A 120,496-nucleotide genomic window follows, 5' to 3' on the forward strand; every position below is an offset into this window, starting at 1 on the left:
GGTGAGGGGTCTGCAGCATAGGACTTATGAGGAATGGCTGAGGGAGCTGGGATTGTTCAGCCTGGAGAAAAGAAGGCTCTGGGTTGACCTTGTTGCTCTCTATAACTTCCTGAAAGGAGGTTGTAGTGAACTGGGGATCTGCCTCTTCTCTCATGTAACTGGTGACAGAACGAGAGGGAATGGCTTTAAGTTGCACTGGGGAAATTCAGACTGGATGTTAGGAAATACTTCTCTGAAACAGTGGTCAGGTGCTGGAATGGGCTGCCCAGGGTGGTGGGGGAGTCACTGACCCTGCAGGTATTCAAGGAACGTTTGGATGTTGTGCTGAAGGACATGGTTTAGTGAGAATGATTGGTAATAGGTAGATGGTTGGACTGGATGATCTTGTAGGTCTTTTCCAGCCTCGGTGATGCTATGATTCTCTGCATGAGCAGGCTGAATTCTTCCTCTTACTTTCCAACCTTAATGATTCTATGACTGAGCACACTCACTTGTTGGCACAGGATTTGGGCTCATGCTTCTTCACACTCAAATCTCCCAGCCTGCACTTTGGGCTCCTTGTGGTGACGGTGCAGCCTGCTGAGGGGAGCTTGTATCCTGGCTCAGCTCCAGAAGCCAGGTTTATTGTTTACTCAGTAATTTTCAGGCCTTCGTCAACTGTTCGTGAAGTAATATAATATAAAAAGTCATTAACTGAAGCCACAAAATAACCATTTTTAGAGTTAAAGAAGACACAACTAATGGTATCCCAAATCTCTTCTCAGTGCCTGAGTCAAAAGCAGAAGGGAAAGCTAGCCTAGCAAATACAGTCATTGTGCCTTTTCTTTGGCTGAAAGACATGTATTTTGAAAGATATGCATACTGGAAACGTAAAAATAGAAAATGTACATGTCTTGTGTCCTGAGATCAGTCCCAAAGTGGCTGGGACACCTCAGCTGGACCTGCCAATGAGCCCTCTCAGCATCCACTCAGCCAGAACTGCTGTACCGCAGTGTCCATGGCTCTGCTGCTGCTGTCTCCCTTGTGCTGGGGAAGATACAGTTTTCATGCTTAGCTCACTATTTTTCCACCTTTTTATTATTCTATTATCTGCTCTGAGATCTTGAAAAATGCATCCTGGACAGGGTACGGATGAAGTTCTATTCCTACCAATGTATGGCACTGAAAAACAAGATGACAACAAATAGTGAATTAAACAAAAATAATGGAATAGCTTGGCTCTTACATAATGCACAATATGCACTAAAATAAATGAGACTTCAAAATGATAATGCCCTCATCCCCCAGGCCTGCTCTGCTGTGAAGCTGGACTGCTGCAGCAGGAGCTGCCCTTGCAGCTCGTTATACATGCTGGAGTTTTTCCCTTCTCCTTTTCTTTTTGAATTTGTTTGTAGACTGTAATGGGACCCTTTCTGGATCTTCCTCATATCCTCTGATATATAGGAGTGAAATGGAGTTTTTTGATATATTGAATATATTTAATATTTAAATGCTGCGAATTTGCAGGACAGAGCAGAGACTGCCTCTTGCGATAAGAGACATTATTATTGTTGTGAAGAATTCCTTTTAGATTCCATCTTAATCATTCTGCTATTGAAATGGAAGAATAAAGTAATAAATGGTTTGAATAGACTTGATTAAAAAGAATAATTATATTCCTCGGGTGGGTTAAATATATAAACTCTTTGTGGTTTTGCATTCTTTCAGCATGTGCCTGCTAGAGAGAATTTTTTATTTCAATGAGTGGGGTGTGCTGCAAGGAGGAGAAACCCACGGAGTGCTGTATCTCTTGGGAAAGAAGCAACCCCAGGAATTGGGGTGGAAAAGATGGATTTCCCATCAGCAAGGGCTCTTTTGCCAATGCTGGCAAGCTGCAGAGGCAGCTGAAAGCCAGCTGGATCCATCCTGCAGCATCTGCAACCTGGATGCATCCTGCATCCATGGCAATTCAGAGGTTGCAGTGTACTTTCGTGGCTTGAGCTGGGAGGAAAATCGAGCTATATGACAAAATCAGGTATTCCAAGGTGTGCCTTACTGACACTCCAGGCTTTGTGTGGGATAATTGTAGAATCATAGAACTGTGTGAGTTGGAAGGGACTTCTAAGGACTATCTGATCCAACTCCCCTGCAATGAACAGGGACACTTACAGCTCCATAAGATGCTCAGAGCCCTGTCCAGCCTGACCTTGAATGTTTAAAGCAAAATGTTCTCACTAACTGAAGTGTGCACCTAACTCAAATGTGTTCCTTCTCTACCATAATTTCCCATGGGTAGCTTTCCAAAGATGAACACTCAATGGGCAAAATCAAGATTTCATTGCACCACCAGTTCCTGAAGGAAGCTGCTCTACAAAAAGTCCAAAAAGTCACTTAGGAAAAGTGTCCCCTTAACCTCTACAGTGCTAGGTCTACTTTGAAAACTGTTGTTAGTGATGAATTGCTTCCAACCTACATTACACTTTCTGCTCACATCAGAGTGACTGCCGATCTCCCCCTTCCCCTGCAGATCTGATTGTAGATGCTATACTACTAAGGCTTCATTATTTTTACAAAAATCTACTCCAGTACAGTATGAAGTGTTATAAATAATTAAAGAAACACCAGAGTTGTCAAAATAAATGAACAAAGTACACTTTGAGATGCATGCTCTTGGCTTATTTGGGCTTGTTCAGTTGGCAGTTGCATCACACAACTCAGTCCCTGGAAATACCCACCAGAAACACAATCAGTGAGGCTCAGCCAGCAGCCAACAAGGAACATTTGTCTTTCCCCCAGAGTTATCTAGGAACAGCGATGGATGCCAAACAATGTGCAAAACACCAAGTGCAAGTCTCCTCTTGGCTTTTGCAGTGAAGGCAAGGACCCAAAGCATCCACCCAGCCATGTATCCAGAAGTTAGCAGGACCTCTTGTATGGCTGGCTTTGTGCAGTGTTAATGTTCCAAGTGAATGCCTCATTGCTCTGCACAATAAACCTTCTTCTCTCCTCAATGCTCTTTTCCAGAAGGCCTTCTTTGTCGCCATGACGACAAATAAATTGCTTCTTGTTCACTGAGATCTGCTAAAAAGCTCGTTATTAAGCTAATGTGCCCAGGGTGGCCACACAGCAGGGAAAGGCAGAGGACACCTTCTCCTTGGTGGTTTCTTTGGGCACCCTTTCTCTGGGGTCTCCTAGCTTTGCTTTCAGAGGTGTTTTGAAAAGTTAAAGATGTTTCAGAAAGAGGAGGAAAAGCTCCTGAGTGTGAACCAAAGACATTGATAACCACCTTCTCACCTTTGCCCTCTGCCCCTGCCTACAGCTGTGCTCTTCCCATGTGGGGTGCAAACCTGGTGTTCCCCAGCACTGCCATCGCTCCCAGCATCTCCACCACAGTGGTGCTGTAGGGACAGATACCTGCATGAGTTGGAGATATGAAGTGCACTGGCATTTGGAGAAGGGTCTCAAGGAGCAGCTGTGCAGCTCAGCATGGTATGGATGGAGCTCATGAAAATCCCCAGGAGCTGCCAGCTTCTCATGGGTTGCCCACACCATTTAGCACTGAGGGGTTAGCTTGTTCCTTTGCCAACCACAGCATCTTTTTACCAGCTTTCTTGCTCTCCCCACAATCCAAAGTGCTAAAAGGTCCCGTGAGAGTAAATGTGAGCACTTTCATGTGGTTATCGTCACTAGGGAAACCACTTCCTTGTGATTCACATGTTCTGTGAGGCTTCAGTTCTCTGCATTCAGATAGGTAATGTTGTGCTGGGGCGTGCTGGGGGTTGGGGCTGGGAGCAGCAGGATGATGTGTTACCATGTAATTGATTGTAGGGGCTGGAAAACCTGAGCATCATGCCAGCCAGGGTGAGGTAGAGCCAATTGATAGGAAGGGGTATGTATCCAAAACTAAAGAAAAAGGTCAAACTGACAGTGTGGGACTCAAAGTCACAGTCCCACAAAGAATAAAAGCATCAATTTTCCCCCTTCTGCTGCTACTTTCCTTTTCTTTCCAACCTGCTTGCAATAGTTTGAGCTCAAAATGAGAGAACGGTCAGCCTTCAGCTCAGTCCATCTCAGACGTGCACCTGGCACCAGGTCTCACAGTGGTCCCATGCAAACCCCCACATGGCCAGGCCTTGTGCTGGGGACATCCACTCTCAGTGTTCCTTCATCCTTCTGTCTGTCCTACCCCTCACCTCCCTTTGCACTGCCCTGCTGCAAGCAGATTTGTGCTGGCAAGGGTAGGAGACCTGCAAATTGAGTTAGAATTCAGGTGCCTTTTCTAGCCATAGGAGGTGGATCCTTAAATCAAATGAAGATGAATATATTTGCTGACATATAATTGTTTTCTTTAGTAATTGCACTCGGGTCTCTTTATCATTAATGCTGGGTGAGGATTGTTTGTGAAATGTCTTATTGTTTCTGATGAACCCTATGAAAAGTGACATTCTTGATTATTTTGCCATGCAGCAGATTACACCAGGTTTCACTGCTAAGCAGTATTGATGGACCTTGTGCTGTCTTTTACCGTTTAGCTGCTACTAATAAATCAGAACTTGGTTTGTTCTCCACGTGCTGAATCCTTTATCACACACAATGATGGGAAAAGGGAGCTTTCAGGGTGCCAGGGCATCTTCCTGCTGTGGCCAGCCCAACAGAGCAAGGAAGAGGCTGGGGACCTTGGTGCTGCCCAAAGGCGGTCCCTTTCTAATGGTAGAAACCATGACAAGGGGTTGGAACTGGATGGGCTTTAAGGTCCCTTCCAACTCAATCATTCTGACATTCTATGTTCTATATCTTTAAGTTCCTTTCCAATTCAAGCTGATCAGTGATTCCATGACTCTGTGACTCCATGACTCCATGACTCTATGATTCTGACTCTATGACTCTGTGACTCAATGACTCAATGACTCAATGACTCTGACTCTATGGATCTATGGCTCTATGACTACAATTCTATGACCCCCTGCCTATAGCAGGGGGGTTAAAACTAGAAGACCTTAAAGATCCCTTCCAACTCAAACCGTTCTATGACTCTGTAACTCTGTGATTCATGGTGGCAGAGATGGCGAGTGACCATGCCTGTCCAGAGTGGCAGGCGACCACCCACTGGGACAGCGATGCACTGGAGCTTGCTGTTCACCCACCTGGAGTCCTGGGAGCAGGTAAGCAATCAGAGAGGGAGAGTGAGAAAAAACACACACACATGCCTCTCCCTCCCTCTCAGCCTAATTGAGCTAATTAATTTAGTGAAGATCCAGTGCTCTGTAATTTGCTTAGTCCTGCAAGCAGCTCTGCAGCAGTAGCAAGCCCTGCTGGCCACGAGCAGGGTCCTGTCAGGAACTGTGCACCCCTGGGCATCTACGAAGCCCCACTGGGGCTCGTTGCATAGCCAGGACCACGCCTGGTCCCTACACAGCTACAAATTAAAAAAATAATGATTAAATATTCCCCACGGCAGAGGCTGCGGTTTCTAACCTGAATCACTTGAAACTGAGCCTCTGATTGTCAAGAGCAGTTAAACTCTCATCTGCTGGTGCTTGTTTATTCCCCAGCACCAGGATCCCTTTCCTGTTGTGATTAGAGAGCTCCCGGCAGAAGGGGTTTTGCACAGATCCCCCTCTTCCCGAGGCTGCTTTCCTGCCTTTCTTCCTTTTTCTCTCCTTCTTAATGAAAATGTTGCGTTCTCGTCAAATAAGTGTTTCTGGCTATGGATGAAGATGTGGAAACTGCCATAATAGGAGACCGAAACAAGCAGGCAATCACGCACTGATTAGAGACCATTAAAATCCCCTCTGCAACTGGCACCAGAGTAGGAAAACAAGAGGGACTTCTATGCTGAAGTGGATTGCAAAATAAAAATTACATCTCGCTGAGGTCATTTCTTGCACGATGTATCTTGGGAAAAGAGGGGTTTCTCTTCTTTCCCTGCGATATGCAGAAATTCAAAATAAAAGCTTTTTGTCGGGGGGAGCAGCACAGAGATCTGAGAGCAGCATTAATTTTGCCTTGATCCTTTCCCTTCTCTCTGTCCGACAATCTTTAGGGAAGACATAGCCTGACATTTTTGTTTCCTTATTTGCTTGTCTTCTCGGTGTGTCAGGAAAGAGACGAGATTATAACACAGTCCCTGCTTTCAGCACAAGGCATGCATTCTCCATCCAAACAGGTTGGTTTCTCCCTTTAATGTGAGCTATCACATTTGCCCAAGTTGTTGCTATCGATGCAGCAAGCCACATCTATTTTAATCAGCTTGTTTATGAGTATCCTTGCATTCCCAAATTGCACGGGAGCTCTCTTGCTAAATGCCTCTTTCTTTTCCAGGTAAGATAATTTCTAGGACAACATGTCAGAAAGCTCAACACATCCCTTCAATTACTGCTGTACAGATTTTCTCTGAGCTACTGGACAATAAGTAGCTTTCAGGGAAGCATTAGGGAGATTTGCCCTCCAGGGTTTGCATTTCAGTGGAGTGACAGTTATTTTTGTAAATACACATATATAAAAAGAAAAAAAAAAAAGAAGAAGAAGAAAAGAAGGAAAAGAAACAGAAAGAGAAGAAAAAGAAGACAAAAAAGAAAAGAGGAGAAAAACCCATCCAGAACGCCTTCCCCCAGCCCAATAAAACAGACAGACATGGGCTAGACAGCTGCTTATTACCCGAGAACCTTGAATCAGATAGGAAAACCAGAGTTTCTAATGTCTTCGAATGTCACAGCATTGTGATTTATACCAGTACACAGTGTACCACGCTTCATTATAGAGAAAAAAAAATTGAATTACAGCTAATGTCTTCCCCTTTATTTCAGAAGGCTCCGCTAGTAGTCCGAGGATATAGAATACATCATTAGTTGTTTTTAAGCTTGTCTCTAATGATGAACAAAATAATGGGGCACGAAACCTAGCCTTAACAAAACAAAAATACAAAACGCAGCATTTTACAGACTTTACGTAAACATAATGTGACAATGCACTTCCTTTCATTCTCTGCTATGACAGTTAATTCCAGACCAGGAAAACTGTCAAAAATGTTTAGTTCTGCTTGGGTTGAGTTAATTACAGGCCCCGGGGCTGTGTTGACTTTCTCCTGCTAATGGCACTGTGCTACAGGTAAAAATCCATTTGCAAGAATGTTTTCAGAGCTAGAGATCTAATTTACTGAATATCAAATATTTATGCCATTGCAATTAAAGTGACAACGTTCCACCTCTCTTCCCCATGCAAGCTCGGGCTTTTTAATAGAATTTATTATACAGTAAACATTTGGTAAAAAGTTTTACTCGAGCTTATAATGTGAAAGCTTTGAATATTTTATTGATTTTATTTCTTTTGCACTCAATTCCTATCAACGCTGGAACGTTATGAACTTCTGCAGCGCAGAAGGGATCATTTTTTACTGTCAGAGCCCTGCAAGCTGCATGGAGGGCTGGGGCTGAGGGGTGGGCTGCGTTGCTGCTGCAGCCTGTGCAGGGAGGAAGAGGAGGCACTGAGGGGGGGTGAAGTGTCAGGGTGAATCTGCCAAGATGCAGGGTGCCATTTTAGACCGGTGTGAGGGAAGGGCAGGACCGTGGGGGACCTTCCCTGGTGGCACAGGATGCCCACTGCCATCTGCTGCAGGATCCCAAGGTGTTGTAACGAGCGCCGTGGCAGCCCATGAGGTTAACCAGGCTTCTGATGACGACTGTGAGAGCAGAGGGAGGGAGAGGATTGCTTTCCCCCTTTCTGTTTTGCTGTGTTTTATTTAACACCAGAGTTCAGGTTGCAAATTCTGCTCTCAAGGCATTTTGTGCAGCTCCTCCAGCTTTACGGAGCCCTCTCCAGGAGAGCAGGTACCCGGTGTTTGGCTCTTACTTTTCCCATGTGTCTTGCTGCCTGTAAATTTGCATCTACTCCTTTAGACCCTGTTGACACCACCTACCTCCTTGGGGCAGGCAGCTTCAGAACCTCGGTGTGCTGTGAGAAGCTGCCTTTTCCCTTGCTCGTATACCAGGCTCCCAGAAGCTTTGTTAAATTCCCCTTGCACTACTCCACTCCTCCTTTCCCTCTGCATTGCTCCATTGTCCTTCAGCCGATTTCCCTGATTTTCACATGGTTTTCCTGTTGGAGCTGAAGTCCACGCAATGCAGGGGTTTATACCATAGCATACCTGGATGAGCTGTGGTCTGTCCTGCAGAAGAGACACCGCAGGCACCTGGCGAGTCAAGCCCAGAACCAGCCCAGCAGCACTCCTGGTGGGCTGTAGGGCTGCTTGCTCTAGGACACCTCTATCACAGCCCACGTAAGACCTCTCTGTCTGGACCCAGCCAGCCACTGAGCTAGCTGGTGTATACCTAGCTGATGTTTCCCACCATCACTTCCTGCCCTAACTCTGCAGCTCAGCTCAGCCAACTTAATGCTCCTCACCACTCCTGTCAGCGTGGTACAGCCCTGCAGCACATTTTGGTTACTGGGGTTTTCAACTCACAGGGGTTCCCTCGGGCTCCTCTTTCCACCCAGTGTTTTAACGCTGTTCTCTGTCTCACCACATATGCCATGCCCAGTTAGGTCCTGAGCACTCTCATGGTGATCAAAACCACAACAGAGGTTAGGACTGGATGGGCTTAAGGGCCCTTCCAACACAACCATTCTGTCCTGCCGAGCTTCTCTGATCTTTAAGGTCCCTTCCAACCCATGATCCTGTGATTCTGTGACTATAATTCTGAGATTCTAATGTTCTCTGATTCCATCACTCTATGACCCACGGTGGCTGGGGACAGTGGGTGGCCATGCTTTGAGGGAACCACCCCAAGGGGACAGTGATGCACAGCTGCTATCATCGCATATGCCATGCTACTCTCCCACCTACCCTGGCCACCACCACCCTCATCTGCCGTTCCCACGGTGCTGATCATGCAGCATCACCATGTTTCATGGATACCCCCTCAGCCAGGGCTCCTTGATGCCCGCTGAAGGAGGATTGGTGTGGGTGCAAGCGGACTGGTCCCCATTTAACTGCAGCCCTCTGAAACTGTGCAGGAGGTTGTGCTGCTTCATGTGGAAGCTGCTGGTCAGCTGGACGGCAGATGTCCTGTCTGATCCCTCAGGACAGCTCTGTGTGCCCAATAACGGCATCGCAACATCCCCAGGTCTGCCAGCACCAGGCCATGGCCTCAAGTGCTGCCAGCTGCTGACCTCTTGCCTCCTGCCTCCCTCTAATCACTTCGAAACTCAACCGCTGTCATGTCTTATTGCTTAGACACCCGCTCTGCCAGCTGCACATTTACATCCCGGCATTGACTCAGCTAATGTATCTGTCACTTAAGCACTAGTGATCTGCCAGGAATACTACTGTGTACAGCAGCTATCGAGGTCAGGGCCCAGCACCTTCTGGATGCAGAGTATTCCAGGATTGTCCTGAGGGGTGTCAGTTGGGACATCCCAGGGTTGCAGGATGGTGCTGACCCCAGGGCAACTCTGTGGGGCTCAGCAGAGGGCAGATCACACCTCTCCTGCTCCAAGATCTCACTTCCAGCTGCTTTAGTGTCAAGGAAATGCTGTGGGAAGCTGCTAACCACCTGGAGCTGGGCTCTGTGTCACAGGAGGGGCAGGGGAAACATACAGCACTAATTCCTCAAGCCAAGCGCTGATATAGAAATCACAGTAAGGTTTCACCTGTGATCCTTTTCCCTGTGATCAGCTGCCATATATCTGCTTAAAATATTTGCAGGAAAATGTGCCCAGAGCACAAGACGAGGAGGGAGTTATTCTGGGAATCAAAACCACACTCTGAAGGGACAAGGGAAGATGTCAGCAGAGGTGCCACGAGCACCTGGACATCCCCTGGGCCATGGATCAGAGCCCTGTCAGGAGCTCCCCTACCTTGAATCCATGCTGCTGCTGCTGCCCAGAACCCTCCTGAGCCACTGCACGGGGAGAGCTCATGTTCTGCCTTTGTCGCTGCCTTGTCCTCATGAAACTTTAATGCATCCCTTCTCTCTCACTGGAAGTGAGCTGGCTCCTGGTGTCCTGCACGGAATGCAAGCAAGGCTGCACGGCCAAAGCCAGCCTGGTGACTGAGCAGTGCAGGCAGGGGGCAGGAGGGGTGGTTAGCCCCTGCCTGCAGGTGAGCAGGGATGTCAGGGGAGGCACAGCTCTGCTGCTTCAGCAGTGGGGCCAGGGCTCAGGGGAGCCTCTCCGAGGTCATGCTGAGCTTTAGATAGCAGGCAGACCTAATGAAATCTTTCCGTTGTCGGTAAGTGCCACTGTATGAAGTGTAATTAATGGATTTACTAGAGCTGGATGTAGCCCAAACTGAAATAGGAGCACTCAGGGAGCCAGCCCAGAGCAGTGTCCTCTGCACCACTTAATTACAGGGTCAGTGCTGGAGCGGTGGGAGCTGTGCTGAGATTCCCACTTGGGAGGCACCTTGCCAGCTCCAAATTTCCTCCTGTGGTGGCATGGTTTCACGGCTGGAAGCAGTAAGCAGAGCATGCAGGGCAGCGGGCAGAGCCCAGGATGCAGCCAGCAGTGTGAGGGCTGTGGAGGAGGTTTGCTCTGGTCACAGGGATGCCAGCATGTTCTTTTCTCTGACTGTAAGTGTGGCTGACGTCAGGTTTTCTCCCCATTTGTTGGGTTTTCCTTCTGATCCCCCACAGGTACCTGTGGGTTGTGGAAGGGCATTGATGATTTCCAGCTTTTCCATCTGGTTTTCAATGAGGAGAACTAAGTTCACAGATCAGACCTCAGACGGGGAGGGGGAGATGGGATGCTGGGGTGCCCAGGGTGGGGACAGGGCCAGCAAGACATGTCACATCCCAAAACAGCCTCAGTGTGAGGCTGGAGGGAAGGGGTGATGTGCTCTGGAGATGTCCAACCACCAGCAGGAATCCAGCAGGAAGTGGGAGCCTGCAACCCAGCGGGATAATTACTTTTTTAATCAAGCCTTTTCAAAACATCTAATTTTATTACTTTATTCTTCCATTTCAATAGCGGAACGATTAAGATGGAATCTAAAAGGAATTCTTCACAACAGTAATAATGTCTCTTATCGCAAGAGGCAGTCTCTGTCTGCTCTGTCCTGCAAATTCGCAGCATTTGAATATTAAATATACTCAATATATTAAAAAACTCCATTTCATTCTAAAAAAAAAAAAAAAGGATATATACATACATAAGATAAATACATTTTGGTTTGCTTAAAAAAATATTAATACAACACCCAAATGCTTTTCTCCTCCTTCCTGGGGAGGGAACTGGGACAGGGGGGGTTGTGGGATCGATGGGACGCTCCCAAATAACATAAGAGATATTTGCATTCATGCTCTTCTCTGTGCACATTACTGATAAAAGGAAAAGCTGCTGTGCAGGAGGGGAGGAGGGGCACAACATGGGGGAGAGGCATGTGTGTGCTTTTGGGTTGTTTATGGCAGCTTAGGGAGAAGCTTACCTTTGCAAGCCCAGGGTGCTGGGCATGCAGACTAAACAGAAGGGAAAAAAAAAAAACCCCAAACACTCAAAAAGGCTTGCCTTGAGAAAAGGAAATAAGATACAACGTTGGAAATAAACACGGCTGACCCTGAGCTGCTGTCTCCTTCCAAAAGCACACCTATAATTTCCTATCTTGCTTTGCTTTTCAAAGGGAAAAGGTGAGAACAGATTCTTCTGCCTTCTAGCCCCGCTGCTGCTGCCTGGCTCTGCCTGCAAAGTTGCTGTGCCCCCAGCTGCCCCACAGCACGCCTGCCCAATGCAGGCCTGGCTGTTATAATGCAACAAGAACCTGGGGCTCCTGAAGGAGGAAGGATCAGTCCTCCTCAGGTACCACCGCCCTGGGCTGTTTGCCACCGACCTCCAGATCTGCTCCCCACACCCAGCATGAACTCTGGAGGTACTACGACCCGGCAAGGAGCATCCTTCCTGTCAGCACCTGCTGCAACAAGTTGGCTGCAAAGGCCTGAATTTGGATCTGCTATCTCACGGCACAGTTCTCTACTCCATAATGCTTTCCCCTCAGCACCGATACTGCCATGAGATGAATGATTTCAAATTGATGTCTGCCTCTAATAGACTTTCCTCAGGCTCCCCTCACACCAGTTGGAGATTAAAACCCACTCGAGCCTGCCCGGCAGCACTTCATCAATGCCAGTTGTTTCATTTAGTTGATGCAAACCCGCTTAAAATAAATTCTAATTAAACCAGAAACAGAAATCCCATGTATTTCTGGAGCAGGGCCGGCTCCCGCGCCGGTGGTGCTCAGCTCCATGTGCTGTGCTCCCAGACCATTACTCAGCCCCCTCCGTGTTGCTGTGGATGCAGCACAGACAACGCTAAATAAATAGTGCTTTCATCAAACTCCCGGGCAGCACAGCAGCAGATTGGATTAGTTGTTCCTCGAGGTTCTCATCTGTGAGGTGGGGAAAGGAAGAGAGGAGGCAGGAGCAGCCTTGCTGTCCCATCCTCCCCAGTGCTGGTGCCTGCAAAGGGTCAGAAGGAACAGTTCCCCCGGACGTTTCCTGGCCCCAAATGTGTTTGGCTGCTGGGACAGGGGCTCCCGCAGCCCAGCACCTGAGAGTGATGGCAGCATGCAAGCAGCTTTGCACACAGACCTTCAGGCAGATGCCAAGGAAAGCAAGAGAGATGGAGAGGGATGCTCTGATTTTGTCAAAATCCTTTCTCCTGCCAAGGGAGCAGCTCCTCATGCTCTGGAAGATGTTTCTATTTTAACCACGGGATCATGTTGTAGCTACTTCTTATTTACCGGACTGGAAAGTTACATTAAGAAGTTATCACTTATCTTGCAGGAGAGCAGATTAGGAGTGAAGGACCGTTCCCTGGTTTGCATACAGCTGCACTTCCCAGGTTACTAAAAAGACAATTGATGTACCAGTTCAGGAAGAAATATGATTTTCATTATGATATGCAGGCATCGGGGACTGTGTTCTAATGGTCCCCTGTCACCAGTGAAGAGCAAAATGGCCTGTGACCACTGTAATGGAAAAAAAGGTTTTTGTGATATTTTGCATAGCATGGAGAGACGTTTTTTCCTTTTTTTTCTTTTCAATGATAGCAGCATTAAAGGGAACGGCACCTATTTTTCCTAGAAGAGGAATTTGGTGTCTCACAGTAAGCATTTTTACCCTCCACTCCCAGAAGTATATCTCAATTTGAGATTAACTTGTCAGTTAACGATAAGATTAAGTCCTGGGCCACAATTCCAGCAGCCCAGGGGGGCACCTGGGAGACTCTGTAGGCACACCCATCTCAGCAGGCAGGACTGCATGGTGCTACCTGATGGCACCTCCATTATGAGATCCCTCAGTCCTTCAGGCAGTACTGTGGGGCCTGCAGGCTGCGGGCTGCTAGAACACATCAGATTGCAAAGCACGATGGGCTGGGTGCTCACGCTGCCCCTGAGACCCACCAGCAGCTTTCTAACCTCCAGTCTTCAGCACCCATTATTCAGGAATCACTCCCAGAGGGGGGAAAAAAATCCCCAGCTTCACTTGAGAGCTGGAGAAATGATTCAGAGTTGGTAAAGAATTGCACCATTATCTTCAGGACCACCAAAACAATGTGGGAAGTGCTGCAGTGAGCGATGGGCTGTGATCATTATTATTTTTTTTCCCTCCCATTTAATTACACAACCAAACTGAGTTTCCAAGGCGGATAACTCCGATCCCTCATCAGCAGCCAGCATGCAGCCCTTCCCATCCCGTGAACTCCAGACAGCTGGGCTGAGCAGCTTTCCTTTAAACCTGCCTAAGTTAAAGACAAACAATTTAGGTCCATTGATCTGGAGCTGCGGAGCCTCCTGTTTAAACTCAGGGAGCTGGAAGAAGCCTAAAGCTAGCACGTAGGATTTTCTTTGCATTGCTCAGATTAAAGGACATGAGGATGAGTGGTGTGTGTGATGATCAAAAGATTTAACACGCTCTGCACCTGTCACAGGTACGAGCTCAACTCCGTATAGATAAAAACAGAATGGAGTTGGCATAGCATGAGAGGAAGGCATGTGCGGGGAGTATAGTTTAAGCAGGCTGAATATGGGATTAGATGCTGGTATTATATGATAGGATGCTAATTTTCCTTAATTAGGCCATTCCTCACCTGAAGTTCCCATTGATCAGAGCGCTCTCTAGCAGATAAAGAGGGGGATGAGGAATTGTCTTCACAGAAACAGGAGAAAGTTTCTAAATACTGATTAGGAAATAACCACAGTAACTCAGCACTGCTTACATGGCGGCCTCATCAGAACGGAGGAAATGGACAAAAAGTTCCCATCCCTGGCATCAATCTTACAAGCTGCAACAGGAAAAGTGAACCTCTCTAAAGCAGATCCTTTGTTAAGTCATCCCCTCGTGCTAAATTTACATCTCTACGTGTTCGCAGCAAGTTAGAGATAAATAGATAAATGTAACAATGAGGCAATTAAGCGACACCCAGATAAAGATGGGAAGTGGCAGGATGCCAAGGAACAGGCTGCAGGGAGATGTGAATTCTGCAAGACCGTTGTTTTTTCATACTATTTCTCTCCCGTTCCGCGCGTCACATCGGGCTTACCACCCTGTCCATCAGAGTACACTACAGGAGATGGGGAAGATGAGCTGGGAATGAGAGGAGGTGCGGGTGCTCCCTTCCTGCCTTCATCCTCATGGAGGATCCCGTACTGCTGGCACACGGTGCACAAGCACACCATGGGGGCCACGGAGACCCAGGGAGCACCCACGCTTGGATTTTCAAGGTAGTACGAAAGAGTAAATGAGTCAGTGGTGTCTCCTGGAAAACCCCCACCTGTGCTCAGCAGACGACCCAGTGCTGCACGAGCCTAGGGGGGATCTAAGCAGCTCACCCCACACCCCAGATCTTCCCCACCCAAATGAGACCAAGGGCATCGCAGTCCACGTCAAGCCCTTATCTCCCGCAGAAGCCAGGGGTGCTATTTCTCATCCCGGACTGAGCTCAGGAGGTGGCTGAGCCATCAGTCACCACGGTCAGGTTTCCCTGGTGTGGTTTCAGCAGATGCTTCACTGTGGAAACAAATTTCAAGCAGAAATTCTGCCCCTAGTCATTCTTTGAAGATCACAATTAAGGTGACTGATCAGCATGCATGAGCAAAGTGACCAGGCAATTTCTTCCTCTGGACGTTGGTTTCAAAGAAGCATGTTCATAACCATGTGCAGAATCACGGAATACTCAGCGTTGGAAAAGACCTTTCAGGTCACCTTGTCCAACCATCAGTGTGACCTACCATGTCCCATCTCTAAACCATGTCCCTTAGTGCCATGGCCACATGTCTCTTAAATACCTCCAAGGATGGGGACACCACTGCCTGTCTGGGCAGTCTGTTCCAACACCTAACTTCTTCTTCCTAACATTCAAAGGAAACCTTCCTGGCATAAAAAGATTAGGGAAACATACATGGATTATAGGAGCACATATGGGTTATAGAAACACATATAGATTACAGACACATATAGATCACCCATCCTTCCCAACATCTGTGCCTGGGATGTGACAGAAACCACCACAGCACACAGCATGGCATGGCGCGGAGCTGGCTGGTAGGACACACCATGCTTCATTGCTGATGGATCACGCCATCCCACTGCCAAGCTTGGAAAGGACTATCCTTCGTAGGGGAAAAAGAATAGGGGAAAAAGATTGCAAAACTTTCTTTGACAGAGCTGTCTTTTAATTACCCTGTGGAATGGTAAAATCCCAGCACTGAAAATGTCTTTACAAATCTCTAGCTGGAGTAATTAGTCCCGTGCCTGGCTCTCCTGAGAGATTATTGCTGCCTTCTTTTCAGATTACTTACCCAAATAGAAGTGGAATCACTGCTGTGTTTGACAGCGAGATATAAAATATCAGATAAAGCTGTTAAAATACTGTTTCACACGCTGCGCTTCTGCAGAGTAAGAAAGCATCTGCTCTCAGTATCAGCAGCAGAGCTGAGCAAAAAATTCACAGCTGAGGGCTGAGACGATGAATCTCAATTCTTTCCTTCTTCCTGGCCATTCCTGGAAAGATCCAAGTAATCAAGGATTCAGGCATTACTGAGTGGCTCAAATAGTGTGCTGCAAAGTTTGTGTTTGTTTCGAGGCTTGAGCACGCTCGTGAGCTTTTAGGACTGGTACGATCTGAGGAGCTCAGCTAGAAATACTTCTGTGGCAAAGGGAAAGTTGCTCGGTGGTGTTAGTTAACTCTCAAGGTCTTGTCACACCCTGAGGGTCTCTTGGGTGGATATCTCCTTTTATGCTTACAGATAGACACCTGCAGGGGATGCAATACGTAGGCAACGTCCTGCCTCTCCCATACTTCCTGAACTCAGGCTAAGTTTTTCATTTGAGGTGGCACGGACCTATGGTAAAACTTCCCTTAAATATGTTGCAGTTGTTATTTATTACTTTTTGGGAAAAGAAGTCTTGCTTTGGGAATTAAAGTGCTCACTACACTTTGTCAGGCTATTAAGCTTACAGCGCTCAGAAAATGCATTACTGACAACCCTCATCAGTTGCTGAGCTGTTGTACAGATTGCACCCTGGTTGGTTCATTCTTCTCTTACCAGCAGGACAAATCTGTACATGAGTATTTCCCAGGCCTGCTGTAGCTGCTGAGTGAACTGCAGGGGCACAACCCCAAAACAGCAGCTCCATCATTAAAGCAGTGCCCCAGCACTGCCTCCTTGACGTTCTGTCCCTTGTCCCCTCAAGTAAATGTTCTGTGTAATTCTCATCCCTTCCAAGGACCATCTTTGTCTCACTGATTTCCAATGTAATCCAACACCAGAATGGAGCCACCTCTGGGTCACCAGCGAGGTGAGGATTGCTCAGGCAGCCCAGCCAGGATAGGGAACCACCAAAAAGAAGTCCCTTGGGATGTTAAACCATCCTAACACCTCCCACAGATGAACTTTATGGAATAATTCTCTGTGGAAGGGCAGAAGGCCCACCCCACCCAGGCCCCAGGTTGTGACCATTGCTCCCAGCATTGTCGCGTGTCCTAGGAACATCCCATGGCTTGGTGACCCTGACCCACACCTGCTCTCATGTCCCTCCCATAGATCTTATCCATGTCCTTGTCCCCTTAGTCATCCAAGCTCCCAGTGTCCATTTGTCTGGCCATGGTAAGAGCTCGCAGCACTAGGACAAGTTGGCTAGAGGGCTGGGAGCCCAGTTTGTAAAGAGATGATGGCTGGGTAGCTCATGAAAACTTGAAATAAGGGAATCTTAGTATTATTAGAGTCAGCAGGGTGCTCTGCAGGCTGCAGTGCAACATTCTGCTCCAAGCAAGTCTATCTGGAGCAGGTTTCTCAGGGAATATCTCCAGGAGTGGACATGCCCACAGTTTCTCCGAGCTCTATTTCCTCTGTTTCAACAGGATAGTGAGAAAAAAATATATGTACGATAGCTAATGGGAACACCTCCTCATGCAACCTACTCCTTTCCTCGTCCAGGTAGATGTTTTTTTACCCAGTGGAGGAGCCCCAAAAATGGAACACACTCAATAATTTCCCACACCAGGAGTTGAACCCGGGCTGCCTGGGTGAAAACCAGAAACCCTAACTGCTGGACCATGTGGGCACACACCTGGGTGGCCCACCTGCCTGGCTCTGAGCCCACAGCCACCCCCTAACCCTGCAGAGACCCCATGAGCCAACCCCTCTTTTCCTTCCCTGCTGCATCACACAGCTTGGAAGGTAAAAGCATAGAAAAGATGGGAGGAAAAAAAAAAAAGGGGGTTTGATGGAAACCTCCTGCAGCTCTGTTTCAGAGATGCACAGTTTGCAGGAGGGACATGCAGAGCTGGTGCACGTCCTGTCCCACGGATGGCTGCGTTAGGACGCTGCCCACCTGCAGTGCTGGCACTTCTGAGGGCAAGGTCACACACAGGGCCATTAACACCCTTACATTGGTGTTAATTGGCGGCAGGAGCTAATTCCACTCAGCGTGAAGGCGCACTTCCCCTTTATTTTACTTGATTGCACCGTGTTGTTTTTTTGTTTTGTTTTGTTTTGTTTTTGCATGATTTCCTATGGTAAGAAGCTCATAATTAACGGAGGATGAATAACATTTCTGCCACTCTGCGTATTAAGTTTTCCCACAGCAAATGAAAACATAATTGCCATCGCACAGCACCTTTATCTGAGGAAACACGCTGCAGTCGGGATGATGGAGATTTGCTGATAGACACGCACACTTCAGCTACTTAGAGATGAAAACAAAATGCCTATGGCAGGGCTGGGGCTGCCTGGCATGCTGCACAGCTTCCTGTTGAGAAGAACATTCCAGTTCTCATCTCCTCCACAGGCTTGCAGCCAGGAGCCAGGCCAGTGGGCTTTGCAGAAGAGGAGCAAAGGATGGGCTGAGGAAACCTGGTAGGGGATGTGTTCCCTCTGCTCAGGGAAACTCCAAAAACTGATAGCGTGCGGCTGGGCTGGCGTTTCCCTTTGCTCACCTTTGAATTGTCCCAGGAGCCATGAAGCAGCCATGAAGGGTAAGTGCAGACACTGCCCAGGCTGGCAATGGAGCAACAAAGATGCACTCATCCTTGGGGACATAGAGGAGGCACGACTGGAGAATCTTTATTCTCCCAACTGAGTCTTTTTGTTTTTCATCAAAAAGCCAAACCCTAGATGTCGACCCCAAGAGTTTGACTAATGCTGTCAGAGAGGCAGAGGAGGCTGTGCTGGCACCTGTGCCTGACAGCAGCCAGGTTAGGAATCTCTCCCAGCAACAAGGTATGGGCATGTCCCAGTGAGTACTGCTTCAGAGCAGGTGAGGAAAGAGTTAGGCAGTTAGGATATTTTCCCCATTTTTTTTCTTTTTGATGAAACCCATTCTGCTGCAGTTGACAACTGCCAAGTCTCCCTGCTTCCCCTGGCCAAGACTGCACAGAGTCTGTCCACACCTGGATGTCCATGAAGACACAGGTGCCCACGAGGTCCAAGGTTTACCCAGCCAAGCTCAAAACCTGTGCTCTCTGACTGTGTACATCCAGGTCCTGATGGGCATAGAGAAGCAGCTTGCAGGTCCATGTGTCCTAACAGTCAATGGAAAAACACCTCAAGGTGGAGATAGGAGGTGGGTAGCTTGGTCCACTGCCCTGCAGCCCACAGGAAATGAGATACTGAGCAAGGTCAGGCCATAGGACTGCAAGCTGCTTCCTTCTGCCCCCAGAAGGGTCCAATTTCACCTAGCCCATCCCAGCTGAAGGTGTGGAGGAGCATGTAATGTGTGTCATATCCACAGCATGCTCCCTTGCTTGTCTGGAGCATCTGTCCAGGGTTGTGAAAAGCAGGATACTTCACAACCATTCCTAAAAATCACAGTCTTTCATCTTCTGCTGCTACAATGGCCCCATGGAAAGGCCAGTCTGTTTTTACTTTTTCTTCTTCAGTAGGTTCAGGTGAAATACAGACCCTTCACCCATGTCAGCTCTGCTCTGCCCAAACCTGGGTTCTCTCCAAGGACATTTGTAAAGTGATAGCTTCCCCACAGAGGACAACCTGGAGCATTTCCCATGTCCTTCCTTTCTGATTTGCTCATGCAGCAGCTCCCTGGGCTTCCCTTTTGCTGTTGTGATGCTGGTGTAGCATTGCAGACAAAATGTTCAGGAGGATAGAATTGCCAATTGCCTCATGCGTTGCCTCCCAACATCTTGTCTGAAAGTGAGTTCTCATCGCAGAATAAAAGAAATAATGAATTTCTGGGAACAGACCTGTCCTGGCTGTACTTTGCAAACAAATGGGGGCACAAAACGCAGTCACAGCAGGAAATGCTGAACTGTACTGATGTGCTTCAGAAAAGAGCTGCATCACTTGTGCTGGGTGTAATTAGCACTCATTAGAGCTACTTATCATACAGACACTCCCAGAGGCCCTGCCAGGATTTCTTCTGGGCGTTGAGCAAATCCATAGAGAGAGCTTCCCTGCTCCCAAGCCATCTTGAAGGGAAATCTCCCACGAGTATGGAGTTAAACTAGTTCTAAATTGGATGTTGGTCATCTTACTGATGTGACACAGCACTTCCTGTGTGAGCAGAACACAGGGCCTGATTTTACAGGGCTCTTTTTCTCCAGTTCTCCTCCATATGCACTAGACCAATCATTACCTACATACCAAATAAAAGATATCCCTTTTTACAGAAGCTGATGCTCCCACTGCTCTATGTCCAGTAGAACATCCAGCCTGGGATCCATCCCCTGCAATCTACAGCAGTAAATCTGGGTCCTTGGAGCAATGACAGACGCATGGGAAAAGACCCCTGATGGCCACAACACAAAGTCCATGCAAGAAGAAGAAGAGTTGCAGTAGCTAGAGAATTTCACCGCGCGCTTTTTTACTCCTGATCTTCAGACTGGATTAGACATAAGCTGATAGTTAGCCAATAAACTTGGGTGCCCTCAGCACTTTGTTCTGGTGTGAGGGTATCACACTGCGGGTGATGTCCTGGTGTGGCTGCCCCAGGAACACTGCATTGAAATGGTTCCTGCGAGACCCCACCCAAAGCTATTTCATTTTTCTTTGTCAACCACAAGCGACGAGCTGGAATCCAAATAAAACACAAATGGAAACCATCCCTCCCGAAGGGATGAACGGCGTTTCAAAGATTTAAAACAGATCTTCCAAGATCCCAGGGCTGGGAGCTGGATGGTTTTCTCCTCACAGCAAACTTTCAGGATTAACACGCCATTTTCACCGTGATCATGGGCCAGAGAACAGCTGAGGGAGTGGCAGAGTCTCAAGGACAGCCCTACCACACGATGCAGGGGTGCACTCTGTCCCCAGCTATTTGCACGTGGACAGCATCAAGAGGCTCTCACTGCATGACAGTGATGTGACAGTCTTAGGACTTGTCAAAATAAAGAGCTTTTTTCTAATTAAAAAGGAGTTCTCTGTATACTGTGAACAGCACAGGAGCACCTGAAAAGCCAGGAGCGAGCAAGAAATTGTCCAAGATCTTTTGAAATTGAAGAATTCTCTTGATAAATAAATCTCTTAATGAAATACAAGCAATTAAACTAAAAGCCCTATCGAATGCTGCTTGTCACTCCACACATTGACATTTAATTGAATTTTTTTTCCATCCCCTGGTCCCTTTTCCCTGATAAACAAATTCATTCACAACGGATCAGGTTTCACTAACCCAGAAACCAGATGATAGTCAGTCAACTAATTGACACAACAAAGACTTTTATATGAAGAAAAAAAAAAGTCTAATTAAAGCTCAAATGAAATTTAATGATACACAGACGTCTTATAATAATGAACAGTCTTCTTATATTAATTACTCTGGGTTTAACCCTTTCCCTTCTTCTGGTCACCGAGAGCACTGGCACAGGCTGCACAGAGAGGTGGTGGAGTCTCCTTCTCTGGAGACATCCAAGACCCAACTGGACACCTACCAACCTGGGCTGGGAGCTGCTTTGGCAGGGGGGTGGACTCTGGAGGTCCCTTCCAACCCCTGCAGTTCTGTGATTCTGTGATGGAAGCACAAGGTGTTGTGTCCACTGAGTCCCTCCTGGGAGATGCTCCAGGCAGAGCAGGGTGCTGACCTCTGGGTGATCCCACACCATGAATCATGAGTCCTGCTCAAAGAAGGAGGGAAAAGCATTCCAAAAATAGTGAGCAGCCATTTGAGGAAGAGCCAGATCGAAGGAAGAGGGGAGAGCTCACCAAAGGGAATAGGAGCTACGTTTCTTAAAATGCTTAATTGCTTCGTGCAAGGTGAACCCAAGAGAGATGTCAAGTGCCTTTTCCATTCCAGCTCCCTGCACATAGTGCTCCGGCCCTTCTTGCTGCTCTTGGCTCTCTTATTAAGAAGCAGCTATTATTTTCACAATCATTTTCTAGTGCGCTTCATACCATTAACAAAGCAAGCTGTTGTGAATGGTCATTTTGTTTGCAAGCAAGTTTGGACACGCACAGCATCCAGCTCTTTCACCAGCAGAAAGCATGCTGTGCTCCTCTCCGTGCACGAGGGCTCGGATACCCGCAGAGCTTGTCAAGTGCCCAGGGCGATCCTGAAACACGCTGCTCACTGGGGCATGCCGCTGCCGTGAGAACTCAATTACGCTAAACAAAAGCTAATAGGGCACCAGAGGGAAGAGGAAAGGGGAATTAGCAGCCCTGTCAGACTCCTCCAGGTAATTATGGTTTTTCTATCTAAAAATTACAACTGCTGTGGAAGGAAATGCTGTTTTGTGATGCTGGTGCTTTTGGCATAGACACGAACGAGAGGAGTTGGTTCCACAGTGAAAGCCCTTATCTTTGAAAACGTTTCGCAGAAGTAAAGTTACTGCAGAATTCATTGCCATCAGTTCTGGTTGTTGCCATAAGATTTAAAGTTACAAGAGGATGTAGAATGCTTGAATAGCTGGGCGTGATCCTGCTTCACCATCCCAAATGGAGGTCCCCCATCTCCATCCCTTGAGGAGCTCAAAACCATGTAGTCTAGATAGGAGGTAAATGGGGAAAGAAGAAGACTGCTGCAAAGGAGAGAGAGAGATGGTACAGAGAGCATCCCTGGAAAGATCCCAGGATCCTTTTCCAGTGCCCTCAATAACCAAGACAACCTGTCCTGGTCCACACGTGCTCCCAGTCCTCTCCCAGTGAATCTCAGCCCACCAGAGCACCCTCCCTGGCAGAGATCCCTTGGCCCAAACACCACATCCTCAATGGTGGCACAGGGATGTGTGGCGGAGGAGGCTATGTCCCAGCAGGTAGGCAGAGGGATGCAGCCATGGCCGGTGCTGAGCACACTGGGAGCAAAAAGCCCCCAGGGAACACACCAGAGGTGCCCCACACTTGGGGATGCTCCTTTCCACATCCTGCAAGTCTTCTGGGAAGTGGGAACACCAGTGAGAGAGACCACAGTGCGGCTGTTGAATTTTCCCCGGTATATTTAAACAAACTGCTTGGCATTCATGGAGGTGGCAGGCTGACAAATGCTAGTGCTCTAAGGGTTAAGCTCTTTCAAATGTCTTGGGAGTTATTTGTAAAGCTATTACTTCTGAGTTTGTTAATAAATCAGGATTTCATACACCTGAGTTACATTATCTCTCGGTTCTAATGTATAAATCCTGTCACTGAACCTTCAGCCCCAAGTGCTGTGTGCTTTTAGTCTTAGGTTTAGCTACCTGGTTTCTAAAACATTAGATTGTTTCACAAGTCAAGAGATGGATTTTTAAATCCTTCAAATCTCCCAGCAAGTATACAAATCTGTGTCTGGAGTTACAAATCCGATCAGAAGGTTTGTAAATCCTACAAAAGATTTATCTGAAAAAGTTTTCATTTACAAATTCTTGCTTTGCCTTTGGGACATGTAAGTGACTTATTTACAAAGGAGAATTCGGCAGAGCTGCTGTCGTTGGGTTAGGTTGAGAAATCCTGCTCTTCCATCACAACATGCAGCACGGGATAAACCTTCATCCAGCCAGCCTACATCCATAACCCACACGGAGTCTGGGGTTAGTGACAAGATGCAGAGAAGTTGTGGAGAGGAATGGGTGGCACCCAGTGGGGTGACAGCCTCCCCTGAGGACAAGACACCGTTCTGGGACGCTCGTGTTTAAAGATACCATCTCTTCACACCAAGCTCAGAGGGAGAGGGGTGGGTAGCTGGCAGCAAAGGCCCTGCAGTCAGAGAGCTAGAGGTGAAACTGAAGCATGTGACCGCCTTCAGAAATTTGGGCTGATGTGGTCAGGGAGGGGTAGAGGAGTGATGGTGCCACCCCAGCATGTCCCATTCTGTGCTGCTCTTCCTGCCATAGGTGGCCTCCCCTGGTGCCACTAAGCCCAAGGTGCCACCTACCAGCAGTGACCCCGTTCCTAGATCTGAACCCAAAGGCAAAGCAAAGATCGGCAGTGCCATCCAGAACCAGAAAGCCAAGCCTCACCATGGTTTATCTTTCATGTCTGAGTTGGCTCCTATGCTTTAGTCATCTCTGTAAGTAGAGTGCACCAGCACAGTTAAAGAAACTGGGACAAACAGTTTGGGTCAGTTCAACTGCCAGAAGTTTTTTAATCTTTTTTCTCCCATTTGTCCTAGAAAACCTTGTTAAGATGTGGACCTTGGATGATATGGAGGCAAATAAAAAATGAAAGAAAAAAATACAGGGAGGTTTTATCAGAAGTAGATCACATTAGACTAATTTAATATCATAGTAATAAGAAAACAATCAGGAGCAGAGGAGCTTCTCTATCTAGGCTTAAACAAAATATTGCATACACAGACTGATGGGAAATTGTTATTTTAGTAGAGATTCTGGGAGTGAAGTCCACAGTAACCAAGTAGCTGTGGGTCCAGTTAGAGAGAGGCCATGAAGGGCTGCAAGCACAGAGAGCAGTGCTGCAGGCTGCTGCCTGGGAGCAGTCCAGGCTCTTGCAGCAGAAGTTAGGTGTGTGCTCATGAAACTGGGAGTCTATGAAGTCAGAACGTATTACCATTGCTAAGGGAGTTCAGACTGCTGTAAATGAAAGGCTGACCACAACATTTTATGCCCAGCTTTCTTCTTCTGGCTTCAATCCATAGCTAAATTTGGGCTCAGAAACTACTTTCTTCCCAGGCAAGGTAGAGATGGACCACAGGAGTTTCCTCTGTGGTGTAGGAGATGATCCAGCATCCAGATTGTGTGAGTGTGATGGCAGAAGGCATCAGTGATGCCAAAGGCCATCAGTATTTTGGGCTTTTCCATCAATCTCTCAGGGCACTTTTTGGCTTCTGTGTCTTTATAAAGGTTCTGCTTGGAGCAGAGAAGCTGGGTGGGCAACAGAGCTCCACCCACATTTCCTTTCCCCCTCTCTCCCCGCAGATGGTACACTATGCTTGTTTTTAAGTGCAAAAATGAGCAGTGGGACATTGGTACATTCTGTTTCTGAGCTGTAGGAGACCTAGTCTTGGGATGGTGGTGATGCTGGGGATGCAAAGATGCTGGAGATGCTGGGAATACTGGGGACACTGGGGATGTGAGGGTGCTGGGGATGCTGGGATGCTGGAGATGCTGGGGATGCTGGGGATTCACTGCCTGATGTGCAGGCCATTCATGCTCTGGGCTGCCTGAATACAGCAGAAACAAACACCAGCCTGACTGTTTTAGGGTGGCCTAAAACGATACAGCACTTTTTAATTATTGAATCACCAACATGAAATAAAAAGACCTACTAAACCTCCCAAGGACAGATGCAGCTTTAAACTTGGGCTTAACATTAAAATAAAAATAAATAAGTCCCAAGACTGGTTCAGCTCTGCATTTCTGTGTGCTTGAAAATCCAAAATGTCTTTGTCGTCTCATACTGCTTCTGTTTGTCCATTCTTCCTGCCTCTGTTTTCATGTTTTCATTTTTCTATAGCTATGTGGAACACATTTCTCAGTTAAGTACTTGCTTTTGAGAGTTGTTGCCATAACAACCGTTTCATTCCACGATATGCACACTATCTCTGAAATACAGAATTTCTCCTTAAAGGAGCATGTGCCACACACATCAAAGAGGAATATGGACTCATTATTTTTACATTATTTTGTGGGCAAATAGATGTTTTCCAATGCATTTTCTTTCTAACCGGATTTTCTTGTTCAGTGGAACTATGGTGGTTCTCTTTTAAGAATTCCTATCTTACAGCATAATTTTTGCCTGAAACCCAGAACATTAAGAGACAAGAATCTTTATTGTAGTTTCTTTTCTCCAAAGGTCTGAGTTAACTACGCTGCAGTTAATGCATTTAAAATCCATCTTAATAGACAGAAAAATTACATAAATAAAATATTAAAAATGCACAGTTCTGGAAGTAAAACCTTCACTTCACTGCATGAATTGGTGGTGATAGGAAAAGGGGGACCAAGCACAGGGAAACTGCTTCATTTTTCAGCACCTTGCTTTCAGTGCTCCTTGCCACTTGCACCACGTGTGCTGCAGCACTCTTGCCACAAAACTCCTGAATGTTTCCATGTCAGAAGGTCCAAAACACAGAGCTGCAGCTGCACAAGAGCAGGACCCTTTCTGGGAGTTTTGAGCAGGACAGGAGCTCCTGAGGGCTTTGTGTGGTCCCAGCATGGGAGGGAGGAAGGGGTCCTGCCTGTTGTTCAGGGCTCAGCAGCCCTGCTTGGTCTCCACGATGCTTCCATAGGCAGAAATGGTGTGAGTCCATCAGGTACACAGCAGCAGAAGCACTGAGGATGGAGGCACCAAGGGCAGGCAAAGGAAGCTCAGCTTTTTATCAGAAAATCTGCACTTTTTAAGGGCCACCTCACTGATCTCTCATCAATCTGTTAATGAAGGGCATTCAAACACACACGTGTGTGAACCGTCCAGAACAGCCATTAGCTTTTGCTGTTTACCCATGTTCTACATCAGACTGATGTTTCTAGATGCATTTCAGTTCATACAATGGCTTTTTTAGCACACGTTACCTCTTGCCTTTGGCTAGCCAACCACATTTCTTTCCAAGTGCCCATTCACATCAAACTTACCCCAAAGATGCAACACATCTCCCTCGACTGCCACCTGAGCTTTGGCAAACACTCCCACTTAGGTTTCAAAATGCCCTGCACTCTCAAGCTTTATTTCTGAGTTCTTCAGACAGAAAGTTGGATGTGTTGTGCCATTCGTGTCACAGAGTTATCCTCTGCACAACTTTCCATGCCTCAGCAGCATGAATATTCAAGCTCACTCCTTTTTATCACTCAATGATAGCCTATGCTGTAATGTGGGGCTAAGGCAGCACAAGGGGATACACCCAAGCAGTAGGCTGAAAACAGGGAAGTATCTTGGGTGAGCATGTGCCAAGCGGGGTGCTGCTGTGGTTCCACTATTTTGGGTACCCAGTAGGGCTGTTTCCAACCCAGCTCCAATTTGCCCCAGCATCCATCTCCTTCACTCTGTGCAGGCATGGCAACCTCTGCTCTACTGCATCCAAGGTCTCCATTGCAAAGCAACCGTTACGGGATCTGAATGACCTTTAGAAATGCAATAGCAATAGAGACATGGGGTTTTGATTTTGGATCTCTTCTTTGAATAGCCACCAAACCTAAAGATTTGCCTTTATTTCAATGTGTGGCACACGGCTGTGCATCTCAGCCAGTGCAATAGTCCTTTCAGTAATCAGTCAGATCAGCCAAGCCAAACCAAACCCTTGCTACCAACTATATTTTTAACGCTCCAGCTGCACTTGTTTAGGTCATTTGGTCCAAACCTTCAATTCCAGTTTTCACTGGAAGGGCACACAGCATTTTGCATGTTTTAAAGTACCATTCTTTGTCAGTAGTAAAAAGTATACTGTTAAATAACACAGCTGTTGTCTTCATTTGTTCAGCAGTAAAGTGAAAGCAAATGTTGATGTAGCAGAGGAGGGGGGAAGGGACCTTCTTCTGCTGATGTTGCACACCACAGACCGACTTTCCAAGCACGCTGCACATGCCCATTATTTCCTTGGGTAGGCAATGACACATGTGGCACTACAGCTCCTGAAGAGACCTGAGACTCATTTCACCTCCCTGCTGAACTTCTTCCTCTGCTTCCTGCAGTGAAGCAGCTGGTTCCTATGGAGCTCTTCTCCTGGATTTGCTCTGGCCTCAGTCAGAGCTGTGCAGGGATGTTCAAGCAGCCCGTCTCTGATGGCTGGGGCTGCCCACTGCCTGCAAGGGGCTGAACACTCCTGATCCAAAGATTAAGTGCATTGGTGGGTTACAGCCTCATCCCACCCATGGTGTTTTTTCATTGATTTCAGTGAGTGGTTAAGGGCTGGAATCAGAAACCTGGAGGTCCCAGGATGGGGTTAACCAATTTCTGCAGACAAACAGTGAGCAGGATGGTGTTGTAGCCCCTCTAAGGGGAATGGGGTGGCCAGGAAGGTCTCTCCAAGCCCAGAGAGCCTTTAGCCATTATCCCGTGCACCACCAAAACCACTGACTTCAGTGAGAATGAGCTGACCAATGGATGCCAAAAGCTCCTACAAATCCAGCCAGGGGCTGTCATCAGGGATGGCAATTAGCCACGAGCTTAGAGCTGGGAAACATGAGATGAAATTAAGAAAGGGAAAACATGAAGTGAAGAGTAGCAAGCATTCCCCAGAGTGGGATCTACCAGCTGCTGAAATAATCTCTCTGGGGAAATGGCAGCAGGTTTATCACTCTGGAAACTTAAATAAAGCACAGGGCAACGCAGAAGGAAAAGCTCATACTGATGGTGAACGGGCAGAAGTATTTGGCAGTATTTTTCTTGCTCTCCCAGACCTTCTATGGTTCCACATTTTCTGTCACACTCATGAATAGCATCAGAAGTGCCCAGCAGTCCTGGACAGCAGTGCAGTGTGGGGCAGGCAGCAGCTTCCCAGCACCTGAGGATCGGTTGAGTGTGAAAGATGTGCCAGGACCGAGCAGATCTGGGAAAGATTTGAGCAGCCAGAGTTTATCTATTTCTCTCTTCCCAGGTTTAAAAAAGTTCTGAAAAGCTGCCTACTTCATCTAAGTCCCCAGAGGCTGACAGCCCCTGCAGGTCTGCCCCGATGTGCCCCGGAGGTGAGCAGCAGGGAACAGCTCCACAGAGATGCTGGCCCTGAGCACGTGGACCCAGGGGCAGTGGTTTTAAACTAAAAGAGATGAGATGCTAAGAAGAAATTCTTGACTCAGACGGCAGTGATTTCCTGACACTGCTGCCCAGAGAAGTGTGGGTGCCCCAACCCTGGAGGTGCTCAAGGCCAGGATGGGTGGGGCCCTGGGCAGCCTGATCTACTGGGTGGTGTCCTTGCCACGGCAGAGGGCTGGAACTGGATGAGTTTTAAGGTCCTTAAGATTCCTTCCAACCCGAGGTTTGCCATTCTATGATTCCAGCTTCTGCCCAGCTCCTCCATCCTGGAGCAGAGGGATCCAGGACAGAGGGTCCTGTTGCACCCCAGAATGAAGCCCTCTCCTCACACACTGCTCTCAGGCTCTGCACTGGCGCTGCTATCTGTTGTTTTCCATCTTCAGTTCTTGCAGAGGAAGAGGGAAAAGCCATTTCCTCGGGAACTCAAGATCAGCACTGCTGAACTTCCAGGCTCTCAGGGAGGTTAGCACAGGGTATTTTACCTGCTGAACATGGAGCCTGAATCTGTGTTTCCACCTACGGCAAAGAATTTACTTTGGCATTAGTTTTTTGTTGAAAATAAAACTGAATTGAGGGCAGGATGTTGTCTTTAACTAGTCTGAGATGACTAATTATTAAACTCATTTTCTAAAGGTTACCGTATACAGAAAAGCAATTATACAGAGATTAAAACGAGTTCAGAAACCTGATTCATTCTGAAACTATGGTAAACCCAAATCTTGTACTATTTCTGATTTTTAATGACCTCAGAAACATTTTATTTAACTTTGACGTGAAATGTGATTCCAAAAGGAGAGATTAAATATCTTTCATGCCTTCTTTTTCCTCTAACATCGTGCAGTGCACAAACACACAGTGCCAATTCTGTCGGTGGAATCCGGAGGACCGGATGCAGAGCGGTGCACGAAGGACAGTCCTGCTTAACCCCTGCATGCCAGCACTGCTCTGAGGCAGCCAGCAGTGCCTGCTGCACGGTGCTGCACGGCTTGGACAGGGTGCCAAGCTGTGCTTTGGGATCAAGGGGTGGGAAGCGAGGTGGGGCTGGTAATGCTGTTTCTTCTCAGTGGTGCTCTGTGGCCCTGAGCACAGCATTGCAGATCCTTTTCCTCATGTGTTGGAGGGAGCACAGGGAGTGTGGTGGCCTGCACGTCCCAGTTGGAGCTGCTGGGCATCTTCCCTCAGTGGGTCTCTGGATGAGGAAGGGAGAAGAGGCAGTTGCCTGGTGTGGCACAAATGCCAGATGCATTAAGTCTACCAAAACACACCCAGGGTTTGGCATGGGGCTGAAGGGGACCTCTGCTTTTCTCTGTCATTGGCTGCCCTAGAGCAGCGCACTGAAAATGCCCATTGCTGAGCAAGCAGGAGAATTCCTCCCAGCAAAGAGCAGGTCCCAAACAGGCTGAAGTCCAGGCACAGGCTGCAACAGTGCAACAAAAAGTTTCCAGGAGCATACAGGACCCAAAGCTGGACCCATCCCTCCTTGTGGCAGCGATGAGCAGCCACTTCCTAGGTCCCGGCCAGCAGCCCCTGTGCAACAAGAGCTCATCCTGCGAGAAACATCGGCCCCCCAGCAAGCAGTTATTAATTAGTAGCTTGGCCTCAGTATTTAAGGTGCACACTGGCCTCTAGCGGTGCTCAGACAAACCCCTCGCAATGTAACGAGCTGTGCGGGAGCGGGTGGCAGCGCAAACGGTATAGACAGTGTTGATGCAGACATACATACGTATATTATCTGTACTCTTATCAATTTATTTCTATAATCACACACATATGTAACATACATCCGATGTATGCCAGTGCAACACATCCTTTATGCAATTGCTCAAGCTGCCAGAGTCTCCTTTCGGCTAAAATCTGGAAAGCAGAATGTAAAAAATGGGAACAAATTTGGTCTGAAGTTGTAATGCTGAAAAGAAAGCACTCAGCTTGTTTGGGCTGCAGATTCCTGCAGAATCACGTGCATGTTTGGTACACTTGGAGCTTATAGCTGCAGCTATAAGAAAAATATCATGAATGTCACTGGACAGTGCCAGCAGGTCGAGAACACAAAGGGCTGAGCGTGCTGACAAAGGCAGGCTCTTTGCCTAGTGGGTCACACTCAGAACTCCTATCACATCACTGCGGTCCATGGGGAAACTGCAATACATCAGAAAGCGACCTGCAAATCCACTGCAAAACTCTGAACTACGTAAGAGGCAGCGGACACACACCTGTGGATCTTTACAATCTGGTGATTATTAAACCTGACTGGAAACATTTGTAATTTAAGCAGCCAAAGTTCCCAAAACTCAAGCTTTGCTCTCAGTGCAAAGTGCTTTGCTCTCCTTTATGTCCTAGCCACCACGTGCCTGCGAGGCTGCACTGTGGGCCTTCCATGTGGCTCAGAAATCACACACGGTCATGGGTTTCAGCCCAGGGCAGGTGGCAAAGCCCTGTGCTTGCAGAGACCTCTCGCCTCCCAGGCTTTGGACAAGTTGGCTGGAAATTAGTCGTCAGATTTAAAGGCTCTGTAGGGGGACTGACAGACAGATGGCAGAAAGACAAATAGGCAGCTGGCATGAGTGCAGCCTTAGAATAGAAGAAAAGAATGGGACGTGTGTAGTGCCAAAGCTTTTCAGTGGAGCTTGATGAGGCCAGAACAGTGCTAGGAAGTGGGATCCTGGCTGTGGGGATCAGCAGTGCTCGAGAGGATGGAGAGGGCAAGGGCTGGGGAGCCAGGCTTGTTAGAAAACAGGAAAGAAATTGCAGCATCTGAGGAAAATCAATGGGGCAGGACAGAGCGCAGCCTGGAGCAAAAGGACACAGAAGAGACTTCCCCAATCCCATATAAAGGATGAAGGAACCAAATTGAGCACCGTTGCAAAGAGGGAGAGATGCAGCAGGGGGTCTGACCCCAGAATTAACTCCCCCTCCAGCCCAACAAGTGGATGAGATGAGCTAGCGAGCCGTGGTGCTGTCACAAGTACTCCTACATAGCGGCCCACACAAAAGCAGGCAGCAGTCCTTGATGCAAGCCCTGCAAGGACAGGCTTGTCACGGGGTTGTTTTCTATCTCCAGTGAAACGGGGCCAAAATGAAACCAGAGAATGTTTTGACTCCCTTGGAAACATTTTGATTTCCCCCAGAGAAACTCCCGTGCTGTGCCTGGACGTTATCTGAAGTCTGTCTGCATACCTCTGCAGTTCTGAACTGGCGCAGGTGCCATCTCAGAACATGAGTGGGAGATTGACTTCGGAGATTCTGAAACATTTTATTTTTCCTTTATTTCTTTGTCAACCACCAAGCGAAACATTTTGTTTAAAAAAAAAAAGCCTAAACACAATATTTTGACATTTTCAAAATGTTCTCCTGTTCCCTTTAGCCAAAACACGCTGCTGTATTCAAAGCAAACTCGCAGATCCCTCCAGCCCTCCCAAACTGGGTTTGCTGAATTTCACATGAGCTGTGCCACAGGGTGAGGGGCAGGGAGGAGTGAGCGAGGTGGGATGGGGCTGAAGGGAGCAGAGAGAGGGAAAAATGAGAGAGGCAGTGGGTTTAGGGGTGCCAGAAGGAGAGGCTGTGATGCAGAGGGTGAGGGGCTCCTGGCAGGGATGGAGGGAATCTGAGAGTAAGGCGGACTCTTGGGTGTGGGGCAGTGGGGCTCAGGAGGTGGCACAGAGGGTGGAGGGATTGGCCCAAAGCGGAGCAGGACACAGCTCTGGTGCCCATCACCAGGATGCAGGATGGCATCCAGGGGAGGATCAGTCTCCATGCAAGCACCTGAGCAGGGTTGTGCATCCTGGGCTGTGAAACCCTTTTCCACCATGCACCTAAGTTACCCTCAGCAAGCTCTGCTCTGCTCACAGCTTTCCCTTGTGGAGAAGAAGGGAGGAAAACAAAATAACCACATCTGAGAGGCTGTAGTGATACTGCTCATTGGCAGCCGTGCTCTGTGGCCATTCAGGTGCTGGCACAGGAGCAGTGGCAGCAGCAGCAAACCGCACCAGGAAAAGGTCTCTGCCACTCTGTCCTGGATCTCACCCACATAGTGAGGTGGACAGACAGGACTACTCACCCTGCTGTGTGCCTGCAGGGCTGCTGGGAAGCATCCTCCACCATTCCCCCTACCAGCCCTGTGAGCCAGGCACAAGGCAAACCTGCAGCCCGAGCTCAGCAGAGTGGCAGCTGAGGAGCATTCACACTGTTGAGTCCCATCCAAACCTGTTTCCATGGCAAAGGAACAAGTGTGGTACATGCTATCGGCATCATCAACGAGGTAACATCTCGTTATGCCTATATTTCCTGTTATTTTACCAGAGTTACATGTGGATTCAGAGGTGATTCACAGGGTTCGTGACCTGCTCAGACCTACATTAATGGGGACACTGTGGGCGGCTGCAATAATTAGTGACTAATTTCTTGAGTTTGGTTGCATGATCATCACTTTACTCCCTCAAGCCAGCCGACCACATGCAGACCTCAGGTAGGTTGGCCCACAGGACACAGGGCATCCTCCATATCCCACCATGAGCGTCTCTGCTTCAGCATGGCTGCAGGAACATGTGGTAGGAGGGTGATGTGGGGCTGTAGGACCTCCAAAGGGCCAATGTCCTGACCCACAACAGCCTTTCCTAGCTCTGCTTCCATCTTAGCTCTTACATCAGTGCACAGAGCACAGGAATGATGGTCTGTGTGTGGCCAGCATCCCCCAAAAAATTGGAAGCCCAGAATTTGGCCTAATTTTATGCCAGGATGGCTAACAAGTATGAAGCAGACCAAGAGCAGCAAATAAAAGATTTGGATTCTGCTCAAGTGTCTCAGGCTAAAAACAAACACTGAAGGTTGGGTGAAACCTTCTGTTGGCCAAGACAGGTCATGAAGGCTCTGCAGGAAGCTCTAAGCTTTCCTCTGATACTGATCATAAGCCAAGAAATGACCAGATTCCTTGGGAAGCACTGAAGTGACCTAGATTTCCAGAAAATACAGAGTAGACATCTGGCCTACCTCCTACATCTGATCTGTCACCTCTCTGGGGTCATCTGGCACCACCAGTGTCACCCAAGGAAAATAAGAGTGGAAGGTGACCTCCTGGGGCGTGATTTGTCAGCTCTCCACCTCAATCACACCGTTACCAGGACAGAAGTTGTGTCCCAAGAGTTTACCCTCTCATCAACAGCATAAAGCTGCACAGATGGAAGATTTTAAGGGGAAATTATTTAGATAGGAGATTTTCAGGTATACTTCGATGTCACTGAGCTTCTGGGCTTACTACAGAATGATGGATCACCCATCCAAGCACATATTATTTTCCCTGAAGGCTCTGCCCTTGTGAAATTTATTTCCCTCTGAAGGGCCTTGTAAATCATTTGTAACAAATAACCCACAGTATTTCCAACCCCACATGTTAAAAAATCCACAGTACCATAGCATATCCTGAGTTGGAGGAGACCTTCCCTCAGCCTGCGCTGCTCAGGGCTGAACAAACTCAGGGATCTCAGCTGCTCCATGCATGCTTGGCCCTCCAAACCCTCCTCCATCTCCATAAACCTCCTATGGATGCTCTCCAACAGTTTTCTGTCCTTCTTACATTCTGGATTCCCTGGTTAGATGGGCCTAACGACACCTGCAGTGGCTGTCAGCCGCATCTCTGACCTTCTGGCTGCTGGGATTCATTGGTGGCTGTCTCCCAGGTGGGATGCTTCACTGTGGAGGATGAGGAAGGGCAGCAAGAAGGGCTGCCTATAAATAAATCTGAGGAAGGGAAAAGGCTCCCACAGCAGCTCTCTCCAGAGCAAGAGGAGCTGCTGGGGCAGGAGACACTGGGGAAGTGGCTTGCAGAGGGACCAGGACTGCTCACATGGTCCTTAAGGTTCAGGACTTTTCTGAAGTACCAGAGATAACAGGCACTGCAATTTTTTACAGCTTCAATGGACATCACCAGGAGAGATACTTTGAGCAAAAGCTGCAGCATTTTGCTACCTCTGTCTGATAACCTCCCACGGCCCTATCTGATCCTGTAGTTATTGAAAACCCAGCTGGGTGTGACTGGGATCATTTTTCAGGGCTTTCATGTTGTTCTTTGAACACGGTGAAAATTAAAGAGTGTTTGTTGAACAGGAGAAAGCAGTGTACTTTCACTATGATACTTTCTGGTAATGAGATATTTCTTAATGTTCATTTCTCCTTATAGGAAACAAACCAAACCCAATCCCTTATCTCTCCCACAGTGTTTAAGTTATGAGTAACACAGGAAGCTATTAGGCCATGAGACAGCAAATACACCCTGCTCAGGAGCTTGTGGGTGTTGGAGGCACAGTGATAAAACCAAGATAGATCTAATCACTTCCATCTACCTCGTGTTTTCTGCAACTCTTGAAATGATGTAGGGATGTAAAGATGCTTTGTCTTTTTTTTTTTTTTTTTTTTTTTATGAAGCAAAAAAGCAGCTGTGATTTAGCAGTTTAATCACTTCTGTCACAAAGAAATGCAAAACAAAGCCTATCACCAGGATATATTTTTTTCAAAGCTGTGTTTTGTTTCCCATCAGTAAGGAACAATTGCAACATCTAACAGCAGGTTGAGATAGATGCATATTCAGTGATGCTTCTGCAGTGGCCAGGCCTAGATCAGCTCTCTGAAACTGCTGTCCCACTGCAAGTTCAGTGATGATGGCCACGGCCAAAGTCTTTGGGTGCTCAGCAGGTCTCGATGATCAGCTGGTTGACTTGAGGCTTTAAACTACCTAACAAAGAGCTGCTGGAGCACCAGGCAGGATTTGGGTGAGGATTTTCTTGCCCTGTGCTGACTTCAGGGTGACCTTGTTCAGCCTGCAGGACTCGAGCTGTGGCTGCTGCAGCTCTCGCTCTCACAAACAGCAAGAAAGACCTGTGCTCAGCAGTCTGGGTTCACTCCCACAGTCTGGATGTGCAGACCTGTCCCTTCTCTGCAAATAGGCACTGTAGTTGTGAAGAAATGGGTTTCTCAATAATTAAATGCTGCAGAATAGTTATTTCCTTAGTCCTCACACTCATAGTTCAATAGCAGGGCTGGAAACTCCACAGATCTCTGCCAAGGAAGCCGGGTGTCCCACAAGACCTCGCTGGCACTACTCCCAGCCCTGGAGCTCCCTCACTCAATCCGTGTCGCAGCTCTAGACTCAGCTCCCCACAAATTTGGTGATCCACCCCTTCCCATGCCATCCTCCCTGCTGCTGCCCAGCTCTCCTGCTCATACCCAGGAAAGAGCCAGGAGCACTCTGGGGAAACCATTTCCCACCCTTGCCCAGTGCAATTGGGAGTTCTGGAGCTTTTAATTACTAAATTATTACCAAGCACCCTACTGAGTGTATGCACAATGTGGTTTTTTTCCAGAGGTTTGTGATATAGCCAAACGGGCACATATGCATAGAGAAAGCAAAACATCCCCGCAACAAAATGTCTACCCCTCACCAGGCTCCAAAGCCTTGCTGAACCTGCCCCGAAAACTGGAAATATTGGTGGTAGGAGGATGATTGCACTAAATAATCATCGACATCTTTTCCAACATTGGTGATTCTGTGGCTTTATTATTATAGATTATGGATATATATGGTCATGACTTTGTGATGCACCTTCTCCTTCGATGACTAACAGTAGTAGTCAAAAAGATTCAGAGCTCATGTGCTACTTCCAGTCCAGACAAGAGGGATTAAACAAGATCCAGAAGCTTTTTGTCCTCTGTGGCCTTTTTCAAAACCAGTTTATTTATTTATTTATTATTATTTCATATTTATTGGCTTTGATATATGACTGCATTTCCCAATGTCAGCCCATGGCAGCACAGTCTTGCAGCAATGGCTGAGGCCAGTGAGACTCGGGATAAAGAATGGAAAAGGGAAAAGCCTTCACAAAGCTTTTGATGAAAATTCACCCTCTGACATTCCTTCTTTGTGGTGTGTGAGGGTTTCCCACCTGGTCAGGTTGGTCATTGGTCCCCAGATGATCCTTGCAATATGGGGACAAACGTCCCTGCAGAAGCAGACCTGTGACAGAGTGCATCAAACTTTGGAAATGAACAGCAAGGACAGTTCTGTGCAACTGTGAAGAGCTTACAGACGTGGCTCAACTCAAGTCCATGTGAAGGAACAAGGGCCTCAGTGCAAACAAAACATCCTCGTTTATCTTCACATGCTCCTCCTCTCCCCTCTGATGGCGACATTTTCTGAAGCTCCACCAATTGGATATATCTAAATAATTTTCCTGTTCTTAAGACCAGTTCAGGCAGGAGAACACATGTGGTTGATTGGACATTTAAAAGCAAAGTAGGTCATGGCATCATCCCCCACAATATCACCATCCAGGGGTGGCTTTTGGCATGGCTGGCCAAAGAGCAAACCAAGGTTGGAGAAGTCTTAGAGCAGCCATGCTCGTAGTGGAGTGAAGGTGCAAAGTCAAGACTTTCTATTTTAGTAAGACCAAGCCAGGTGGAGCTAAATGGGAATTTCCTGAGCACTCTGTTTCGAAGCATTTGACAATATTACTCTGTCGTGGGGAGTATGGATTTGTTGAAACAGATTATTTTTCCTTGCCATGTGCTACAGTTTCTGAAATTTGCATTGAAAATGGTTTCTCTGGTCCGGAAAGAAAATCTGGTTAAAATCAGAAACAAAACCAACAGTGCTTAGAGGCTCTCTATAAGGAAGCTGATGACCAGGTTTGAACTGGCTGCTCCAGAAAATGAGCATTTAGCTCATTTATCTCTTTCTATTAATGACATGGAGAGTAAGGATCTGGCAGCCAGATGAACACCACGTGGGGCCAGGTGGATCTGGAGGGAGGCATGACACCCACAGGAGACCCAGCCCCATCCTGACCACCAGCTGTGCTCGGCTGCAGCAGGCAAGCCTCGATTCTCACGAGAAAAGTCAGTAAGTCATGTTTCCACTTCAACCTGACACGGGAAGGTGGCTGAGATCACGGCCGTGCTGCAGAGTGGAACAAGCACTCCTCACCGCCCGCACACGTGGAGCAGAGCACCTCTGATCGCTATCGCTGCTCCACTTCCGCGCATCGCACAGCAATGATGGCAGTTCTGAGATGAGCTGGCCACTGTGCCCCAGGGCACCACTGCAGCTTGGCTACGGAGCAGTGGATGTGACACCAGCGTGCAAAAAGTCACAACTGCTAGGCCTACGGGGTGGTGATGCTCTGGTGTCAACCCAGTAGCAACCAGCTGGCTCTGAGATCCCAGGAAGAACCAAGCTCAGGTCACGGCGCACCAACGGCTCCCAGGAGATCGGCTTTGCTATCTAAAATCTCAGCCAGTGTGGGTCAGTTAGAAATCTCAGCTGCCAGTAAGAAAAACGCTCTGCTTCTAGCACTGGAGGTAGCAAGAGAAAGTTGGACAAGTTCTGGTATTTGACCCTTCGAGACTCTGAAACAAGGAGGAAAACTGGAGGTCAGAAACTCATATATTTCACAGCCCACCTCCTGGTTTCAAAGCCTCAGAACTTAATAGAGGGATCAGTCATCATCTGCTGCATGGGCTACTGGGGACACTTGCAGTTTCCTTTGATTATACCTTAATAGATCCCTCCCTCATCTACAGAAGGAACCTCTCAGAGATTTTTCCATTTTGTTTTCTTCAGAGAGTAAAGGGAAACTTTCACAATTTTGGAAAGGTCATGTTTTCCAGCCCTGAAAACTTTTCTTCATCTGTATACAAGTGCATGAATTCAGAAAGTATGTGTTGGCACCAGATATTGCCCTCAAAGACTTGTTAGATTTAAATCTAGATAAGCAGGCAAGCTTAGTCATCTGAATTTTAAGTACATTTTACTAAGCTTTGGTAGATGAATAGTATAAGAAGAAATTCTCCACAATGGCTTATAAACATCCAAGTATTGTTCAGTACATTCCTAACCCACTTCTAGTTCTCCACCACTTCTAATTCTCCACCAAATTTTGACATGTCACAAGAAAACACAAGAAAAGACAGGAAACTAGGTCTCACAATAAGCAAAATTCAATTCAGATCTGCTGGCAGAATCCATAGAAACCTGGTCCCAAAATCGTAGTGTATTCTTGCAGTAGGCTGGTATGTTGTTGTCGTTATTTGCTTGTTGGTACTCATCCAATTTTTGAGAAATCACAACTATAAACTTGAAAGACGAAGCCACTGCACTGATATGTTTGGCACAGGAAAGCAGATTCAACATATGCTGACATGGGGATTTAACAAAGGAAACGACTGATTGGTTATAAACGCATCGCATCCTAAGAATGCTGCAGGAGGGGTGCAAAGTGTGGGACGTGAGGTGTGCTCTGGCTGCTCTGAGCTGCAGGTACCCACGTCAAAACCAAGGAGAGGTTGGGATGCCCCTCATACCACTGCTGGTTTCTTCTTTGTACGTGGCTGAGCAGAATGGTTGGGTTCACAGAGGATGAGAAGCTCAGAGGCAGGTGGTGCTTTTATGTTCTGATCAATCATGTCCAGAGCTAAGGTCCATCCATAGGTGTCAGATCTACTGTGCTGGCATCAGTGGGAACCTGGTTTTGTTTCAGTGGAGCTGGAAGCTCATGGCAGGGAGCTCTGCATGGCCCTACACACCGCCAGCCAGTCGTCCTCCTGCAGCAAATGGCAGGCAGGAGCTCCCCAGGGACAAGAGCTGGGGACTCAGTGATGCGAGGCCGCCTTCAGACCCCTTTTGGTTGATCACAGAGGGAGCTGGGGGTTGGCCACCAACCCTGCTCTGAGAAAACAGCCTCGATTTTTATCAGTAACACCAAACCAACAAATGAAAACTTGAAGCTATGTTTTTAAAGAAAACTTTTCATTTTTTTCTGTTCTCTGCCAACCAGCAAGTGCTTGGCAGAGAGATTTCAATGCAAACATCTTCAGGAGCACCCCCCTTTCTGTCCGACACCTCTGCTGCTTGTGTGGCCAATTCTGGATGGCTTCTTGGCCATTACATCTGTCCTTGCCCACTGTTTTGCCAGGCAGCATGATGAAAACTCCAATGGGAGAGGATACTTTGCCCCACTGAAACACCACAGGGCAGTTGCTGCTGCTAATGATCACCTCCAGGGATTGACTGCTGTTTTCACTGTAATGCAAGTGTTGCAGAATTAGCAGTTATTTAATAGCAATGTGGTTTTCACAGTGAATTCAACCAAGGAGGAACTTCCTATTCATTTCTGCTTAAAGTTAGGTGTAGCAACAGAAGGCAGCCATGGGGTTGTCACCTGGCCGAACAGGGGGTGACATACCTGGTGTCGTGGCAATGAAGTAATTTCAGGCTGAAAGCAAAAACAGGAAATGAAAAGGAGATGAATGCTGGAGGGAAGTGGTTCCAGGCCTCTAGAACCTTCTAGACAAAATTCCCACCTTCCACCCCCATGCACAACCACACAGCTGTCTGTGCTGGCTCCCCAACCTTCGGCAGCATTACCAGCTCATACGCACAGTCCTTGTCTCCTGCCTTGAAAAACAAACTTACCTTTGTTCCGACCTTTTCCTAGCAGCAGGAGACCCTCGTTCTGTGACAAGTTTCAGTGAATTTGTTTTACACAGTCATAAACTAGGGAATAAAACATCTCTGCAATCTCTCAGTGTTTCAGACACTGGAGGATTAACTCATTGCCTCTTTCCAGTGATAAACTCTGTCTTTCTTACCACGTTCAGTGTGTGAATGTGAAAACTGGGAGACAAAAATAAGGAAATTTTTTGAACTTTTAAGACAATCTCAGCAGTGCTGGAGCCAAGAACCAAACTTTATTTCTCAACCCGTTCTCAACCCTTAAACCATGCATAGTTTAAGGCTGAACTTCTATAGTTCAAAGCCCCCTCTTTTTTTACTCTATCTTTGCAAGAATCCTCAAGAAAAATGCAAGATGCAGAAGCAGTGCATCTCCAGACATCCCTGGCTCGCGTGGCCCAAGGGGCTGACTGCACATCATGATGAACTGAAGCAGAAGGAAAACACAGCCCATCCTCTGCTTTGCCTATCTGTATTCTTCAGACACCAATCATCCAAACACCTCTAAATCTTCCTGGTAAAAGAATATCAAAGCCACAATCCCAGTGGGAAAACGCTAGCACTTGGATCATGAAAATGAAACCTCATTCGCACCAGTTGGCAGCTTTGGACTTTATCAATATCATGTAACGTGGGTGCCATAAATCCATGCACTAAAAACCAAGACACATTGATGTTAACTCCATTTTATTTTTGCTTTCTCACTTGTCAAAATCTCAACATAAGCCAGGCTTGCATAAAATATTCAATTCTATATGGAGTCACAATTCTTTGTGAACACAGTACAACAGCTCCCGCATGAGCCTGCTTGGAACAGGAGCTCTCACTGCATTAATTCTCTGCTAGCTGCCTATCAACAGCTTCTGCAAGTACTTGCCAGTTAAGTTCGTTAAGATAGTGGAAGGAAAAGGAAGGATGGGGAGATGTAAAGAGAGCGAGTTGAACTCGGGGAAGCTGCGGAGTGGAGTGCTGCAGAACCAGCTCAGATCATCTTTGCTGTCACTTCCAAATGCCATCTTGGTGGGACTCACAGTTTTCCTGCCCAGAAGCACAGAGCAGTGCAGTGCTGGAACACTTTGCCACAGCCGTGCAGCTCGCAGCCCAGCTGCTTTGTTCCAAATTTGCAGCGTGGCTTATATCACAGCACCAAGAGGAGGGCCGTGTCTTCTGTTTGGCTGTATGTCTTTTCTCTTTTATGTTAGTCAGGTGCTAAACAAATAAAATCAATTCTGAACTTATAAAAAAGCAATTGGAAATGTCTAGTCTTTTATAGTGAAATCTCAACTGCAGCAGCCCACAGCACTTGGAGAAAAATCAATCATCGTTTCCATCCCACTATGCATGACACTAAAATTAAGAATTGATGTTTGGCTGCAAAGGAAAATTATTTCAAGAGAACCACCTTAGCAACAGTTTTCAGTGTTCATAAAACTCCTGTTTACGTTTCTTCTCAGAGCAGACAAACTCCTACATCCCGCCATGAATTATAAATATTAATGGCTAGTCCTGATTTACATAGTTTCCATCTTAATGGGCATCAAAATTGCAAGCAGGGCAACAGCACTACTTACCGTAATAGCAAGCAGTAAACAAGCCGTCAGCCTAAGGACGCCATAAACCCATGTGTTCAACGCCCCTGTAATTACACTCTCCCTCACATTCAAATGAAATTTCATATTATTTTGCCAGTGGCCTTTTCATGAAGACTGAAAGCCTGTGGAGCTGGAGTCAGACAACTGGAGCAGCACTGATCGCTGAGGCAGCCTAAGTATTTTAGTGTTATGTCCGTCCGAAAGCACTGCTCCCCCACACCTCCAATTTGTTGCATCAGCACCGATATAACTGCATGACCTGAGGAAACACGCATTCCACTTTGGTATTCCTATGGTCACAGCAGACACCACCCAGCCACCGAATCTCAGAGCTGCAGGGGTTGCAAGGGACCTCTAGAGATCACTGAGTCCGACCCCCTGCCAAAGCAGCTCCCAGCCCAGGTTGCACAGGTAGGCGTCCAGGTGGGTTTGAATGTCTCCAGAGAAGGAGATCCACCACCTCTCTGTGCAGCTGTGCCAGTGCTCCGTCACCCTCCTCCCCGCAGGTGGAGAGACAGAAAGTTCTTTTGCATCCATCAGCTCCAAACTGTCATAACCAGGATCATACGTTCGTGGGGTTATTTTTCAAAGAGAACAGCTTAGTGACTAACTACCAGGCTTTAATTAATGCCCGTGATGTGGCAGCCCTGGAATTCACCCATCTAGGCCGCGGTGGCAGTGCCTCCCAGCCCCGTGCAGCTGCAGGGCACGGCGACTCCGGCCGCAGCCGAGCGGCACGCGGCAGCGCACTGACACCTAGCGGGGCGGCCCGGAGGGCCGTGTGCTCCGCAGCACCGCCTCGGGTTGAGCCTAAAGGAGAGCTGCCGGCAGCAGCAGCAGCACGCGGTGCCGCGTCCCAAGGGGAGCGCGGGGCGGCTCCGAGCCAGCCCCGGGCCGACGGAGCTCGGTCCGCCTCGCCGCTGAGGCGCCCCGCGCGCATGCGCTGTGGCGGCGGGGCCGTGCGCGGCCATGGCGCTGCTGCGCTCGCTCGGTTCGCTGCTGTGTCTCTGCGCCCTGCGGGTCCCCGCGGGGCCCGGCGCGGCCGCACGAGGTCCGGACGTGGCTTCGTACCGGTGAGCGCGGGGCCGGGAGGGGCCGAGGGGCGATCGGCGGGGCCGGGGCGGGTGAGAGCGGACCGTGCCGTGTGTGCCGCAGGGAGCGGGTGCGCGCCATGTTCTACCACGCCTACGAGCACTACCTGGAGAGCGCCTTCCCCTATGACGAGCTGCGGCCGCTCACCTGCGACGGGCACGACACCTGGGGCAGGTAGGGGCGGGATGTGTGTGGGAGGGGGGGGGGTGAGTTAGGGTCAGCTGGGTCTGAGCTCCGTGCTTCCTTGCAGCTTCTCCCTGACGCTGATCGACGCGCTGGATACGCTGCTGGTGAGTACGGGCTGCCCCCAGCTCCGGCACCTGCAGGGATGGGCACCGCCCTCCGAGCGGAGGATTCCCTCGCACGGCTGAAGCTCAGTCCCGCTCTTGCAGTTTCAAGCCGTTCCCCGTCGTCCTGCTGCTGTCTGTGACGTTTTAGACCCGTGGGCCCCTAGCGTGGGCTCGTGATGTGTTTGCCCGTGCTGTCAGTGCTCTTTGTCCCGCCGCAGATTCTGGGGAACGTCACCGAGTTCCAGCGCGTGGTCACCGTGCTGCAGGAAGGGGTGGATTTCGATATCGATGTCAACGCGTCCGTCTTCGAAACAAACATCCGAGGTGAGGTGGGATGTTCTGTGGTTTGTGATTGTGCGGGGGTCCCTGCGGTGCAGGCAGAGGTAACAGCCTTACAGGAGGCATAGGACACATAAATGCTCAGGAAAGCTGCAAATAAGTGTCACTTCCTTCGTGTCTTTGCACTGCACCTTTCTGCTTCCTGCCTCAGTGTAAACAGGAGTCACACGTGTCACTTTCAGAACTCTGGTGCCCGGTTTTAAGCTCTGGTGTAAATATATTTTCCAAGGAAACAGTGTGGTTTTAATACTTTACTTCTTGATATACTGTTTTGGAAGAAAGATAATTAATCTCTTCCTTTGGTGCTGTAAAATAGAACTTTTGAAAATTACAAATACATTTGCCTTCAGTGCACTGGAATCTCATGCTCTGTTGAACAACTCACTGCTTTGGTATTGTGAGACTAAGAGGTGGAACACAGCTGTTAGTTATGCTCCTTTCTTTTTGTTGTTTCCCCTATTAAACAGTACTGAGCCAGCTTTTGCAGCTCTGCAGTTTCTCTGTGTTTATGCTCCTTATGTGCCACCAGTCAAACTGCTGAAACTGTGAAAAGGGCTGAAAACTCCCCACTGCTGACAGTCACACTGGGATTCTTGACTCTAACCTAGGCTTTTTTTCTCCCAGGAATTTGGGAAGTTATGCTGCATGACATCAACATTAAGCTGTCTGGGAGAAATGAAACATAAATCCTCTGTAGAGCTTCACAGACACTGTACTTGCAGCTTTTTGATTTTCTGCAGGACAGTGCAGATACAGGAGGGCAAGTGGGACCTAGTGCTCCTAATATAATGGAATGAATATACCCAGGTACCTATTGCAAACAGGAAGAAGCAAACAACTCTTCTGAGGCACTGAGTTAGGGTGTTAATGATGTGCCACCGCACTTTTCTTCCCCATGAATACTGTTCTGCATCAAGATAAAAGAGAGCTGTTTTGGGATTTGGTTCTTCCTGTGTCCCAGCATTTTTTAATGGGCTTCTTGCTGTGCAGTGGTGGGTGGCCTCCTTTCTGCTCACTTGTTGTCCAAGAAGGCTGGCGTGGAGGTGGAGGTGGGGTGGCCATGCTCTGGGCCTCTTCTGAGGATGGCAGAAGAAGCAGCTCGCAAACTGCTGCCAGGTGAGAACTTGTCTGCTGTGTGGTGGTTCCTGAGGTGGCTGGTGCATTGGAGAAAGATGGCATGCATGGTGTGTGAGCTCACAGAACAGTTCCCTAAGCTCAAAGGAGATGAACGTCCTTTGTTTGTGGGAAAGCAGCATGTAAGTTCATGGCACCAACTGTCCACGTGCATGCCAAGTGTTGTGTATACTTAATGAATCCATTTGTTAATTGCTTGCCGTGGAGAATATTTTATATGCATGAAAAATGCAATAAAGGCTGAAACAACAGCTTGCAAAGACAAGAGGATGCAGTCTTATCTGCCCCTCTGTGGGCTATGCTAGGACACATGCTCTGACAGCATGACACCATTTCCTCTTCTGCATATACCTTGGGTTACCTTTGAGCAATTGTGAGCTCAGTGTTTGCATGCTGCTGACCAGCGTGTGTAGTTACGTTTTGCTGACTGCTGTGTTTGTGCAGGGTTGCAGCACCTGCTCTGGGGGGAGTAGATCTGCAGTAGCTTCTGTGGCTCTGGTCCAATTTGTTGTTCATGTATGTGCAGGAGACTGTGGGGCTCACCTGCTTATAAATCTGATAAGATAAAGCAGCGAACACCCTCATGTGAACCAAAAACTTTCAGCTTTTCAGACTCCCACTGGGATGCCGTATGGAACAGTGAACTTGTTGCATGGAGTAAACCCTGGGGAAACCCCAGTTACCTGTACCGCTGGAATTGGTACTTTTATAGTGGAATTTGCCACTTTAAGCCACCTTACTGGTGACCCAGTGTTTGAGGATGTTGCCAGGAAGGCTCTGAAGGCACTGTGGAAAAACCGCTCAGATATTGGACTGGTGAGTGAGGAAATAGACTTTGAATTTTCGTCAGCTTGAGGGGATTCAATTCTAAGTGTTGAAAGTATAAACTCAAGAAAAAGGATTAGCTGAATAGCCAGAGCTGGGCTGAAAGTCATGTGCTTGATGTCATTCCTGAACACATGCAGCACACACATCTTTGCTTTAGTGGTGCAACTGGACATAATGCCGTTGTTTTGCTCCAGAACAGATGTGTCTGGGAGACAAAAATGCCTTCCTCTGGGCATTACAGCTTTTGTAACGGCAACTGTACAGCATTAAGTGAAAGATCTATCTAATGCATGGTGGGACAATGTCCTGCAGAAGGAAATAAGAACACCAGGGTCTTTCTAGCCTCTACATCTTTGGTGTTCTGGGGATATCCAGAGCTAGAGAGGTCAGCTCTGTGTTCACTGTAATCAATCTTTCTTCAGTTAATGTGTCTGGCTGTTTTTTGGACGTATGCGAAGTATAATAGGTGTACTCATATGCTGTGTGAATCATAGATGACCTTGAGTTGGAAGGGACTCATTGAGTCCAGCTCCTGGCTCCACGCAGGACTACCCAAAATTGAAACCATATTGAACGTCAGCAGGCCTGGTGCCTACTGGAAACACTTCTGTTTTCTTTGTGTTCTGTTTATTTTTATTTTATGCCCTGTTGCACTGGAAAGAAGCAGAATAACTTCTTTTTCTGTCTTTGCAAAGCAAGTCACAATTGTTTTTAAATTCTCCTTCAGCTAGATCTCTTTGGAGGCTGAAGACTGCCAGGTGTGAAGGATCTATTTAAATATTAGCATGGCAGCTCTCTCATGCCCCTGACATTCTTGGCATCCTGCTCTGTAACTGTACCTCATCATCCTTCTCTATGCCTTTGTAAGACAGAATTGAGTACCAGTCTCATGATATTGAAGCTGTGGATTTTTACAGTAGCATGACATTTTGTTTTGGTCTGTGCAGTGGTTATAGTGGAGGCAGAAAATCCTCAAGTAATGATTTTCTGTGGTTTGTACTTCTCTAGTGCTGATAGACATCTCTCGTACTGGACAGAATGCTCATTGATATTGTCATTGTGAATCTTCTTCTGAGAGAAGATTAGAAGCTTTTTGTGTTATCATTTTGAAGATGAGCTCTATTTAACTCTCTCTCTTCCCATCTCCCCACACTTCACTTCCTCCAGGTTGGAAACCACATTGATGTGGTAACTGCCAAATGGGTGGCCCAAGATGCTGGCATTGGAGCAGGAGTGGACTCCTACTTTGAATACCTTGTTAAAGGAGCCATTCTTCTGCAGGACAAGGAGCTGATGTCCATGTTCTTAGGTAACAGTTTTGTTCATTTTTTCCTTGTGGGAAGGGTCCCAGGAATGTGTATTTGATTTCACCTGTAGAAGTTTCCAGAGGGAGAATGAGATTAAGTTCAGTTTGGGACTGTTTCCAATGTCTTTACTGTAATACTTTGGAACAATCTGTGGTAACAGTTATTACAGTGCACATTCTGACAAAGGTGGATAGCACAGCTCATTCATTTGATGTAGCTGAGGGACTTCAGTCATATTACCTACTCATGTCTGGTTTGTTTAATACACAGAATATAACAAAGCTATCAAAAATTACACCAAATTCGATGACTGGTACCTCTGGGTTCAGATGTACAAAGGAACAGTATCCATGCCTGTTTTTCAGTCTCTGGAGGCTTACTGGCCGGGCTTGCAGGTGAGAGCTGTCATATCAGTTGCGTAGAGTAAATTTGTTCAAGTTGATCTGTGTACTGAAAGTTACAGATATAACCTTCATCTGTGGTGATTTAAAGTGTTGTTCTAATCTCTGGTGATGTCTGCAGAAGTCATGAGTTTTTGAAAGAGTAAACCTTGATTCTGTCTGGGGTCTAATTTTAAAATAAATGTCTTAGTAAGCATAGAAAATGGTTTTGTTGTAGCCAACTCTGCTGATAGTGGTCTTGTAATCTAGATAGAAACCTAAAGGAAAAATAGCTTTTCTATGACTACCTCATAAATACATTGTTTTTGTGAATGCTTCTCCCAGAAATAAGCTGAGAAGTTTGCTTTCTTATCTGTACTTAATGTTTGGTCTGAGACTTGGTTATCCCCACTAAAGCAAACTGGATCTTGTGCTTGATTTAAGGAAACGCAGCCTTCTGCTAACTGAAAATCAAGGTGACTTCATATTTTGTACAACTGAAATAATATTATCCAACAGAAAAGCAGTATTTAGTGCCTCTTCAGTACTACCTATTCTTAAGGCATCACACCAAAATACCTATCATACCATTTAGACTTGCATAACAACCCATTTCTGTTATCATCCTGTCTTGGGGAGTGTTACTGAATCAATTCTTCTACTGTTTCTTCTTCACCCTCATGTTGCTTTACTAATTGTTTCCTCTCTCTCAGAGCCTTATTGGGGATGTAGATAATGCCATGCGAACCTTCCTCAACTATTACACTGTTTGGAAGCAGTTTGGTGGGCTGCCTGAGTTCTACAACATTCCTCAGGGCTATACAGTGGACAAGAGAGAAGGATATCCCCTCAGGCCAGGTAAGCAGAAGTGAAATGAAGAGGAACACGAAGTTCTGGTTTTGTTCTGGTGGTGAGATCAGCCCGGATGCTAGCAGTAACTGCCATCTTAAAAACTCCTGCCTGGTTTTGTTTTGACTTAGTTCCTGGAAGGTGTCACCAGTGATGTCTATTGGTCGAAGCCAAATATTTTGCCTTCTGCTGTTCACAAAGGCAGGGCTACTAAAGAAAGCAGACAGTACTGTTATTATAAAGGGCCCCTGTTAATGAATTGAGTTCCTGATGTCAGGTACGACAGGTTTGTGTAAGACTCTCTAACGTGGGGTATTTTTACTTCAGTCATGTGAAATGTTAATGTGGCTACTTATATCCTACTTATATCCTTAGATTTGGGAAGTGAAAGTGAGTGTGGATAGACTGCTCTAGTTCTGCTGAGTTCCTGAATCAAATTAATTCCAGTTACATGAGTAGAGATCAACACGTGAGAGGATTAATGTTGTCTGTAATATGGAATGCAGTCTCTTTCCTATTATGATTTTTTTGTTTGTTCTCTGACAGATTTCACACGTCGTTATAGGTCAGTAAGGCTTTGTAATTAATTGCCTTTTGGTGGGAGCATTTAGGTGAAATGCACATTGACGTTTCTAGGAAAAATAGCAGTGTTAACTTTAGCATGTACTATAGCAACAACAGAAACTTGTTTTTCATACATGCACGTGTTGCCTATGTACAGTATTTCTATATTGACATCTTTCAGGGTGTTTCAAACCTTTACAGCATTTTTTTTAAGATTACACTTGAGAGGTTCAATTGTATTTGTAATTATTTCTAGAAGCATCTATATTTGCTTATTTTGACAACTGAGTTTTAATCCTTTTTTGTTGCTCCTCTTGAATGTGGAAGGGAGCACTATTCAGCCTTACCCGAGATGATGGAACATGATTATGCTGAATTTCTTTGCAGCACATCTTCAGTAAAAGCAAGTTTGTGTGTTTTTAACCAGAGGAAGCATGAGGCAAGCTAAACGACTTACATGATTGTGTTAAAACGATATCAGTAATTCAGAGAATATCTTCTCTTCCCCTTATGCATGGCTTGGTAATCTTCATGCTTGCAACTGAATGTTAATTAGTTTTGGTTTGGGTTTTTTTTTTTTGTTTGCAGAGTTGATTGAGAGCGCGATGTATCTGTACCGTGCTACACGAGATCCCATACTCTTAGAACTGGGAAGAGATGCAGTGGAGTCGATAGAGAAGATCAGCAAGGTGGACTGTGGGTTTGCAACTGTAAGTGTGGCTGCCGAGTAGCAGCTTTTGGATAGAAGGTGTACTTACAGATGATGTTGTGCATTGAGTCTAATGATCGTATCTATTGAAACATGACTGCTTTTTCAAATAAAACCCTTCTTTTTGTCTGAAGCTGAACTGCTGATCCATGTTTCCAGGAGTAACTTTCCTTGCAGCCTGAAAAGTGGGCCAAATTCTGTAACTGGTTATCGCTCCAGAGCTTAAAATGCAGAAAAGCATCAGAATCTCCTCAGCTGATCTGTTCATCTGTCTCTGTAGTCAGTTTCCTAGAGGATCTCATACCCTCCGTTGTTAAACAGATGAAAGTTCTTTGTGAAAGATTTCAGAGAATCAGAACTGTAGGGGTTGGAAGGGACCTCTAGAGATCACTGAGTCCGACCCCCTGCCAAAGCAGCTCCCAGCCCAGGTTGCACAGGTAGGCGTCCAGGTGGGTTTGAATGTCTCCAGAGAAGGAGATCCACCACCTCTCAGTGCAGCCTGTGCCAGTGCTCCGTCACTGCACTGTGAAGAAGTTCTTACACACGTTTGTGCAGAACTTCGTATGCTTCAGTTTGTGGCCATTTCCCCTCGTCCTATCGCCACACGCTGTATAGAAGTGTCTGGCCTCATCCCTTTGCCTCCCACTTCTCAGGTATTTATAGACATGGATCAGATCCCCTCTGAGTCTTCTTTTTTCAAGGCTGAACAGCTCCAGATCTCTCATCCTTTCCTCGTAAGAGAGGTGCTCCATGCCCTTTATTGTCTTTGTGGCCCTCTGCTGGACACTTTCCAGGAGATCCCTGTCTTATTTGTATGGGGGAAAAGAAAAAGTTTTTAAAGATTTTGTTTCTTTTAGTTAGGGAAATGATGGGAGGATTATTCTTCTTACCCTCATAGGAAGTACATTTCTCTTGACTTAGTTTCCTGTTTCCAATCACTGGATTATAAGCTGAAAATGTGTTGGTATACTGGGGTGCATTGATACTGTGCTGTTCTGACGTAGACTAACTACAAGCTGGTTTTACTTTTTTTCCCCCTTAAATTCTTGAGTTTGATATCAATGTAACCCACGGGTTCTCTTCTTCCTTAGATCAAAGATTTGAGAGATCACAGACTGGATAATCGCATGGAATCTTTCTTTTTGGCTGAAACAGTGAAGTATTTGTATCTACTGTTTGACCCAGACAACTTCATTCACAACGATGGATCAGACTTTGATGTTGTGATCACCCCTTACGGTGAATGCATCTTGAATGCTGGAGGGTACATCTTCAACACTGAAGCTCATCCCATCGACCCTGCTGCACTGCACTGCTGTAGGAAGCAGAAAGAAGAGCAGTGGGAAGTGGAAGACTTGATGCGGGAGTTTTACTCACTTCAGAAAAACAAGAAATTCCCCTTAAAGCAGACTTCTGACTGTGGTGAAGGGGGATGTGCCAAAGACCTCAGAGATGCATCTTTAGGTGGAAAGACAAGAAACTCTAAGAAGAGCTCACACTCCCTTTTGAGTTGCCCCAGTCAGTCTTTTAACTCTAAACTTGCAGTACTGGGACAGGTCTTCCTGGACAACACTTGATTATGTTTTTATTATCTGTGTAAATTACCGAACTTGATCCAGACTCTGGGAATATATTTTTATAGTTTCGTAGTGGCAGAAGCCACACCTCACAATGTGAATTGTATGAAGTGGAAAAAAAACTTCACATTAAATTCTGCTGCTGCTGGTTCATAAATGTGATTCACACATCAGCTGTTGATGCTGTGAAGTTTCTAACGTCAAAACTATGGGTTACTTGAACAAGCAGGTGTTCAGAAGGAAAAGCCTTTCCAGGTTGGGAGATACTGTGTTTATTTCATGGTGACTTCGAATTTTTGCAGCCTTTTGCAGAGCCCACAGCTTACTCTGCTCCATAGAAGTGAGCCTATGTGGTTGTTCCCTATGGATAAGGAAGAAGCACTGGATTATGAGTTCTAGCTGCAGCTCTGAGACTACAGATATGCTCTGTGATATGCTCCACTTTTTTTCACTGGCTTCTTGATAAATGTGTGGTTAGCCTGCAAGGTCTGTGATTATTTAGGAAATCCCTGTGAATCATGAGGTGAAGGCTCGGATTTGTAGATCTAGCACGTCTGTCAAGCATGAAGGATGGCTCAGTGGGAGGAGGGCACTTGTGACACAGGGAACTGCTTGCTTCCTGTGTGCGTAGAATCAGCTTGAGTCTCTACAACCCACCTGAAATTGGTTTAGTAAGCATTCAGGTAATGTCATCTGCAAACTGAGGTGTAATGTGGACTAGCAAAAGGCTTGCTTTGCCCTGCAGGAGTGTGTGTTCTTCAGAATGTGATACACTTTTCCTATGAAATTTCCCCATTTCCTTCCTCTTTTAAACTTCCCTCTGGTGCCTCACTTGTCTAACTCCTCATCAGCTGCCTCTCATAGTGAAGCTGGCCTCCGGGTGGACCTGCTGAGCTCTATGAGTAACACCAACAAGGGTAAAATGGGAGGTGTCTTGATTCAGAATGAAATGCAACTGTCCTGTGATGTGGGAAGTCCTTAAGCTGCTCCCTGCAACAGGAAGTGAGAGTTTCTTGTGATCTCTTCCTGCAGTGGAAACAAAGCTGCATTTCCTTTGTTGTCTCGAGAGGTGAAAGTGTGAAAGTTCTCGGTGTTCTGCTGACTTGGCAAACTCAGATTAGTATCTGAATACATATATGTGATGAGCTAAAAGAGCCAATGCAGTATGGTTGCAAAGAGGTTGTTCTTTTTAAATAAAAATTTTACCAAGGGCAGAAAAAAATGCTGGGCTTTCTCCAAGCCTGCTGGGTGGTGAGCAGTCAGAAGCAAGCACAGAGAATCCCAAGTCTGTCTCAGAGAAGCTCCAAGCTGGCAGTTTGAAGTGAAAGTGTGAATGGCAGTGAAATGTTGTCTCCTGGCCTGTATGGAAGCTTTTGCACAGATTAGTACTTCAAGCAGCCAGGAGAATCCTGCTTCCCCATGTGTGGCAGCCAGTGCTGCCTCAGTGCTGTATCTATTACAGCTGTTTCTCAAGTGACTGAAATGCACCCCTGGCAGCCCAGGGACATGACTGGTTTGGCTTTGCATCTTTTTTTCTTTTTCTCTTTCTCTCTGTTTTGTCTGCTACAATGATATCGATCTGGTATGTAGTATGTGGTTCTGTGAGTTGTATTGCAGCCTTGGCTTTATTTGGATGGGCTAGAGGTACAGAACAAATAAACCCAACTGGTAGTGAAACACTGAACTGCAGCTGGGTCATGGCCCAGACTTTCCTGGGGCAGGCTCACTGTTTTGAGGAGCTCTTGTGTCTGTCACCAGTGCTATAAAGTTATAAAAAGCCTGCACTCCAAACCACTAAGGATGGAAATCCTGTTAAGAGTTGTGAACTGTATAAAGAGGCCCTTCCATCTGTGATTAGACTGATGGGAGCATCCTGTCCTCTACAGACACTTCTGGCTGTGTACTTCTCTCTTCCATTTATCTGGGGGGACAGCTGCTGCTTTAGAAGCACAGTGTGCAACTGTTGCAGTCAGGTACTGAGAGCAGGGCGCACTAAAACAGGTGATGTTACCACTTAGTGCTGTTTCCTTTCTTTTCCAGTAGTTATATCTCAGCTGTTCTCTGTCCAGTTCCAGGATGATGAAATACAGGTATTTTCCAACAGCTTCTCTTGGTGCTTGGGACCAAGTGTTTGTTCTCTTTCAGTGCTGCTCCACCCACAAGCTAGATGAAAATGAAGAACTTCAGGATGTGCTGAAGGTTACTAATAGAGCGGATGGATGTTAACCATGAAATTTTGGTACCCTCACCTAAGGTTCCAGTAGCAGAAATGAGGTAGTAGCACTGGGAGGTAAGATCTTACCTCAGCACAGCTGGAGGTGAAAAAACTAACCTGGCTGCAGCCATTCTGCTGAAAGTAATAGGATGAGTTTCATCAGTGTTACAGGGCAGAGCAGTAACACAAGACAGCCTTAATTTTGGTACGCTCCAGCGCTTCATGATGTCCTGCTGCCTCTCCTCCCAGAAGCCTCACAATAAAGGACAGCTGTCTCTCAAAGAGCTGGCAGCTCTCTTTCTAGTATCTTCCAGCAGGAGGCAGAACTCAAACAATACAGTGAGCACTCAGTCTTGTTAACAGAATGTGGGGTTTCGTCAGGAATCCGAAATGAGGTGAGGGTTGAACTCAAGACCTGGGGTAGTAGAAACTTCCAAATGTGGCAGGTCAGAACTCAAAGGTCCCAGCTATGGTGCACACTCCTGGCAGCTGCCAGAGGCTGGAAGGAACCTGCAATGTTGGTTTGAGTTGTGAAAAATAGCACAGAAGCCAGATTTAGCATTTGCTGTTGATGTCACCTTTGTATTTATTTTTTCTACACTGTAGGCAGCCTGCAAAGCCCAGAGCTTTGGGCAGACTTTTTTGAGATATTTCAGAAGTAACTGTAGTTGGAGAGGCTGTGGATGTGGCTGGGTTGATGAAATGTCTGACAGATGTCTTTAGTGGAGCTAAGCAAGGAGAGGAGAGAGGAAAGTGAGTCAGATCTTCACGTGAATTCCAAATAGCATGAACCTTCACTAAGAAAGCAAAGGGGGAGGGAAGCAGGGGAAGCAGCAAGAAAGCAGACTGAAGGCAGCCTTTTGTACCTATTAAGCAGAGTGAGTAAGTGAGAAGATTGCCGTGTTTGCATTTCATTAAATAGTTTTCTGTGAACAGCAATTTATCTAAACAGCAAGTCATCCATTAGCAGAGCCTGGTCTTTTTAATAAGTGTGTTCAACGCACACTTTCCACATTATTCACAGAATCATGGTGCTGACTAGTGATGTAAAATGGGATGCTATGAAGTTTGATAATACTTCACCTGGATCTCAACACAGCACTGGTTAGACAGCTTTGTTAAGCAACTTGTTAATCTCTCCCATCTTTATTCCTTTCTACCCATTGTTCTGCACGCAACAATGGCAAGTTCAAGTGGAATATAAACTGAGGTTTGTGTTTAAAGTGGTCGCAGTTCTGGCAGCCAGATTGTGTGCTGCAATCCTCACTGTCTCCATGAGAACCTCATCTGGGCTGCTCTGCTTGGCAGGAGATAGCAGCTCTAGAAGTCTAGGAGAGGCTGCAGCAAGCAAGGGAGGAGGGTAGCTACTGTGATGGTGAAGTTCTGGGAGCTGCTGCCTGTGTGTGAGTCAGGAACTCACTCTTGGGTGTCTGCTTTTGTAAATCAGTGTGACTCCTTTGATTTGTTTGTGTTATTAGCCCTCAGGTATTTGTGACGTTTTGTACTTGTTTTGGCTTGTATGAACCCAATTTTTTTTCTTCCAGGGGCAAGAGTGGGTTTTTACAAAGGTCTGTCTTGTGGTCTGTGCTCTTCTTCTGGTCATGAGTTGCTGTTTTGTTGTTTATTTGACTTGATTTGAGAAGCTCCTTGGGTGCTGCACTGTGGATGTTATTTCTATGTCTGAATCGCTCTCAGCTGCTTTCACAGGGGACTGGGCTGCTGTGCTGACTGAGGGCCAGTTCCTCTGTCCTGAACTTTGTGGTGTTGCACAGACCAAGGTGCTGGGAGCAGGGTTATTGGTAAGCGGCACAGCACAGTCAGGGCAGGCTGTTTGACATCTGGGCCATTACCTTGGCTGAGTACATGAGTTAATCTGCATCTGAGGGTTCATAGAATCAGGGGTTGGAAGGGACCTCAAGAGATCGAGTCCAACCCCCCTGCCAAAGCAGTTCCCTACACCAGGTCGCACAGGTAGGTGTCCAGATGGGTCTTGAATATCTCCAGAGAAGGAGACCCCACATCCTCCCTGTGCAGCCTGTACCAGTGCTCCGTCACCCTCACTGTAAAGAAGTTCTTGTGCACATTTGTGCAGAACCTCCTGTGCTGCAGTTTCTGTCCGTTCCCCCTTGTCCTGTCTCCACACACTGCCGAAAAGAGTCTGTCCTCGCCACTTTTTCCGCCACACCTCAGATATTTATAAACCTGGATCAGATCCCCTTTCAGTCTTCTTTTCTCAAGGCTAAAGAGACCCAGTTCACTTAGCCTTTCTTAATAGGTGAGATCCTCTAGGCCCTTCACCATCTTTGTGGCCCTCCACTGGACTCTTTCCAAAGGATCCCTGTATTTTCCCTGGTATTATTTATGGTATGGTTGCCTGGTGCTCACCATAGGCCTGAGGTTCAGAGGGCCACAAGATGCTGATTGCAAGAGAGATATAGACTTGTTGGAACACCTCTCCTATGAGGACAGGCTGTGAGGTGACCTGACAGCTGCCTTTTGGTGTCTAAAGGGGAGCTACAGGAAAGAAGGGCACAGACTAACGGGGTCTGTGGTGATTGAACAAGGTTTCAGGCTCGGGGGGGGGGGGGGGGGGTGAGGTTAGATTTAGGTTGGAGATAAGGAAAAAGCCTTTAACAGTTGGGGTGCTGTGGTTCTGGCACAGAGTTGCCTATGGATGTGCTTGATCCCTTGAGACTTTTAAAGGCCAGGCTGGATCAGGCCTGGCTGTGTTTTCATTGCAGGGGAGCTGGGTTTGATGGCCCTCCGAGGTCCCTTCCAACTCTGAGGATCCCATGATTCGGATACGTAACAAAATGTGCCAGCATGTTTGCTTAATGTCACTGGAGCTTAACGAGAGTGCCACAGATCCTGTCAGGCCTGTGCTGGAGGAGAGCTGTCTGCTAAGCCTGGTGGCTCACCGCAGCCGCCTCTAACTGCAGAGCCACCTCTGGAGCACTGACAACGCCTCTTGAGATCTCCCCCTGGGCCACGCGAGGCCGCACTGACTCGCACTCACACCTTCTTCCCTTACCGCGCATGCGCGCAGCGCCCCGAACTACATTTCCCAGCAGGCTCCGCGCGCAGCCTCTCCCCGCAGGGAGCGCGGTGCCCGGAAGGGGGCGCTGCGGACGTCCCTCGCGCCGCTCCGTACAAAGCGGCGGGGGAGGGGGCGCTTCCTGTTTGTGTCGGGCCGAGCGGGGCAGCGGCCATGGCGGCGGTAGGCCCTGGGCCCGACGGCCGCCGGCGGCGCGGAGCCCCCGCCAACATCGTGGAGCAGCTCCGTCACGGGCAGCTCAGCGGCCGCAGCCTCACGCGAGGGGCGCAGGTACCGGGAGGGGTGAGGCTGGAGGGGTGGGGGGTTTGTGCGACAGCGGGCCTCGTGGGGCGGGCGGAGCTCCGTGTCGCGCTCCAGGCCTGCCCCGGGGCCCGGCTCTGAGGCTGAGGGCTGCGAGGCGTTCCCGCGGCTACCAGGCCCGCTCGGGGCTCCCCCGCCTCCCGGGGCAGGCCGCCCTCGGGCTCTTCTTCTGCCGACCTCCGTCTTCCTTGGGAAAGGCCGTAGAGCCGTGCCATGCTGCTGGGGGCTTCGTGCGGGGATAGGGTTACTTTGCCCGGATCCGCGACCCAACGCGCCACCGGACGAAGGAGTTTTTCTAGGGCCAGGTGCCACCTCATGCTTTTGGTGATGTGAGGGGTTCGATGCGAGTGGTTTTCTGTGGAAGCGTTCCAGGTCTGCTGAAAATCGTCATCCTTCTCGGTCGGTGATGTTGGGGAACACACTGAAATGTGAAAGCAGCTCCTTCACCCGTGCTGCTGCCTGTCCTGCGTGCCTGTGGCTTTCTAAGGGGGTACCGGGCTGCTCATCTCTTTTTGTGAAGAGCAATCGATATTTCTTTTAAGTCTCAAATGTTAAAAGGTGCAAAGCCTGGGAACAGAAGCAAGGCATAAAGAACTTATTTTCCGGTGGTCACTTATTAAGCTGAGGTATCTTAAGGTTTAAAACATGATAAAAATGGATCCAAGTTATTTTTCTTAGTTCAAACAACAAGGTGTTCTCCTTCACTAAGAAGGCTTCTGTGCACTTACAGGAAAGACACTTGCTCATCCAAATTAGCATCCGTCCCTAATGCTGTAGTTGAGGTAAGTTGATGAGGCAGGAGGTGATTTGTAGCTGCTGCTCCGTCCTGGTTCTGCTTCCTCAGCTGCCAGTTTGGTTAACACTTGCGAAAAAGCACATTGCTTGCTGGGATTTAACCCTGTTCCTCTCCATTTTACAGTCAGCTATTTCAGTGGGACTGTTTTAGGAAAGCATTCTGCAGGTACAAGGCCGTGTTGTCTCACCAACCTGCGTCTCTGCCTCTACGTTCTGGCTGCCGTAGCAGTTGAAGCCAAATAAACCTGTAACCGCGTGTCGCACCAACATGAAGCACTAGGCTGCTGCGTGTGCTCTGGGCTTTGTTGGGCTTGAGAAGCACAGTGTTGTACTATGCTTTAATTCAGGACTGTTGGGAGCTGTTTGAGACCACTGCAAATGGCAGGAATTGGAGAAATCAAGGAGACTTCCATCAGTTACATCTTCTCCTCACAAGACCTCGATTTAGGATGGATTTGCTTGATTTTGTTTATTTGTTTCACTTTATAAGCTTCACTGTGTCTGTACTGAGCTGAGAAATTTCACACTTGGGCCATAGGGCTCCAAGTGCTTTGCACATGCTGTAGGAATGCATTTTTAAATCGCTTTGACTGAAGGGAAGGAAAAAAATAAACCAACAAAACTTCCTGAATGATTTTCAACATTGTGAATTATGTCTTTGTACTGCTACCTTGAAGCAAGTCCTGTGTTTGTAGATCTAAATTTAAAACGCTTTGAGGTAACCTTTAAGGAAGCATAAAGCAGTTTGGGGTACTTCTTTAAGTTCTGTTTCTATCAGTGTTTGTCAGACCATTTTCCTCTGACTCCTCAGTAGCAGTGTGGAGCCCTTGATGGGGGTTCTCAGCTCATCTGCTTTGAAAAGCCCGAGAGCAGATGGGTTGCATGCTGCTGAGTTCGGACAGGACAAGTCGGGACAGTGCCCTTCCCGTTCTGTCTTACTGTTCTCTGTAGGAAAGCTGTTGTGGGCTGCGTGAGCTGCACATCTGGTGTCCTGTGGAGAAACTCTTTTCAAGCACTTGCTTCAGAGAGATTGGGAAATGCCGTTGCTTGCCGTGGTGCCTGCCATCCGAGCCCTGTTCTCCCACAAAATTGGCACTGCTTCAGCATCTGGTCTCTGGGAAGCAATTAGTATTCTTCTGTGAGCAACGACCGAGTTGCTTTGTATTTAATGAAGCTTTGAGTACTGATTTTAGGTGATCTCAAAATCTCTTTTCGTATGAGGAAAGCAGGGACTTGTTCTCGAGACGGTGAGGGTAATATTGACAGGCATATATCTGGGAATTCATCTGCCTGATCTTACAAGGACACACAAATAATTTGGACAGCAGCTACCTCAGTATCTGGCAGTGCTATGGCCAACTAAATCTGGATCATTGCCACGTGCTCTTGCTGTGCTTACCAGGAGTCACCATGTTCTTGGCAGTTGGCCTGCATGCACGGTAGCTAAGATGTTAGATGAATGAAAGAGTTTTTAGCAAACCTTGCCATTATCTGTTCTGTATCGTTTTTAGCCATATATTGTTTGCATCATTTGCCCTAGATGCAAGCATCAGTCTCTGTTTCTGATTGTATAACCTCAGATAAAGGTTTGCCTTGGTGCTGAGCACTGAGCAAATGAAAGGGGCTTTTCAGATGCTGATAAACAAGAAGCAGACTGACTTTCCAGAAGTGACACACATCTTCCTATAAGGAAAATATTACTTGTGACCTGGCTGGCCTGTGGTGCCTGCCCTGGCATGGCTGTGCTGAGCACACAGGCACTATTAATAAGACACAATGGGATTTGTGCTGCAGTTCCATGGAGGTGCAAGGGAACGTTTTACTTCACTTGATCAAGCTCACAGCAGGACTTCAACCCCTCTGCAGAGGAGCTTACACCTGGTCTGCTGCAAACCGGCTGCAAAAAGTATGTCTATAACATAAAACCAGAAGATATTTAGGCGCAGTGATGTGAATCCCTGTGAAGTAGTATAATAACAGATTAGCCAGAGATTTGCTGTTAAATTAGCATGCTTCTGGTGCAGTCCCAAGAGCAGATTGTCAGCACTGGTCTCACACACTCACAGGATTGCCAAGGCTTAGCTGAAACGATCAGAGTGGAAAAGAGAGTCCAGTTTTCCAGCTCTGTCTCACAGTCCGCTGTTCTGAGGAGTAGAGGCTTCCCTTGGCAGTGTAGTCCCTATCCACTTTGAACTATTTTGCTATGAAAGAAAAATGTGTTCTACCTCATCATGCAGATTTCCCTCTCCTACCATTACAAAGTATCTGTTTTCTGTATAGTAGTTTCCCTCCAAACCTCTGAGAATATTTTGTTCCTTCCTGATAACAATGACCAGTGGACGTTCACGTGAATATAATCCGCTTTAGCAGCTCTAATTGTATTGCTCTGAGCAGGCTTATACCTCTTCAGAAGAGCACAGCCAGCTTGTGCTGGACAGCCTGCACCAGCCTTTATGTAACAGGGAGCAGAGCTCTGTCATATGCTGGAGATAAGGTTGAGAAGTAGCAATGTTAGTCTTTGGGAGTGTTATTTTGCTTGACTAAAAGCGAGTGGGAGGAAAACAGTTGCAGATGTGATAGTTCCCTGCCTCCTGCCTTTTACTAGCTGACCTTACATGTTGTTTTCTTTCAAAATGGATTAAGCAGCAGGCAGTTCCAAGAGTGATCACTGAAAAGTTAGTATTTTACGGTCTTCATGATGTATTTTTTTTTCTCTGAGCATGAGACCATCAAAGCAAACACTGGTAGCCTATCCGATGAACCCTGTAGTGGTTCTGAAGAGCTGCTGCTGCTGAAGATGCGTTTTGGAGTTGTTCTGCTCTTGGAGAGGGTTGTGGATTTTGGAGGTAGATGACGTTGTCTCATAGACCTGAAGAGATAGGGAGTAGAGCACTGCTTTGGGCTTCACAGGGATGGCTGCACCGGGCTGGAAGCTGCAGCAGGGCCTGTCCTTGTCTCTGTGCCTTGAGGCCCTCTTTTGGGATGTCAGGAGGAAGGTGGCAGGCTCAGGCTGGGCTTTGCAGGGCATGATCCACACCTCGGAGCTGCAGGGAGGCTGGCAGTGGGGATTTTTGCCAGCTTCATGCCACCTGCAGAGAGTTGGCTTTTACAAGTAAAATGTCTGGGCTTCAGACGTGTTCTTACCCAGAGCTCTGTGCCAGAGACCCAGCAGATAACTGTCCCGCAGCTGTGGTGTTCAGCACTTTTTCCTAAAGCACTTCCCAGAGTTGCTGTGTGGGTCTGAGGTTGTGTGGCTGTATGCTGCCTTGCCAAAGCTTAGATGGAGCAGGGGTTAGCCTGGTGGTGGGCTGTCTGTGAAAGGCAGCAGGAGGAGAGAGGCAAATTGGCCAAATGAATGTTCAGTAGTGACTGGGAACGGGAATGCAATGAGGAGCAGGAATGACTGGATGGTCCTCAGAATTCTGAGTAAGCATTTTCCTGGCAGGATGTCAGAGACAACTTCCTAAGTTAGTACAGTGGAGTAGAAAATTGAATATTTAATTGCACAAATATTAGTTTCCTGTTTTATAAAGATGCAACCTAAAAGGTTTGGCGGAAAGGATATAGAAAGGAATTGGTTTTCATGTAAATACAGAGAGGCTGTGTGCTTCCGTCTGTTTCTTGAGTTCCGTGATGTTTGCCCATTTCTCCTCTTAAACTTTCAGAACATGGGAATGTGCATTTGCACAAGGGATTGGGGCAAGTACTGGGAATGGAAATTCTGCTTTTTTAGAGGCTTCCAGTCTTAGCTTAATACACAGTTGCAACAGCCAAAAAGTGAACTAAAAATCCCAAAACCTACAAGTGAGAAGTCTGGGCTTTAAAATCTGTCTCAGAATGAGTCCTTTAGTGGTGTGAGGGATGCCTGGACACCTGAGTTAACTGTTTTTGCCTTTACAGATATCAGCTTCACAGAAAGCACTCTCCTGTAATGACTTGAGTAAGACTGAAACATTTGAAGGGTACAGTGTGAAATAAAGCATACAGAGGCTTTGAAGCAGTCATAACTACAACAAACTTTAGACAGGTAACACGTGATTCAGCACATGGTGCAGCTCTGATCCTCCGTGAGGGCACTGTTACAGAGCAGCAGGGACTGTGTGTAGGGCATTGCAGTCCTGCATGGGCACAGCAGCATCTGCTGCTGGGGAGAAGGGAAAGGGGAGCTAGGCTAGTGGGGTGTGGGTTCCCATTGCAGTGCTGGGGGGCTTGATGTGGGCATTTCAGCTCTGTGCCTAAATCCTCCCAAATATCTGTGCCCTTCCAGCAGGACCGGGCTGCCACAGCGTGGAGCAGGACAGTCCCTGCAGGGTGGTGGTTGGCAGGTCTGGGTAGGGTCTAATGTATCTGAACTTCCTGTGAGGATCTCCGAGGTATGCTCTGCAGCTATCCAACGAGTGAAGAAGAGTTCTGGGCAGGCCGTGTTTGCTTAGATGAGAACAAAAATATGTTGGAGAGGGATATAAGTGAAAACTGGTGACTTGCTACTATTACAGAAATCATGAGATGTACGTCTTAACCAAAGTGGTTGCAAAGCAAGACAACTCTTAGCAACTTAATTGGATTTGAATCCCTCCATGGGATCCAAAATCTTTGTGTTGGCAAATACTGCCCTGCCACAATGGAAATACTCAGAGCCAGGGCAGCCTCATAACTGTAGAATGGGGACCACAAGCTGGAGTTTGCAATGAAACCAAGGATGGGCTTTAAATCAAGAGAAGGAAAAACTTCTCTTGGGTAGCAGTTAAAAGAAGGTGAGAGCAAGGAAACATTTACTACAGTCCTTCAGCATTTCAAGTCTGGAAGTTTTCTGCAGATTAGCATAGATACGTCAGCTGGGGAGAGGAAGAGCTGCTGGTACTGAAATGTACCAGAGTGGAGATCCTGCCCCAGTCTGAGAAGTATGTGTGTGTGGTTAAGAGATGCAGCACGAAGCCCAGGACTGGGCTTTACTGATGCTGAAAGGCTTTTGGTCCCCTCTGAGGGCTGAATGCTGAGTTCTGTGCTGCACCGTGGAAGCTCGTGCTGCAGCCCATGTGCCTCAGTGTTGCTTGCAGTATCTTTTCCATCAGCTGGAGCCTTTCCCTGGTGTTCTGCTGCTTGTTCTTTGCACTTTACCCAGCAATTAATCTGGTTCCTCCTGCAGCTCGGCGTTGTGTGCTTCTCCCACGCCGAGATGGGGCAGAGGTAGAGCTCCTCACGCTCTGTGCTGGGTGCTGCAGGGAATGGGGATCTGTGGCTTCAAAGGAGCTGACCCATTATTCACAGCCCGAGTGACGCAAAGCCATTTTGACTTTCTGGTTTTGTCCTGCCGTTTCTTGTAGGGACAGCCTCCGTGGAAGGAGCTCTGCGTCATTCTCCAGCAGTGCTGGCTGATGACTCTTATTCCAAGTTGGAAATATGAGAAAAGTTGAAAACTGAAGAGAGCATTATAGACCAAGCTCGCTCATTCTGCTTTGAGCACTTCTTGTAGCAAGAGAAACTGATCCTTAAGAGCCTTGAAATTCTTAAAGTACTGCTTAGAGTATTCGATTCAAGAAAAAACAAACTCTTTGTATTTGGGAAGGTAAGAAAGGAGAGGACCCACAAGGGCTGTTGTTGCCAGTCTGAGTTCCTCATGTGCTTTTGTCAGTTTTCTGGATGTATTGTGTCTTGCAGAGAGAGGAGAGGGTTAAATTCTCACTCAGAAATAGGAGTGTATTTGCATATAATTGTGTCTAATCAGGAACTGAGTGGCTCTTTTGAATTTTGCTGTGGTATAGCTGAGAAGGATGCCTGGGCTGAAACAATAAGGAAGGAGATTTCCTGGCTGCAGCTCAGAACAATGATGGCAGCTGGAAGGAAACGTGGAGCTAAGCAGGGATCAGGGGGTGACTGCACAGAGTGAGGGCAGCTTAAAGTGTAGGTCTGGATAAGAGAAAATCCACTAGCATTGCACTGAAATATGGTCCTGCTGGCCCGAGGAGTGGTGTGTAAAACATTTTGCCAGACATCTTGCTGGTTGCCATTGTTGGCCATATCTCACCGTACAAAGTTCAGTCCCTGCTTCAGGTTTGTTTGGTAGCTCTGGCAAAGCAGCAGTAAGGAGGGAGCATACATTTTGGTTAACATTAACAGGACTGGGGGCTTCACAGAGGAGTTCCTCCTTCAGGGCATCTGCTGGATCACCTTGGAAGCCTTCTGGCTTTGCAACACCTGCTGCAGCTTTGATGCTCTGAGCAGAATATTCGTTAGCATTGTGCTGCAGCTTGATTATTTCAGGTGTAAAACACTGTGATAAATACTGAGGATTTGCATATACTTGGAAGAGAAGGAGAAGAACTGGTGGAAGTTGCCAACAATGTGGTAGCAAATGCTGAGATGTTCTTGGTGATGGCAGCCTTCTTCCCAGATGATAACACAGTGGTGTTCTCCTGCTGGTGGAGGTGTTGGTTGCCATTTATGACCAGCCCAGGACTGCAGGAGGAGTTCTCAGTGTGGTGTAGATACATTCCTAAGGAGCATGCTTGTCAGTCCTGGGGGTTTGGGTCATTGCTATGCCCAGTAATGGCTGAGGAGGTACTCATTACACACTGAGTTGGGAAAAGGAATGAAGTCTGTCTGTCTTCATTGCATGCTCTCTACTTTAGTCTCACATCATTTTTGATAGTCACTGATTTTCTCCTTCAGTGACTTGTCAGTTGGAGATCTGCTGGTAGAAATAGTTAGGAGTGAACATGATCCCTCTTAAAAATGTGATCGATATAAAAATATGGAATGAGACTGGGTACTTCAACATCTGCTTTAAGTCCTGTCCTACTTAAGATACATTGACCATCTGTGAAATTGTGCTGCTGCTAGCCCTGGATGAATCCCTGCTTGGAGAGGGGGGCTGCATTTTTGTTGCGGTACTGTCTGCAGCACACAGTTGTTCTGTAGTGTTCCTGTATTGTTATTATGGACAGGTTGTTTTCCTGAGTGCTATGCACTACACACGTGGGGATTACATTCTTCCTTTGTTGCAGATCACAGAGGCCTTGCTGAAGGAAAGAGATAAACAAGCAAAGTGGAATGGGATTCCCCTGCTGTTACAGAAGCTATACGAGCAAAGCCACCCAAACAGCGATTTCTCCCAGTGCCAAAGCATCTTAAAGGTAGTGTCTGCCATGTACTTCTGGAATTGATGTGTTATTTTATTCATACTTTCTTTACAGGCCAGTACAATGATATGCTTACTAACTGATTTTTGGAGCTGTTTCTGTGATTGTACCTGTGAACTGAATGTAGATAAGAGCTAGGAATGCATGTAATTGATCAGTCAGTAGATCACATGGATGGTCTGTGGAAGTTGTGTGTATGTAGGTGAATAGTTTTCTTTATGAATCACCTTTTTTTTCCTTCTTTTCTCTTCATGCAGGAAATTTCTCCACTACTTTCAATGGAAGCCATGGCATTTGTGACAGAAGATAGAAAAGCTGCTCAAGAGTCCACTTTCCCAAATACATACACTTTTGACTTATTTGGAGGAGTTGATGTAAGCACACTTCACTTGATTTGTTTTGCTGTGTTGTTTGGGCTTTTTTTTGGTTAGTTGGTTATTTTTTTCCAGATTTCTGCAAGGTTGTTGTACCATTGGTATGTCTGAAAATGGGATGTTTGAGACTCTTCTAAATGCAATCTGCAAAATGATTTTACTGTTTTGATGTTACACTTGTGGCCGTTCTGCCCCTCCACTCTGCTGGTTCCACCCCACCTGGAGTACTGTGTCCAAATGTGGAGTTCTCAGTGCAGGAGAGATGAATTTTTATATAAAAGACCAGATTGTTTCTTCAGATAGCTCAAGTTACAAGCAGGCTGCAGCACCTCTATGGTCTTAAGAAATGGTTTCAAATTATTTCTGGTTGTTAAGTACTGCACTTGTTACTAGTACACAGGGAATTTCATTCCCAGCGAGGGATATGTGTGGGGACTTTTTAAGCACACTAAGTGTTCTCTGTTAGCAGGGTTGTCTGTGTTTATTGCTGGCATGCAATGCACACCATTACATCTGTGGAAAAGAAAAATTAAGCAGGACTGCTGGGTTTATGTGTAAACATTTGGACAATGCATCTTTTATTCTGTTTGTGCAATTTGGCATTACACAAATACCAACGTGTACTCAAATTCATGATCCTCAGTCACTGTGATCTTAGCTTTCATTAGAAATCTGTGACTAACATTTTTGAGTGGACTTTTTTTTTTTGCACTTTTTTTGCTGTTTCACTCTTACTACAACAGCATGCCTTTATTTTAGAAACATCTATTTAGGATATATTGGTTTGGAAACAACACCAGCTTAGTTGCTAGCATCTTGTCAACTGAGGATGAAGTTCTTCAGCTACCCAATACATTTGGAACATAATACGAAACTGTTTAAAGTAATACTTTTTAAAGCAGAAATATTGACATTTACTGTAAGAATACAAAGAAAAATTTGTGTTATATTTCAATATAAGTGCATGCATTTGAGCTTTTGATTCTTTGGTAGAAGGCAGTTTTAGTTTTCTGCTTTTAGCTTTCATGGGTTAGAGACCACACATCAGATATGCTGTTCATAATTACCTGGTACTATGGCCAGAGAGATTTGTCTGATAAGAGTGGCTTTAATCTGTTTAAAAGTAGTGGTAGCAGCCAGTGGTAGATAGTTTGGAAATCCTGCCCTAGGACTTGAAAGGCAGTTAGTCTGATCTGCTGCTGGGTCAGTGTATGCCATGTGCTGATGATGTGTTGCAGTATTTTAAACCACAAAGCACGAGAAACTTTGAAAGGCTCTGAATTTGCAGTTTACTCGGTACTATCATGCTGTAATGTGATGGCATATTCCTAAGCACATTTTCAAATTCAGACAGCTGTTATATGAAGGAAGAACAAAAGCACGTATGTGCATCATCCCTATATATGAATGCATCTTAAATACTGCCTGAGAATAGAAGCACATGAACGAGCCTCATGGGCTTTGGACATGAGTGAAAGCTCTTTCCAAGGAGTGAGATCCCGTAACTCTTTTTTCTGGATAACTGAGGCACCTTCTTATCCATTCTCTGTCTCTGCCTTTGGCCTCTTGCACTTTCTTGCTGTGTGCTGTTGCAGGATGGCTGAAGAGAGCCCTCTCCAAGGAACATCTAACACCACTGCAGTCCGGTTGCTGTAGCATATATGAGAAGCATGCCAGTTAATGCAAGAATAAGTTGATGAATTTGTGGTAGTTTATAGTACTGACAAAAAAAAAAAAACAGTGAAAGGATATGCTCTATGACAGAAAAGGTCTTCACTGCAGCCACTCTTAAAAGACAGACTGATTGCAGGAAGTGTCATTTCTCAGAAGGAAAGCAGATGGCCTGCAACTCATGTGCTTAGGGATGTCTTTGTGCTGGACTCAGGTGCCCACTGTTGAGATGTGTGTTCTCCTCTCCATTTGTATGAGGACTGTGAATGCTGCAGTCATTTTTGCTACCCTACTAATGCAGCAAGTGCTATAGCAGATATTGAAAAACACATTACTATTTCAAGTTGAAATGTATTTTGAAGTCCAGCAAGGTTTAGGGATAATAGTTTCAAAGTGTGCATGTATTTGCAGGTTGATTTATTAATGAGGGAAGTGTGATAGCCATCCTTCATGTTACCTGGTATGTGGAATTACTTTCTTTGTAGATTCATGTTCTTCACAGTTTGCCATAGGGAGACTGTTTTAACTCTTAAGTTTTCTTCAAGGTTTTTGTTAATTTTGACACCAGTGTTTTTTTACTGTAGAGACTGAATTTTAGTGATTTCAGCAGAGGTGGGACTGAATTTGAATTTGTCACTGACAAATTAATTGGTAATTTGTGTCCCAGTTATTAATCTCTTTATTCTGTATCTGTTGTCATTTCAGCTTTTAGTAGAAATTCTCATGAGACCAACTCTTATGACACAGAAAAAGAAGCAAAAAAGTAAGTAAACAGTTGTGCTGCTTTTTCTTTATTCTTGCCGTGTACCCTTCTTCAGACATGAGCTGTTCCATTTTTTCTTGTACTTTTCTCCATACCTGGGATTTCCTGTTGCAAAATGAATCACTGGTTTCTTTATTTCTGTAGTACTGAGTCATGTTGAGATTTAGGATGCTCACCTGCTGCAAATTGTGGCTCAGGAATATTCATGCTGTTGGCATAACTTTTCTGAATGCAGTAAACCTACAGCCACTAGAAACTTTTCATCTTACTGTGGCTATAGCTGCTGTTAACAACTACTAAGATAACCCAGAAAACATAGTTTATGTATCTCTGATTGGTAGGGACTGTAAGATAGTGAAAAGTATGCTGGTTTCCTAACCAGGCGTAGTGACTAGTAACTTCCAAAATGTTGTAAAGAGCAATTAATGTGGAGCAATAGCTTCAGGGCAGCTCTCCTGCTGGAGCAGCATGAATTTAATGGTTTCATTCATCTTGTCTGTGATTCCATTGGTTCCACACAACCCTTCTGAGGGAATGTCATAGTACGTGCCATGCCCATCAGCCAGACAACTTCAGAGGTGAAATGACCTGAGCTTGAGGCAGCTGTGATATGTCTGTTCCAAAAATACATTGTAAATATTGAAATGCTGGAATAGATAATACTGAAAGCTTTGCCAACACTTCCTGATGCTGCATGAGGAAAACCATGTGAAAAGGCACATTTTGTTGTTTTTTTTCCTGTTTAATAACTGGAATTAAAATGTCTATCAGCAGTTTTTCAGGTTGACAGACATTGAGTTAATTTCTGATTTTCCTCTCCTGTCTTAAAATATTTCTTACACTCTGTCTTTTACTTCTGTGAGTGACTGAGCAGTGCACTAGACCTCAAGTACACCTTTTTGTCTACAGTCCAAGGCAGAGGTGAGTAGTAGTTGTGGAAGAAAGCAAGCAAGCAGGGTAGGTAGTGATTCTTCCTCTGATTTTTATTCTCCAGCTATTTGCAGGTATGATGTAAGCCAGCACTTAGCCTGAAATTCTTAGTCTTTTCATAGTTGTTCATATCGCTGCTTTGGATGTTGGTATTCCTTGTCATCATAAGGCTAGTGAATGTCTGTTTTCTCCTTTGCAGTAAGTGATGACCTCATCAAGGACTGTTTAAGCATATTGTATAACACGTGCATATGTGTAAGTACCACTGCTGTAAAAAAAAAAAAAGTGTTCTTCTAGCTTGGCTAGTACATCTGCTGGTTATGTTTTATATGATGTGATTGCTTTATACTTAACAAGATAACAGACTCTTCTAAGCATAACTTGAACTTACTCTGAAATTTTTCATTACAATTCCTCTAGAAAAATACATGACTACCATATGTTGTGGATTATTATTCAAAGATTTTGTCTTCTTAGGCACGTTGTCAAGCTTAACTTCTTTTGTTTAGATCTTTGAGTATCTGTGTTCCCATCAGAAAGCCATGTTAGCTTTTGTTGCCTTCAAGCTTAACATTTGAAACTGGGAATGGATTGCCTCAGTCTGACCCCAGCTATGTAGCATCTTATTCAGTAACACTATTGACAAACTCTTTAAAATTTGCACAAACTTATCACATGCTAAATATCACTTTGGTTGCCAGCTGATGGCAAATCAGTGCCAGCCATGGAGGTGGCCTCAGAATTTTAATGGAGATCTAGAAGGGCATGCCTCCCATTGTGTTTACAGGAAGCATCCTCAGCATTGTTTACTTAATCACACAGTTCATTATGTCATAACCTAGGGAACATTGTTTAATGAAAAGAAAAAACAAACCAGAAAGGTAGTTACTCGGCTGGAGCTCTTCCAAAGACAGCAGCTTTATCTTGAGAGTTTGAGTACTCTGTATCTGAGTACAGAAAGAGAACAGAGGGAGTGACACTTTACTTGACTTACACTCATTTTATTGTTCTTAAACCAGAGCTATTGCAACTTTTGTAAACTGTGCATAATGTAATAGCTAAGAAACAGGTCCTGTTTGACTTGATTTACTGTGTTGTGACCGACTGCTTGAACAAGAAGTGTTTGGGATCATGGATATCTTGTGTGTGCAGCATTAACTGTGTTCATGCTTATCTGTAACTGTTCAGGAAGTGTGCAAGGTAGTCAGTTTCTGAGTGCACTGCTAAAATGTCAGTCATGACAGACAACTTTGCAAGCACTGAACGTGGAGTTTTAAGTTATGCTTAATTCCAGAACAGACAATTCATGCTGTCAGCAGACATCAGAGCACGGAAACTAGTTTTAATGAACCCCAGAAGAGGTGGAGACCCCAGAAGTTAATCTTTAGCATGTTTTAGCATGACTGTTCTGTTCTGTTCTGCACTGAGTTTGTTATGGCTGACTCTGGATTCTGGTTGTTCAGACTCAGAAAGCAATGCTGACAGTTTAGGAGGAATTTGGGGGTGGAATTTGTGTACTATAAAATGGGGCTGATTATAACTTGTATGAGAAACTAGAGGCAAGTCTCTCTGACGTGTTTCCAGGCATGCAGTGTTTACTCTTGGCTTAAGCAAGTATACAGCTTTGTTCTGAGATGAAGAAAGCCTCCTGGAGCCTGTAGTTTTTGCACGCCCATGTTAACTTCAAACAAGGGTTGGAGTTGCTTGTGGTCATCATAAGCACAGTGCTTTCTGGTCTCAGGAGCAGCTGATTTGGTATCACATCCTCTAAAACAACTGTTATGCACATGCGTGTATCGTGCTTCTCTTCGAGGTGGGTTCTGACTCCAGGTCTGTTTGTGCTTTTTTCAAGACGGAAGGAGTCACAAGGCGATTGGCAGAAAGAAATGACTTTGTGCTCTTCCTGTTTACACTGATGACAAACAAAAAGACATTCCTACAAACTGCAACGCTCATTGAAGATATCTTGGGAGTAAAAAAGGTTTGTTACTGCTTGCTTAGTTTTGTGTGGCTTTTCAGGCCAATGGGGAAATGCAGCACTAACACTAAGATAGCATTCTTGTTTCTTGTAGCTCATGTGGAGCACGGCCATTTACACCAGTTATTAACTTTAATTACAGTTCAGACAGAAGCCAGATTATGTATGTGGCTGCTTATAGTGGTTTTGTGTGACTTAGGCAGGATGATGGAGAGGTGGATGCCTAGCTCCCATTAAAGCACTACCATCATTTCAAATGAAGAAAGCCAAACCAGCATGAGTTCATTCTTTAGTCCTTTCCTTCTGATTATACATTGATTATTTCTGTGGTCTTGCTGACATCTGGAAGGCTTCATGTGCTTCTCTCTTACCATGAGTTTTGTCATCTCTCTGAGATTACTTGAGATTGTTTGCTGCAGGCTGGGGCAACGGGCAGTGAGATCTTCTGCATGAGCTAGTTTTCTGAGCTTGCGTGGAAATACTTGCTGATGTCATTACAGCTTAGTAGCTTGGTGTGGTGCAAAAAAAACCCAACTTCTGGAGTGTAACCCTGAGGAAATGCACCTTATATGTGTTATGTGGAGGGGGTTGGGGTCCCGTAGCTAGTGCTGGTTTTGCTTGTTTGTTTTCAGTTGAAGATACTGTCCTCCCCTAGGAAGGAGGCTATTCTAGTTCATCTGGACATAAAAGTTTATGCTGAAAATGGCTTCAACATCATTTTCACCTTTCAATGAAGAAGTCGGTGGGAAAAAGAAAACTAGGAGTTGGTTCTCATCCTAATAAGTGATTTTTAAATTGTCTGCACAATTCAGTTTAGCTGCATAAAGGTTGGATTCTTTGAAGACTTTAAGGATGCATTTGTATCCTTCTGAAACTGATAAACTTAAGTGATGGCAGTTGCAAATGCACAGCTGTTTTCAAACTCTTCACTTGTCATTGCCTATTTGCTTCTCTTTTTACTAACTTTGAAATAACACACAAATCTCAGCTGGGAGGAGCTGTAGATGGTATTTCAGGCCATGCCATATGTTCCTTTATTGAATATCACGTGTGATTTACTCAGCAGATTGTTGTCTCCTCCAGGAAATGATACAACTGGATGATATTCCCAATCTTGCAAGCCTTGTGTCCAGTTTTGATCAGCAGCAGCTTGCGAACTTCTGCAGGATCCTTGCTGTCACAATTTCTGAACTCGACACAGGAAGCGATGACAAGCACACACTTCTTGCAAAAAATGCCCAGCAGAAAAAAAACTTGGGTCCCTCTCGTGCTGAAGTTAATCAAGGTAATTGTTGTGTTGTGAACAAATGCAGAAAAATGACAACCATTTAAAATTTAGCTCTTCTCAACATCAAATCTGCAGTTGTTTTTTTTTTATCAGATGCTATGCACACTATGTCCTAAAAGGCATTTGTCTTTATTCCCTCTCTTTGAACAGTTTCCTAGAGATGGTCTTTTCAGTTAATGAAATTTTGTAGCTTTCACCTTCATATGTGATCAGTGGTTAGGTCAGTTGAGTTCTGTCATTTCAGCCCTCTTTGATCAACTGAATGGCTTAAGATAATTGGATTTGTTTTCTGTTACTTGGTTGTTTCCGTGGCCTTTTCTTTAGCAGCTCTCATTAACTTCATGTTCTCCTTAATTCCTAAACTGCATCTCTGCAAGCATCATGCCTGCTGTCAGAGTGGTCCCTTCTCTGATTTTATGTGGTGGTGTTGTGAGAAGAATATCTGTCTTTATCAACAAGGAAAGTATGCTTAATATTGGTCACATTGCCTATCATTACCACACCAGCCCTTGAAATATATGGGTTTAATGTAAATTTAAACTTGGGGTACAGTGCCCATTTTCTCATTTTGTTGTGTAGAGATGCAAAAGCCTTGCTTAGATATACAAGTCCTAAATTCATACTCAACCTTCTAGACAATATTTTTGAATTAAAATACCCTCAAAGATGGAATGTGCTGTTTTCAGCTCTCCATATACTGAAAAGCTTTTGAGCTTCTGAAGCAGACATTCTGTGAGCTCAGTCAGGACATCTCAGAACTCATAAATAAATAAGAAAAGGGAGGGGGGGGTGGAGGGAGAGAAGCTCCATTCTGCATTGGCCATGAGTTATAAAGCTCTGTTTGTAACTACTGCCAGATCTGGAGCTTGCACTGAGAGATGGAGAGCATAATATGGCAGGCAGAAGCTGAGAAACTTGAGTGGAGTGTATTGTCTTTGGTCCTGTGATCACCAGAGTTCGCTTGTAAAAGGCAGTGTTGGTGTGGGTACAAAGATTAATTAAAGTTATTTGAACAATAAGCTTGGATCCCACAGAGCTGAGCTTACCCAAGCAAATGTTTAACTAACCATTTCTTATTTGCTCAGTCAGAACTGTGTCTAGGATTACAAAGCATATTCAGTTTTAAAATCTGTATCAGGGAGTTTATTCTTTCCAAAATGGTACCAGCAGGCAGAATCAGAGCTCTTAGCATAGTGTTGATGGTTAATTTCTTTGTCTTTTTTCTAACTTATTTGCAAGCTCAAAGACTTACAGGACCTGCTTATTACAGACATACGTTTAATTGTGATTCTCTGAAAATTTTGGGACAAAATGCACCTCCTAGCACCTTCCAAGCCCCCTCCCCAGAGATTTCACAGATTGATGACATCTGACCTTGTCCTGACTGCTGATTCTAAGGGTGCAGTTCTGCAACAGTTACAGTCTTCCAACTTGAGGCAGATGTGACCTGCTCCCCTCCCGTTCTACTCTATGGTGAACTAGCTCAGGAAACTAGTACATAAACTATGAGCTCTCCAAACAGCTACTGAAGTGAGTTGGTTTGGTTTGCCCTGAGGCAAAGGGCTGCAGGAGGTAAGATGTTGGAGGAGGCAGTGCCCTGAGGAACAGGGGATAGAGCTGGCCCTTGCAAGGGCTGCTGCTTTATTTCTTCCTGCTTCATTTTCAGTCAGGTAAGTTTCTCAGTACTGACTCCCTGTGGGCTAGAGAGCAGCAGTGCTGGCAAAAGGGAATTGGCCAGAAAGAAGCAGTTAAGAGTAGGGTAGAGCTACTTTTTATCCAGTGCAAGTCTAACATAAACCAGGTCAGAGTTGAATTATGCCTAGGGTTTGAATCCTGTCTTCCAGTCCTTAATAGTAGAGTGCTATCAGTCTTCAATCTTTGGACCTTTTTAACTAGGTGGAGCGTGTTTCTCTGTACTCTTCCATGTTACTAATGCAGATGTTTTGATACTTGGAGATAATAGAGGATTTGACAACTGTTGTGTTGGTGATCTTGAATCACAGCAAAATGATGTTTCTTTTTCAGCTACACTTCTGAATATACCAGGTTTCATTGAACGATTATGCAAACTGGCAACACGGAAGGTGTCTGAAACAACGGGTACCTCCAGCTTCCTCCAGGAGCTCGAAGAGTGGTACACATGGCTGGACAATGCCCTTGTACTTGATGCACTGATGAGAGTGGCAAATGAAGAGGCAGAGCAGAGCAGTACAGGTATCCAGCCTGCATTCCTGTAGCCACCACTAGCTAATGGTTATTTTATCTTCTTCAGTGTTTGTCATTTGTTGCTTCTCCTTTCAAATAGTACTGATTCCATTTTTTCTTGCATGAAATACTGAAATACCAGCATTTAGGTCTGACTCCTGTTTTGTTCTCAGGTAGTACTGATTTAATGTTCATGAGCAAAAGGGAATGAAATACTCCTTTTCACACCGTTTATTTGTAATCCTATGCACCCTCATAACTAACCTCCCTCAGGGACAGGAACACATCTGAGGTAGGCAACTTTACCAGAATCTGTCTAAAACTCAGGCCAGTGGAATTCAGTTCATACACTTCATTTGAAGCCTGCAACCCCACACCCTCTTCGAGAATGAAAGGTGGCTCCAGCAAAATGGAGTTAGTTGGTGGGGGAGCTTGTTCCAGGGGACTGTGCAGAAATGTCAGGACACCCTTAGGAAAAGGCCACGAAGTGAGTGCCTGGTTTGTTTCTTCAGTGTTACAAAAACACAATGTATGTCTTAGTTAACTCAGAGCACTGAATAATGAAATAAGAGTTACCTCCAAATTTTGATATCTAAATATTTGCCTTTGTGCTTCTTTAGAAGCTTTCATTGTGATCTGGCTTTGTTAATTCTGTAGAAATCATTAGAAGTTCTGGAAAATACACGAGGAGAGATAAACATGTGAATGTTCCAACAGGATTTTGTACGTACCTTTATGCACATCCTTTGGTGCAAACTGGGACTGCTCAGTATTCTGAAATAGGATTCACAGGGTGGTTTTGCTGGGATGGAACATGCTCAGTTGCATCTCTTGACCCACAACATCAGTTAGCAAGCAAACCTAGACATACTTTCCCAGAATACTGTCTCAGCCTTCACTCTCTTGTGGCTTAGGGATGTATGAGTCAAAGGTGGTGTCTGTGCTTTTTAGCCTTTGATGGTTTCCTTCCTCTGTGTTTTTGTCTGCTGTCTGTTTCTTCACATGGCTTCAGAAAGCACTCAGGCTATCCTCTAGCGGGGCAGTTTGCAGCTTAGTTATGAATGTTATGAAGACTTAATTCTCTTTTGAACTGCAGCCTGTGACTTTCACCACCCTTATTTACCTTTATTTGTGTCACTCACAACTTTGGTGTTTTCCTCTTGAATTTGTGGCATCCAGTTTCTGCCTTTAGCAGTGTAATAGGACATGAAAATGACTTAACTGAGGCCTAAATATTTACTGGTATTGAGGTATGGAATGCAAGTAGATTAACCCTAAATGCTTCTGATACTCTCACCCCTATTTTTATTACCTTTTCTTCATGTTCTTTCTGATTTGTTAGTCTGCTAATTCATATTAGTTGATCTTGCTTATTTTGATGTATGTGATGTCTATAACTTAAGGAAAAATTAAATAGTTGTAAAAAGTCAGACTTCTATCTCTTCTAAAATTTCAGCTATATATTTTTTTCCTCTTCCCTTGCATTTAATTTAGATTGTTTATTTGTTGTGTGCCGCTGCTTTTAGTTAAGAAGAGGATTCATGCAGACACACTGGTCTTACATCTGCTGTGTTTGAGTGTAAAAGTGATAACTGTAACGAATCCTTTCCTGTTGAAACTGCCTCAGGCTCACATCTTTGCCATCTTGTTCAGAGTCTTCTGATGAAAGTGGTTTGGCCAACACCTCCACACGAACACAGCTTCCACAGTCCATGAAGATCATGCACGAGATCATGTATAAACTGGAGGTGTTGTATGTTCTCTGTGTGTTGCTCATGGGGAGACAAAGGAATCAGGTAAGTATTTGTGGATGGTTACAATGCAGAAGTTGATATCCCTTTAAACTGAAGCACTCATTAAATAGGTCATGGACACAGAAACGTGAAGGGCAAAGCTGAGAAGGATGTACTTCAGTTTTGTCAGTGGTAGGTGCTGCATGGAAATCCCATTCACCTGTTCCATTTCCATTTCTTGCATTTGAAATGAAAAATAAGTAATTTGTTCCCTACCTTACGTAACTTCTGGAGAATCTGCCACTGCAGCGTGGCTGTACTTGGATTTTAAACAGGTCAGTAGCATGTTGAGGAGGGAAAGGAGTAATCCGTTGGTGCAGGTTTGACAGATTTCCAGCACTGATAACCTACCTGCTCAGCTTAGCATAGCAGCTTGGAATAGCAGGGTATTGGGATGTCCTGGAGGCTGGGAGGAACCATTTGTATTTTTGAGTCCTTTAAGGGCTGTTGTATCAAGCAAGAGTTAGCTGTACTGGAGGCTGTTGCTTGAGCATGTTTATCTTGAGTGTTTTGTTCTTTGCTCCTAACCTTCCACCCTGTAAGAGTCACAAATACTTGTCACAGACAGTCCTTTAGATATCTTAGTTTGAATTTAAAATAGAAGTGTGTCTGTAGAACTAATCTGTCCACGGTGAACCTACAAATAGTTACTCTGCATTAGAAAGAAATTCTGTATGACAGTAAGCAGAGGAAGTATGCTGCTGAAGTAGCTGGCTTTGAGGCTGACTCCTGTTTTGATTTGCTTGAAAAACTCCTTGCTCTTCCTCTTGCCCTCGTGGGAAATCTTGGGGTAAAACTGGCTTGTGTTTTTTTTTTTTTCTCAGGGATTCATTCAGGACTGGATTTGAATTATTGCCAAGATTTAAAGTTACTTCGTTCCTAAAAAGGTTTTGTTGAGGGCCAGATCCTTCTGTCGAACTTGCTGCTCTTGTTTGACACGCGATAATATCGTTAATTCTTTAATCTGTTTAAAACTTTCAAGGAATTGTGTGGCAGATGTAAATCCATTCCCCTCCTTGAGAGGAACTGAAGAATTAGAACTAAGCTATTCTGTGTGCAGCTGAGCCCCAGTGAGCAGTAGTGGTGGTGTGTGCAGTAGCACTCTTGCTGACAGGCATTTCAGCTGCTTGATGGTGTCCTTTTTCTATCAAGAAATAAAAGCACTGGGTCTGTAACATTAGTCTTCCTGTGTAAGCAATGGAAGGTTATTTTGTGCAGAATTTCTAAAGGGCATCACAAGTCTGCTTCAGTCCACTGTGATCATCAGTATAATGGTCTGGCATTTGCTTGAAGCACGATGCAGCTTCTTAGCAAACTAAACTTGTTGCTTCTAAGCCCTTGGTTTGAACTTGACTCGCTTGCGTACATTGAAAACTGTGCTAGCAGTGACTTGGCTCCTATTTGCTGCCACCTTGGGATGAGTGGTGTTTCACTGCAGATCTGTGCCTCTGCTTCCTTCTCATTATGGTCACCCTTTAATTACTCTCCTCATACATTTTTCAGCTCTGTCCTGCATGTTCCTATTGTGACAAGCAGTTGGCTCTTCGTTCTTGCTTCTGCTTCTTCACACAGCACAAACTCCAAACAGTTTTAGTTGTGAGAAGGCAACAGAGCAGTTAACATGAGTCTGGGCAGCACCAGGGGAAAGTTGAAGGAGTTTGAAGGATGGGTGTAGAACAAGGATTGTCTTGGCATCCCTGAATTGAGTTATAGTGAGTTTGGGTCTGAGGGGAGTGTGATCCTAGGGTGGTGGCTGTCACTCTGGAGCTTTGTCCTGCTGAGGTCTGGCAGAGGAAGGTCAGCAAGCTGGAAGTAAACCAAATGCATTTCAAATCACAAAGTTGTCACTTGGAATGAGTAGTTATGCTCTGCATGAAAAGGAACAGGTTCCTGTAATGAAGCACAGAGACTCGCTCCTCCCATAGCAGGAGCCCAGGCTCTTGCAGACAGCTCCCATGCTTGCTCTCACCCCATTGTATGTGTGCAGTGCTGGCTGCTAAGGCATGGGCTGAAGGTCCAGATGCCTCAGAGCTGATTCTGCTGCAAGCCTGTGACTGGGTCAAGGCACTTGAAAGTGCCCTCAGATAAGGGAGCATAGCACTATAAGCTTTGTAGTCGTTTGGGTGACGTGGGAAGGAGCTGTGTCCTTCCTCTGAGGTGATGTAGAGGTTCCCAGAAGTGGGAATGCAATTTCCAGGTCTGTGGGAAAGTTTGTGGCTACAGCCAAAAGGAATGCAAAAAAGCCCTTTAGCTGTGCTGCTGACAAGGTGAAACCTGTAAAATAGCACTGCCTTTAATGCTGTAGATTTGTTCAGGTATTTGAGGAAGTAAAGCAGAAGTGATCTGCTTAAGTACTGCTCATTACAGTCCTGCATCACAGACACAATCTAATGTTCAGGTAACTGTACAGATCTTTGCTGTGCAGAGGACTTATTTTTTACAGGTCCTTGGGCTTCCCTATCCTGTGTGATTTCCCTTTGCAACACATATCAAGGGATACTGCTTGTTAACTGCTGAGAATCCCACCTTGTATTTCTCCTCCTCATCATCATCCAGATTACATCAGAAGTATCGGAGCTAGGACTGTAGGTATTGAGCAGCTGTTCACACCAAAATTACTAGCTTTTAATGAGGAACTTTGTAGTTCATTTCAAATACTGTGTTGTCCACACCCAAGTGGCTGAACTGCTGTGTGATCATATGGAAAGCTGCCCACTGCTCTGTAGACTGTGTATACAAAAGTTGTATCCATACTTTCTGTTGTCTTCAAAGTGCAGCCTCAGCTTCAGAAAGGCAAAGGATGCTCAGAGGGTGTCTGGCAGCAGAACATATGCAGCTTAGTTTTGTGGCACACAGAAGTTGTGTATGGATGTATTTTCAGTGCGTTGCAAGTGCTCTCACAATGTCCAAATGGTGATTAAATCAAATCCCAGAGTTTTTCCCAAAATGTGTGTTCTGTCCATGCCCACCAGACAGCACATCATGCTGAACATCCATGGTACTACACACGTATGCTGTTTGGTAAAGAGTTCCCTTTTCCTGTTGTCAGAGGGTGATGTGTTTTCTGTGCTGTTATATCTGTATAGGAGGCAGCATCAGGTGACTCCTTCCTTCTTTTCCAGGTTCATAAAATGATAGCAGAGTTCAAACTGATTCCTGGCCTCAATAATTTGTTTGACAAACTGATCTGGAGGAAGCACTCAGCATCTGCCCTTGTTCTGCATGGACACAATCAAAATTGTGACTGTAGCCCAGTGAGTACATTTTTTTAAGTTCTGTACAGATTTTGACATTATTTTATTATACAAATCTGAGAAATTGTATTGAGTGAAGGAATGCCTGTGAAGTCAGCTGAGTGAAACGTAGCAGGACTTGGCTTTATTGCATCTTCAACTGCAAATCATTGTTCTCACTGAGGTCTTTATCTGTGGCTCATTGTAGCATTTATCAGAGGGCAGTTTGGCTTCTCCCCTTTCTTCTGTACTGGGAACTGAGTGTTCATTCTGTGATTTCTGGAGGCCAAAGCTAGGAGAAGACCAAGACTTATGAAGTAGCTGCTGATGAGTCTAGCAAGGAATTAAATGGTAGATGCAGTCTTGCAGTCAACCTCCAGTTCTGTTCTGTTTTGGGAAGCCTGAAAAGTGCATCCTTCCCCATGTATGCAAATCATTTGCTCTGCTGTCTGCATGGGTTTGATTGGGTGGGTCTCCAATTCAGCTGTTTCATGTCTGCTCGGCAGCTAATGTCCAAAAACACTGAAGCATTTTTGTTGACATTTCTTCATTCTTTTTAGGATATCACTTTAAAGATACAGTTCCTGAGGCTTCTTCAGAGCTTTAGTGATCACCATGAGTGAGTATGAAAAGCTGTGGTACACTGTGACTCAGTGGTTTTGTTTGCCTGGTTGCAGTTACAGCAGGTGTCCTGGGCATGGTGCAGGCTGCGTGTGAATGGCATGCTGTGCTGTCCTTAAACATCATGTTTGTGGTTAGCTCCTGATACGAAGAGGTGAGGGCTGAGCTCTTCAGGATGTCTGTGGATGATTAAAACTAGCTCGTTTAGTTCAACATTGAAATGAGCTGAAACATTGATGTGACAAGCAACCAATTTTGGCTGCAGAAATAAGGTTGCAGCTTTTGTGGTGCTGTTTCTATCTTTTCCCTGAGAGTCCATAGTGAGGCAGTGTGCTTGCATCAGACATTTTCCTTGTGGGTGAGTGTGTTAAAATATCAGGGTGAACGACAACACGTTCACTGTCAGAACACTGGGAAGATGTAGCTTGGTGCCTCACCGGTCTTATTTACAGAGTAATGGTATTTTGTGTAGGTTTTATCTGGTTCCATTAAACGTGTCATATACGCATGCTGGCAGTGGCAACCTGTTTGATTTGGCAGTATTAGCTGTAAGAGCTGGGGGTCTGCTGAACTTTTTGTAGACGTAAGAGGAACAAATCCTCTATTAAGGCACTGTGTGCTGAGGGATGGCTCTAGGTTTTCCATTAAAATCTCTCAGGATGATGTTACTTAAGTAGCTGCTTTGAAGATCTCAGACTTTTTAGGCAGAAACAGCTTTCATCTGTAGCATTTGAGCAGAGGATGTGTGTGGAATCTGGTGAGGGTTTTTAAACAAGCAGTTGCCTTAACTCTGTGAAATCACCGTTCAGTGGAGTTAGCTGAGGACACAGTGGGAGGAAGTATTTATCTCCTGTTACTGACTGCAGTAAGATGGTAAATAATCTAAACTTGCAGAACTGTTTCTGCATGGAGAGAGAGGCTGTATTTTCATTACAGAAACCTGTTGATGCAGATCAAAAGAAGCTTCACGTGGCAGTCTCATTGGGCACTAATCTGGAAGATAGTGTTTGAAGCAAAAAGGCATCTCTATCACCTTTCTGGTCTAATAACTTCTTTTCTTTACAATTGTCACGTTTTGATGAATAGGTTCCCTTTGCACACCCCCACACCCACTGCTGCATCTTGCACTTGTCTGTGTCGCTTGAGAGTACGACCTTGCTATCTGTTACTGATGAATTTAAAGTAGTAGTGGGGAAGGAATCAGCAGTGGGAGACTCTGGGGTACACTTCTGCATTGTCAGACTTGTTCTGCTCGGATAAATAAAGTATCTTTCATTAAAAAAAATAAACACCACTATTTGATGAAGCATTTATGCAGATTCCTTCTAATATCCATTCCTGTTCTCTGTATTTTATGGAGCCTTTAAATGTTTCTGGAGTAAGCAGTTTGTTCAAAGTAATAAAGTACTGGGAAGACCAAGTACTCTTGCAGTCGCTGCTTTCCAGTTGAGGCTAATTACTGATAAGCAACGTAGTCATTATTTGGCAGAGAGAAACTGTTGGAAGCTGTGAAAAAGCTTGCTGTTTATGTCTGCAGAAATTCACCAAACTGTTGCTGAGATTTTCAGCATCCATTGCTGTCTGGGAGCAAGTAATTGTAAAGCTGACTGTAAGGTGGTGGACAGATCAGCATGGACTAGGCATCTCAGGGCTGCTTGGTGCTGAAACTGGTGTGAGACACTGCTTACAAAACAAGCTAGTGGGCCTAGCTTGGGAGTGTGCTGTGGTGGAGGGTAGTAAAAGCTGTGAGAGCCAGAGAGGTGAAAACTCATTGCCTTGTTCTGCAGCCCTCAGAGGCCTGTGGCATTATGTCCCACAGAACTGCATGTTTGCTTGCCACTTGGATGGACTCATCACTTTTTTTTCTCCCCTGCTCCCCGGTTGCCTTGCTTTAGGAACAAATATCTCCTCTTAAACAGCCAAGAACTTAATGAGCTGAGTGCAATCTCCCATAAAGCCAACATCCCTGAAGTTGATGCAGTTGTCAACACAGACAGGTGAGTAGGGATTTGGGGTTCAAGGCTGGCAGCTTTTAGCATTATGCAAGCACTGACACTGGAAATGTGATGTCACTGTTCTGTTTGAGATCCAACGTGCTCGCTTTGATTTCAGTTGTGTTTTTCATCAGGAAGTGCCTTGCTTTGTGTGATGTTTTTGGTCATTAGCAAACTTAGAGCCCTCTGAGTAAGGCCCTTTAAAAAGAGAAGCCATTTAAAATGGGGATTTGGTTTCACAACCCAGACTTTAAGTGCCTGCCTGTGTGTTTGGCATTTCTCACTGCTAGCGTTGCAGACACAGCTGGGAAGTGAGCTGAGACCCCTCTAAATGCATTGATTGCTGCTACTGAGAAGTCTTAGTTTTCAGATTCAGAAGCAACTTGTGCACACACAGTGTCAATTTGTGGACTGCATGGGCATTTCTGAATGTGTCTGCCTGAAGTCCATATTTTAAGAGCAGCTAGGAACTAGAGTAAGCTAGATTAGATTAATATGTTAAGCTGCTTATGGAATCTCTAGTGCTATAGCTGAATATTTGTTAGATTTACTGGTTTGGTTTAATGAGCTCTGATAGACAAACCTCTCAAGGTTGGTTGTCAGAGTACTCCTCGAATGGCAGGTAAACCACTCCTACAAGGGCTTGGTCAGCTGCCTCTTGATTGTCCAGCAAAGGCACAGGTAAGTGTGGACATGTTAATGCACAAATGCATCAGCTGAATGTAGGTGCTGAGGATCTCAGTGAGAGGTATCCTGCTGTGTCTCTTAAAATCGTTTGTGTAGCCAGCTGTACAACATTGTTTGGTTTCTGGCATAAACTTAGTTTCTTTTCTGTCCTTCATATTTTGTTCCTGTGTTGCCTTTCTTGATACATGAAGTTTAAGGCATTGCTTCTGCACAAACTTCTGCCCACTGAGGATGCTGCTTAGTCCGAGTAGTAGTGCAGTCCTTTCAGCCTGTGTAGTTTTGTTAGTACAAGCAGAAGGCTTCCTTGTGTGGAGTCTTAGAATCATGAAGGTTAGAAGAGGCCTCTCATCTTGTCCAACTTTAGGCCCATCCTCCTGGTGAAATGCTGAGAGAATGAGTGTGTTTTCTTCTAGGATTTTTCTGTGAGTCGTGGTGCAGGTATTGCAGAAGTTTACCAAACCAAGAACTCTGCCACTGGTAGAACCATCAGTGGATATTCATGGTGCATATTGAATGCTGTGGGTTTTATCTTCTGGAGCACTTCAGTGTTGTACAAACCCTCCCAGTCATACTGTCATTTCTTCCCGTGCTTCAGGAGTCTTGTCTGTGATGGGAAAAGAGGTTTGTTGACCAGGCTGCTTCAGGTCATGAAGAAGGAACCAGCTGAATCTTCCTTTAGGTAGGCTCGCTTTACATTGCAGCATGCTGCTTTGGGTTGAATGGAAGGTCGTTTTGTTTTCACGGAGCTCGCATGAAAATGCAGTTGAAAATGCTCAAAAACCATAAGCTGTGAAGATAATGTGGCTTTGTTGTGCTTGGCTAACAGTGGCAGTGCAGGTGAGGGAGAGTGCCAAAGCTTGCATTGGACCTCATACCCAGTACAGTCTGGAGGATCAACAGATATCTCTCCAGCTTCAGATTGGAATGAAACTGGTTAGGAAATTTGGTTTAAATTGTAGTTGTGATAGAATTCCTATCCTTGTTGCAGGATTAAAACAACTTTTCTTTTATTTCTCAGGTTTTGGCAAGCAAGAGCAGTTGAAAGCTTTCTGCGAGGCACCACCTCCTATGCAGACCAGATGTTCCTGCTAAAGAGAGGACTCCTGGAGGTAAAGAAGAACCCCTCAAGCTGCCTGTGTGACATAGCTCTGTAGCAACTGAGAAGGATTTACCTGTAAAGAATTCAAATGGGGGTACAAATATAGCATTAAATACTCTGCTGTGTAACAATAAGACAAGCTGTAAAAAGTGTTTGTGAGTTGATGGCAGCCAGGCACGGGGTGGCCAGCTCTGCAGACTGCATCACTGGGAACTGAACAGGAGACTCCTGAATTTTTGTCTTTAGTTCAAATTTAAGAACTAAACCAGCAGAAAAGCATTTGAAATTAGTGATTAAATCAAAGTTTGTGCTGAATTTGGGCTAAACTGTGACAATGATGTTTTCGTCCCATGCCAGCATATTCTGTACTGCATTGTTGATAGTGAGTGCAAATCACGGGATGTGCTTCAGAGTTACTTTGACCTTCTGGGAGAACTGATGAAATTCAATATTGATGCATTCAAGAGGTTCAACAAGTACATCAACACAGAGGAGAAGGTAAATATTTGTAAAAGCTGTCAGCAGCAGGTCAGCTTACACCCTCTTTACCCAAACCTAGCACTTGGAAACTCAGATTCATGTGCTGCTTTTGGTGTGACCGTTGAGCTCAGTGCACTGTTAACACAGAAGAGCGAGCTGCCAAAATCTCTTCACGAGCACACATGCTGCAGCACACAGTTGTGTTTTCAGGGGCATTCCCAGTTGCTCTGAGTCAGCAAGTGCTGAGCTGTTGGGAAAGCATTGCCTGGTTATGTGGTCAGGCAGGGCCAAGGTCAGGGCTCAGAGTGCTGGAGCAGTTCGTGTGGAGTCACGGTGGTTTGGGTCAGCATGCTGGCTACAGGCATTCAGGGGGGCTCCAAACAAATGTTTCATTGAAGCTTGTTTAAAAAAGTAAATGCATCCTTACTGGAGATGACTTAAAAAATGTCCACGTGTTTTTTGCAGTATCAAATATTAATGTTTTCTTTGATATTATTTGAACTTGCAGCCGTTTTAGGAGGTCACACCTGATGTGATTACCTAGAAAACTGAGTTGTACATGTGGATCAAGAAGGGGCAGCTTTCTTTTTGCAGAGGGTTTCTGTGCTCTGAGGCACAGCTCTTGGGCCAGTTTCGAGTTGCCTCCTACTGTTGCTTATGAGTTTTCCTCTGGTTGCTGTCAGGTCTGGCAGATCTCAGAGAGTAGAAGCAGAGATGTATTTACAAGGCCAGGAGTGTACATCTCCATTTATTCTTGTTAGGATTAACGAAAATGAGTGCATGTATTTGTGTGAGAAGGAAATAAATAACCAGATGTGTTTTGGCATTCAAACCTTGCCTAGGCCTTGCTGTCTCTTGTGAAGGGGAGTTGTGCACATCTGTGTTGGTGGTGTGCACACTTCAGGTGTTTGTGCTCAGAAGCACCTTGTTTCTGTGATAACCTTTGAGAGCTGTATTCGTTCAGCATGCAGAATCTGGATGAGCTTGCTGTTGCCCAGCTCTGTAGCTCTCCCTGCTTTGTGCTCAGTGCCCTGTTCCCCTCTAATTAGTTTGTTAACCTGCAGGCCATACACATCCTGAGAGGGGTATGAGGTGCTGTTCTGGGAGACCTCATCTTTATGTCCCTGAGTAGTACCGCTTCTGTTTTGTTAATGGAATGCTGAATTATTTCTCTTTAGTTCCAGATATTTTTGAACCAGATCAACAGCTCCTTGGTTGACTCAAACATGCTGGTGCGCTGCATCACGCTGTCCCTGGACCGGTTTGAGAATCAGTCTGATGCTAAAGGTAAAGAATGAAAACGTGCTTGATGGTGATGATGGTTATCTTAAGCCTGGACTTGGAAAGGTTTTATTATCAGGCAGAAACGTTGCCATGCACGTTCGTTCCCACAGCCCTTCTAGCTCTCAGTGCCCGTGTGGATCAGTGTGCCTGAGCTTCAAGCACCTGATGAGTGTCTTTTTCCTCTTGCTGCAGTTGCAGAAGTCCTGTCGGAGTGCCGCCTGTTAACGTATATGTCCCAGATGTCCATGAGGATGTCCTTTCTCTTCCGTCTCATTAATATCATTCACGTACAGACGCTTACACAGGTAAAGAGCTGGCAGGAGCTTGTGGTCTCAGTGCTGCGTGTTGAGGTGCTGGGCGGGGAGCAGGGGGGAGCCTGGCTTTGCTTGAGGAGTTCCATGTCCCTTCCTTCCTGATACAAATGGGAGCACTTCCTCTGTGTGCTTACCGTGAGGACGTGTATGCAGACAAGAAACCAATTTATTTTGTCGTTTTCATTTCTAGGAGAACGTCAGTTGTTTGAACACGAGTTTGGTGATCCTAATGCTGGCCCGAAGGAAAGAAAAGCTGCCATTTTATCTGCGCACTTTGCAACAGATGGAATACACAGAAAAATATCCAGGCTTCATCCTGAACAACTTCCACAGTCTTCTGCGATTCTGGCAACAGCATTACCTCAACAAGGATAAGGACAGCACCTGCTTAGAAAATGTACGTGCACCTGTGAGCACAGCCAGAATCAGCAAGGGCAGCGTGTGACAAGCTGGCAGGAGTGGAGCTGGCCGTGTGGCCCTCAGGGCCCTGCAGTGAAGTCGTGTTGCAGTGGTCAGGCATTGCATTGCAGCTCATGCCATGGTTTGTGCTGATGCTTCCATGGTCTCTTGGGCTGCAGACAGGAGATGCTGCTGAGAGCAGAGTTGTCTGCCGTGCTGTGTCTTGGGCCGCTGTTTGGTGCATGGAAGCAGACAGTTGTCCAGCATGCAAATAGCAGGCAGAACGTAGTGTAGAGTGGGGCTGCTGGTGTCTGATTGTGGCCATCTTTGGCTTTATGAGATGGTTGTGAGCAGGGAGGGCACTTTGTCTCTGTCCTGCCTAGGAGCAGGAGCCCCTCTGCCAGCTCTGGCTTCATCTGCAGCACCACAGTGATCTGCTTTGTGCCTCATTTGGGCAACAGAGGAGCTGGGGCTTGTGTGCGTGGCCTGCTCCAGGGCAGCCCTGCCTGCCCACCCCATGCAGCTCTCAGGGGGGTTATGGGTGCCCCAAAGGACGGAGCACCTCCCCTGTGAGCATCAGCTGAGGGAGCAGAGGCTGCGCAGCCTGGAGGGAAGGCTTTAAAGGTCCCTTCCAATCTGTGAATTTGGTCTGGATAGGAAGCAGATCTCAGTTTTCTCTGCTGATTGCCTTTATGATGTGTCTCCTGCTCCACGTGATGCTTGCTGACCACACTAACTGCTCTCCATCTCTTCCCACAGAGCTCATGTATTAGTTTTACCTACTGGAAAGAGACTGTATCTATACTGCTCAGTCCAGACCGGACCTCCCCCTGTGCCATAGTTAGCTACATCGACGAGGCATACATGGACATTGACAGAGACTTTTCTGAGGAGTAATTCTTCACTCTGGCTTCTGATGGACAGCGCTTGGAGGGTACCTCGCAGCCCGTGGATTTTCAGGGATACGCTGTGGTGTGTGTGTGTGTGAGTGTGTGTGTGTGTGTGAGTGTGTGCACGCGTGGAGCGTCACCGCGTTGTCCAAACCCCAGTCCCTATCTCTGACCTCTGATGGATGAGACTTTGAAAGCTCTCCGGGCTCACATTCAGGGATGTATTTTTCCAGTTGTTCTGGGATTAAAATAATCACTTGCAACAAAAAAAATAACCCCCTTTTCCCACAACCCCCCCCCCACACACACACACATACACTTTCTCTCTTGGTCAGAGCGTCCTGAGCTGACGGGTGAGGATAGTCTGTGTGTGCCAACTGAGTTATGGTTCTTCCCCATGGCTACCAGAATTAGAAAACTGAAAAGCACAGGAACTGCCCTCCAGGTGTGAGCTCGGGGACCTCAGCAGCCACGTGCAGAGGCACTGCGAGGGCCCCCTCCAGCTGCAGCTCTTCTGTTGGGGTTTGGGTTGGTCAGAGTGTGTGTGCGCGTGCGTGTGTGCTTTTAATTCCTGAGAGCCCTTGCTCCCGTCACCTCTTTGTCATCTACTTTTGGATCATTTGGTACTAAATCTGTTCAGCTGCTGTCTGTGTTAGGAGAGAACCTCTGCTCCTGCTCTCTTTCCTGCAGATCCTCCCCACCTGAAGGCGTTTCACAATGCTGCGGAGCACGGAGACATTTCAGTGGTGGGACTGCAGCAGGCGTTGGCTTTTTCATGGAGCACTAGCATTAAAATGTACTCATTTCTTTTTTTAAACTTGGGGCCTGTCCCTTCTTGGGTCACTAATCTGGTTTTTAAACCCCTTTCAGGACCATTGCTGTCGATGCTAACCTGCGGTGTGTGGAAGTCTTAACGTCAGTCTCTGCTTTCAGTCCTTGATATCGACACACACATAGATCTTAAGTGCAATACTGAGTGGAGATGTCAGTTTTCTTTTTCCTGGATCTGTTTTAATCAGAACGTGTTAAATGCTGGGAATAAATGCTCCTTATTGAAAATAGCTTTGCAGGATCTGTTGGGAAAGGGGGAAGCGGGTTTTGGCATCAGTGCCACGCCTGTGCCCCCCCAGCAGCTCCCCAGCATTGTGCTGCTCCGAGAAGGTCAGATTCCCAGGAGTGAAGTACACTCTGAAGTCCTGCACCACTGCATTGAAGTCAGAACGTCTGCATTTTGCAGCTCCAGCTCAAAGGAAACGGTTTTTTCCTTTCTGAAACACGCAGCTGAATTTTTTTAAGTAATCTTTTAACGTACGTGAGACCATCTGATGCTGCTCTCTGCAGGGCCCGGGCTGAGGACGGCCCTGAGCTGCAGGGTTTTGTCTCTATCCCCTTGCCAGCACAGTGAAGCTCTGAGGGGTCCCTGTGCTGGGACCTGGCTCAGGATGAGGCTCCCAGCCCCCTGCCCAGGCCTCGCTCTGAAGTCACCCCTTGCTTATCTCCCACGTGTGTCCTCCACTGAGTGGGCACTGCTTTGCTTGCCGCGCTGTCAGAGCTGCTCAGCTTAATGCCTGCAGGAGCTCCTGGGCTGTGCAGTCCCCTGGGCAGGCTGTGCCCAGCTCCACTGTGCCAGGGAGCTCCTCGCTATGGCAGCTCTACTCTTCATCAGGTTTCCCCTCGCCCTGTTCTCTCCCCTTTTCCCCACCCTCCCTCCCCCCCCAGCTAATTTCTTTCTCATCTGTACTTTTTTGTTCTTTGGGTATTTGTGTTTTTGGTGTATCTTTGCTTCTTCTTAACTGTAATAGATGTACACTTCAAATAAATGCTTCAAATTAAAAAGGCTTTTAAGTTAAGGGATGCCTTTTCCATAGTTAATTGGGGTATCCAAGGATTGCTGCTATAAGCTGCTGGAGTCCCATTTCCATCCATGTATTTCTGTAAGGAGCGGCGAGGGGCCGGGCTGTGGCTGTGCTCCCAGCTGCTGCATCTTCCCCCCGTGGCAGTGTGGCCCTCTCCCCTCTGCCCTGCATGTTGGGCCCTGCCTGCTGCAGGCAGCTCAGCTCTGCGTCCCCCTTCAGGCTGGGCTGGCGGGGGGGCCCAGCGCGGCGGGGCCGTTCCTTTCAGGCAGTGCTCCTCCCTGGGCCCGGGGTGAGCGTGGGGACGCGGTTGGAAGTCTGCACTGTCCCTGCAGAGCGCTGAGGTGTGTGCTGCCCACCTCAATGCCGATTTACTAACTGCAAATAAACGTATCAAATGGAAACTATTAAAGAAATCTATTTTAAAGAAACGAGTGGAGATGTCTTTTCTTTTTATAGCCCGAAGCTGTCATCAGCCTCCCCTGGGCCACGCAGCGCTGCGCTTAGGGGGGACTGTGTCAGCCCTGTGTTTTCCCCCTGGAGCAAACTGGTGCAGGGTGGGGGAAGGCCTGTGTGTGTCCTGCCGCTGCCTGGCTCACCCTGCGACCATCACAGACACAAAGGAGCCGGTCCTGGCACAGCTACGTTTATTCACTGTGTGCAAAGCTGGCAGTGACTGTTGCAGCCGTTCTGGGGGGCAGGGCAGGCAGCCAGGCTCCCGCTACTCGTGCTGGCGAAAGAGAGAAGGGTGTTGGTGCTGCTCTGCCACCCCTGTGGCTGCAGAGGGCGGGCAGCAGGGCCGGGCCTTACCTTGGAGGTGATGACCTCCCTGGTGCGGGCACGCAGCTTGTTGACCTGCGTCTCGGCAATGTCAGCCCGCTCCTCGGCGTCGTCCAGCTCATGCTGCACCTTGCGGTACTTGACCAGGTTGGAGTTGGCCTGCTGTTCCTGGGGGGAAGGCACGGATGGGGTGAGGGTCCGAGCCGGGTACCCCCGAGAAGAGCAGTGGAAGGGACAGCGTGCACTTACTGCCTCCTCAAACTGGCGCTTGTAGCTCTTGACCTTGCTCTGCAGCTTGTCAATCAGATCTTGCATCCGGGTCAGGTTCTTGCGGTCTTCCTCAGTCTGCGAGCCCCCCCATCCCAGTCAGCGTGACCCCCGGAGCCCTGCTGCAGCTCCAGCTGTCCCAGTACCAGGCAGCCCAGCAGTACTGGAGCCCTCTGCATCCACCCACCGTGCCACGTGGGCCGTCCCCTCCCCCTTTGTGTCCCAGCCCTCAGCTGAGGCTGTGCCACCGAAACTGAGCAGGGGATGGATAATGTGAGGGTGAGAGAACGGGGAGAAGCGTGGGGCTGGAGCTGGGCCCGGTGCTGCCATACCTGGTAGCTCAGCTCCTTAATCCTCCGCTCGTACTTGCGAATGCCTTTCTGGGCTTCTGCCATCTTCTTCTGCTCCGTATCCAGCTCTCCCTCCAGCTCACGTACCTGTAGGCAGGAGAGGCCACCTCAGCCATGGGACCCAAGTCCTTGGGGCCTGCCCCGTGCAGGCCCAGTGCCACCAGGGCTCTTCCCCTGTTCCCTCACCCTGGCCTCCAGCTTCTGGATCTGCTTCTTGCCCCCCTTGAGAGCAATCTGCTCCGCTTCGTCCAGGCGCATCTGCAGGTCCTTGATGGTCTGCTCCATGTTCTTCTTCATCCGCTCCAGGTGTGCACTCGTGTCCTGCTCCTTCTTCAGCTCCTCTGCCATCATGGCAGCCTGCAAGGCCAAGCACACAGAGACATCACCGGGCAGCCCTGCTGGACACACAGGCTGCACAGAGTAGCTCTGAGACCCCCTCCTCCCACCCACCCTTCCAGCAGCGTGCCGGGTACCCTTGCCAAGCTCTTACATCCGTGATGGCTTTCTTCGCCTTCTCCTCAGCATTGCGGCACTCCTGCACAGCATCCTCCACCTCGCTGCTCAGCTGGGAGATATCTGCCTCCAGCTTCTTCTTTTGGTTGATCAGGCCGGTGTTCTGCAGGCAGACAGGCAGTGGCACAGGGACTGGCTGTGCCCCACGGGCTCCCGGCTTGCTGGTGCAGCTGGGCAGCCCCTCACCTGCGAGTGCAGCAGGTTGACCCTCTCGGTGGCCTCCAGCAGCTCCTGCTCCGCCAGCTTCCTGCTCCTCTCAGCCTGCTCCAGGGCAGCCCGCAGCTCCTCCACCTCCGCCAGCAGCAGGTTGTTGCGGCGTTCCAGGGCGGCCGCCTGCTCCTTCAGGTCATCGTTCTGGCGCTGGGTGTCATCCAGCTCGATTTGCAGGTCCTGCCGGGCAGCGTGGGGTCAGCGGGGATGGGAAGGAGAAGGAGGGGGTGGCACGGGGACAGCAGCCGGCCCATCCCCCCCTAACCTTGATCTGGGCCTGCAGCTGGCGGCCCAGTTTCTGGAACTCGGCAGCCTGGCGGTTGGCGTGGCTCAGCTGGATCTCCATCTCGTTCAGGTCTCCTTCCATCTTCTTCCTCAGTCGGACGGCCTCATTCTTGGCCCGGGCCTCAGCATCCAGCGTGGCCTGCATGGAGTCCATGGCACGCTGGTGGTTGCGCCTGCAAGGAGGGACAACGTGTCAGCCCCACCCGTGGGGGACACCTGGCCAGGTCAGCTCCAGGCAGAGGTGTTTGTCTCATCGTGGCCATGATGACGGCCCGGCCTGTCCCCACGCCACACGCACCTCAGGTTCTCAAACTCCTCATCCTTCTCTGCCAGCTTCCTGTCCACGTCAGCCTTGATCTGGTTCAGCTCCAGCTGGATGCGCAGCGTCTTGCTCTCCTCATGCTCCAGGGCTCCCTAGAGACAGCAGCAGCTCTGGGAAGTGTCCCCAGCCACCCCAGCTTGGCCTCAGCCCACGGTGCCGTGAGGTCGCACAGCCCCCACGAGCTGGACCTGGGGCTGCATCCAGTTGCCCCAGAGCTGCAGGGAGTCCAGGGGCTGTCAGGGGCAGCAGACACCTGTGAGCTTCAGTGAGAAACACAGACTCACCTCGGCCTCCTCCAGCGCTGCCTGGATATCGCTCTTCTCATTCTCCAGGGCCTTCTTCAGCTTCTCCAGCTCGTGAATGGTTTTGCCACTCATACTGATCTGGTCGGTCAGATCAGCAATTTCCTCTGGCAGGAGCAGAAGATGTTTGGTCAGAAAGTCTGTGACGCCGGCCCCACACAGGACTACACCCCCCCTCCCTCCCACTCAGGCTGAGCCCATGTTCTCCCAGCACTGGGGGAGCAGCAGTCTGGGTGCTGAGCCCCCGCTGGGGTCAGGGCAAGGGAGAGGCAGGAGAAAACACAGGAGAGATGTGAGGAGCCATAGAGACCCTCTTGTCAAAGGGTCACAGTGCTGCCTGCCTAGTTGGATGCCCATCCTGTCATACATCTGTCTCAGGGCTGAGGACATGGGAGCTACGGGCCGCCCATCACAGCAGGGCCCGAGGATGCCAGCAGGCTGAGGGGAAGGCCTGATCTCAGTCCTACCCTGCAGGTTCTTGTTCTCCCTCTTGAGGGTCTCCAGGTTGTCCAGAGACTCTTCATAGGCATTCTTGAGCTTGAAGAGTTCTGTGCTCAGGCTGCGTGACTCTTTCTGTGACGCCTCCAGCTCTGCCTGAGTCTCCTCATATTTCTGCTTCCACTCAGCCAGGATCCTGTCAAAGTTGCGCTGCTTCTTGTCCAGGGCAGCGCAGGCAGAGTTGGCTCTCTCCAGATCCACCGAGAGGTCCTCAATCTCTGTCTGCAGACGGTGCTTGGTCTTCTCCAGCGAGGAGCACTTGGCATGGGCAGCCTCCACAGCCTCCTCTGCTTCCTGCAGCCGAATGGCCAGCTTCTTCCTGCAGACGGCAGCAAGGAGTAAGCAATTCCAGCCCAAGTGTCAGCCCACCTGCTGCTCCGCAGGGAAGGCCGCAGTCCACCCAAAATGGGCTTGGGAGGGCCTCACTCTTGAATAGAAACCTGCCACCCACAAGTAACCTATTCCTGGCATGAGACTCACTTGGCCTCCTCCAGCTCCTCTGTCCTCTGGATGGCATCTGTTTCGTATTTGGTTCTCCACTGGGCCACCTCAGCATTGGCCTTGGACAGGTTCCTCTGGAGCTCGCTCTTGGCCTCCACCTCCTCCTCGTACTGCTCCCGCAGCAGGTCGCAGTCATGGCGGGATGCTTGCAGGGCATGTGCCAGGGCATTCTTGCTCTGAGGAAAGAACAGCTCACGAGATGAGCAGTGGGCCCCGGGCTCCAGCTGGGATGCAAGGGTAGACTGGGGTTAGTAGAGAAGCAGTTCTGTTTTTCAGAGGCTGAAGGCTGCCTTGGTGCATCTGAGTGCAGGTTACATCCCACTGCACTGCCACCCATCACTCGGAGCCACGCAGAGACCAGCCATGCCCCAGCAGCCTCACCTTGGTCTCTTCCTCTAGTTGCCTCTTGAGTTCCTCAATGGTCTGTGTGAACGAGGTCTTGCCCCTGCTCAGCTGGTTGATGAACGATTCCTTCTCCTCCAGCAGTCGGCTCAGCTCCCCTGGGTTCAAACAGAGCCAAACTGCTGTGCTGGGCCCAGACAGCCACACGTGAGCCCACACCCACACACATTTTGTGGCCTTCAGTTGTGTGGAAGGACGTTGTAGCACCAGCCAGGCAAGCTGCGGCCCACGGGTAGTGGTCCTCCCCCTCCGGAAGCTAATGGCTACGTGTGACAGCTAAGAACTCCCTCTGATGTCTGAGGTCACCCCAGCACCAGTAAAAACAGCATCACTACAGAGGTCCCCTCCCTTGCCAAGCTGTACAACACTACCGCAAGGCCTGAGCAGAGGCACATGCTGGACATCCATTCTCCTTTGCTGCAGACAGAGCTCCCACTGACATCTACCCCTGGGAGGAGCTGGGCAGCCTGCACAGCTGAACCATGGCTCCCCAGCTCAGATGCCGGGCGCAGAAACACGTCCCCACCTACCATTCTCAGTCTGCAGCCTGCCCCGCTGCGTGCTCACGTCAGTCAGCTGCCGCTGCAGCTCATCCACTTTGGACTTGGCTTCACTCAGCTGGTCCTCGTAGGTGCGGCACAGCTTCTCTGCGTTGGCCTGCATACAAAGCCCACGTGAGACCCAGCTCTGCTCCAGGAGCACGCTGTCAGGAGGGGCTCAGAGACTGCATCGCCCTTGGGACCTCACTGCCCTGCTCAGCAAATCCCTGGTGCACACAGCGTGTGCAGGAGGCGCCCGGCAGAGCTCTCACATCTCTGCTAAGCTAAACGTAGCACTCTGCGGTCACTCACACAAGCTGTGACCTCCCAGATCCTTCAGATCTGATAAGGACAAGCAAAGCATCCAGCAGGTGCTGCCACAGGGACACGGGGACAGGCTGTATACGCACACACACGGCTGTGTGGAGCACAATGCAGCGAGTCGCACTGGTGATGGAGACTCACAGCTGCCTGTTCACAAGGGAGATGAAGCCGCCCAGGCCAGAGCACCCACCTTGTTCTTGGTGAGGTACTCGATGTTGGATGACAGGTCGTCCACCTCCATCTTCATCTCGCTCTTCTCCTTCTCCAGCTTCTGCTTGACGCGCTGCAGGTTGTCGATCTGCTCGCTCAGCTCAGCCACGCTGTCCGCGTGTTTCTTCCTCAGGGCGGCCGCCGTGGACTCGTGCTGCAGCGTGGCCTCCTCCAGATCCCTCCTCAGCTTCAGGAATTCCGCCTCCCGCTTCTTGTTCATCTCCAGCTGTGCAGACGTGGCTCCGCCAGCCTCCTCCAGCCGCTCGCTCAGCTCCTCCAGCTCCCGCGACACTTCTGCCCGCTGCTTCTCCACCTTGGCCCGAGCGGCGCGCTCGGCCTCCAGCTCCTCCTCCAGCTCCTCAATACGGGCCTAGAAGGGACACGATGGGGTGGATGCCCCAAGCTCTGGCTGAAGTTCCAGCACCTTCGTTCCCTGCGATGGGCCAACCCGTGCACGTTACATCTGATGGGAATTCGGGACCGCTTCCCACCGTACCTGGAGCTCCTTGATCTTCTTCTGCAGCTGGGCCTCAGTCACTTGCTGATCTTCAATCCTTGAGTTCAGCTGACTCATTTCAAAGTCTTTCCTGTACAGAAAGAAGGGGCTCTGCTCAGACAAGCCAAGTCCCTCCACATCCCGAAGCCAGAGGAAAAGTGTTCCCTGAACTGTAGTATTCAGGAAAAACAAATCAACCCTCACAGGAAAGAGCCTGACAGGGTGAGGAGGAGCTCATGGGCTGCTCTGAGGGAGGTTTGGAGTGCTTAAACTGGCAGACGGGCTCTTAGATTGTACCTGTGAGTTCCCTATGTGCTGTTCTCCAGCTCCCCAACTGGAGCTGAGGACATAAGTGACAGCTGAGGTAGCTGAGGTCTCAGCCCTGCACTGGAACCCTTTGTACGAAGGAAGTCCTACAGCTCCTGGAGCTGTCAGTCTGTGCAGCCCCAGCAGCGTGGCTGCACGGTGACCATTAACACTAAACCCTCAGTTTGTTCAGACTGATCACACCAGCAGTGCTCAAAGCCACGTCCCAACAGCTCCTGCAAAGAGCATGCGTCCTCTTGACTTAGAAGCAGGCCCTGACAGAGACACAGCTCAGTACACATCGCACGCTCACTTTTTGAGTTTCTCCTCCAGCTGCTGTTTGTCATTCTCCAGATCCATCACAGACTCCTGCGTCAGCTTCAGGTCTCCTTCAAGCTTCCTCTTTGCTCTTTCCAGGTCCATGCGGATTTTCTTCTCTTGTTCAAGAGAGCTTTCCAGCTAGAGAACAAAGGGAGACAGGCTAGGGAGGGAAGGAACCCCCTGCAGCACCCGACCTTCCCCACACCCATTGCTTGGGAACTTCCCCCAGCCCTGAGAGCCACAGCTGTGTCCCAGTTGGCCTCCTGTTCCTTTCACTCAGCCCAGAACTGCTCTCCACGGGGGTACTCTGGGCCATTTCTTTTGTCAGTGAGGTTATTCACCAGCTGGCCACATTGCATGGGAATCAGATAACCACTGCACTTTGCAGACCCCACTCAGTGGCAGTCCGTGGGCTCTCCCAGAGGTGTGTGACTCAAACCACTCCCACTTCACAGCCACTGGCCCACGACTCACATCATCCACTTGCTGTTCCAGTTTGACCTTGGCTTTGGTCAGCGTGTTGACCTTATCTTCCTCAGCCTGCAAGTCATCCAGGGCCTGCTGATGGGCCTCTTGCAGTGCCTTCTTCTCCTTTGTCAGCTTGGCAATGATCTCATCCAGAGCAGCCATCTCTTCAATCAGGTTTTTAACCTAGATCAGATAGATAGGTAAAAAATTAAGTGCATCTTCTTAGGTGATGCAAAGTTAATATAGCAGCTTGGCCTATGAAAGGCAGGAACCTATGATCAACAGCAGCTCAGCACCACAGCAGCAGCCAGCTCCTTTTCCCTTGTCTGGCTTTGGTCAAAACCCCCATAACATTTACTATTGCACACAATCATTTGCCCATGCCAATCCTGTGCAGTGAGGCAGGACACGGGGGGGGTTTACTCTCTCCCACACCTTTTGGCACTCTGCCCATGCTCAGTTCCCACACGTTAGCAATATTGTCCCACGCAATTCCCTTACATGCTCCTACAGTGACTGACATCTCTTGGGAATTAGGCTGTTCCCTGCAGGAAGGGTCAGCTACCTTGTTCTCTGTGGCATGCTTCTCCTTTTCCACCTTGGCCAGTGTGATCTCTAGATCGTCGATGTCTTTCTTCAGCTCTGCACACTCATCCTCCAGCTTCCGTTTCTTGGCAGTGAGGTCAGAGTTCATCTCCTCCTCATCCTCCAGACGTTCTGTCAGCTCCTTCACCTTGGCCTCCAGCTGGATCTTGGACTTGATCAGCAGGTCACAGCGTTCCTCTGCATCTGCCAGGTTGTCTTGTTCCTAAGACAGATGAAGGAGAGTTAGCATTTATCCACTGCCCCAGAAGCATACAGCAGTCACACTGTCCTGGCAGAAGTCAAGGAGTGGAAGACACACCTGATCACTTTGGGCTTGCCCTGTCATGAAAGCAGCCCCATGTAGGGCCATGGAACAACAGATTAGCACTGAACAGAGCCCAAGAAGTAATAGCAACCAACTTTTTCCAGAGGCAGGAAGTACTGAACTGAACTTCCTGGCACAGAATTGCCACAGATCAGCCACAGCTTGGACAGCAAACATTCCCATCTCTCCCACCTCCAAATGAGGTGGCTCCTTCCAGAGCCAGGGAACCACGAATTCCCATGGCAGCCCTGAGACAGGAATCCTGTAATGCAGCTTCGGGTTTTCACTGAGTCTAACATCACATTTCAAATGGATTGTGGCAATGAATGGGTCTCAGAACTGCAAGAGTTTGAAGAAGGGGCCTAGCACTCTGTGCTCCTTCCTCTACCCACGGACTGGGCACAATCTTTATGCTGCCAGGGAGAAGGAGAGGCACTCACTGCCTGCAGCTGGAGAGCCAGGTCATTCTTCTCCTGGATCATGGAGACCTGCTTCTCTTCCAGCTCCTTCCTCTTGGCCTCTGACTTCTCCAGAGCCTCCTTCAGCTTCTGGAACTCCTCTTTCAAGTTGGACATCTCCTTCTCAGTCTGAGCAGACTTCAGCAAAGGCTTGATCTTGAAGAATAGTTTCATCCAGGACCAGTTCTTAACAGCATTGAAGGCTCGGATGTTCCACTGGATGGTGTAGAGGGCTTCCCTGGAGGAATACAAGCACAGGGACCATCATGGGTGTAGATTCCCCACCTCCCACTCTCACTGCAGCAGAGACCTGCCTCCATCCTCCACCAGCAGGACAGATGGCAGTACGTTGTGTGAATGATCACACTGCAGTGGTGCTGCTGGGACAGGTGGTGTGGTTCTCAGATCTCCACCCTCTGCATCCACTGAATCCTTCCAATGGAAACCAAACAATTCTCCAGCCCAGATACACTGACTCTTCCCACCATGGCTATGCCAGGCCCTGTAGGTCTGCCTCCAACCCTTCCATGCAGCTGTGGTTCAACGTGGCAGGTAGCTGAGCACCACACAGTCATTCTCTCATTGCTCCCCTTGGCTCTGTACAGCACTGCTCAGCAGCAATTAACACATCAGTGTGTTATCTACATTTTTTCTTTTTCCTAAAGACAAAACACAGCATCATAACAGACACTATGAAGGAAAGATCAGCTCTGTCCCAGCTGAAACTAGGACACATCCCATGCCAGCCATGGGCAAGCCCTATAAACCAAACCCACTGAAATGCACAAAGGAAAAAAAGAAGCACTCACAAAACCCTTTCTCCCCCCACAACTCTACCTCCTGCTGATGATCTTCTGATACTCAATGCGCATGAGGTGCCCACGGATCCTGGCCTGCAGCATGGTCAGGATCTTGGCCAGACGCTCATCTCGCATCTCTTCCAGCAAGCCCAGCAGACCAGCCTTGAAAAACACCTGCAGGCAAAGGTGCGAGAACAGAGTAAAGAGGACAGAGAGCTGATGGGTGACGTGATCTGTCAGACAGGCCTGAGCTGTAAGTGTGGCCCAAAGGGAAGGCATACAGAGCAGCAGGGCACGGGCACACACCCAGGTTCTGTAGACAGAGACCAGCTGGACACCAGCTCTCTTTGCCCTTCATCCATCCACTCATACCCCCAGCAGGACTAGTTGCTGCACTGGGTGGTATGAGCTCAGTCAGCAGTGCCCAGAACTGTTTCATTCCAGCCCTCTTTTCCCTTGCCCTCCTCAGTCTGACAAGCACAGGGCTCCAGCAGGGCTGCAGTAAGACAGCAGGCTGGGCAGTGCCAGCTAGCTGGGGCTGCAGATGGGAAGCATGTGGCCTCCCTCCTAAGGGCAGGCAGTTGCCTGGCCTCACCTTGGTATGACCAAACTTGTACTGGGAGTGGTCCAGATCCAGGGAGCTCAGCAGTTTTTCTGTGGCCTTTCTGCTGTCCACAAACTTGTCATCTGGAATGGCTGCTGGGTTCAGAATACGGTAACTGCAAGCACAAAGCAAAGGGAGGGCATTCAAGAGAACCTCAGCACAGAGTTGGCTCCATCATTGTCCATGTGTACACGCCATGCCAGTTCCCCTGGCAGCGTGTCACTGCAGCACATGCTGAAGCCGCACGTGGACCAGGAGCTCCAGGGTTCAGTTTGGGATATGCTGCAGAGCAGACCCCAAGAAACCCTGCCATATCTTAATCCTTGTCCACAGGGAGGAGGCCACTGGCCTCACCTTGCCAGGCTCAGGCCCAGGCCAAGCAGGATGGATGGTATCAACCCGGGGAATGGTAAGGATCCCAAGAGAAAACAGAGCCAGGATCAGAAGTCCTGTGCCTTGCCACCAATCACCTGCATCAGTACCTTAACTATCAGTAGCCCTGCTGTCTCACTGTGCCTGGCACAACACTATCCACATTTGAAATCACAGAGACAACTGCATAGCTATCCTGAACTGTGCACACACTGGATTTACTGTGGGGCTCAGAGCAGCCCTGCACAAGCTGGGAGTTTAGCTTCCCCAGAACACACATTGGCAGCTGGGGAGGGCAGAAGAGGGAGTTACCGCTGCTTGAAGTCTGCATAGAGGATCCTGTTGGGAAATCCCTTACGGCAGATGCGAATACCTTCAAGGACACCGTTACAGCGCAGCTGGTGCAGCACCAGGAAGGCATCCATGGCTCCTGGGGGTGAGAGCAGGGACAGAGAAAACACTCAGCCCAAGAGGACAGGGGAAGCGTGGCCTGAGCTCTGCAAACAGCTCGTGGAGGCTGTTCTCAGAGCACGCGTGTTGAGCTGATGTGTAAGCCTATACTGAGCGCCAGTGCTGCAGCCCAGGCCCCAGAGGATGGAAGTCCGTTTGAAAAATTCATCTATGCCTGATGTCAAACAAGTGCAAGGCAGTCCAGCTGCCAGCACACAGCCCAGCTGGGAGCCTGGCAAAACTTCCTCCCTGGTAAAGGAGACTGGCAAGGGTTGCATTGCTTTCCAAAGAGATGCAGCCGGGCCTCAGCAGCAGCAGAACCGCTGTGAGAAAAGGACTGGGTAGCAGGTAGGTATAGGAGCAGAGCAGGAGTCCCTGCCAGGAGGAGCTGCCTGAGTGCTGCCTCGGTCCATGCATACCTGGGGTCTTTGTCTCATTGGGAATGATGCAGCGGACAAAGTGGGGCTGAGTGGAGCGCAGGTTGGTCATCAGCTTGTTAAGATTCTCCTGTAGGGCAGACATGGGGGATGAGGCATGAGGCGATGTCTCTGCTCCCACTTCTCTCCAGCTCCTTTCCCCCCCACAGGCAGGGAGAGAACAGACACTGCCCACATACCACTGCTCTTAGGGGTGGGGGGAATTTCTTCTTGCTTCACTGCTCTTGTTGCTGCCCATAACAGCACCACTGCCTTCTGCCAGCGTGGGTGCAACAGCAGAGAAACCAAGGTGGGCAGACGTGCCAACTGGCACGTGCTAGTTTTGCTATGCCAGACAGGAGTCAGTGCCTCACAAGTGTTTGTAAGTAAAGTTCTGCTACAGGGAAGGGCCAGAAACACAAGACTGAGCTCATTTCAGGCATACAGTTCTGCCGATGTCCACCAGCCCTGCCCCCAACACTCTGTAAATCCAATGCTGGCATCCTCACCATGTGCAGCCTTCATCTCAACAGGGGTTTTCCCTGTACCCCGCAGTGCTGCCCATGCCCTTTGGCTGTGACAGGGGGCCCTGCCAGGCCAGCCTGGGCCTTTTGCATCCTGCCAGCAGCATTGTGTTGGCTCTGGTTCATGAGGGTTGCTCAGTGAACGTCTGCTTGGAGACCATTGTGCCCTGGCAGAACAGTGGAGGTGAGCCTCTGGGATTAAGGCCCTACAGTAGAGCATCATCAGGGGCCCCGGATCCTGGGACGACTCACAGTCCTGCCTTTTCTTGTAAAGGCATTTGCATCTTAGTTTTTTCCTAGGCTGCCTCTCCCTCCTTAGAGGCTCAGCCAATCCAAGACCAGCTCTGACACACGCTATCACGGGGCAACTTCTCACCACAGACACTTCCCAGGGTCTGTGACTTGTCCAGAAGAAAGAAGGCCACTCTAAAGGGGTTTGCTCAGGAATTCTGCCCCCAGGAACCTCTCCATGGCTACCAGAGCTTTAGGTGGATCTGACAGAAAGCCTCTTTGAACACCCTGTAGCCATAAGGCTGCCACAGCAGGCCTCAGCTTTGGGATTACAGACACCCCTCTGTGCTGTTTTTCAGTTGATTAAACTCTGGGATAGACAAACAAATGCTGTGGTGAGCACAGGATCAGGGGCACGTGTTACCCTGAGCTGTCACGTAGCTCTCCACGGGCAGGAGAGCAGAGAGCTGCCTGCTCAGAGACCCGTTAGAGCCTCTTCCATTTTCTTCTGCCCAAAGGCTGTCCTTCCCGCCGACAAGAATGAGGAGAGAAGTAGCACAGACTTAAAGTGATGTTCATGTAATACATTATCTAAACATCACTACAAGTCTTAACTGCCGCTCCCTCAAAGCTGAAGGAGCTGCTGGGCAGCACAAGCATCACACGGGCAGAAGCAGCACGAGCCCCAGCTCAAAGGGAGCTATGGCTCTCCCAGCCTGCAGCCTCACATCCTTCCCTAGCAGCGTGGGGACAGGGCTGGGACTCTGCCAGGCACAGGGCCAACCTTCACCCAGGGATGAGCAGTAGACATCAAGAGCTTTTGCCTAGCCAAGACAACTCTCTGGATCCCATGTGGTCCTTCAAGACTGAGGAGCTCATGTGTAAGACAGCCTGGAGTTTTGGGAGGGAAGTGGAGCTGGTACTGAGATGCTCTGTACATAGATCCCTCATGGCCACGCATGAGAGGTTGGCTCTTACCTTGTGTAGCTGGGACACTGTTTGGAAGGAAGCTGCCTTCTTACGTTTCTCCTTGGACCCTGGTTTGTGAGGTTCCTCTGTCGGGTTGAAATATGGATTAAGTAAATCAGCAGTGCAACCTTGTTTTGGAGGACTTCAGAGCACCTCCAAGCACCACTGCACTGAAAACATCAGTGAGATGCCCACAGCCCCGGCTCTCTGTAAAGCAGAGATGGTAACACCCAGCTGCAGACTTAGCTTGACAAAAGCTCCTCCCACAGCATCCAACTCTGTGTGTCATCCCCTATCTCTTAGCACCAGGCCAGTAATTCTTCAGTAATTGCAGGGTCATCAGGACAGCTCTACAGCCCCACACAGGCTCAGCCTGTTTCTGCACAGCCACTTCAAGCCCCTATGCTACTGCTGCACATCCAGATTCCCCCCCCAGTTGGAGGCTTCGAGAGCTGGAGTGGGTCCTCCCTTTGCCAGGGCTGCTCCATCTGCAGCTGAGTGTGGGTATGATGAGGTTTTGCTGTTAAGGGATCAAAATTCTTGAAGAAGAATGAGGCTGTTCCTCACCTGAGCTGGAGCCCACGTAGTTCTCATAGAGGGAGGCCAAGAGTTTGTTTTGGGACTTTTGAAAGACGGACACCACTGTCTCATTCAGGGGGTCCTTGTTTTTGTCCAGCCACCCAATTATGTTGTATGGCACCTGTGGGCAAAGGAGAAAGGCAAAGGTAAGCTCAGCCCTGCAAGAGGAGTGTGAGTGCTGCAGAAGGGCAGACAGAGACATACCACACCAGCATAGTGCACCAGCTCAAAGTGGGCCTCGTATTTCCGCTTTTTATCCGGCCGGGGCTTCTGGAAGTTGGGTGACTTCCCAAGGTGGTTGTCGTAGAGCTTGGCTTTAAACGACATGTCGGAGGCTTTTGGGAACATGCACTCCTCTTCGAGGATGGACAGGATTCCCAGTGGCTGCAGAGAAAAGGTGGCATGAGGAAATCTGATTCCATTGTTGCCATGTGCCAGTCCCAGAACGGGGGATTCTCTGTGCTGCTGGGCAAGGCGAGGACCTCCCAGACCTGGGAGATCACATCCTCATTCAGGAAAACAGTGCATGACATCTAACATGGGGCAAACTCTCCTTGCTCCTCTGATGTACTTGATTTACCTTCTCAATCAGGTCAATGCAAGCCTGCAGGTCCAGGCCAAAGTCAATGAAGACCCATTCGATGCCTTCCTTCTTGTATTCTTCTTGCTCCAGGACAAACATGTGGTGGTTGAAGAACTGCTGCAACTTCTCATTGGTGAAGTTGATGCACAGTTGCTCAAAGCTGTTGAACTGCAAGAACAAAACCAACCTGATTCAGCAGGAGGAGCTCCAGATATGGAGAGAGTCACTCCTCTGATTCGTCTGGGTGTGAAGAACAACCTCTGCTGGGCTCAACTGGATTGCTACCAGAACAGGCAGCCAGGAGCTCACTGGAGGCTCCATAGCAACATTAGAACAGCAGTTGTGGAGCTGCTTGTTTATTTCAGATGAATAAATACAGGCAAGAGCTCTTCCTAGCAAGAGCAATAGTTTCTTGCTAGTTCCTTGGAAGAGATAGAGCAGCACTGTCACAGCATTCCCCTGAATCCATCGCAGGGGGAGTGAAGAACTCACATCAAAGATCTCGAAGCCTGCAATGTCCAGTACTCCGATGAAGAACTGCCTGGCCAGCTTGGTATCTAGGGTCTTGTTGATCCGAGTCACCAGCCACTTGAACATACGATCATAAGTGGCTTTAGCCAGGGCTCCCACAGCATAGACAACCTGCCAAAGGAAACCAGAGCAGCTCGTGAGCACTCGTGCATCATACTGCTTTTGCAGGAAGCAGGCTGCCGAAGAGCATCCTCTTAAAGCACAAAGGAGAGAGACTGACAGACCCAGAGAGCTCATGGTTATGGCATTCACTCAAATAGCTTTCACATGCTCATGAGTGTCTTCCTGCACCCCTGGCCTGGTGAGCACCAAGACAGCCTCTAAGGGCTTGAGATACAAGCTCAGACCAAAGTGATATTTTCAGGAGACGTGCATGGCAGGAGCCGACACCTCACTGCCTCTGGATAAGACTCCAGTCAGTCTCTAAGGTCCTCTTAAATTTTACTTAATAATTGGCTTGGACCATCCAGGCCAGTCTTGGGTACCCAACTGTGATGTGGCTGAGCAGATGCATTTTTGCTGCATTAGAGTCTCCCAAAAGATCACTTATTTACATGAGACTTCTGCTGTTCAGAACTGAACCTTTCATGGAACTGTGACCATCTGAATCAGATCCACTATGCAGATCTCATTATGATCCAAGTCACAATTCAAAGATACTGAATTGAAACTCAAGCCTTGTTTAAAACCCAAAACTATCTGCCAGCCCAAGCTATCCAAACTATCTGCCAACCAACTGTCCCATCTACCAGAAGCCAATAAGCGTGGATACATCTTGTCATGGTGCTCAATGGACTCCTCCCACACCAAAGCACCAGGCATCCTGTGCAGGTAACATTACACAGAGGACCTGACTGCAGAGGAGTCACACGCCAGTGTGAGTATAGAAGGCTGTGTGCAGGCACACCCACCTGTTCCACGTTCTGACCTTTGGTCACGTATTCATTGCCCACTTTCACACGAGGATGGAGCAACCCCTTGATGAGGTCAGCTGAGCTGATCCCCATGAGGTAGGCAGCTTTGTCAGCACCTGTGAAACAGCAACCAGACATTAGGAAACCAGAAAGCAAGCCATGGAAAAGAAAAATCACCAGCTATTCCACTGATCAACACTAACTATACTGTTCTGTCTACCTGCTTCAGAGTCTGCTCCAGTGGCTGTGTTGTGATTTCCTATTATGGATATCTTATGCTGTTTTTACAGGCTGGACCTCCTGCCTCAGAAGTTACAGCTTAGAGGGGTGGGACCTTGGATTCTCACGCAGCAAATCTGGACTAATGAGGTGATTTTCCTCTGTGTGCCCAGAGCAGGTCCTAACACCGTGGCTGCTTGGGGTCGCCATCACTGACATTCACAGACCAGGCCAGGGCTGTTAGCACAGCCTGCCCTCAGCACAGTTTGGATGCCCAGCTCAAGATGAGTGAATCTGGCAGCACAGGTTAAAACTCACTTTCAGTGCCATCAGCCTCTGCCTGCTCTTCCCGCTGCTTTTGCTTGAACTTCATGTTGCCAAAATGCATGATAGCACCCACTATTTTATAGGAGCCGTATTTCTCATCGTTGCTGAAGCCCAAGATGTCCATGGCATGCTGAGGAGAGACAAAGTAGCACAGACAGAATAAAATCAACACTTTGGGGTGAGGATGGGTGCTCCCATTGTCTCCCAAGGTGCTTCCCCTATTCTGGGGCTGTGGGACAGGGTGCTGCAGTTAGTGAACATCTGGCTGAGGAATCCCACTCCATGGAAATCTGAATGTGAGTCCAGCTTCCCCAGGATGTCCATGCCCTCCCCCCCAGGCCCTAACTTCTGTCTCTGTGGCACGAAGGAGTGCACGTACATCTGTTGCCATGAGCTCCTCGCCATCATCCAAGTTGTCCACAGTGGTTACGCCCTGAGAGCAGAAGTGGTAATCGTAGGGGTTGAGGGAGAGCAGCAGCATATCTGTTGTGGGGAGACACATAGGCAGTAAGGCCAGAATGACAAAACTGGTACAAAAGGGGCAACACTGGACACAGATGAAGAGGTAAGACCATCCTGGCCTCATCTAGATGGCACCAACCAGCAGGACAATCTCTGCAACGCCAGGCAGGCTTTCTCATGGGTCCACCTCTCAGTGATGTTCCTCCCGCTTGCTATCTTGGGAGATGGCTTTGTTGCAGACTGATTTAGAAGTGGCCATCCACGTCCTTGTGACCACCAGATAAGATTACTGCACAGTGCAGCAATCCAGACCTGCCTAATAAGGCATTGTTCTGGAGCCAGCAGAGGGCTCAGGAGCCTGCAACCAAGTGACTGACCCCCCCCACCCCCCCCAGGGCATCATGCCACCCATCTTTCTGCAGCATGGAAAGGTTTCCTGAGCACTCTGTGCAACCTGGCATCTGGAGGGCAGGGCTGCCTTGTGCACAGGAATGGCTCCAGGGCAAATTCAGAGTCAGCTGGGACTATATTTTGAAACATATTTAGGATATGTCTACACCAGGCTCACTGCAGCAAGCGAGCTGTGCAGCTGCTTGCAAGCTCACCTGAAAGAAAATCATCCCACTAGGGTGGCAGAAGGAGCTCCGAGCAGGCTGCCAAACACTTTCCCCTATCCCAAAATTGAGTAGATATCCCACCTGCCCCTGCTGAAGTCAGTGCAGAGCCACACAACAAGGATTTTCTGTGCAAGGCAACTTAGCAAGGTGCACTCCTACCCTGCAGACAGACTCAGAGACCACTATCCTGCTCCCAGACTGCTCCAGAAAGGGCTTTAGTTTTCAGACTAAAGTGACTGGTTTCTCCACCCTGAATTATCTGAAAATCCTACAATCCCACACAGTCATCAAAGCATTTGAGAGTCAGACCTGTATGGTGAGCTGGGTTTGCACAGCCCTTGTGGAGAGCAGGGCCCTGACGCTCAGAACAGCTCTTGCTGGCTATTTTCAAACTGTCATACTGTAGAGGTTGTGCTGTAGCTCTGGCCACCTTACCTTGCAGCTCTGGTTTCTTCCCAGAGAGGATCTGGTAGTAGATGTGGTAGCTTCGCTCTTTGGGTTGCTGGAAAATCACTCTTGATTTTTCCAGAAGATCTAGAAGCAAACAGGGCAGAGGGGTTAGAAGAGGGCTTGCTTTTCCCTGGAGCTGACCCAGCATCAGCAGAAATAGTGAGGAAGAAATCCACCCCTCTGCAGCTGGCACGTGTTACTCACAGATGTCGATGTCTGCAGAGGCCAGCTTCCCCGAGGGGCCAAAATGGATGCGGATGAACTTGCCCTGAAAGCATTTACAGGGAGGTGAGCACCGGGCCTGCCTACACAGGCACAACTCTGGGCAGCTCCTAGTAAACTCATATAGCTGAAGTACTCTGCTAATTTCCCACTTCTTAGGTTTCTGCTGATGCCAGGCAAGATAGTGTGCTCAGCAAGGGAGAAGTAGGTGAAACTCTGGCCTGTAATGTGCAGAGGGTCAGGAGGTATCACCTGGGGCTGTAAGCACTGGGTAAGCAGAAATTCCACTCGTGCAGATAAATCCCTGTGCTCAGGCCTGCCCTGAAAGCTAAGCGGTCCTGCAGGCCAGTACCACACTGAGTCTGCCCATAGCCTCCTGGTCACCATGTGCTGGACAATCTCACCCCTGCAACCTCTCCATCCCCCACGAGGCACAAGAACAGATATCAAAGCCACCTGTGGTCAATCAGCTCCACATCCCAGTGCAGACACAGGCTGGGCTTACAAAAGGGATGCAGTGCCTGAAAGGGGTGTGCTGATCTTCCCCAGCTCAAGCACTCTGGGCTGTGTTTGCTGGCCCCTCAGTGCTGGCCCAGGAAGACACTTCTCCCCAGCCACAAGCTGTGATACAGAGACAATTCGCTCTGACCAAATCCACTGCACCAATTTAGCCAGCAGAAGTCTGGCCCCAGCAGTCCAGCCCTGCTAGAAAGAAGAGCTACCTCTGTGCCTTAGGCCCCCACTGTACAAAAGCAATCGTGCTATGGGTGATGCATTTAGCTTACGTAAATCCTGCACATCAGCCACATCTCTCTGAGACACTTACAAAACGTGAGGAGTTGTCATTTCTTATGGTTTTGGCATTGCCAAAAGCTTCCATAGCTGGGTTAGCCTCAATGATTTGATCTTCGAGGGTGCCCTGGAAAACAAAACCAAAGATACATCAGTTCCCACCCAGCCAGAGGGGATCTGTCACCAAAGTCACAGGGAAATGGAGCGTGAGGCTCTGTGCCCATCTGCCTGCTGCACTCGTTAGCTGTCTTTAGAGCCTGCTGTTCCTGAGGCCTTTTCTTGTCTCACGAGCAGATGCAGCTGAGTCTGGGGTCAGCAGAGCTGGATTTTGTAGCAATGCTCTCTCTGGTATTCCCCTTGCCTGAACTGCACCCAGAAGTCCTTCACTTCCTTCCTAGGCTGCTACAACAAGCAAAACAAGAGCAAGCATACACTGTCACAACAACCCGATGCGTTTCAGGTTCTGCCAGGCATTTCCCCTTCCACCAAACCAGGGTCTTGATCAGTTTAAGTGTCAGCACCTTGTGAATGTGGATGTGGAAAAGAGGCTTAGCTCCCTGCATCAACCAAACGCATGGCAGAGCCATAGTGTGACAGGGACGCAGCATGGTTCCCAGGTGGTGTGATCTGCTGATCTTTTTGGAGCAAGATTAATGGCTCCATAACCATGCTTCACACACATAGTTCATAGTATGTTTCCTACACGTCGTTCAAAGAGACAGAGACAGCCACCACCTAACACAGGCAACGCAGAACAAGAATTCGAAGAGAGATGCGAGAGACTTGTGCCAAGCCACACAAAGGACAGTGGAGTCTGACAACAGTGGCACTTCCCATAAGGGAACCTTTCAGTGCCTGCACCCTGACACTGTAACAGCTCCCAGTGCTGGGCACCAACCACCACGGCTGGGGCACGGCCCATGGAGCTCTGGGCATGTAAAGGGCAAAAGAGACAGGGAGCAGCTGTGAATCATGGGCTTTAGTAGCCAACTTCATTTTTCCTTTGGATATCCTTTGATCTGTTGCCTTTCGGTTTAGCCCAATTTAAAGTTACCTTGCCTGCCCGTGGGCCACCTCACACACTCAGCCCTTCAACCATTTGGCCCTGAATGGGCCGAGCTTCATACATTAATGAGCATTTCCCACCCAACAGGCACAGACGCAGTTGGCCATGTGTATAAGCTAAATGCAGCCCCTTGGTGCTCCAAAAGAGGAGCTGGGAGCTGAGGGCACCCATGTGAGCTGCTAAAATGGCTGAGCCAAGACTGCTAGCATTGGCACTGGCACTCCCTATCACCCTGCCATAGTTCCAGTGCAGCAGAACCTTGCCCTCAGCATTAAAGATTAAGAGTCTGTAACACTTACCCCAGTTTTAGTGGCAAGAGCTGCCTAGAAAAAGGAAAGAAAATAGTCTTTAGAAATCCAGAAAAGCCATGCAAGAACCACAAGAAGCATGGTCAGAAAAGCAGGACACGGCCACTTAGTGCCAAAAACGGCCAAGAAAAAAATGGGAGGATTAAACTTTTTAAGAGATGCCAAAAAGTTGTTAAATAGATTAGCTCAAGAAAATGAAGAAATGCGTCAAAAAGCAAGAACAGTTAAATCCAAACCGAGTAAGAGTAAAGAAAATATCCAAGTATTGTTTGTCTGATACCAAAAGCAGCCAGTTTGCTTCTATGAGGGGAAAGCAGGCTGGAGCCTCAATGTATGAAAGAAGAAATAAGCAATTGCAAGAGCAGCTCAAAAATAACCAGCACCAAAGAATCAAAACGAGAGCAAGAAAAGGGAGGAAAAGGGTCAAAATCAACAAAAGGGAAAAAAAAAAAAAAAGAAGAAGGAGGAAAAGAGGAAAAGCAAGGCTTAAAAGAGCCAAGGTGGGAAATGGCAGGTTTACTCCATTTCTTTAGAGCTCGTTAAGAAGATCTGTGGGGTGTTGAAGAAGGAAGAGAAGGTGAAGAGGGCGTCTGAAATGCCTCCTCCAGACTGCTGTGTGAGCAGACACTTAAAAAAATCCATTCCCCCTTGAGCAAGATAGTTTCAAGCCTTGCTTGTTCAAAAGTCAGGGAAAAGCCAAGCCCTGGGCGGGTCAGACCAAAACAGGTTTCCAAATGCAAAAAGTTGGGAGAAGACAAAAAAAAAAAAAAAAAAAGGAAAAAGAAGAAGAAAAGGGGTAGGGAGAAAGGGGGAAAAAAAAGAAAGAAAGAAAAAAAAAAGGAAAAAGAAAGGAAGAAAACAGCAAGAATTTCTTTCAAAAGAAGGTCTTACTAATTTCTTGCCCGGTGTGTCGCCCAAGGCTGCGACAATGGCAAAGTACTGAATGACCCGCTTGGTGTTTACAGTCTTACCAGCACCAGATTCTCCGCTTAGAGTAACAGAAATACACAGATCAAGGATATGAGGCAAAGAACAGGCACAACTTCAAACAGAGGCCCTGTGAACCTGCCGGCGCTGCCCAGCCACCCCTCTCATCGTGCCAGGTAGGGTAAACAAAGCGCAAGGGAGGGATGGGGCCATCGCTCTGCCATCCCAGGCAGCATTTTTCAAGGGGAGGGCAAACGTGCTGCTCCCTCGGGGCCACGCGGCGGCTGTCGGGAGGTGCCATCCACACTGGTGGGCACGTAGCTGTGCCCCAGGGCTTCAGCTGTCGGGGATTTGGTGCTGGCCGTGTGCTGGCTGCTTTCAGCACGCCCTGCTTTGTTGGCTGATGGGATATGGCCAGGGCGGTGCGGCACGGCCGATCCTGCCCAGGTTGTGCCCACATAGGGCCTGGCGAGCAAGGGGCTTGGGTGGCTCGCCGGCTGTGAAGGCCCCACTGAGCTCATCCCTATAGATAGCTGCTCCCTATTGTAATCCCAGATGACAAAGAGAGGGGGGAGCCAGGGAGCACAGCACGTAGGACCAGAGCCAAGCATCTCTCCTCGGCCCCTGCATTACCTAATTAGGCTATGGCCGCTGCTAAAAATGTCCGTGGCTCCTGGCAGAAGCCTGGGGTCCTTTTGAGTCCTTTATATAGCCCTTATCTATATGTCACTTGAAATCAACCTGGCCTACACCCTCCCACGTCGCCCGCTGCCCCTCCGCCCGCAGCCGTCATCCATGGCACAGGGATGCGTGCTGCTGGGGGGGTGGGGAGGAGTGTTGCAGGACAGGCTGACAACCACCGGGGTGGGATGAGAGTGTCAAGATAGCAGCGGGGGGCAACACGAAGGCGGGAGAGACTTACGTGATGAGCATGGACTGGTTCTCGCGGTCTGCAAGGGAACGAGGCAGAGGTCAGCAGGGATTACACCCCCACCCCTCCGCCATTGCTGGCGGCATTTCCCGCCCCCCGGCACCACCATGGCCCCCGCCCTTACTGCGCAGCATGTCGTTGTAGGCGTTGTCGGCGATGGAGTAGATGTGCGGCGGTGCCTCGGAGCGCCGCTTCCCCTTGTAGGCCGCCACCACGGGCGCGGTGTAGACGGGCAGCCATTTGTAGGGGTTGATGGTGACGCAGAAGAGCCCCGAGTAGGTCTGCGGGTGGGAACGGGGTGGCTGAGGTGACAGGGAGCCCCGGCAGCCCTCCCCGTCATGGCGGTGGGAGGGAGGCAGGGACCCCCCAGCGGCGGCGGCTTACGTAGATCATCCAGTGGGAGTAGCGGCGCTTGAGGTTGTAGAGCACGGAGGCCTCATTGAGATGCGTCAGCATGGCCATGTCTTCGATCATGTCAAACTTGGGGGGGTTCATGGGCTGCAGCTCATCCTCCTTCACCACCCGCGTCTGCCAGAGTGACATGGCGGCACTGGGCTTGGCCCCGGGGCAGCATCCAGCCCGACATCTTCGCAGCTCTGCCACGGACACATCCTCTGCCCCCTGGGGTCTTTCTGCCCTCCTAGCAGTGCCACCCTCGGGACAGGGGGACGGGCACAGCCCCTGTATAGCGCTCAGCACCCCTCGTCCCACCAAAGAGGTCTCTGGTTATTTGGGCAGACAGCTGAAGTGCATACCCCACCACTTCTAGCTGGATCCATTTAATCCTGCAAATCCCAGCCTTGGGGAACTATCACCTTACATATCTGGGTGCAAGGACCTGGATTTAGCAGATGGGCTTGTTAATGCATCTGAAACAAAACCCTCCCGAGATTTTTTTATTATTATTATAGGTGACTATAAAGCATGGGGTGTTGAAAGGTGTTAGCTGTTAAAAGAAGGGAAATAGATGGAAGAAGAAGAGTGGGGTTTGTCTCTTGAAACTGTTTCTGTTGGAACTGAGATCCAGTGGCAGCAGGTACAGCTTCAGGGTTTGCAAATCCGTGACAAATTTAAACAAAAACAGTGTCAGGAGGGTTTGGAAACTGCTTTGTTTGTAATCTGAACACCAAAGCATTTAAAACAGCAAAATAAGATTTCAAACTGACACTACCCTCCACAGTATCTTTCATAGGAGGACATTTATTTATTTCTTCTCCAATTTCAGGGAAAAACCTTTTCAAAACCTTGGCACATTTCAAAGGCAATTAGATCGAGATAAGTTAGGCAGGCACAAGCAGTTCCCAGTGCCATGAAATCTACTGAGAAACAAACACAACCACATCCACCAGGTACTGCCAGATCAGCACCGGGTTCTTTTTCCCCGTTTTACACCAGTCGCTGTGCTCTCAGTGCTGCCATGCACTTCCCATAGCTGAGAAGGAGATATTCATTAAGCTCATTCACAGCTATTTGCAATGGATGTTGTTCTTTGCCTGTTCTGTTCCCCAACCATCACTGCTTAATCTGCTGCAAATCCAGGCTAAAACATGCAAGACCTCTCTCCTTACCTCTGTTTTTTACCTCCGAGGTCAGCAAGGCAGCAGTTCAGCATGACAGCAGGCTGTGCTGTTGCTGACCACTGTCCCCTTGTCCTGCCTGCCCGGTACTCTGGGTTTGGAAGCAAACATTTGGCGGGGGATGCTGAGGAGCTGGCATGCTCGGGATGTCCTTGGCCTACAGTGTGCTGACACACAGCGCAGTGACAAACCCCACAGCCAGCCCTCGGGGGACAACTGACTGCTGAGTGGGGATGGCTTCTCAGGGAGAGCTTGGCTAGGTTCAGACGTGATCTTGTCACACATGTGCCCCCTCTACACATTCTTGCAGGCCCTTGGAAAAGGAAAGTTATTTTGCTTACTTGCTTATCTTTAGTTTCCACAGTGACTTTGCCACCGGTGCTTTCTTTGATTTCCACTTCAATGTATGCTTCTTTCTCATCTGGGATCCAAGCACGCTTCTTTCCTGGGAAGGGAAGGGAAAGGAAAGGAAAGGGAAGGGAAGGGAAGGGAAGGGAAGGGAAGGGAAGGGAAGGGAAGGGAAGGGAAGGGAAGGGAAGGGAAGGGAAGGGAAGGGAAGGGAAGGGAAGGGAAGGGAAGGGAAGGGAAGGGAAGGGAAGGGAAGGGAAGGGAAGGGAAGGGAAGGGAAGGGAAGGGAAGGGAAGGGAAGGGAAGGGAAGGGAAGGGAAGGGAAGGGAAGGGAAGGGAAGGGAAGGGAAAAAAAAGGGAAAAGAGAAAAGAGAAAAGAGAAAAGGGAAAAGAGAAAGAATAGGAGAAGGAAAGAGAAAAGAAGATAAGGGAGAAAGGAAGGGAAAAGACAGAGAGAAAAGGAAGGGAAATGACAGAGAGAAAAGGAAGGGAATAGCATAGAGAGAAAAAAAGGGAATGGAGGGGAATGGAGGGGAAGGGAAGGGAAAGGGAAAGGGAAAGGGAAAGGGAAAGGGAAAGGAAGGATACATTTACATGTATGAAACTATTTCAAAGTGTCAACTGAATGCTGCAGGAAATCAGTCTGATAATGTGGAAGGACAGTGTTTATTCCTTCCTGCATTCTTGGTCATGGGAGTGAGGATTTCTTTGCCTTTTCCATGTTTGGCAGCTGCTTAAATTGCCTGGATCAAATGTATGAAGGAAGTCTGCTGTTTCCCATATGCTTGCAGGCAAACTGTAATAAAAAAGCAAGTGCAAGAAGAAGCAAAACTCCCCTGGTTTGCTGTGTCAAAAGGCATGGGGCAGTGTGGCTTAAAGCAAGTTCTGCATGTCTCCAAAATGATGCAGAGCTGGAGGAGGTTCTGCCACCACCAGCCCCTCAGCCCATCTCCCCCAGTCCTCCTGCCCCTCAGGGTCACAGGAGATGATGGGCCACCTCCTCCCACTCCTCAGCTGGCAAAGGGATACTCAGAAACCTTCCAAGATCCTCCTGTTCTCTGGGGTGCTGGAGGCATTTCTGCAGCCCCTGCAACGTCTCGGGGAGCACACCCAGGGAAGGGATGGGAACACCTCATCTGAGAGCCATAGCCAAGGGCTCCCAAAGGGCTTGGGGCTTACCATCAAATGGGATTGTCTGAAGCTTCAGCTGCTCTGTGTAGCTTTTCCGGAGGTATTCAGCAGCCTCCCCAAACTCGCTCATGTCCAGCATAGACATCTTGTCTGGCTGGAGGAGGAATTGCCAATACCAGAAGAAGAATGAAAGACACCTGAACGCTGAAAGGAGGGAAGGGGCAAGAAGTCAGTGCACAGAGAGGGAACCCACCACTGGGCTGCTATCAGAGGTGTGCAGTCACCAAACATGCTCTTGATTTCAGAGTGAGAGAAGACAGAGATAATACAAGCAAATAATAACCGTAATAACAACACTTTCCCTTCTGCTGCTTTCAACCCTGCTGCACGAGCCTGTATCACATTGGTGTCAAAATCAACACATGGGGTTAGGGCTTGGCAAGACCTTGTTAGTGGCACCCGTTTTCTTGACAAAGCCATATTAAAGCTATTCCAGCTCTACAGACCTGCTGGAGCCTTGGTGCTCTACACAAAGCCTCTGTAAAGACCCACATCCATGCTGCTGAGCAATACTGCAGGATGATAAAAGCAGGAATGGAGGCATTATTCCCTTGGAAGACCTGTTCCAGAGGACTGCGCTGACAGCTGCTTGGAAAGGCACTTTTACAACACTGCTTTCTAATATCCATGTCATGCAGTGTCCCGCAGCAGGATGCCAAAATGCTGCCACTGTCAGGAACAAAACCAGTGCCACTAGCAGGCAAGCTGGCAAAGCACACCAGCTGTAGAAAAATGCTCTTGGTTCAGGTTCATCCCACCCTGTGCCCACCGTCAGTCCCTGTCCTGTAGAAACATCCACCCTGCAGCAGTGAGGAGGGTTAGTAGCGGAGGAGAAGCGCACACACAGACATGCTCTTTATTACTAACCTTAGTGATAGGACTGAGTGGCTGTGTGCATGCCGCAAAGCCCCTTTTTATTGTGTCTGTCAAGGTCAGAGTGGGAAAAGATATGTCAGAAATTCCCATGTGTCATGTCCACACAGCTCCATTGGTGCTGCTGTCCCACCTCCCGGAGAGACACAAAAGGCAAACTTCGCTTTTATCTCCCTGCAAATGCAGCCTGGTTATTTTTACTCCTGTATTGTCAGGCGAGCACAAAGGCAGAGACAGGGACTGCAGTCCCTGCAGGCAATGCAGCTCTGCGAGCCTGCTCCAGCAAGGAGTGCAGCACTGAGAGCTTTGCTTTCTGCCTCCCAGGGCCAGCACACCTGAACCTCTGGCTCAGTGCTCTCAGGGCTGGCTCCTGCTACCTACTTGCCTTCTTCCCCGAGGGTTTCCCTGCTTCACCCAGCCACACCAGACTCTTCCAATTTAGCACCAAAAGTCATGTTTTGGTGTTTCTGGTTATAAACAAGTGAAACATGATGGTTTTGACAGGGTCTGATTCTGGGTTGGTTCTGCCCATCACTAAACCCCCAAATCCTGCTCCCAGGGTGTGCTCACCTCAGTGAGGGACCTTGGTTCCTGACTAGGACACATTAAAAATCTTTCTGTACAGAGGAGCTGTGGAGTTTCCCCTGTATCGTTTTACCCAGGCTGGCCCCAAATACTGCACGGGCAATGCATTGATCACCACCCAAAGCACAACTCTCCTGACAGCACCACCATGACTCTAGTCCAAACCACCATGGAAGCAGGTAGTCTCCAAAGATGGAAGTGAGTCTTACCAGAGAGGTGATGGGAACAGTGTCTGGCTGGGGACAGCTGGTTGCTCTCCCCTTCCTCAGCGCCAGTGCTGAGCTGTCTCTTGGCTTCCTGCTCCTGTGGTCATGCCCTGGAGACACAGAAATGACAAACAGACCCATTAAAGTGACTCTGGAGTGAAGCCCAATTGACTCATGGGATGGAGGAGGACTGTGCAGACCCACCCCTGTGGCCTGAGCCCCAATGGAGGGGAGGGATTAGGATTGCCTTCACTGACTGCTCAATGTAGTGAAAGGGCTTTGCACGGTGCCAGTCTTCCCCATGAACTAAAATGGATTGGAGTCTGTAGGCACTAACAAGGTGACTTGGAGCCCATCAGGGTTAAGCAGTCTTCAAGCCCCCAGCACCCCGTGGCCAGAAGTCCATGACTTTGTCAGGATTTTGGGGCAGCTGGTGCAGAGCTGGACTCCACAGATGGGACTGCACACGGCTTGGTGAAACCATCGAGGAAACACCATCCCTGAGATCCCACTTGGCCACGGCGTCACAGAGGCATTAAATGTTGTCAGGATGGCAGTGTTGCCACGTCAGGAAGAGCAGCAGGCATTTGTAGACCACGAGTTCCTCTGAGGTCACCCTGGTGGTCTTCTGCTTTGCCCTGGGCTTGGAGTCACATTTCCACCCACACCCTGGAGGGGCCAAAAGGCCTTTGGTACCTTTGCCATGAGTGCCCTGGCAGTGGGACGAGCTCTTGGCCCAGGCCTACCAGCTGCCCAGGCCTCGTGCATTCTTCTCAGGGCACGTACCCATCCCATGCTCTGCTCACCCCCTCCCTGCCTTATCATTAAAGAGATTTTATTTTTGGAGATTCCTTCTGCAGTTCCTTCTGTTCGCCCAAGTTTCTCTCCCTCTTTGAAGATGTTCCAGCCGGGTCCATCAAAGGCCGAGCAGATCCGTAGAAAGGGAAACGTGGAATGGTCACTCTGGCAGCTGCTGAAATGCACTTCCTGTGGGTTTGGGTGTTTGGCCTTTGTGATGTGGTTTTCAGGGTGGTAGGAAGCTCATCCTCACATTGCTGGCTAGGCCTGAGCTGTGCCCTGCTCGGACAGGTGCAAAGCAGCATCCTCGGCAGGGCAGCAGCTCCCATGGAACCCCACGGGCACAGTGAGGAGCCCACAGCTTTAGCTGGAGCAGAGAGGATTTGCTCTCCACAGCCATCCTCAGCAATGTGAGCATCTCTCCAGCCATTGAGGAACCCTCATTTTTCCTTCTGTAGCTCTCTCCTTGATGTGTTGGCATCTTGTGAGAGATGGGCAAGGATGGGGCTCCTCAGCTGTGCCCCTGAAGGATGGACAAGCATCTCCCTGCGATCAGGACACCACCAGCACCCAAATGTTGAGTGTTTTGCAGTCAGATCAGCTCCTCGATGGAGCCAGAGACCCATGGGGTGCTCAGGAGCTCAGCCACCCCCAGGTGATCCCCCTGCTGCTCCCCTACCCCACAGGAGGAATGCTTCCCATTAGCAGCCTCTGATAAGTGGCAGAAAGGAGAATTACTCTCCGTGTTGGGCAGTTTGCTAGAGGTTTCCACACTTAACATATCACTGCTATCAGCTCCCTGAAATGCACGGGAGAGGAGTGAGAAGGCGGCTGATTAGATAAAGACAATCTGCAGAAGGGCTATTTCGGGCATATTTCCATCCAGTGGGAATGTTTGCACACAGGAGGGGGTGACAGCCCAGCACTGCCACCCGACAGTGTCCCTCCAGTCAGCCTGGCCCCACAAGCCCATGGCTGCAAGGCTCCCTCCAAAGCAAATGTCCGTTCTGCAAAGCACTTTTTCACCAAAAAGCCTCTGGGAACATATGTGAAGTTGCTGCTGCTTGCTGTGGCAAAAGACCTGGGCAGCAAGGGAGCCTGGGCATTGTGCTTCTACTGCATGCAAGGAATGAATATCCAAAATGACTGCCAGGACTGAGAAAGTACCTGGAAGAAACATGACTTGATAAATCAGGGGCCAGAATTTGCAGGCAAGGTTCTGGGAAGGTCCCATTCAGGCACAGAGACAGCAACATCACCTGGAGATGGGGAGACCTGGAGAGTTTTATTTGTTCCCTCTGATTTTCCCAGCTCTGGGGTGGGATGGATGGTCACTGAAAGACCCAGCATCTGTTTAGCAGCAAGGGTTGTACTGAACACTGCAAACATCACAGGAATGTGTGAGCTGACTTCAGTGAAGATGCTTGAGGTTTTGGCAATGCATTTCAAAAAGAGATGAGAGAAAAGAACTCATGTGAACACTTAATAACACCTCAGCTGCAACTGGCTTGCTAAGACAGGTCCTGGCACACAGCAGCCGTTGGAAATCAGGTCCAAGAGCTGCCTTGGTCTTGATTTCCAACACATTTCTGCACAGTGTGGGACAGGACATATGCTGAGCCCACAGCACCCAGCTGCTCAGCCGCTGCCCTCTCCACTCCTTGCCACATCCTCATTGCTTCATCAGAGCCATGCTGAGGAGACAGCTGATGGAACTGGGCTGTGCTAGGATGTGCTGCATGGCCTCAGCATTTGTTTCCTTGGCTTGGCAAATGCTGTTGCTCTGCCCTCCTAGCCCATCAGCCCAGTTTTCTGCTTGCTGTGTGCTCAGACACTGCTTGGCTCTTTCTCCCGTTGGTCAGCAAGCCTCATGCTTCATCACACTCATCTCATCTCATGCCAAGGAACAATTGTTCAAGGCAGAATTTTCATGGGACCTGGTAGCCTTGGCTCTTCCTAAAGACACCTGGAAGGGAGTGATATTCCTCCATGACTCCATGTTGTGGCAGACCTCTCTACATAACTGTGGCCCATCAGATGGTCACAGCAAGAAAGTGGCTCACTCCAGGCTGCCAAGCAGGCCTTGACGTGGTGAAGGCAGAAGGAGATGGCAGTGACCAGCCATGACTTCTCCTTCTTGTCCAGGGAAGCAAATCCTTCACATCTGCTGGTGCCCCAGATCCATGCAAAAAGCTGAGGCAGGGTCCTGCCCCGGCCTGTGTTGAGGATGCACACTCACAGCATCTTGGCTGAGTGACACAAGACCCAGAAATGTCTGGTGGAACCTCCCAGCTTATGCTCAGCATCCACAGCACTTTGAGGGGCTGCTGCTGTCCCCCACGGTTGATGCACCCTGCTCCATCCTGGGATCCAAGCTGAGATTTTAATTCACCAGATTGGTGTGTATGCCCAATGCCAGGTTTTCAGTTTGGGTGCACCCTGTGGCAGCAGCTTGCAGAATGCAGCTTTCCCTTACAAGTCCCCTGGGACCAGGAAAGACCCTGTCTCATGGCTTTTTGGGGTATGGGGCTACCCTGAGCAACCTGGTGCAGCAGCAGAGCTGGACACAGCCTGAACTATCACCTGTTTGTTGGCTGCTGAGTGAAATAAACCTCCCGGAAAGCACCCCAGAGAGCAGATCCTGGTGCTGCAGGGACCCTAGGTCAATGGGTCCACTAAGAAAGAGTGAGGAGACATTAGGACAGGCTGCATAGGGAAGTGGTGGAGTCACTGTCCCTGGAGGTTTTCAAGAAAGGGGTGGATGTGGCACATGGGGACGTGGTGTAGTGGGCATGGTGGTGGTGGATTGGTGGTTAGACTGGATCTCAGTGGTCCTTTCCAGCCTTAGTGATTCCATGATTCTATTCAATGATTCTATACATGGCCAACGTGCTGGCTGCTGGAGAGCCAAGGAGAAGGGGGTGAGCATCCATGACCATGGTCCAGGGCGCATCCCCATCCTGGAGCTAGTGCTCCACTCTGGGAAGAGACAGCACAGCCAACATCAGGTAGAAGGCGATGGTTTTGTTTTCCAGGTCCCATTGGATCACTCACAGCCCGGCTCAGTGCTATTTATACTTCATTCCATGGCTGCTCCATGGCACAGAAAGGCCTGGTGGAAGAGCTAAGGAAGTGAAATTACTTTGGGGAAGAAATGACACTACTCATTTATAAATAACTTGGGTTTCATTGATCTTTTAGATGCTCCCTTGGCAGAGAGTCCAATGTCATTGCTCCAGTCATGCAGACAATACTTGGGCATTGTTTTATTCTCAGTTACAGGGAAAAGGACAGCACCAGCTGCCTCGCTATCTTTAGCCCATGAGAGCACCCCTCAATTGTTCTGCACTTCAAACAATGGGCACACGTGTGGAGGGTTTAAGATTGCTGGCCTTAGCAGAGCATTTCACATTGAAATGCAGCCTCCGAGACAATAGATTTCTTTCATGCCCTTGCTCAAGCTGGTATTCCTGTGACGGAGAAGCCAGGGTGCAGGAGCTCTGCCTTGTTTTCCTCTAGCAGGATGGGCCAGCGAGGGGGCTGGGCTCCCTGGGGAGCACTGCGAGCTCCATCCACAAAAATAGCCCTATTGTTCTGCCTCTATTTGGCTGCTGTGGAACATCACATCATCCTCTCCACTTGCAGGGTCAAACCAGTGGCTCTCTTGCTACTCTACTGCAGAATGTGTTTCAGCGCCGGCATACAAACATCTCAAGACACGGTGGGGTTGGCCAAAACCCCAGGGGTTTGATTTCTCTGCAGCTGGAACTGCAGCAAGGCAGAACGAGGGGATTTATTTATTCTTTTTTAACAGGGTACCAGGGGAAGCGAGCACAGGGGACAGGCACTGCTGGGAAGGCACGGGCTCGGAGAGCACTGGCAGCTGCGTCGTATCGAATGCCCACATACCTCAGCAGCACGGCGGGCTCACTGCTGCCCGCTCCCTGCCCACCCTGCAGAGCACTCAGCACTTGTACCCCAAGCACCTGGGAACACTGCAGGCATCACAGGTTTCGTACGGGGCTGCTGGGGATGGACCTTCCACTGGAGGGAACAAGAAAAGCAGCGCTGGCTCGGAGCCATTTATTCCCTCCTTGCTGAAGCTGATTTGTATTGAATTTCACTTGCCTGAGCCCCAGGCGGCCTTTGAGAGCAGACACAGCACCCCAAAGCCACAAAGCTCATCTTGGAAAGCTCTGATACAGCCAGAGGAAATGTTTACAAGCATAAAGTGCTTTTCTTCTAAACTTTGCAGGACACTATTTTTAGCAAATAAAGATAATGTCCCAGTTGCTGTTGTTCATCTTTTGTTGCATGGAACATGCCAAATACTTACCATGTCTGCCATATTTTTTTATAATTTAACCTTCTCCTAGCTGCATTTGTGGCTCCCTCATACTGCAGCAGAGATTATGGGCTATCTGCATGTGCTGTTCAAAGAATCATAGGATGGCTTAGGTTGGAGCGGCGCTTAAAGATCATCTGGTTCCAGCCCTACCTGCCACGGGCAGGGTTGGCAGCCACTAGATCAGGCTGCCCAGGATCACATCCAACCTGGCTTTGCATGCCTCCAGAGATGGAGCATCCACAACCTCTCTGGGCGACCCATTCCTTATCTGCCCCGGGTTACTTTGGAAAGATCTCATTCTCCAGACTCAATTTGGGAAAGGGAACAGAAGGGAAGGCAGAGCTCCCTATAAGAAGAGCTCTCCCAGCCTGAGCAGGCTGACTTTGTTCTGAACGCTGTGAGGACAGGGCAGGACCTTTCTCAGGGCTCCTGAAATGAAATTGGGCTGTATTTTGCAATGCTGGGATTAGGAACTCCAGCTTGTCATGACCTTCCTTTACTCTCACAGTAAGCAGGGAGTGGGGCAGACTCTGGGCCTTGCCAGGAGCGAGAACTGAGAGGGGAATGTTACTGCCTGAGTGCACCCAACCCCTCCTACACCCAATGCAAACACCCCCAACACATCCTACACCCAGCGTGTCCTATACCCAGTGCATCCTACGCGCAGTGCGTCTTAAACCCAACGTGTCCTACACCCAATGCGTCTTACACTCACGAGTCCTACACCCAACACACACGGACATCCCACCCACCCACGACCCCACA

At 48.1% G+C, this 120,496-nt stretch overlaps 3 protein-coding genes across 4 annotated transcripts; 2 read left to right on the forward strand and 1 right to left on the reverse strand.

The window, feature by feature from the left end:
* Positions 1-42,558: 42,558 nt before the first annotated feature.
* Positions 42,559-51,174, forward strand: EDEM2 (ER degradation enhancing alpha-mannosidase like protein 2). Its single transcript, XM_065754572.1, is given in 12 exon segments — positions 42,559-42,573; positions 42,575-42,693; positions 42,776-42,886; positions 42,963-43,002; positions 43,221-43,326; positions 44,332-44,457; positions 45,080-45,291; positions 46,471-46,612; positions 46,881-47,005; positions 47,704-47,848; positions 48,992-49,113; positions 50,204-51,174. Coding segments are annotated over 12 exon segments (1,749 nt in total). The 3' UTR covers positions 50,690-51,174.
* Positions 51,175-56,071: 4,897 nt separating this feature from the next.
* Positions 56,072-87,255, forward strand: TRPC4AP (transient receptor potential cation channel subfamily C member 4 associated protein). Of its 2 annotated transcripts, none has more exons than XR_010623314.1 (20): positions 56,072-56,229; positions 64,059-64,187; positions 64,451-64,567; positions 66,944-67,001; positions 68,131-68,186; positions 69,784-69,912; positions 70,993-71,194; positions 73,223-73,411; positions 75,056-75,198; positions 78,318-78,449; positions 78,989-79,047; positions 80,945-81,046; positions 82,326-82,409; positions 82,749-82,839; positions 83,187-83,327; positions 84,488-84,596; positions 84,786-84,898; positions 85,098-85,304; positions 86,066-86,278; positions 87,067-87,255. XR_010623314.1 is itself a non-coding variant. In XM_065754090.1 (20 exons), exons 1-19 carry the CDS (start codon positions 56,113-56,115, stop codon positions 86,201-86,203), a joined length of 2,316 nt encoding a protein of 771 aa, XP_065610162.1. In that variant the 5' UTR covers positions 56,072-56,112; the 3' UTR covers positions 86,204-86,240; positions 87,067-87,255. The 2 variants fall into 2 exon arrangements, 1 of the variants encoding a protein (XP_065610162.1); XM_065754090.1 differs by having other exon boundaries at positions 86,066-86,240.
* A 1,515-nt stretch (positions 87,256-88,770) lies between these two features.
* Positions 88,771-113,065, reverse strand: MYH7B (myosin heavy chain 7B). Its single transcript, XM_065754507.1, has 42 exons — positions 112,910-113,065; positions 111,724-111,827; positions 110,190-110,333; positions 109,930-110,086; positions 109,797-109,824; positions 108,839-108,935; positions 107,939-107,962; positions 106,608-106,700; positions 105,764-105,827; positions 105,545-105,643; positions 104,410-104,513; positions 104,022-104,160; positions 103,482-103,600; positions 102,532-102,681; positions 102,037-102,207; positions 101,661-101,840; positions 101,445-101,577; positions 100,887-100,963; positions 99,157-99,244; positions 98,600-98,717; positions 97,907-98,030; positions 97,349-97,485; positions 96,494-96,749; positions 95,709-95,951; positions 95,150-95,326; positions 94,668-94,813; positions 94,049-94,139; positions 93,533-93,922; positions 93,010-93,136; positions 92,459-92,577; positions 92,057-92,253; positions 91,546-91,895; positions 91,061-91,185; positions 90,753-90,868; positions 90,435-90,627; positions 90,146-90,349; positions 89,937-90,062; positions 89,633-89,803; positions 89,429-89,533; positions 89,079-89,174; positions 88,860-88,997; positions 88,771-88,779 (listed from the first exon to the last, which is right to left on the reverse strand). The coding sequence occupies exons 1-42, from the start codon at positions 113,004-113,006 to the stop codon at positions 88,771-88,773; spliced, it is 5,826 nt and encodes a 1,941-aa protein (XP_065610579.1). The 5' UTR covers positions 113,007-113,065.
* Between the last annotated feature and the right edge of the window lie 7,431 nt (positions 113,066-120,496).

The sequence above is a fragment of the Cyrtonyx montezumae genome, unplaced genomic scaffold (assembly GCF_038088225.1).
Source record: "Cyrtonyx montezumae isolate F1298 unplaced genomic scaffold, pur_monq_1.0 scaffold_9, whole genome shotgun sequence".
Classification (NCBI taxonomy): Eukaryota; Metazoa; Chordata; class Aves; order Galliformes; family Odontophoridae; genus Cyrtonyx; species Cyrtonyx montezumae.

What these genes read in the sequence shown, in the direction of transcription:
- TRPC4AP (XM_065754090.1), top strand. Translation starts at nt 56,113, where the DNA reads ATGGCGGCGGTAGGCCCTGGGCCCGACGGCCGCCGGCGGCGCGGAGCC. An exon ending in AGTGCCAAAGCATCTTAAAG is followed by an intron (nt 64,188 to 64,450) that starts GTAGTGTCTGCC and finishes CTCTTCATGCAG; the next exon opens with GAAATTTCTCCACTACTTTC. An exon ending in TAAAGAGAGGACTCCTGGAG is followed by an intron (nt 82,840 to 83,186) that starts GTAAAGAAGAAC and finishes GTCCCATGCCAG; the next exon opens with CATATTCTGTACTGCATTGT.
- MYH7B (XM_065754507.1), bottom strand. Translation starts at nt 113,006, where the DNA reads ATGTCTATGCTGGACATGAGCGAGTTTGGGGAGGCTGCTGAATACCTC. An exon ending in TGGTGCACTATGCTGGTGTG is followed by an intron (nt 101,578 to 101,660) that starts GTATGTCTCTGT and finishes CTTTGCCCACAG; the next exon opens with GTGCCATACAACATAATTGG. An exon ending in TATGCAGACTTCAAGCAGCG is followed by an intron (nt 98,031 to 98,599) that starts GTAACTCCCTCT and finishes TTGTGCTTGCAG; the next exon opens with TTACCGTATTCTGAACCCAG.